A 144,179-nucleotide genomic window follows, 5' to 3' on the forward strand; every position below is an offset into this window, starting at 1 on the left:
GGGTTTCCAGATGTCTTCACGTACCCATCGTACATAACAAGGCGCTGTGACATTTCAGTGGCTGGCCCTCGGATGCGTTCCCTGCCCTCCACGCCACCTGCGGACGGGCAAAGAGAGCCAGAGGGAGGTGTCCCACTGGGTGAGACTACTGTGTTTGTGGCACATGATAGTATATTGTCCTACTTCTGCCTCTTCATTCGCTGTTCACTGTGATCGTATCCGTCCTGAGGAATTTATCGGCTAGTGACGTGGATGTCATGGGCCCTCCCACACTTCTGCCAGCCACGCGGGGACGCGCTCGCCCAGGATCTCTGCCATCCTGAGAGGAGGTTTCTGGGGTTTTCTTCCATCTTCTTCAGATGACTCAGGCGTTTCTTCCGAACGGCTGCTGCTTCTGCTTCTCTGACCCGTTGCCGTTTTTTGGGGGGCCCGCAACGAATGTACTTTGGGTGACTTTTTCCACAACAGCACCATCCAGAACTTTCTGCCATGACAGAAAGGTCCTGTATCTGCTCAAGATGGTAGCCCCTAGCCACATATTTTCTGAGCACTTAAAATACAGCTTCCATGGCGGAGGAACGAACTTTTAAGATTTATTTCATTTTAATTAATTTTCATTCAAATAGCTCCACAAGGATACTAGCTACCATCTTGAGCAGTGCAGTTCTTGGTTTTTGGTTTTTTTTTTTTTTTTTAAGATTTTATTTATTTATTTGACAGAGAGAACACAAGCAAGGGGAGGAGCAGAGAGAGAAGCAGACTCTGCCCTGAGCACAGAACCCGACGTGGGGCTCGATCTCATAACCCTGAGATCATGACCTGAGCAGAAATCAAGAGTCAGTCTCTCTATCAGCTGAGCCACCCAGGAGCCCCTCAGACCGTGCAGCTCTAAAAAGAGACTAGATCGGAGTTTCTCAACCTTAGCCTTGACACCAATTACCCCGGGGGCCTTGTTAAAAATGCAGATTTCGATTCCGTCCATCTGGGCTAGAGGCTGAGATTCAGAATTTCTAACCGGCTCCCAAGTGAATTTTGATGCTGTTGGTCCGCAGACCTCACTTTGAGGATCAAGGGATCTGGATGGTGGTTACACAGGGTTTTCGTTGTTTTTTTTTTTTTAAGATTTTATTTATTTATTTGACAGACAAGAGATCACAGAATGACAGAGAGGCAGGCGGGGTGGGGGGGTAAGCAGGCTCCCCGCTGAGTAGAGAGCCCGATGTGGGGCTCGATCCCAGGACCCCAAAATCATGACCTGAGCAGAACGCAGAGGCTTAATCCACTGAGCCACCCAGGTGCCCCTACACAGGGGTTTATAAGTAAAAATGCATTGAGCTGCACACATAAGACTCATGCATTTCCTCTTTTTATGCTCTAGCTCTGTCTTTCTAAAGTTTCAGTAGCTTCAGATTCTGAGCCTGGGTTTTCTTACCATTGATGGCACATAACATTGTTCCAAACGTCGCATGGCCCATCCTCAGACTAAAAAAGCATCCGCTGTGTATCTGAAATTCAAATTGAACGGGCGCACTGTTGGTGTTCTTGCCTGCCATTGCTGAGCAAGACTTGTTGAGTGTTAAAATTACCCGAGATATTTCTCTTAATTCCGGTGCTCAGGCAGCATCTCCAAGATCCCAGCTGGTCTAGGCCTTAGTATGTGCAGAAGCTCCCCGGGTGATTATAATTTGCAGCCACGTGTGAAACAGTGGCCTTCCAACTTCAACCGGTATTCGTGTTCCCCAGAAGGGTCATCAAAACACAGAGCACAGGGCCCCACCCCCAGAGTTTCTGAGTCAGCAGTCCTGGATGGGGCCCGAGAATCGGCATTTCTTTTTTTTTTTTTTTAAGATTTTACTTATTTATTTGACAGACAGAGATCACAAGTAGGCAGAGAGGCAGGCAGAGAGAGAAGAGGAAGCAGGCTCCCCGCTGAGCAGAGAGCCCCATATGGGGCTCAATCCCAGGACCCTGGGATCATGACCTGAGCCGAAGGCAGAGGCTTTAACCCACTGAGCCACCCAGGCGCCCCAGAATCAGCATCTCTAACAAATTCCCAGGAGATACCAATGCGACCCAGACTGCCCGAAAGTGAAGGGTGTGATCCCCGCCCCCAAGGGGCTCACTCCACTTTATCCGCCCAGGTGGTGAGAGGCGATGAGTCCCTAAGCAGCTTCGGGTCAGGTGGACCTGGTCCCGCCACTCCCTAACCCCCCAACCCGGAGAAGTGCGCGTCCCCTCTCAGCGTCATCTGTAAAACGCACAGCCTCTCCTTCGGAGGCAACATGGGCTTGTCATGCCCGGTGGGGTCCGGTGCGCGGCGTCCGCGCAGAGGAACGCTCAGCTCTCGGGCAGCGCCAGCCGTCACGCTGCAGACCAGCATGACAAATCCCCAGAAACGCCCAGCTGCAGGAAAGCACGCTAGGTCAGACCCGAATTTTAATCCAAGCTCACAAGAACCAATTCGGGCTGCTGTTAGAATCATCTAGAGCGTCTTTGCCAAGTATACTGGGGCCCTGCCTCATACCCGGACACACTATGTCAATTGTTCTGGGGTGAGGCTCAGGCACTGGCGATTTTGAAGCTCCCCAAAATGTTTCTCATTGGGGGGGTGTGCAGAAAGGGTTGAGAAACACTTATTTCGAGCTGCCTCCGATCCCAGTCTTCTGGCAAGTTCTATTACCTCTCTGCGTCTGTTTTGTCACTGGCTTCCACGGCATATAAACAAACCTTCTCTCTTTCACTGGATGGTGGGAGAGACAAGGCAGAGCTGAGAGACCCAGAGGTCTTGGAGACGCCCCAGGCCAGCCTCCTCCTTCCCCAGGGGGTGAAGCTGGAGGGAATGCCACAACGTCACTCCGCCGGGTACTTAACTCGCTCTCTGTAACAGGAGCCATCTGTGGCTCAAAATCTATTGATTTTTGATTGAACTAACACTTCTAGGATTCCTGCATTCAAGACACTACTGTAAATGCTTTGTGAATATTCACTTATGAGAAGCCCACAACATATCCGAGAGGCAGGCAGCGGCCGTGGTCGCCTTTCCATCTCACAGACTAAGCCCCTGAGGCCTGGAGACATTAAATGATGTGCCTGAGGCCACACGGTGCATGAGAAGCATCCTGGTAATTCCGTAGAACCCTGAGATGCCCCACGTTTACTGGAATGCGTCCTTGCTCATGGAGACTGCAGATCCCAGAAGGCAAAGTTATCAGACGCTTTCCCTTTCGTCATCAACAGAGCCAATTATAAGGTGGGAAGGAGGCCTCAACATTTACAAGGAAAGGAGTGTCACGTTTCCTTACACCTGCCATTCCAACCCAGGACCTCTAAGTGCCCTTCTAATAAAAGATACCAGGAACACCTCTTTGTACCAAAAGGTTCTGCCAGCTAAGGGAATGAGAGTTTGTTGCTGAAGGCTGCTCGGTCGGACAGCCAGTCCTAGATCCCTGTCAGGTTCTGCCCTGATAGTCATCCTCCTGGGATTCTAGAAGCCTGAAGACCTCCATGGCAAGCCTTAGCCTCCTTCCTCCCCAGACCGTGACGGTCTGCTGGGGAGACCTGGCCACAGCTCTGAAGGATTTTGAGACCCACATCTGCTACTTGGAATAGTACCCTTGATCCAAGGCACCAGGATCCCCACTTGGAACTCATCTTTATAAAACTCAAATCTGTTCATGTCGCACCTGCACATTAAATTCTTCCGTAGCTCCCTATGGCCATCACGGTAAAGGTACAGTCCTCAGCAGGGTCTGATTACATTCAGAACATGCTCCAACCTCCCCCAGGGTCATCCCCCAGGCTCCTCCCATCCTTTACCCTCCAGCCACCCTCCTGTAATTCCAGACTTACCCTTTGCCGTCTCATACCTCCAGGCTGTCCCCTCTGCCCGGAGTGCTTTTCCCTCCCCTGTCTGCCCACTCACTGATTGCTATTAATTTTGTGAGTCAGATTGACTGGCCTTGGGGTGCTCAGACTAAAGAGAGTTTCTGGGAGAGGATGCAAGGGTGTTTGGGGATAAGATTAGCTTTTGAACCAGTGCCCTCAGGGAGGCAGAGACCCCTTCCCTGACGTGGGTGGGCCTCGTCTGATCTGCTGAGGGCCTGAACAGAGCAAGGAAGTCGACGGAGGAGGGGAAAGGAGACCATGACATTGACAGGCCGTCTCTCAACACTCCTGTTCCCAAGCTCTGAGCAAGCCGCCTTTCCATCCACTGTGTCTGTCGGGGACCTTGAGTCAGAGGCCGACTTCACACCCCGTGGGACTAGTTACCTGCTAAGTTACCTGGGCTTGCCAACCAGCGGCCCCAGCACCACTGCTGTCTTGATTGAGATGATCGTTTAGCTGTTTCATCGCGTTTGACTCATTATGGGAAACGGCTGGAAACGAGAAAAGTGAAAGCTCCATTATTAAGGATCACGGATCAAATCTCGGTCCCGAGATTGAAATGAGCAGGCATGCCACACACGACAAGTCGTCTGCTTTGCCGGATTTGCAGCAGTTAATCATGCTTCAGCTGTGAAGGAAAAGGACCAAATGAAAGTCTGCGTTGATGCTGGAAACTTTGCTTCTGAGTGTCTAAATGGATGGGACGCAAAAACACGAGGCTCAGTGAATGAAGCCGGACACAAAAGGCCTCATGTTGTATAATTTCATTATACAAAGTGTCCAGAGAAGCAAAATCTGTAGACACAAGACATAGATGAGTGGTTCCCTCGGCCTGAGGGAAGAGAAAGTTAGTTTTCTTTCTGGGGTGATGGAAATTGTTAAAAAAAAACCAAGATGGCGGTGCTGGTCGCACCACTCTCTCCATTTGCTGGTGTCCCTTTGGGAAGTCCTTATGTTGTTCGGGGCTTTGAATTTTGGCGGGGCGGGGGGAGGGGTGGCGTGAGAAGCTGACTTTGTCTGTAGTCCCAGCCCGTTGCTGGCCCACGGCAAGTTTTGCTGAACTGCCCTAAAGATGGAAACAAAGGAAAGGAACCTGTGGCATGGCCGCCTTGTCCCAAGGCAGGTGGCTTGCTCTTTGATACAGGCCGGCCACTTGCAGGCAGGTGGTGTAGGGTCTGATCCCCCTTTACAGCTTTCTCCACCGCTTCATGTCCTGTGAGAGGGAATCCCCTGATGGCCAAGGACATGTGTCTTGGGTCTTCCCATAGACGGTGGTTTTGCAAACGCAGGCTCCTGTGTGTCCATTAGTATCCACATACTTATTCTCTGTGGTTCCTGTGACTGCTGTGGGCTCTGGGGAGCCTTTACAAGGCCAAGTTTGCCCGTTGAGGGCACCCACCCTTGTCCTCATCGCACTGGGGACCGCTGCCCTCTGTAGCCCTAACTCGCCCATCCACAGCCACACGGTTCCTGTTTAACGGTGACTGATTGTAGGGGGACCCGACACGCTCACGCTCCACACTGTGCACCGTGAATTACAACCAGAATGTGCTCCAAAGTAGCATATTTGCATGCTAACTGGGGCTTCCGGGCCTCATTCTGTGGGAATGGCTTTAACAATGCTGGAGCTTCTTTCTTCGAAGACGGATTCGGAGACGAGGCAGTGAGGAATTTGCAGGAATTACACAGAGGAGGTACTAACCTCAGCTCAGTGGAAGGGAAAGGCCTTGAAACAGATCTGCCCAAAACCTCCGGATTGCCATGGGAGAACCCAGACCCCTGTTTCCTAGCCCTGTTGGGCCCCTCCCCAGCCGGATCAGTGCCTGGATATCTCTTCATTCCCTCAGTCGAAGCGGGGGCAACGTGTTTAGCCACAAACCACTGCTTCTCTCAGAGGATCAGCGGGAGATTAAGAGCCCAGAGATTTATAAATGTCACGGCTCGCTATGCCCGGCAGGAAGGAGTCTGGGGCTGGAAAGTTGCTTCCACAGACACGGCAGGAGCCTATCCCACATGTGTGTGCAAGAAAGGACTCCTGGGGAGGAATATATTTGACTCAAGCTCAGAGTCGCTTCGGACAGAAAATTTGGCAACGAAGTAGGTTATTGGGAGCAAATGGCGATGACAAAAGCAAACTTGGGTTTGCCCCCTCCCACCTACCGGATCCCGGGCACTTCGCAAGCATTATACTGTTTACATCACCCATTCAGCAAACACATACAGAGGCTTGATACGTGCCAGGCAGCATCTGGGGGTCAGCCATGGAGCAAATAGATAAATAGTCCTGTCTTGGTGAAGTTTACGTTCTCCTGGTGCATTGCGGGGACCGGGAGGAGGAGGAGGGAGCAGGTAATAAAGACGGCGCAGAACCGAGTTAGAAAGCACGTCAGATTGTTACACTAGAGGAGGTAGAGCAGGAGCCAGTGAGTGGTGGTGAGGAGTCAAGGTTGACGAGGAGAGGTCATGACACTTAGAGCTGACACGAGTGTGACTAACTGGGGTGGGGCGGGGGGGGGCAGGCAGAGAAATTGCATATTTGCTGCGTTATACAACCATCACCACAATCAACCTCAGAACGCTTTCATCCCCCTACAAAGAAACCTCCTACTGGTTACCAGTCACTCCCCATTTCTTCTCTCCTGTCCAGCCCCTGGCAACCAGTCATCTGCTTAAATGGGCACGAGGTCTCTTTGTGGATGACTTCTGTATTAGAGGGTGTCCCCAGCTAATGTATGGGGAGGAGATTATAGGAGGTCCCAGGTAAAAGGTAGGGGACCCAATCCAAGGCTGTTGGAATAAATCAGTCTTCACCGAAATTCTTCGAGGTGGGAGCTGTTATTATGCCCATCTTACAGATGAAGAAACTGAGGGTCAGAGGGGTTGACTCACCAGAACTCTTGTGGCTAGGAAGTGGGGGAGAAGTGCCAGGAATGGGGATCTGGTCTGTCAACCTCGGGTGGCTAAGCATCACCAGTCCTTCCTGGGAGGTGCGGTAGGTGGTGTCATGGCCCTCCCGCCCTTCTTAGGTCACGTGACTTTGCCATTCCCCCGGCTAAAGGAGGCGACGCATGTTCTCCCATGCCCGGAGTCGGGTTTGTTGGGTTCAGTCACTATGGTCAGTGAGCCGTTTGGCTTTACAAGCGTTTGTGTGGTTGGCTCGCCCTCTTACACTTCTCCCACCACCGTGAGATGAAAGTTCCAGGTTAAGGAGAACCAGGACACATGCAGAGAAGATTTAGATCTAACGCCCAGTCTGGAGGCAGGCTCCGCCGAGTCGTGATCGAGCTGCACACTCAGGAGGGAGGAAAATTAATGCTCGAGATCTGGGGCGTGTTTGTTACACGCTGCTGCTGCGGCAGATACTGACGGTTTGAAGAACAGACCCTCCACCCCACCTTTGCAGCCCCATCTGCGTACTAGCAACACCAGCTTTGCTGGTGGTGTTTCGGTTTCCAGAGCTTTTCTGGACGCGTTCTCTCATTTAGCCTTGACAGCCAACCTATGCAGGAGATGCTTTTATTCCCTGTTTTATAAATCGAGGTGCCAAGGTCCAGAGGAGCCGGGCATCCTGGCTCCATTCCTGCAGGTAGAACGGGCGACCGAGGTCTCAACCCTCCTCCTCCCCCTCCCCCTCCTGCCTTTCAGCCGCCTTTCCCTCTCCCGCAGCGTTCATTAGAATTATTTTATAATTAGGTAACAAACACGCCGAAAGGAACCCGGCAGAAATGCGTGATGGCACAGACGTTAACAGCACCAACCGCACTCGTCATTGGCACGAGCCCCCTGCTCTGGCTCCCGCTGCCCCCTGAGGATTTTCCTGCCTCGCACTTACCGGGGCTGCATTTTAATTGCTCGGCTCCCACATCCTCCTCCCCCAGCCGACCGCACGCTTGTGCAGAGAAGGGCCAAGCCCTCTTTCTCTCCAGGATCCTGTGATTTTCACAGGCTCTGACCCACAGGAAAGACCGAGCATGGTTTTTTAATTAATTCACACAAAGGTGGCAGCTGGTTTTCCAATACTCAGTTCACCTCGATATATGTTTAATGAAGTACCAGTTGTAGAAGGGAGACACCAAACACCGCAGAGAGGAGTGTGTTAAGCGGGTTTTGACCTTGCAGTTTCCATTCCGTTGTTCTTGCACCAGAGGCATTTTGCTCTACGCTGCATTAAAGAGATGAGCGATCAACGGGCCGGGAGCCTGGGTGCATATGTGTATGTGAGTGTCTGGGCCTATGTGCACGCGTCTTTATACATCTGTATGTCCGCATCTTCCCCTCTGTGTACATGGGTATGCGTGCGCCTGTGTATTCACGTAGGCTGTGCATGTGTATGCTATGTGTACAGACGTGCGTTTATGCCTGTGTGTGACTGCGAGCAGATGCATGTCTCTGTGCACACGTGTGTGTTTGTGCACACGTGGATATGTCTGACTTGAGTCTCCGCACACACTTATGTCTTTAAGGGCGTATGCATTGTTCTGTGTGCATGTGTGTGAGCCTGTGTGTGACCACATGCGTGTGGACTCTGCACCCTCTCCTCTGCTTTCCCACACTCTCCGCCCATCTCTCTCCCTTAAAGTGGCTCACGGGCTTCTTACAAACACAGACAAACCGTCCGTCTGTGATTCAGTTGCGAGTGAATATTATTCCTCCTGCCTGCAATTATTTAGGGAGCTCCAGCTATGTACCAGGCACTGTTCTAGGACCTGAAGTTAAGGCAGGAAGAAGGAGGAGGAGGAAGAGGAAGGGGAGGAAGTAGAGGAGACAGAAACCCTCCCTCACTCACATTCTAGCGTTGATTTCTACCGTAGACCCCTGGCAGAGATAATCAGTGACGAGCGAAACTAACAGGTCTGAAATGACGCACACAAGAATTTAGAAGAGGCTGAAAATAGAGAAATAAGTAAAACAACATTGCCGACAAAATTTAAATCTGCCAGACTTGGTTGAGGGGACGTGAACTTGATAGACTGACCACCCACAAAGACACCGAACAAAACAAGCACGCTGGCGGAAAACCCGAAGACGGCAGAAGTGACAGTCAGCAGAAAGTCGGCGCGAGGCAAAAAGACGGATGGCTCAAATGTTGGTTGTAAATTTCACACCGAAAATAATTGATCCCATGAAAACAGTTTTATGACAAATAAAGATTTTAATGGGAAAAAATGGAGACCGTTTAGTCGAGCTATAGAGAAAATTAAATCCTGGATTAAAATGACTTAATGGAAGGTGCTCCCTGAAACACGTTGTTGCCAGAAGTGTCGCTAGAACCGTCACATCGGTGTGTGCTTTTAACATTGTACGTAAGAGGAAAAATGGAAGGGGGGGGCGGGGTGTGATGTTCTTCCTCCGTGTCACATAATTCATCCATAGACTCAGCCCTTGACTGCTGGGCGAGGTGCGGGAGCTCCTTGGAGCACACACAGCCTCAAACTGGAGCCGGGGGGGTGGGAGGTTGCTGGTGTAGATGCTCAGAGCATCTCAGACCTTGTTGTGCATTCAAGTCACCCAGGGACCTGGTTAAAATGCAGATTCTGATGCAGCGGGGTCAGGGGCCCTCAGGAGAGGGTCTGTATTTCTAGCAAGCTCCCAGGCGAGGGAGATGCTGCCAGTGTCTGCATACTCCGCTACTCTGGGACCAGAGCACGCTCCTCCCCGCTCCCAGGGCTTGGATCAGCGGTCTGCATTGCGGGTTCCTTTCCAGAAGGCTCCTCACCCCTCCCAAGGCTCCAATCCATTATCTGCATTGCGTCACCCCTTCCTGGAAAGTGCCCGCCGTTGTCTCACAGGCTTTGAAAGATCTGCAGTGCAACAGGACCCAGGCGCCGGCAAAGGCTAACTGAGCCTGCCCCTGGTACGATCGCTGAGCCAGCCGTTGGCCTCGGTATGGGGATCCTCGTTCCCTAACCGGTGAACTCAAAGGGCTTCACTGGTCAGTTCCTCTTCACAGTCCCCCAGGGAGAGAGTAAAGCTTAATCCAAAGTCGAGGGCAAGTGGAATAGGTCTAGACTCTGGAAGCTGAGGGTTCTAGGTCAGAGGCTGGCCCCTGGCTCACTGGTCTCCCCTCTGGGCCTCTGTGTTCTTGTCTGTATAATGGGAACATTGTAGGCAGGAATGAGAAATTTCCTATAAAACCCCCAGTGCCTGGCCAGTTTGATGTGTTCTATACGTTCAGGTATATTCTGCCTCCAGGAAAGGTGGAATTCTAGTCCCCGCAGCGCACAAGGGAGCCACCGGGGATGCAGGAGGCTTCCTGGTGCCTTTTAAATCACACTCCGAGGCAGATACCAATGACTGAATCCCAAGTCTAGACAGGACGAGATTCGAGTCCCAGAGGTCAGCACTGCAGAAGAACAGGACACGAAGAGGCTTTTAAAAACGAAACTCCCTTGGTCTTTGCAACAGCAAAACAAAGCCGGCCTCGGTGGACGCCAGCAGCCCTGTCTGCAGCCAGGAAGTGGGAAGTGACGGGCCCGGGGCCCTCGAGCTTGCTACCAGAATAGCTTTGGAGTCTCTTTAAGAAAAGAAAAATAAAAGCGCAAGTCAAGCACATTTTCCCCTTTTTCAGCAGCCAATGAATCTCAAATGAGTTTCAAAGTACTTAGAATTCAAAAGGGTGGGAGCCTCACAGCCCTTGGCTGTGGTCCTGAATCTGTAATTGTAGAACATCAAGTCCCAGGGAGCAGGTGCAGGCCACAGGTGTAAGACAAAGGCAGCAATCACATACAGCCATGGCGAGAGGGTCCTCGAGAGCCCAGAGAAGGGCACATCACGGCACCCACTGGGACGCCCTGGACTCCCACTGGACATGGGATTCCAAGCAGAACAGACTCAGCAATGCTTTCCGGAGTGAGGCTGACCTGGGCCAAAATCCAGTCCTGACACTTGCCGGCCATGTGACCTTGGCCAGGTCATTTCTGCCCTGAGCCTCTGCTTCCACATCTGTGAAATGGAACACCTATTGCCTCGGGGGTCATGGAGACTGAATAGGTTATTGCTAAAAACTAAATATTTGTGTCCTCCCCACCAAATTCATATCCTGAAACCGAGTCCCCAGTGGGATAATATTTGGAGATGGGAGGCGACTGGGTGGCGAGGAGACGTCATGCACAGGATCTTTGCTCTTCTAAGAGACCTCGTGGAGCGCCTCTGCCCCTCCCCCCATGTGAGGATCCAGCTAGAAGAAGCCATCTCTGACCCATGAAGCGGGCTCTCAGCAGATGTCATCGTGACTTCCTAGCCTTCCAGAACTGGGAAGACTCTGTTTCTGTTATTTATAGATAGCCTGGCCCATGGAATTTTTTGTTATAGCCAAACAAACGGACTGTTGTTATGCGTAAATGCTTTCTGTAGGACCTTGTGTGCGAAAAGAAGCTGCTTTGGCCAAGGGTGCCCACGCCACCCCGCAAAGTCAACCCTGAGACACAAGCTTTCCGGTAGGTGGTTCTTTCGGGGAGTGACTGTGGGGGATAGGAATGGGGCGGAAAGAATAATGAGACAGGGAAGGAGAGACGCCCATAAGGGGGGCGTCTTCGGGCTGGTCACCAGTTTGAGGAGGTGGGCTTCAGCGTCACTTGGCCAGCCCACCATGCTGCCAGCAGTCAGCTAAACCCCCTACCCGTGGACGCAGAAGCCCAGTAATCCATTATTACATGAGACCCTAAAGTTTCATTCATACCCTTGACCTCTCTGTCTGCTCACCCTGAGAATCTGTCCAACTTCCAACAAAGATGACAAAGAAGAAACAATGTATGTGCTGAGCACATGACAGTGTGCTAAGGGTTTCCTCTTTTTAGCAAAATAATATTCGCATGTATTAACAGGCACGCTACTAACCCCTCCCCCGATTCCTGCCGACCCCTCCGCAGCCCAGGATACTAGGGTTTTCTGTGTTCCCTGCTTCCGGGAAGGGAGGTCACAGCAGAAATCCAGGACGGGGCGAAGAATCAGTTCTCCACTTTCAAGTTCCAAGACAAGCTTTTAAATCTCGTGGCAGAAACGAAAACGGGAGAGAATCATTTTCCGAGTTTCAGATGATTTGAGCATCGCAAGTCAGGACCCTGACAGACTCTGGGCATAGAAATGATGTCATTAATAATAGATTGGGGAAAATTCGTAATCAATCAGAGTGAGTTTTCCTGCCTTCAAGGAGTTGGAAGGATGACCAGGATGGCGAGGAACAGGGAGGATTATATGCGGCTCTGTCTCTGAAAGAACCCTGAATCCCTCCCTGGCCCAGGCCCAGTCCCAGGGGAGAGACCTGAAGGAAGATGATGGGTCTGGGGAGCTGAGAGAACAAGAGTGCACCTGTACCTCGTTCCCCAGGTGCAGAGTGGGGGAAAGCGAGTCCTGAAACACCACCCGCCTCGTCACCCCCCGCCCCGTGGAGTTCGCGCCCTTATGTAAGCCCCTCCCCTTGAATCTAGCTAGAATTATTGACCTGCTTCTAATGAACAGGACTTGGCAGAAGCTAAGAGATGCCACGTCCAAGGTCAGGTCATTAAAAGATTGTGGCTTCTGTCTTGGGTTCTCTCCTCCCCACACCCATGGAAGCCAGCTGCCGTGTTAGAGCTGCCCTCTGTAGAGGTCCACGTGCAAAGAGCTCCCTCTGGCCAACAGCCGGCAAGGGCTTGAGGCTGCGGGTGAGGTTGAGGTGTCTGCAGTCCCCCCGCCACCTGCAGCTTCTCAAACCCCGAGCCAGGGGCCGCCAGCTCAGCTGCATGCAGATTTCTGACTCTCAGAAACCATGAGATGATAATAATTCACGTTCAAGTCCTTTTTTTTTAAGCTGGTAAGTTTGGGGCAACATTTTCTGCAGCGATAGGTTAACTATTATGGCATGAAAGGTACCCAGCCAGAGGCTTGAGGCTGCCTCCGAGCCCCCATCTACCATAGCGTCGCCCTGGAAATAGCCAGATGATTTCCTTTGAGATGAGGTTAGCACAGGCATGTCAATCAGGGCTGGAAAAGTGGAGTAACTCTGCCATGATGAGACATATGTCACGAAGATGAAATTGAGATTGGGAAAAGGGTACATATCTGCATGGTCAAAGCACGGCCATGGATTTCCACCTGCCACAAAGACATCACCGCCTGTAACAGCCATAGCAATCCAAGCACATTGGTTTTATCCTCTTAACACTTGGACGCCTGCAGAAACCCTGCTCGGAGAGTTGAAGCAGCTTCTGTAAAGTCACACGGCTGGGAAATGGGAGCCTGAGATCTGAACGAGGGTCGTTTGGCCGTGAACTCCAGCTCAGACCCACTACCCTGTGCTGCCTGCTCTGCCCTCCCGGGTCCCTCCCTGGAGCATGAGGCTTCAGTCCACTTCCCTACTTCTGATTCTTAAGAGTCTGCAAGGACTCCCATTTTGGGGTACCAGCTTAGACCCAGGCCTAAGACCCCCATTAATTCTGGATCTTGTTTTGTGGAACCTGATTCACTGACCAGGTGATTTATTCATTTGTTAACAAAATGGCCCGCCCCTCATGTTCATAAAGGAGAGATAAGGAATGCCACAGCCACTTAGAGATAAAGCCGATGCTTGGCTAGAATGGTCCTCGTCTATGAGCAGACTCGCAGGGGCAGATCAGAACTCCCTGTTGGACAGGCACTAGCTCAGAGAACATGCCTGGGCCATCTCTCCCAAGCTATCAGAAGCTCCCCTCTCTGGGTTTGGCAGTTTGCCAGCAGAGAGTGGTGGTAAGTCATGAAGGCTTCTTCAGAGATGCTCTAGCTATAGCATGAAGAGTGCCCCCAGAGAGGCTCAGGGCTTTCAAGCCCATTAGTCAAGAACCAATAAACAACTTCATCTATCAGTCAGCATAGGCCAGGTCTTGCTACAGTAATAAACAGCCCCAGATCTCAGTGGTCTGACACAGCAGAATATGATTTCCCATTGTGCAACACGTTCTGCTGGGTCATCGGGGCACTCTGCTCCACACAGTAACTCGGGCCATCAGAGGCCCCACCAGCGTGAAGCCACACCCTCAAGACAGGAGGACTCCTCCTTCACTACAGCTAGGAGAGAGAAGCAGCCTCCATCTCCAAAGCTCTCCAGCCTAGAAGTCCTTTCCAGCCTCAATGAGCAGCATGGTCCCACGTAACTCCAAGGGGTCTAGAAAAGTGGCCTTCGCTGTGTCTAGGAAGGAAAAGAAAAGCCAGCATTGGGGAACATCAGCAATGTCTCCCCCAGTGCCCCTGGGGTCATCACCAAGGTTAGAACTTGTGCACCAGGAGGCATCGCTAAGCCTGAGGTCACCCCGCAGCACCATCTTTTTCTTTGTTTTTCCCCATCACAAACCGAAATGTCTCCTATCCCCCTGGATTCACGGAACGCATCCCCATTGACTCCAGCACACGACAGTGCCCTGTAAGCCGGCACTTTGTAAAGTCAGAAAATGTTGGGCCTTACAGGGGCCTCAGCATTATCACAAGTTTTATTTGGGGCAGTTGAGGACATAAAAATCCAGAAATGGATGGGACGGATCCAAAATTACACTTTTATTCATTCCTTTAACAAACATTTTTGAGTGCCTGCTACATCCCAGGAACCAAGTTTTAAAAATAGGGATACAGAAATAAATAAGAGACTAGCCTTGTCCTCAAAAAGCCCATGGAAGCCTCGTGGCAGAGACTGACATGTAAGCAAACAGATGCCACAGAGTATGAACGGCACCGTGTGTGAGAGAGAGGGAGGGACAGAGACAGGGAGACAGGGAAAGAGAATGGACCCGAGACCCGTGGTGGGACACAGAAAAAAGAAGGAAGAAGAGGAATGTTCCCCGCGTCAGGGGAAATTTGTCAGGGAGGAAGTGATGTCAAGTGAGGTTTTTTAAGTAAATAGAAGCTCCCTAGGCTGGGCTGGGGCGGGCGTGCCAGGCGTGAGGACAGCACGAGCAAAGGCAATTTTCAGACTCAGCGCCTGCCTCCCAAGTCTCGCCTATCAGGCTTGAGAGTCCCTCCCGGGGATCCCTGGGATTTAGCACTGTGCCTGGCATATCGTAGGTGAGTGTATACTCATAAGTCCGTGTATCTCGCTGTGTCTGCTGCCCCTGGTGGTGTAACCGTGGGATAAAGGAGCCTTTGCTCTGCTGAAAGATGCTTCCTCGGTGTTCTGGGCAGGTGGGACCCTGGGAAGAAGAGGGGCACAGAGGGCTGGTGCGGGCATTTCTCCAGGCCTGGAGGCCCCACCTCTGGCAATCTCCTCGTTCCCAGGGGCCCCATTTCTGAAACTCAGCACCAAGCACTAACGCATTTTCCTCCCGAGGTAAGGTGATTCATGTAGTCTCACCTCTGCCCGTGTGTGAAGGCTTTGGGTCTGTGTTTGCTGCCATTAAACACAGAACGTCTTGTTTAAACAGGACTGGGATTGGGGCACAACAAGAAAATCCCAAACTCAGCCACATGTAGTCTGGTTGGCCAGGAAAAAAAAAAAAAATTGTTTTCGCTGCAGAACTTTAGAGAAAGGGGAACAGTTTTCATTACTGATTTTTAGATTTTCTTAAAATAACCTTATCAGGAATGGAACCCAGTTATATCCCTGGTGCGGGAGTAGACTAGAAAGCCAGCTTCACATTCCTTTGGACAGCAGAGAAAAAGCAAACACCCCCAACTTGATTCTTTTAAATAAAAATGATTCCCCACCAGAGCCAAGGGGACCCAATGGATACGTGTCTCCCTGAGCACCCAGGGAAGGACTAATCTCTGTTAAAGAATTTACCAATTTATAGCAGTAATGAATGTCTGTGGTGAGGAAAGTGTTCCTTCTTGTTGTGGAGGAGAAGGAAACCCTTGTCCTCACACCCTAATAAATGGGCAAGTGTCTCCCTCCCATCCTTCTACCTGCCCTTCTCCGTCCACTTCTACCTTTGTCATTTCTGGACTCTGTTTCTTACTCAGAATGTCCAGGACAGCTGAAGAGATGCTTTTGTTGAACGGATGAGAAGGAAGGAAAAGAAGAGAAGGAGGGAAGGGAGATGGAAGGATGGAAGGAGGGAGAGATGGAGGGATGCAGGGAGGGATGGAAGGATTGAGGGATGGAGGAAGGGATAGAGGGATGCTGGGATGGGGGATGTAGGGAGGGATGAAGGGTAGAGGGGTGCAGGGAGGAAGGGAAGAGAGGAAGAAGATAGAGAAGGAGGGGAACCTTACCATTTTTAAGGACTTGGTGGAACCCAACACCGCATATCATAGTCTGTGGTAGAGATGTGCCTCTTGGCCCGTCTCCAGATGGCCTGTCAGTTACTAGTTGGTGTCAAGGGAGTCAGTAGCAACAAGGACACGTTTAATGAGTCTCCATTTTCAGAAAGAGAAGTTTCCGCCTTACATTCTTGATAACCAATACCACGTTAGGTTGGTGACCATTTAAAACAAGGTAAGTAGGTACGGAGGAGCTGAGGGTACACTGAGAAAGAAGTGTGGCTGGATGGGGACACCCCAAATTCCACCCCACGTTGTCTTCACAGCAGCCCTCCCCCTACACCTGTTTTGCAGATGGGGAAACAGAGGCTCAGAGAAGTCCAGTAATTTGCCTTGTTGGGAAGCAGCCAGTAGATAGAGCAGTGGCTTTGATGCGTTCAACCCACCGGAGAGTCTAGAAGCTTGGGGCTCTCTGTATATGACCTTACTTCACCCGCATAGCGCTGAGAGGTCATCATCATTATCTTCTTTTCATTTTGAAGAAACTGGGGCTCTGAGTGCCAACGTGATTTCCACCAAGTTATGCTAGAAATGAATATCAGACCCGTGGTCGATAGGACCCCAAAGCCTTCCCTTCTCCTTTGGCACCAGAACTCCCCCACCCCCTTGGGGATCGTGGTCCCCAGGAGGATTGAGTTAACACAACAGAGATAAAGCCCAGTCCAGCTCCTAGTATGTGGGGCATTTGTGGACCTTCCGAATCCCCCACTCAACAGAAAACACAGGAGTGTTTTATGAAAGTCCTTTCCTAAGTGCTAAAGATAGATTTTAAGGGGCTACAAAATCTTTCACACTTTTCTCTTAAAGAGATGGGAGGTGTCTGCCCAGCCTTTGGGTGGCTTCTGGGGCCACGTGACCAATACATTATGGAGGTGATATGGTCCCAGTTTCTGGCCCTTGATTTGAAGAGACTGGCAACTTCCACTTCCTTGGTGTTGGAATGACTGGTCTGGAGGGAGCCAGCTGCCATGTGACAAGTCCAGGTCTCCTGACCCCACCACGTTGGGAGGCTGTGGGGAGAGAGGGCAATGGCGGCCAGACTCCCCGCTGTTCCAACCAGCCCGGCCCAGGCTCCAGATGAGTGTCTGAAGACATCCTATGGGCATTCTAGCCCTACCTGTAGCCTGTCTCTCACACGTAGCCTCAGACATACATCCCTCCAGACAGCTTCGAACAAGGCATCCCAGCCATCTGAGTCACACAACTAAATGAGCCCCAGTCCTTCCTCTGTCATAGAAGACCTCAAGTAAGTAAACACCATAGGCCCAGCTATGTCTGGGCCATGGCTATCTCGGGGAGCTGAGTTTGGACAAGGCACACGTCAGTTTCTGAAAACCACTTCTCGCGGTCCCTTCATGGTTCAGTCTGTGCTCCATCGCCATAACAACCAACATCCCATGACAACCAGCAGGGGCGTGATCAGAAGAGAGACTCTACCTTGGAAATACGACCTTTGTTTTCATCTCAGGGATATGGGTCCCTGGAAATCTCATCTAATGATTTATTTCTCCTTCTTATGAGCTCTTTGAACCCTCTGAGCTCCCATCATTCCTGGTGGACCCGGATGTTGCCCGAAATGTTGGTTCCAGCAGCGGTAATAGACAGAGTGCCCAAATTACATAAATCCCACGAGTTGGCTGAAAGAAGACGTGGAGAAGGAGTTCTAGAAGACGCAGGAGTACCAGTTGGCCGTCTTTAATCGTGGTTATCTGTGTTCATCCTCTGAACTGAGAAAAGAAGAAAAGTTGAACCAGGAGCGTGCACTCAGGCTCCCTGTGGCTTTACCACGTGGTCCAGGCCAGGTCCAGATTTACCACTGGATCCCCTTTAAACCTTCTCCACTACCCCTGCGACTCTCTACCATGGCCTCCTACAGGCATCAGCTTGGAAGTTCTGTTTAAAAACACCAGTTCCTAGACCCCAGCCCAGATCAATCAAATGAGAGTCTCTGGGGGTGATGACCAAGATAAATATTTTCAGATTCCCTGATGGGTTTTAATATGTATGGCCAACATGGGGGAACTCTGCACCCCAAGATTGGGGTAGGGATCCCTCTAGAGCAAATTTCAGACAGATCCCCAGCAGCCCTCTAAGGTGGGCCGGCTAGCCACACGTGGCCCTGCCCCCTGTCTCCACCTATCATACTGGGGGTGGACATCCAGCTGTAGCTGGGCCACGCAGATTCTCTCCCCCAGGAGCATGGAATCTGGACTAGGGGACAGCCACTTGGAAGAGGCTGAGGGAGTGGACACCTTCTGCCAACCATGAGTCTGGAGGAAAAGAAAAGGCTGGACTGCTGAGAAAGGAAAGAGAGTGGTACACAGGAGGAAGAAGCAGGACACAACCAGGAAGAGAGTCCTGCTGGGTCGTCATGCCTTCAGTTCCTGATTCCAAACCTTTGAGAAGCCTCACAGTGCTTGGGCCCAGGAAACTTCCTGGGACTCTCCAGCGTTCATGGCATTCTTTGGGTGGAAAGTGCTAGAATTCAAACCAACTTAAAATAAGGATGTTACTGATTTGTATACCAGTAAGTACAGAGAAGGAGGTGACCTCAGGCAGAACTGTGCGCGGAGAGGAAACAATGTCACCTTCTCTATCACTGGCTCATCTCCCACCTTCCCAATTTTTGTGTTGGGGGCTTCATTCTTTTTTCCTCCAGAATTTTCCTACATGGTAGGAAATAGGCTGCAAGCCGTAGCTCCCCATCATTTTAGCTCCAGGACCCCAGAGGCAAACCCCTTCTCCAGCTCCACATCAGAAAGCCCCAAGGAACATCTTTAGGCCAGAATCAAAGACGTGGTCGCCCACCGCCAATCCCTGTGAACCGAGACATGCTTTACTGTCATTGGCTGGATTGGGGTCACCCAACTGGTCTCTGACACAAGGTCTGTGACCGACAGCTGCACCAGAGTCACGTGATAGAAGAAGGAGAGACGGAACAGGAGATGATGGGCAGACAACAGCAGATATTAACTACGTCCAAGACATTTTTTTTTTAAACTGAAACTCTCCCCAGTTGACTTCATTCTTTCCAATCAAAATCTCTTCACTGGATATGGCCATAAAAGGAGAACAGGAGGAGCCTCCGTGGTGATGGAGTTATTCTGTATCTGGACTCAATCAGTGCCAATATCCTGGTCGTGATATTGTCCTACTTTTGCAGGATGTTGCTATTGAGGGAATCTGGGTATAAGATCCAAGGGATCGCTCTGTATTATTTCTTACAACTGAATGTGAATCTAAAATAACCGCCCCAACAATTTCTAATTTAAAAAAAAATAGAGTAGAAAACAAAATCTTGACTGAAGATGACCCTGTCACCCAAATTCAGCGTGGTCACTGGTTGGCTTTTGATGGAATCCAGTGAAAACCCATCATGGGCAACAGAATACCACCAATTAGTCATTGAGCCAACATCTTCAGAAAAGCCAGATCTGTCTTCCCCTAAATTCCTTTAAAAAAAAAAATGACGAAAAATGACGTCTTGACAGGATCCTTGGACAGCAGCATCATTCACAGTCACACAGTGATAATTAGAGGGAAAAGTTCAAGAATGTCCTGAAGGCTACAGTTCACAAACCATAAAACATGCCAGAATGTAATAATCAGCTCAGAATTAGCACAGATTCTTCATAGGTTTCTGAGCACATCAAATATTAAAAATCCAATTAGGCACTGTGTAAGTGCCTAAAAGTTTTGGCATTAACTTTTCTTTTAACTGGGTCAAAGAACCAACAAATAGAAGGAATTAAATGTTAGTCATGAAGGATCAGTTTGTCCCTCTTAAATTGGGGGGGGGGCTAGAGAGAGCAGGGGTAAGTGACAATTTAGTGGCATGGAAAGACTTTGAAACCAGAGCCCTCTCGGAACCTGAGTGGCTCAGTCAGTTAAGCGTCTGCCTTCAGCTCAGGTCATGATCGTGGGGTCCTGGGATCAGGACCCACGTCAGGCTTCCTGCTCAGAGGGGAGACCTCTTCTCCCTCTCCTTCTGCCACTCCTCGTGCTTGTGCATGATCTCTTTCTCGCTCACTCTCTCTCAAACAAAATCTTTTTTAAAAAGAGAGAGAGAGAGAGAAAAGAAAGAAACCAGAGCCCTGGATGCAAACCTCAACTCTCCCCTGGGCAAGAAATTCTATGAATTTCACCCCCAAAATAGACATAACAATAGTGACCTCTATTGTATGCCTACTATGTGCATATAAAGCAGCTAATATACGTAAAGCACCTGGTGCACAGTAGGTCTTCAGTGAATGTTAGTTTCCTTCCCACTGGAAAGCAGTACAAAAAGGCTTTTGGTGTGATGAATGTGTTTTATGAGAACATTAAAAACTGAATTGCACTCCCCCATTTAATTAGGAAAAGAAAGTAAAATGTTCTTGTGGCAGATATTCAAGTATATGACATAAAATATTATGATGGCATCTTGGTCTTCTCCTCTTGAAAAGGAATGAAAGAGAATGTGCCAGTTAGAAAAATTAAGAGACTATAAATCCTTCCTTCCAAATCTGTGCACAGCCGTACAGTTGGCCAGTAGAAAGGTTCTTAAATTAACATCCTCTTAAGAAATTAAATGGTTGGGACGCCTGGGTGGCTCAGTTGGTTAAGCAGCTGCCTTCGGCTCAGGTCATGATCCCAGCGTCCTGGGATCGAGTCCCACATCGGGCTCCTTGCTCTGCAGGGAGCCTGCTTCTCCCTCTGCCTCTGCCTGCCATTCTGTCTGCCTGTGCTCGCTCTCTCTCCCTCTCTCTCTGACAAATAAATAAAATCTTTAAAAAAAAAAAAAAAAAAAGAAATTAAATGGTTGATGGATGATGCAGATGTCTTTTGTAACTGACGTGTTTACAGGGGGGAGATAAGACTTCTGCATACTTTTCTTGTCCCCAAAATTCATTTAAAACAATGCAACTGAAGCCATAACACTCCCATTTCATATAAACTGAATTACTGCTTCTCTACCCCAAAGTAGTAAAGGAAAAGAAGAAGGGTGGGGGCAGAAAAAGGGAGATGTCATCCACAACCCATTTTCAACTGCCTGTCACTTTATGCTAAAAGAAATGTAATAAAGCAGCAGGAAAGAAATAGCTTGATGCAATATCCATTCTCCCCTTCTTCCTTGCTAAGCAGAGCCCTCTGTTTGATCACGCTGGCCATCTGCCTGGTTTAAAACTACGTTTCCCAGCCTCCCTTGAGGCTGGAATGACCATGTGACACAGGCCAACCAATAAGAAGGAAGCAGAAGTTAACGGGTGCATGTGTTAGTTATCTGTTGCTGCGTAACAAAGCACCCTCAAAACCTAGCAGCTTGAAATAACAGATAGTTACTATCTCACGGTTTCTGTGGGGCAGGGATCTGGGAGCAACTTAGCAGAGTGGTTGAGGCTCAGAGTGTCTCATAAGGTTTCAGTTCAAGATGTCATCCGGAGCTGTAACCATCTGAAGGCTCCACCGGGAAGCCGTGTGCTTCCCAGATGAGTCACGTGGCTGTTGGCAGGCTGGAGACCTCACCGACTGCTGGCTGGAGAGGTCATTTCCTCACCTCTGCAAGGGGGACTCTGCATAGGCTCCCTGTGTGTTTTTCACAATATGCCAGCTGGTTTCCCCAGAGCAAGGGATGAGGAAGGGGAGGGGAGACACATCTGTCCTGGGGCGAGAGGTTATCCTACCCACTTTACAGATGAAGAAACCGAGGTCCATAGATGTTAAGTGACTCACCTAACAAATAAATGGTAGAGTCTGGATTCTCACTCAGGCCCGTCTGACCGCAGTGGTGGTGTTCTTTCTACTACACCAAGCAGTTGGTTTGAGATTGATAGAGGCTTTTATTGGTAATCATAATAATCACCATTTATTGAGCCTCAGCTCTGCGTCCAACAGTTGACTGGCTCGTTGTCTTATTTAATCCTAACCAGAACCCTGTGAAGTAGACGCTGTTTTCCCAGTGGGTGGACAGTGGCTCAGACAGGTTAAGTGAATCACCCAAATTCTCACAGCTTGGTGGCAGTGGGGCTGGGACAGGATCCAGGCCCTCGGGTGCTTGTGCACCATGGCTCACGTGGTCCTCGTGCCAGTGTGTGGGAGGTGGCAGCCAAAGGGGGACCAGGAGAAGAAATGCAAGCTGCATTGTAACGGACTCTTTGTGGCGATGACCTGTTTACTCAGGACCAGACGTGAGAGGCCAAGGTGCCCAGCTCAGCCCCAGTGAGAAATCACTGAGACCAAATCTTTGGAGTTGATTTATATAAGGTAGGAAAAGAACTCGGCTATAAAGAGCTTTTTATTTTTTTCCTTTTCCTGATCTAGGGTGCTCTGGGACTTGCCCTGCTGTCGACTTCCCATTTTCCAAGTAAGAGACAGAAATAGACCACGGAAGGCATCAAGGAGACCCAGACATGCCTACAGCCCCTGGGAAAGGCTCTGGGAAGTCAGCACCTTACCAGACACAGGTCTCTATCTTTTTCCATGTCCACCCATCTTCCTGTGATTTACTGAGGGCGGGTTGGGAAGAAGTCGCCTTGATGTGTGAATTCTAGTCCGCTACACAATACTGGGGCGGGTGCAGGTAACAGCTGGCAGAGCCAGGGACGTGTCCTTGAACCCCCCCAGCCCAGTGATCACATTCTCACCCCTGAAGACAAAGGCCAGGCTTAGTGCCACCACCGGGCGTCTCTGAGTCTTCCCGGACTTAGAGCCTCCCTTTTCACTCTTTCTGTCATGCCTTGGATATTTCCCTGCCCGTTCAAAAAAGCGTGAGACCTGCTATCTCATGTGTGTGTTTCCGTGTATGTGCTTGTGTGCGAGTTCTGTCAGTATGTATATATATGTGTGTGCGTATATGTGTGGCTTTGTCTTTGTGCTGCCCAAATGTCCCGGTGACTGAAAGCCACAGTTTCCAGTGCAGAGGCTTCGGGGCTGTGATGCACTTGAACGGGGTTACTAACCATGCCAGATGTGGGGAGGGAACATGCAGGGCCAAATGAGCCATCTGTCGGGTTGCCGATCTCCATGGTGCAAACCCTACTCCGGTGGCCTTTTCAAGCCTCCTGACTTGGATACTTCCCCAAGCACCGATTGCATGCCTGGCCCTAAGCCAGAGGCAAAGCAGCACCCAGAAGACAAGAGGATGCGCTGCCCATTCCCGAGGAGCTCAGTTATGCAGCCATGGAAGGACCTTTCACATCCTTATGGACAGCAGGGGGTGGGGCATCCAAGGGGGCAGAGCCTGAGCAGTAGCACGGCCAATGGCCAAGATGTAAAGGCTTGCAAGCAGCTTCCCGAGCTGCCTATCCCCCCATGAGGGCATTGGGAAGACACTTGCGGGTAGCGTGGTCAGCAGACCAGCAAGCAGGTGAAGAAATCGCATTAGGTTGAGTAATACACCACCGGTTCTGGGAAGTTGCTAAGTGGGGAGCTCCGACAGAGAGATAGGGACATCCCGTGTAAGCTGCTAGCTCTGCATAGCGCTCTGCTTTCCAAAGAGGCCATAATGGAATTTCTCCATCCAAATTATGCTGTGTTATTGATCTCAGAGACTTATTGGTTCTGACACCCCTTTCTTTTGTCCTCATTGCTTTAGGGCCACCTAAAGGGCTGCCTCAGTCGTCCGAAGGATCTCTCCTGAGGAGAGCTGGTCGTGTCTCCCCAGGAATTGCCGTCAAGGGCGGTGACATCAGGGGCGCCCTCCCGCTTTGCCCCCTCCTCCTTCTCCCGGCTGGTGTCGTCCTTCCCGCTGCCCTGGGCCTCACAGTGAATCAGATCAGTAGTGTCACCAATGAGGCTGACATCGAGCCCAAGAGGAGCCGAGGAGCTGGTTTTTCTTCCTTCCACGTTGAACAGGTATTCTGAAGCTCTCGGGTCCCAGAGAGATGGCTTCTCTTATTTAATTTTATTTATTCACGAGCATTAGGAAATGTCCCCGTAGGCCTTAGTCTGTTCAGGTGAGCCTAAAACAAGACTCAGACATACAGTGGAAACATTGGGGTCCCTTTTCTTCCACTTTGAGGATCAGTGGTGCAAATGGTTCTTCCCATGGATACTGGCACCAGATGACCCGGGTTTCCATTCCCATCCCTCTCCAGGGAAAATCTTCGTGCCGTGGGGTGCTTTGTGTCTTCTCCCCAAAAATACATTAAAGCCCTAATCCCCTGTACCTAGGAAGGTTCCAGCCCTTGTATGCTGCAGGAATGTAAATAATCCTTTCCCATCTGCGTGCCTTCATTTTCCCCATCTGTAAAATGGGGTGAAACTCACCTCACAGGTATTGTCATGGGGATTAGATGAGCATAGACATGCAGAGTTCTTAAAAGAATACTGGACGGACTTAGCATGATTACTGCCTCCCCATTCTTGTGTTTGATTTCCTGAATGCCTACTACATGCCCGGCCTGGAGCTAGGAGTTTTGCCAATACAGTCTCTCTTTGGAGTTTGATATTTTGTTCGTCGTAGATGTTTCTGCGTTAATATTGATCGGTTAAAATATTGCATTAAAGTAGTACTTCCCGTGATTGCTGTGTTTGGGGGCACCCTTTTAAATTCTGCACCCCAGGCAAGTGCCTCACGCACCTCACCCTCGACTCGGCCCCGGGAGGGGCACAGTAAAGAGCGGGCGTGCTCCTGCCTCTCCACCCCTCTCCCTGCCTGCCGTCTCCTGTGCGGTTGGAACGTTATGAATCGGAATGAGTTCTGGGATGGAAAATAGAACCGATAGTGAAATTAGAGAGGATGGAAAACATTCGTCCTTGGGTCCCTGCTCCCACCTGGCTGCTAGTCGCTTCAAGAAAAGGTGGCTTCGAAGAGAGAGCCCCTGCCTACTGGCTGTCCTTTGCATAGACAGCCCTGCCCGGGGCTGGAACAGGGACGGCACACAGCCCTCCCCACATCTAGGTGTGTGTGCGAGAGACTCATGTGTCTCTTTTCCCCTCTCAGGTCTGGACGGTATGGGACCCATGGTCATGGCCTGTTGGAATGTCAGACTTCTTAGAACCAAAAGACGCAGTGGAAGCCGACAGCGGTGGCCGATTCGTTCCTTGGTTCCCCGTCTGCTCCTCTATAATGAAGGTTCCGTAAGTAGACAGATTTCGTGTGTTCTGTTCACTCCAGTCTGTAGCCTCAGCCCCCATGTGGCTACCTAGCAGGTGGCCTAGAGCGGAAGCTCACCTAGTTCCTGGGCCAACGTTGAATGAATCAGTTCAGCGATAAATAGAGAGTAACAGAATTAGACAAGGGTTAGATCACACAAGGCCACGTAGCTGGAGGGTTCGGACAAGCCCTCATCTTCCCCGCCACACACACCTCCCACCGGTCTCGTCATAGGATCTTCTGTGGGGAAGGGCACGGAACGGTGGGGGAGAACCCCAGAAATGACCGAATTTGGAAATGTACCGTCTTTGAAAAAGCCTCTATTTCTCTATGGTTTAGTCCAGAACCCAACTTCGATTCTCCCGTTGGGAGGGCTGTCGTGTAATTACCAAAATCTCCTAAGACACTGACATGGAATCATCTGACTTCAATTTTGAGACTCCAAGATCTCGGGACCAGAGCCCAAGTGGCTGCAAACCCGGGTGGGTGTGACAGGGGATTTTGCCCACTTGTGAGAGGGATGGGCCTGAGCAAGGCTCCCCGTGTACATAAGGGCGCCACGCACAGCCCCAGCCTATAACCCCACCCTGCACCCGCGCCCGTGATGGCACCTTGCTGGAAATAGGGTTGCCACTGAGGGGATCAGGTGAAGACGCGATCATTAGGGAAAGCCTTGATCCACAAAAAGAGGGGAATCTGGACACAGATGCAAACACATGAGGATAAATCAAGCCACTTGGGGACAGCAGGAGGAGATCGGAGTGAATGATGTGCCTGCAAGCCAAGGAACCCCCTGGATTTCCAGCGGCACCAGAAACTAAGCAAGAAACACGGAGCACGGTCTCCCCTCGAGGCTTCAGAGAAAGCAGGGCTCTCCCAGCCCCTTCTTTCAGGCTTCCAACCTGCACGGCCGTGACAGAAAAAATTTCTGTTGTTCTCATCTGTTGCTGGTCATTTGTCACGGCGGCCCCTGGAAACTCCTACGTGACGTTGCTGAGATGATCTCATTGTCGGGGTGGCATGTGCGACACAGCGTAGCTGGTCCAAATGACCCACACAAATACTAGGGCACGAGTATTCACGCCTCGGACCAACCCCCAACCCCCACACTTGAGAAGTAAGTTCCTGATGCCAAAGGCTCATTTTAACCTTTTAACCTGCGCAAAGCTATTTTTATCCCAACCTCCAGCCCCGGTTTTGTGGAGCTTCGATTAACAAGGTAGCTGAGCATTTCTGGAAGGTCTCGACAGCACTGCATAATTCGTCTCCTGTGTTTGCTGGGAGGCAGCGTTGCACAGAGACGGGACTCCCGCTCGGAACTGGCTCCTGTCCGGGGTTTCTTACCGTGGGGGGGGGGGGGCACTTAGCAGCCTCCGGGGCGCCGGCTCCACACAGAGACCTCTGCATGAGTCCCCTGGGCCTGTGTCTGAGTGGGGAGTTGGGGCCACTGCGTTTTCGGTGGATTTCCTGGGAGAGTCTGGTGCTCACACCATGAACCCCTGACGTGCTCTGGAGACTGGATAAATTGGGGACAGGCCCTGATTGAAGAGAGTTTGGGCACCAGGGAGGACGTGAGAGCCAGTGTGAGGCCCCGAGGAGAGAGAGCACTGGGTGCGTTTGGGGACCGGCATGGAGGCCAGTGTGGCTGGCGGGGAGCGAGGGGAGGAGCGGAGACAGCAGGTGGGCTCAGGAAGTGGACAGAGGCCAGAGAGCGTCCTGGACGAGGCTGGCTTGGCGTTTGCAGAAAGGCGGCAGAACGGACGGGCTCGGGATGGGTCTGGAGTTGACAGGATGACAGGGCTCCCAGATTGCGTGTGGGAGGATGGAGAAGGAAGAGGAAGCAATTATAGCTCCTAGACACTGACAGGATATTGGATGGTATTAAAGAATTATTAATTCCTTAGCTGTGATAATGGTATTGTGGCTACGTTCTTAATTGTCCTTACCTTTTAGAGGTCCGTCCTGAAAGCTTTATAAATTAAAAGAGTTCTGAGACTAACTCCAAAATAATGTGAGAGACGAAGGCTTTGAGGGGGAGGCGGAGAAGGGATGGGAGCGAAACAAGATTGGCCCTACGATGATCGTTGTCGGTGCTGGGCCATGCTCACTCTGTCATTGTTGTGTTTGGACGTTTCCACGATAGACGTTAGAGGAGGCACCTTTCCCGAATGGGAAAGGCAGTGTCCCTGTGATGTAATATCAAGAAGCGATTGTTTTCTTGTTAATCCCCAGATGGCGTGTTGGTACCTTTGCCTCCTACCCACTCCCTGGAAAGACACCAGGCTCTCCATGGACAGGCAGGAGTAGGGGACATACTGTCCGCTCTGTGGACAACTTGAGACCCACCTGATTTTATACTGACCCGTGAAAGTCAGAAACAGTTCCCCGTAGGCCGGTGCTTCTCAAAAGGGGTGGTTTCGGCCGCGTCTGAACACGCGGAGATAGATGGACACATTTGTGGTTGTCAGCGCAGAGGGTGGAGGTGCTCCTGGCATCGAGGGGGTGGCCCAGAGACACTGCTCACCCTCCTGCAGAGCGCAAGGTTGCCCCACAACCGAGAACGATCCAGCCCCAGATGGCGATGATGCCAACATTGAGAACCTCTGATCCGGAGGCTGCTGGATCTTGGAAGGATGAACACAAGTCTTCAGAGTTGCGTAGACCTGACAGCAAGGGGAAACTCTCAAAAATTAGTACACCAGGTTTCAGAGAGTCAGAAACACTGACCTTAGGTCATGCCGGTCTCCCCTCCCCGCTTTATTTTTCTCTGTGTGCATACTACATAAGCTCCTTGTTTATCTTATATCTCTCACAAACACACACACACACACACACACACACACACACACACACACACGTGCGTGTCCTCCACTAGAATTTCAGCCCTGTGAGGTCAAGGATTTTATCCATCTTGTTCATCGATAGGTCTCTAAACCTAGTACGTAGAAGGAGCTCATGCATCTTTGTCAAATACTGACATCACACTGACAGCCCAGATCCTCACATGGCCCATCCAGCCATACATGACACAGCCCCCGACGCTCTCCTCCCACCTCATCCTCCAGCACTGCTCAGCCCTCTTTGTGCTCCACAGTCACAGATCCCTTGCTGCTTCTCAAACATGCCAAGAATACTCTGACCTCAGGACCTTTGCACTAGCTGCCTGAACATTCTCTTCCCCCACCATCCTCATGGCTTATTTGCTCCCTTCACTCAGGCTTCTAGTTAGTCAAAGTCACCTTGTCAGAGCAGCCTTCCCTGACTTCTCTAACTGCATAGTGCCCCCACGCCACCCCTACTCCCTCCTCCTCTCCGGTTTTGTGTTCCATAAACCTTTTTGTACCAGAGATACTAAAGTAATGAGCTTGCAGAAGTTTTCATAACAGAGTGCAAGATGCTAAGCCTCCAAAACCTCCCAGATGGGGCCTCCCCCTTTGTTATCACTTCCATAAATGACTTCTGAAAACAGAGCAGCTGAACCTTGCTGCACCGGGAGACTGGGTACAGTTTGACCCACGCCATTTGACAGATGAGGTCAGCATGGTCACATGCAAGGGTCCAGTGCTGTCTTGGCTGCTTCTGAAGGATCGCCCAAGAGCCTCTGGTAGCCACAGCTCAGCCCTAGTCACGTTAGAATCTGAGCACAAAGTTGCCAGATGTTTGTTTTTTTTTTTTTTCCTTTTAAAGAAGTTGCAAGTCTGGATTTTTGTGTGAAGGTTCCTAATTTTTAACACCAAGCCTACACCCTGCATGGCAACAATCAGCTGTAGCTGAGAGCTGCTGCCCATTTTTGAAAGGGGGATGAATTCTTCAGGTCACCACAGGCCTCACCCATAATGTTTTGCTCATTTGTTTTACCTGCTTCGCCTCTGACAGTATTTGATTTTTCAGCTCCTGGTTCAAGGATCTTTTCAGCTCCTGATTTAAGCAGTATAACGTGGCTGCCACATAAAAACGAAACATGAAACATTTGAAAGACTTAAGTGTATTGTGGGTTGTATCAATAGAGGTATGTTGTCCAGGAAAAAGGAGGTTATATTCCATGTCTGGTCCTCACTGTGAGGTCTTACACCTGGAGTCAAGGCCGCCATTTCAAAAAAGATAAAGATGATTGGAATTTATTTGTAGAAGACCAGACAGAAAGGTTGAGGAATTGTCCTTATTCTTTTACACCCCTCACCCACAAAAAAAGACTTGTCAGGGATATAAGCACTGTCTTCATAGGCCTGAGTGGCACTAAGGGAAGAGAAACAAGATTTATTTTGTGGCTCTACTGGGAAGTACAATTAGAGCCTGTAGGTGGGAGATACAGAGAGTAAATAACCCCTCAGCATCTAAAAACTGAATGTTCTCATTGTCAGAGCCAAACTGGAAGGGAATGAGAAGGAGTGACTTCCCTGTCACTGGCAATAATCAAACTGAGGCTGGATGCCATTTCACGGGTCTATTGTAGAGGTGATTGAGGCCTCAGAAATAAAGTTTGGAGGGGGAGAGAAAGCAAAGAACAGAGGAAGAGGAGGACAGACGGACGGACTTACTGTGTGCCTACTGTGCGCTGGGCCTCCGTCAATGGCCACATTACCTTTCTGTCCCCTTCCGGATTTAGACACTGGATCAGACCATTTCCTATCTGATTGCAATTAAATTACAGTCTCGGGTCAAAGTGTGTCCCACACGTCCCATGTGGCCACAAATGCAAATTCAACACAAATTCCAAAGGGGTTGCAATTAGGTTCCTTTCTGAAAGGGCAACGGGAACCAGAGCGGGGAAGCAGATCCAAAAGGTCACCTCTGCCTCGCACCCAGGTCCCCTCTGAGCCCCCTCGACAGCAGGGAAATTATCCGTCACCTGAAAACAGAGACACCGCAGGAGCGGTTCATGACGGCCATGTGGGCTCCCCCTCTCACTCCGATCCTAAGCCACGTTCACAGGGGGAAAAATTGTCTTGTTTTGTAAGACAAGCTTGACAGCTGCCCGTTGTCGGTGAGGAGAGGCGATGAGAAATACTCAGCAATTGAGTGTTAACTAAGAGAGTCTGCGGCAGAATGAGAGGTCCCCGAGATTCACGGGGAGAAAATTACATCCTGCTGAGAGCCTCCTGAGCATCTCACTCCATCCCCGGTGGGGACCTTGACCTTGGATCTTGAATAGAAAAAGGAGAAGAGCCCATGTGATTGGTCTCTGCCGAGGCTTCACCGCCCGCCAAGCCATTGTTGGAATAACCGCCAATGGGCTCCTTGAGGAAGGAGCATCCGACATCCCTCCCTGCTCCCGCTCTCCTGAAAACACTCAGGGTTAAAGCCAAGCTCATTAATCTGTCTGTGATGAGTCTCCTGCCAACTGCCCCAGCTTCCTCCTGAGCCCCTCTCCACCAGGCCACTGCTGGCTTCCGTGGCCTGCCTCTGAGTTTGGGATTCCCCGAAAGCAGACCCTGGGACAAGGATTTGGACAAGAGTCATTTGTTTGGGAAGTGATCCCAGGAGACACAGTGATGGAGAAGAGAGAACAGTCAGCATCAGATGCAGTGACGAGAAGGCTCCCCTCTGGGTCCTGCTGGAGACCATGACCGTGACTACAGCCGAGCCTCAGAGTCCTCCCACCAGGGCACAAGGAGTCTGGGATATCTACCCACCGTTTTCATTTCCCAGGGCTGCCCACAAAGTACCACTAACGTGGTGGCTTAAAGCAACTTCTCTCTCAGCTCTGGAGGCTAGAAGTTAAGCTGTTGGCAGGGCCTTACTCCCTCTGGAGGCTCCGGGGGTTGGGGATGGGGTGGGGGTCGTCCTTGACCTCTTTGAGGGTCTGGCGGTTGCTGAAAATTCTGGGTGTTCCTGGGCATGCAGCCATACGACACCCGTCTCTGTCTCTGTGACACGTGGCATACCCCCCACTACCCTACCCCATGAGTCCCTCTCTGTCTTCCCACTGCCTCCTCCAAACACCAGACATCACAGCGAGGGCCTCACCCTCCTCCCGGTGACTTTCTCTGAACTAATTTTATCTCCAAGACCTATTGCCATTCTCTGGCTCCAGAGGACATGAATTTGCAGGGGGAAGACACCATTCAACCCTGCATACCTCCACCAACCCCCTTGCCCCTTACCCAGGCAGCCTCGTAGAGTGCGCAAGGCCAACAGCTGTCCTGTCCCACCATTCACTCACTCTAGCCACTCTGTCCTCTTCAACTCAGTGACATCCCCTCGCACATGCTGTTCCCTCTGCCTGTGATATGCTTCCTCCTAATATCCACAAGGCTAGTCTCTGCCGTTTCAGATCTGTAGTAGGCTCCTTTCAGATACAAGGAACAGAAACCCAATTCACAGTAGCTTAGTCCCCCCAAAGAGGAAACTCATTGGTTCTCGTAACTAAAAAGGCTCCAGGGAAGGCTGGATTTGGGGACTTGAAGCATGCCCTCGGTGTTCGGTCTTTCTCTGACTCTCAGACACTTGGGTCCAGGATTGTTGTCAGAAGCCCCAGGCTCACATGGTTATGGCGGAACCACAGGGGAAAGGCAGCATCCTCCCCATTGGCTCTGGAGGAAGAGCCTAGAATGGATTCTGACTTCTCTTGGACCATGTGTGTCTGCCGGGACCATCACCATGGCCAGAGGATTATAGTGCTAGACCAGGTCTGGGTTACATTCCTACAGCTGAGAAGAGACAGCTTCACCTAGTCCACAGGGAAGGAAGGAGTCTCCCTAAAAGAACCTCTGTTATCAAAGAAAGGGAGAAGGTCCGAGCAAAAATTAGGTGTTAACCAAAAAGTCCAATCCTATGGTATGTCTTCAGAGAGCCCTCCCCTGACCTCCGTTCTTACCCCAGTTCAGCCCTGTGTTCGTCCCATGAATCCACTTCTTTTCCCTCATAGCACCTGTAACTTGTTTATTGTGCTCATATTTCTCTCTCTACCACCTGCCTTACCTACTGGACTACGAGCTCCATGAAGACAGAGGCAGGCGATGCCTTCACCTCTGGAGCCCACCCGTGTCAGCACATGCCTAGACCACAGTAGCCACTTGATCTTTGCCTGGCTTTTTTTTTTTTTAAGATTTTATTTATTTATTTGACAGACAGAGATCCCAAGTAGACAGAGAAGCAGGCAGAGAGAGAGGAGGAAGCAGGCTCCCCGCTGAGCAGAGAGCCCCATGTGGGGCTCGATCCCAGGACCCTGGGATCACGACCTGAGCCAAAGGCAGAGGCTTAACCCACTGAGCCCCCCAGGCGCCCCATTGCCCGGCTTTTATAAAGGAACTCAGGGATTATTCATTCCAGGGATGTGCAGAGATGGGTCTCCTGAGACCCAGCCCACCCCAGTGCACAGGAAAAATAGCCACCTCACTCACGGCTGTGGTCAGCGGTGCTGGAGGGATGCCAGACCCCAGCGCGTCTCGCATGGCTCACGACCCACCTTCGGACTGTCCCCCATGAGCTTTGACCCCCGACATTTGCCTGTGTCTTCCTGTTACTCAGTCTGAATCAGTCCAGCCTTGCACAAACCCCGGAGTGTTGAGCCGCCACAAGAGCCACGTTCAGATCACAATCCTCCTACTTAACATTTCCTGTGGTTGCAGGCGAGATTCTTAAATGCAACGAGAATCCATTTCCACGCTGATTTTTTTTATAAAACTCTTTTCTCTACCTTTATCTTTCATGACGATGCTGTATTTTATGAATCCTTATAAAGTCTTCTGGAAGTCTTCCTGGAACGTGGTGCGGTATAAATAAAATGTATCTGCAGAACAGAGATAATATTTACCACGCGGGGCTGCTGGGGGAATTAGAGATAATGTAGGCAAAGCACCTGGCAGACACAGTGGCCGTTATTATTATTTTTGGTGAAGCTGAGTCTCCGCAAATACCTTCTCAGACATCGAGCAGGAAACCAATTTCCTTGAAAATAAATGTCACAGATATGAAAGGGCTGATCCAAAAATAAATACAAAATCTCAAATCAGGATGACACCCAGGAGAATGGTTAAGTCCCTGGAATGGGTCCTGGGCTGACCCAGTGGACCCCTCCAGGTGGTCAGGAAGGTGACGTTGAAGGTGAGACGTAGCAGACGGGCCATTTTCATGGCCCGTGACCGAGCCAGAGACACCGCTGGGCTGGAGGTGAATGAGGCAAACAGGAGGCACAGACATTACCAGGTGATCACACAGAGAGGTTGGGAACAAAACAGCTCAGCAGTGAGCACAGAACATGGTGGGGAACATGGCCACAGAGCCAAAAAGTAGAAAACCAACCAGAATTTTTCATGGGAGAGTTTGAGATGTCAGAAGAAATCGGAGCTACACATCAATCTAGCTCTGGGTGTTCAAGTTTATAATCAATAAGAAAATAAAGATCATGACACCTATCCCCCCACCCAAAAATGGGTGGGGGGGCATGATGAAAGGTACTTTTTTAAAAATATCAATTTCAAGAAAAATCAACCAAGGAAACAGAAGATGAGTTCTCTGCGATCCCCATGAAATGATGGAGATAAGAGATACCTTAAAATTAGAAGTAAGGAAAAATTCAAAGAAAAGTCTGTGTAACCATGAAAGAGGAACAAGTGAAGGATAGGAAAGGCTCTGGGGGAAAGGAGAAACAAAATGTCACAGTGGTGAAAAGTCACTCTAGAAAAGCAGTGAAAACACAGGACGTAAAGGAGAGCTTTGATGGGACTCAGAGGAAACATGGCAACATTTTAATAAACTGTACGGGGGCGGGTGTGGGGGTGAGGTCAGCGGGACCGGAAACCAGCCTGCCACTCGCTGGGCGTTGTCAAGGTGAAGAGTGAGGTTCCGGCTACTGGAGACCAGACTGTTCTCATGTCAGAAGTGTAACCATAAAATGACAGCTTTATAGCTAAGAAGCCAACAAAGGAAATAAAATCAAATCATAAAGGGTACCCCAGGTAAGGCAGAAAAATACAAAAAGGAAACCAACAGTCCCTAGGTGAGCTGAATAGAAAATAAATAGAAGATAGACCAGACCTGGAGTACCAATATCACATTAATGTAAATAGTCTAAAAACCCTAGTTAAAGGGCAGAGATTATCAGGTTGGGTTAAAAAACAGAAACAAACAAACAAACAAAAAAAAAAAAAAAAAAAAAAAAAAACACCTTAACTATATGCTGTCCACAAGAATGAAACGATAAATATAAAGGTAAAAGAACGGGAAAAGATGGGTCATGCTAACACCCATCAAGAGAGTCAGAATATCACACAATGTATCCACATTTTTGCTCTACAGAGCAAAGCCCATCACCTGGGAGAAAGAAGTTCATTCCAGAAAGATGGAAGGGTCGCTTCGTCAAGAGGACATAACAGTACTAAGCTATCATCCCCAAAAATAGAGCTCAAAACATATGAACCAAAACTGATAGAATTACAAGAAGGAATAGACAAATCTATAATTATACTCAGAGATCCTCTCAATAATTAATGTGACAAGTAGACAGGAAATTTCAAAGATATTAGAGGATTTGAAGAATGTCATCAGCCAACTTCACTTAATGGATATTTATGGAAAAATTGGGTAGCCGTACGCACGCAATACATTTTCTCTGAAGTCGGAATGAGACGTGTTCCAGCTGCAGCTGTACCTCTGAGTCACAGTCCCTAATCTCTTGGTCCCTCCATGTTCTTGTCTGTAAGACGGAGGTAACATAAACAGCTAACCCTTTAGGTTGAGGCAGAGTTAAACGGGATGGTACGTATCAGATACTAAGCACAGTACCCTAGGAGTGAACAGCTCACTGGCCAGTGGAATCCTAGCTGAAAATGATCCCAAAATTCCATGAAGCTCACAGCCCACAGTGGGAGACATCATCAAATCCCACGGGAGCTCTAAGGCAGGACCTACGTATGGGCCCATAGTGGGGGGAAAAAATAAGACCAATTACATCTGCAGAAGTGCATGCCATCCTCCAGGGGGCGCCAGCGATGACGCTCCCGGGTTCCTTTGGGCTCTTGGTTCTTGGACCACCAGTAGAATTTCAGTTGTCCTGCGCACGCTTCAAGTCCAGGGTGTTATTGAAGAGGAGCCTGACACGCTCCCAACATGGGTGACTGGCCTTGGCATATGGAGGTATTTTTAGCAGCTGATCTCTGAACACAGCCAGATGTTTCCTTGATGTTCACAATGGGACGTCCCCTTGAGGAGTGCCCTGGTTCCCTCACCGGGTCTCCAGAACAGCTTGGAGAAGAAGTGACAATCAAAAGACACTGCTTCAGACAGTTTCAATAATGTTGACTTTGGAGCATCTGATTTCTATTCATCTCCGTGTAGGCTTGTTGTTGCCTTAGCAAAGAGATGTATTTTTGGAAAGTGATCTGTAAAGGAAATCCAGCTTCTCCGTTGACTTTCTTAGGAAATTGTAGATAGGTTTTCCCTGCAGAAACAAAGCCACAAAACAATTCAACATCAATTAAAAAAAAAAATTTACCATGGGCGGCCAGGTTTCCGGCCCTTTTGTTGGTGGTGTCAATAGAACAGGTGATTTGGAGGACTTTTCCAGAGCGTTGCACTATTTTGCATGAATTCCAAAATCCCTTTTCTCTCTTGCCAGGAAAAGAATTATCTTATGCATGCAACAAAATTATCTCGCAGGCCACAAGTCTCCTGGCACTCCCATTTTCAAATTCTGGAGTTCAGCTCTCTCTCTCCCTCTCTCTCTCTCTGCTTACATAATTTGCTAGCACTGCCAGAAGTGGGCACCAATATTACACTTTGCCGGGAGGGACCACCTTGTAAAAATGTGTTCCAGTCCCCAAATTGCTTCAGTGTGTGTAAAAAAGAGTTCTAAGGCCTAGTTACCAATTCCACAGGCTCATCCTTCACAACGTGGTTTTCTTAAATGGGGTTTTCTTAAAATTAGGAGTGCGCGTGTCTGAAAATATCAGGAAGAAATTCAGCAGAAGCTTAGTCAAGCCGAGTACGGTAGTCAAGGGCACCCTAGGATTGGGCATGCCAAGAGAAGCGTGACAAGAGGCTCTCCAAGAAGGGAAAGGAACTCCACGGATCTCAAGTCCCCTTCTTTGTGCAGACGAGCCAGAAGGAGTCCGCAGGGCCCCTCCGTGGCAGGTGGCATGGTGAACAGAAAGGGGAAAATGAACTCATGGGGAATCATGTGCTGGGGAAGCTGGCGGATTCCCTTCCCAACTCACCCTCCTCAAACGTCTTCCAGTTCCGTGGACTCCCCATGCCATGCACACGAGCTAGCCTCTGCCCAGAATGTTCTCCCTGCCCCCCCCCAGGGGCCCCAGTTTGGCATTCCTTCCTTCACACATCCTTCCTGACCACGCTTTCCCCGAGCAGGGATCAAAGGCGTGGATGTTAGCTGAAGTGGTGGAAACAGATTTCATTCAGAAACCACTGCCAAGGGGCGCCTGGGTGGCTCAGTGGGTTAAGCCGCTGCCTTCGGTTCAGGTCATGATCTCAGGGTCCTGGGATCGAGTCCCGCATCAGGCTCCCTGCTCAGCAGGGAGCCTGCTTCCCTCTCTCTCTCTGCCTGCTTCTCTGTCTACTTGTGATCTCTCTCTGTCAAATAAATAAATAAAATCTTTAAAAAAAAAAAAAGAAGAAACCACTGCCAGTAGGGGAAGAGCCGGGTCCCCTTCCGGTTGTGCCAAGGTGGCCAGGAAATGGCAGGAGCTTGAGCAGAGACAGGGAAGTGAAAATGTATACGAAGAGGGAAGGGGGGTCGGTCCGTGGGAACCCATGTGGGTTTGCTTCCTGAGGCTTCTGGAAGTTACGGGGCTACCCACCCCCAGAGGCTGGGAGTCGGGCCGTGGTGGCTGGCTGTCATCAGGTGTTGGCTGAAACAGACAGCAAATCGATCAAGGGCATACACCCCGTAAATAGACGAGCCCCCGCGTTGCGCAGGAACCACCCTCCCCGTGCTCCCACGCCCGGCCAGCGGGACACTTTCTCCTCCCATCCCTCGGTCGTTCCCATTCAGGCCCTGCTCTCTGACGGCACTTCTCTGTGGGTTGGTCCCTGTCTGTTCAGGGAGATTTACACCTTTTTTTTTTTTTTTTCGTTTTTAGCTGAGATGTAAACATTACGGTCAAACTGTCGGATCAAATCCAGGAGACCCAGGCTCGAGGAGGAGAGCGGGACATCGCACGGGCGAGGACGACAGGCAGGTAGGGACCACATGTGTACGCCGGAAGAAGGGGGACTTGCCCCGGAGGATCGCAGCTCTCAGGAGCCGGGGCTGTAAGCCCTTGAGGAGTGAGGATAGCTCAGGGTCTATGGTGCCAAGACCTGGGTGCAGAGGCTCTTCTGCTGGTCATTGGAAAGGTGTCCCACCCTTAGCCTCCAAGCCCTTGGCTGCTAGAAGAAAGGGGGCTGTGAACAGGGGTCAGGAAGCTGCAGGGTTGGGACGTCGATGAGAAACGACAAGCATAAAACACCCAACGAGGTGACCCCGTGCCCCCTGCCCTCCTCCTCCTGCTCCATCTCTCGACCAGGGTGTCCAGACCCCGCTCCCAGAGCTTCTGGGGGCTCCTCGTTTCCTATCAGGACAGGGCAAGCAGGAAAAAGAGGGAAGGACCAGAAGCAGGGAGAAACGGAAGGGGGGATGGACTGCTGTGTCTTTCCCAGTTTCAAAATAGCAGGTGCTTATTTAAAAAAAAAAAAAAATAGAATAAAGTAAGTCACGTGCAATCCTCCTTACACTTTTCTGTAGTTCCTTCTTACCTTCCTAGTCACAGGTAAGGGCTTTTAGGTGGGTTTTTATGTTGGGTGTAGCTCCTCAATTCATCTGAAATTAGATCTGTTTCCGGGTGTATCTGTTCTGCCTTGTGGCCTGGCAGCAAAGAGCAGAATTCTGGAGTCAGCCGGGGGTGGAAACCCAGCCCACGCTCGAGCTCCGTGGCCCTCGGGTGCGGCCTATGAAGTCTCTGACTTCCGTTTCAACGTCTCTCAAACGGCGCTGATAATAATGCTTCACAGGGTCACCCAGGAGTGAGCATATTACACAATTCCTAGTACACGCTGAGAATTGTAATACTAATTCACTAATGTGATTATCCCTTTGCTCTGCTCTAACCATTCATTCATTCAAGACATGTTTGAATGCCTGCCATGTACCAGGAGTTTCCGGGCCCTGGTGTCACAGGAGAGACCAGGAAAATGTTTCTTCTTTTTTTTTTTTTTTAAGACTTTATTTATTTATTTGACAGACAGAGATCACAAGTAGGCAGAGACGCAGGCAGAGAGAGAGGGGGAAGCAGGCTCCCCGCTGAGCAGAGAGCCCAATGCAGGGCTCGATCCCAGGACCCTGAAATCATGACCTGAGCCGAAGGCAGCGGCTTAACCCACTGAGCCACCCAGGCGCCCCCAGGAAAGTGTTTCTTGACCACAGCTTGGTGTGTGTTATCTTGATTTTATTTTGGAATTGCCACCAACACACACACACACACACATTTACACACTCTAGTCCTTGGTAACTCTGCTTCTTGGCGGAACTTAGCTATATTGCTGGTTAGGGCGTCCCTGCTTTTCCAAAAAGCATGAAGAGTCTTGTTGACAGTCTTCTAGGAAAAGCAGGTAAGAGGCACGGGCAGCAACAGTGTTTCCAGAATCCTATTTTTTTGTCCTTAGTCATTGGGTCCAGGTGGAGATTTCTGGTACCAGAGGCACTACAGTAACTTCCTCCCGGGTCACCAGCATCCCACCCCTAACACACACAAAACACCTGCTCTCATGAAGTTCCCACTTCCTGGTACTTAGGCCAAAAGCAACAGGGCAAAATGGGCATAATTCTCACACCCCTTGCTTCAAAGGAATGCCAGCCTGGATGAAACCCTTCTCTCTGGGTCCCCAGAAAGATGACTGGGTGGCATTTCATCCCAACAGGTACCCCCACATCCATGCAAAGAACTTCGGTTCTCTTCCTGCTTTGGGAAAAAAGACCCCAGTTCTGTCTCTTCAAGTTGCTGCTCTCCCACAAAAGGAGGCCCAGGATTAGTCTTCACCCCGTCTCTGTCATGAACTGATGATTCAAGTCTGCATGTACACACTTCTCTGGAGCTCAGGGCCAGCCGCCTTCCCTCCCCAGGAAGCTCTGTTGGTGCATTGAAATGACTGGAAATGCAGTGCGATTTTCCAGAAGGAAACCCCCACCACTCTGATCTGTGTTCACCAAAAAGCCAAATGGAATGAAGCACAAACCTGGTGTCAGAGGGGGTTAGCCTAGAATGGTCACCCAAGCTGGTGAGCTCAAAGGCATGCGTTGACGCTGCCCCGGTCCAGCTCTGGTCAGGGCCCCCCCATTGACAGAGCCAAGACTTTGATCCCGTTGCAAATTTCTGCACCACCCTGTGCTTCTAAGAGAAATAAACACTCAGAAAGCACGAACGGGGTGCCTTCTGTTTTCTTGTTAGGGCTTTCCACATATGGCTCAGGTAGAGAATCAGAATCTTCATGCAAAGCCCGGCAGCCCTGTGGGCCGAGAGGATTGGCGTCTGAGGCTGAGTGTGGCATGCTGGGGGGCATCCGGCTCGGGACCGAACGTATCACAGAGGAACAGAGAGAGGGGGACAGTGGGCTCTTCAGCCCCTGCCTTCACACACCTCCAAGAAAGCATGGCTGTCCTGTTTTCTCATTTATTCCTTTTAAGAACCTTACAGGGGCCTGACAAGTAGTAAGGATTGAGTAAACGTTGAAGATGGTGATGATGGTGGTGATGGTGATGATGGTGGTGATAGTGATGGTGATGGTGGTGATGATTACGGTGGTGATGATGGTGATGGTGGTGATGACGGTGGTGATGGTGGTGATGATGGTGATGGTGATGATGGTGGTGGTGGATGTTGGTCATGATGGTCATGATGGTCATGATGGTGATGGGATGGTGGTGGTGATGGTGATGTTGATGATGGTGATGGTGATGGTGATGATGGTGGTGATGGTGATGATGGGGGTGATGATGGTGATGATGGTGGTGATGGTGGTGGTGATGGTGGTGATAATGGTGGTGGTGATGGTGGTGATGGTGATGAAGATGATGAGTGGGATCAAGACAGTGCCTGGCAAGGAGAAGGAGGAGGCATCATTAAGCTGCGTTCACTGAGGACAGGAACAGTGTCTTACAAGTGTAGGACCTCGTCAGTCTTGTCCCACCTTCCCAGGCACCTGGAACAATCCCTCGCAAGAGAAGACGCCATAGAAATATTTGTTGACTCATTGGACCGATGAGTTGAAGAACTTCTCTGTCCCTCTCCATCACCCAGCCTCGAGCAGATGCTCAATCCATAACCCTATCACTTGACATTCATAAGTGACCCACCTCGTGGGCGTGTTGAGCTCCCAGACACTCTTGATGCCTCCACTCTCTCGTCCTGGTAGCTTCTGGCCAAGGAGGGTGCGGACTGCTATCACCCAGCAAGACATGGGAAAAGAACAGCCCAGATTGATGGGGGTTTCCAAAGACCCAGCCATGGAGTGCACCCCTAATCTGAATAAGGGGCACCCTTGGACCTGGCTGGAGTCCCTCTGGGAGGATCCAAAGCTAATTTGGTGCTTTTTGGCCTTCCTCCTGCACTTTCCGTAGGAATAAAAGCAACTTTGGTTCAGGCCTATAAATAATTCAGCCCCATTTGTGTGTCACTGAATGTCTTTCAGCAGGAAGCAGGCAAAGGTCGGGGCCAAGTAAGTATCTCTCCAATGTTTGTGCATAATGTTAAGGAGTATTTTTAGGGAAAATGGTGTTCAGAGGAGAGATGAAGAGAAACAGTGAGGAAATGGTGTTCAAGCGCGGATATTCCCGAATGGATTAGCAGGGGTTCCCAGCCCCACACCCCACCCGCCCCCACACAGCCGGTCCCCAAAGGCAGTGGGCTCCAGCCTGCAGTGCTGACCTGGAGAGGGGTTCATGATCTTCACCCCTTAAATGGAACGGAGCTGCTTAAGCTTTTCCCAGCCCAGAAGGGAGCCCGAAGTGTTTACATCCTCATTCTGAAGCCTCCAGATTCTAGAAGGACTTTAAAAAATAAAAGAAGGAAAAAGGGAAGGTTCTTCCTGAGTAAGAATTAAATGCAGGAGTTGCCTGCTGGCAGAGGGCAGGAGACAAGATTATGGGGCTTTGAAGATGCCTGGTTGTGTGATCTCGGGCAAAGGACTTATTACAAGAATTCAGATTCAGAAGCTTTGGCGCGGTGGAAATGCTCCCTACCGTTAGATATTCTTTGAAATATATTCTGGCCGTGATTTCCAATGGCCGGCCTTCCAGAAGTATGTGATGTGGTTTTGATCTTTCAGGAATGCCTCAAGAATTCTGCTTTGTGGGTGTCACGCTTTCTTTTCCCTGGTCTGTTGTTCCATGTCCTCTCACTGCTTCTCCTGTCCCTCCCAATCTCTTGTCCCTCTATGGGACTTCCGGGAAGAGGAGGAGGGGCTGGGTGTGCTCATTCCTTATCTTGGTGCTATCCCCTGAAACCGATTAGCCAGGGAATAAGGCCCCCATGGGGGCAGCTCCCTGTAGGATAAATAAATTCCACCCCTAAAAAGAACACCAAGAACAGAGAACGCCATCTTGGTCATGAGAACCTTGAGGCTTCAGAGAAAGGATGTGAACCCCTTGAGAAAATGCACCTAGAACAGGGCTCCTTCCCCTGGGATCCACAGAGCCTCTAGGTGTCCTGGCTCTAATTTTGGGAGTCCATGGACTTGAATGGGAACAAATTAGGAAAAAATTTTCAATGACCTCTACCTGGATGTTTCCATTTCCTTCAACTGAACAGGGACAACCAGGCATGGAAGGACTTATTTTATCATGACTTTGTTCCCAAGGGAAACCAAACACACCTTCCCGTCACGTTACAATAGTTGTAGACATTGTAAAACATCATTTGTGCTCAGTACAGCTCTGAAGTCTTGGTATTTATTAGATCTGTCAATAGGTATAGTCGTTTGATGCACTAATGAGGAAGTATGTGTATTAATTCTGTCACAAATTGGTATTTTTAAATATTTTGCAGCAGTAAAACTGGTTCCCTATGTGATTCTGATCCTTTTATTTTATGCATTTTTTTAAAAAGTACTTTTTTGAGAAGAGATCTGTCTTCAACCATCTTACCTTTGCCCCATGTTGCCAAAAAAAGTTAACATTAGCAAAAGGCCACCCTGCCTTCCGAATGTGTCTGCCAGGAACTCTGAGCACGGGGCCCCTTCCTGGGGCCCCCTCGGTCTCCAGGCTCGTCCCGTCTTGTTCATGCTCCACTTACCGTCTCCTGCCCTTCCTCCATGTTATTCAGGCCAATTAAGAGAAGGAGGAGGAGGAGGAGAAGGAGGGGGAAAAAAAAGCAACAAGAACCCCAACAGTACGCCTTGCAGCTGACCTAGTTTTTCCCTATGAGTTCACATCCACCCTGTCTGGCGGGTTTAGAGGACTAGAGAGGCCAGAGGGTTTGCGCCCAAGCTATACAGCTAGCGACGAGTAGGTCCAGGGCTCCACGTTGCCCCATGGCCCCCTGGCCTCTGACAGCCATCCCATCCTCACCAGCCCCCCGGTCTCTCTGCTTAACAGCCACCCTCCCAAAGCGTCGTGACACCTAAATTGGCTTATCCTTATCTTTATCCAAGGTAGTTTATTCTGTGCAGTTTTCATTACTCCAGAAGGAGACAGAGGTATGCTGGGGAAGCCTTAATATCTAGAGGACCATGTCCGTGGCACTGGGGCAGGAGCCGTCTTGGCTGGCTGGGAGCGTATCAGTTAGGACAGGTGAGGTATGCTGCAGAAAGAAATGACCCCAAAAGCCCAGAGACTTGACAGCAAAAATATTTGTCTCTCGCTCATGTTACGTGTCTTTCAGAGCCAGCTGGGGCTGTGTTCTGTGGCTTCTCTCTAGGACCTACAAGCCCCCACGATCTGGGGCTTGACTTTGGCCAAGGAGAAAAAAGAACTTGGCTCTTAAACCTTCCTCTCGGACGTGACTCGGGGCACTCCCACTCACATTTCATTGGCCAAGGCAAGTCCAAAGCATGGTGTCTTTGGGGGAGGGCGAGGAAGCCAAGATGCTAGTGAATGATGCAACTAGTTTGGGGGGACGCACACAGAAAGGGGCTCTCTTCTGACTGCAAGCTAGATGGCTGCAGGTTTGACCTCCAGCGATCAATCACATACTTACAAGACCGACCCTCGCTGCCTCTGATCTGCGTGCATCATAACCTTAACAACTATAATGACGGCAAATTGCCTTTTAAAATTATTGCCACTTTCAGGGGCGCCTGGGTGGCTCAGTGGGTTAAAGCCTCTGCCTTCAGCTCAGGTCATGATCTCAGGGTCCTGGGATCGAGTCCCACATCGGGCTCTCTGCTCGGCAAGGAGCCTGCTTCCCCCTCCCCGCCACCTGTCTCTCTGTCTACTTGTGATCTCTCTCTGTCAAATAAATAAATAAAAGCTTTAAAATTATTGCCACTTTCAGAGAGTGTGTTTAGAGCAGAAAGCTCCCTCCCCTGTTCCTTCTCCCCTCAGCTCTGACAGGCGGCACCTCTGAGACTCTGATATGAGACTCTTGATACTCCTTGTTGGTCGTCTCTGTTGTCCCAACCATGGCCCAGGACACACAGTGGCTGTGCAACAAAGACACAGCCACTTGCCCCGAAATGCTGACAATTTGCGAAGACTGCATCCGCTCACCCTCTGAAGGCAGTGTCCGCACCTGCCCGGCAGACACTCTTCCTGAACCCTGTTCTCTAATAAAGGGACTGCTCTGGGCTCATCCCTGTCCCCTCTGAACTGAAATGCCACGTGGAGAGAGAATGCCAATGCGGCAAGCTGGGTTAGCAGAAGGAGCTAGGGAGCTGTGGCCAGAATGGTTTTCTTCTTTCCCGCTGATGAATGAGAAGCTGGCCGGGCTCGCTTCTGTCTCAGGCAGGTCATGGTGGAGAAGCGTTCATGATGTGATCAGGGGAATGGATTTTCTCGTCCCTCCGCTCACTGAACTGTGCCGGCTCTGTCAAGCCTTGTGCAAGGTGGATGGAAGGACAAAGAGCTTGGCCACAGGGAAAGTCCATGGGTGATGAACTTGCTGCAATGACGTAATGTCATGGGATGGTGGGGACGTGTGATGGCGAAAGTCAGAGAGGTGTAGGTGTGCGCACCATCCCATAGGTAGTTTCATTCGTTTGGCTCATTTTCCCCACCAAGTTATGATGAAAACTGCCAAGTGCACAGCAATGTTGATTCATTAATGTTCTCCTAATCGTGATCTTCTACTGATCTGTCCTTCCCTCCATGCATCTGTCCATCCCTGAGTCCCTCTGATTCTTAGTTCATTTTGAAGTAAGTTGCAGACATCAGTATCCTTCCTCCTAAACACTACCGCACGATTATCGTTCAGTAGAGTTCACTATTCGTTTCTGGATTTTTTTGTGTGTACAATTTACATCCGTTGAAATAGACACGTGTCAGGCATACATTCCCTCGGCTTTGACAAAACCATCTATCAACATAATCCAAACCCCTTTGAAGATCCTGAAGATCTGAAAGGGTCCTCTCTCCCTTCCCGGTCAATCCTTGCCCTCGTCACTGCTGCGTGTTGCTTGTTCTAGAATTTCAAAGAAGTGGATGTACTCCACATGTCCTTTTATGTGCCTGCCTTCTGCTCAGCACTTTGTTTCCGAGAATCATTCGTTTCCTAAGTGTACCAGTAATTCGTTCCTTTCCATTGCTGAGTCAGGTTTGGTGGAGTAAATGTTTGTTTAATGCACTTTCTACAAGGCCACTTTCAGAATTAAGCATTCCGTTTTAAAGAACATACATTGATTGTTTTTCTAATTCACTGACATCTAAAAATTGGGAGCTTTCACATAAAAATCTAGAGGGGGCACTGGGTAGCTCAGTCGGTTGAGCGTCTGACTCTTGGTTTGGGCTCAGGTCATGATCTCATGGGTCGTGGGATCAAGCCCTGTGTCAGGTCCATGCTTGGCAGGGAGCCTACTTCTCCCTCTCCTCATCTTCCTGCAGTCCTCAGAGTTCCCTACTGATCCCGTCTGGGCAACTTCATTCATTTACGTCCCCTGTCTGCCCCAAAGGTAGATGATTTTCTGACTCTTGTCAGTAGTGACCAAGTGCTCCAAAGTGATCATAAGGGGCACCTGGGTGGCTCAGCCGGTTAAGCATCTGCCTTTGGCTCAGGTCATGATCCTGGAGTCCTGGGCTTGAGCCCTACGCCGGGCTCCCAGCTCAGCGGGGTGTCTGCTTCTCCCTCTCCTCCGCATCTGTGCTCCTTCTCACTGTCCCTGTCTCTGTCTCTCTCAAATAAATAAAATCTTTAAAAAGGGGAGGGGATAGATTTATGAAGGAGGGGACAAGTAAATGAATGTGATCTCATTGGCTGTGTTGCACCCGAGATCCCACATTCCAGAAAGAAGAAGACCCTAGCTTTGGAATCAGTTACACCTGCGTCCAGACCCCATCTCTATGTTGCATTGTCTTGGGCGCACCCTCCCTTCACTTCCCTCTTCTGTACTGTGAGGATAAAAAAACGCGAACTTACCAGTTGCCAGAGGGATCGATGAAATAACATATTTAGCCTGCCGAGCACACCAGGATGGTAGTTTATAATCATTGATGTCATCATTATTATCATTAGCTGGTTCTCTACAAGAGAGGAGATCAGCCTGTTTTTCATCCTGTCTTTCCAGCAGTTTGGAACCTCTGAATTCTGAGAGACTATGGTTGCGCCTAATGGAGGGGACGAATTTCTTGATCCGTAGGTCCTCCTTTCTCACCTGAATTGGGTCCCAGATAGAAGCCATCGCAAAAGCAGAATCCAGGCAAATAGACAGGAACTTCGTTTCTCATGTTTTAGAGGAGTCGGGACAAAAAGACGGGAGATCTGTAGAGACCAGAGGTGGAGAATGTCATAGGAGAAATGCCAGCAGCAGACCCCAGTACATACATGACATTAGCGTATACGGACATCACACTCCCATCAGTGGGAGAAAGACTAATTACTCCATAAAGGTAACAACTGGGAAAGCATCTGGAGAGATAGAAAGGGGGATCCTCATTCCACACCTTGCACTACAATCCCAGATGGAGAGCCAAGACTTAAACATAACATAATGCAGCCATTAAAATACGAACAGAAAACATAAAGGGTTTTCTTTTTTTTCTTTTTTTAATAAAATCTTGTTGAAAAGAAAACATGAAGCACCACTACAAGTTAGCATCCATTTATAAAAGAGAGATACCTTTGAACAAATAGATAAGCAATTTCTGCCTTTAAAAGCCACCAAGTTTAAAAAGATTTACGACATAGTGGGGAAAATATTTATGCAAAGCGGAAGGAAAGGTCACTTGCTAAACGGAAAGAAATCCTGTACATCCGTCCAGAAAAGGCCAACAGCTCAATGGAAAAATGGACCACATGTCCTTCATTTAAAAATAAAATATGAGGGCTCCTGAGTGGCTCAGCGGGTTAAGCCTCTGCCTTCAGCTTAGGTCATGATCCCAGGGTCCTGGGATCGAGCCCCGCATCGGGCTCTCTGCTCAGCAGGGAGCCTGCTTCCTCCTCTCTCTCTGCCTGCTGCTCTGCCTACTTGTGATCTCTAATAAATAAATAAAATCTCTAAAAAATAAGATATGAATAGCTCTTTAACACCTGAAAATACGCTCACCCGCTGAGTTATAAGACACATGGACATCAAAGCTGGAATCTCGCCTCGAACTTCTCCGTTGCCACCGTGTCCTGCACTAGATTCCCTGACCCGTTGATCTTAGAACTTGCAGTTTGTACCACCCTCTCCCCACTTCCCTCACCTCCTACCCCTGGCAACCACCATTTTACTCTGTTTCTGTAAGTTTGGCTTTTTTTCTTTTTAGATTCCCCATGTAAGTGAAATCATACAGTATTTGTCCTTGTCTGACTTATCTCACTTAACCCTTGTGTTGTCGCAAATGGCCACAATTCCTTCTTTTTTTTCCTTTTTAAAGATTTTATTTATTTATTTGACAGAGAGATCACAAGTAGGCAGAGAGGCAGGCAGAGAGAGGGGAAGGGAAGCAGGCTTCCTGCTGAGCAGAGAGCCCGACATGGGGCTCGATCCCAGGACCCTGGGATCATGACCTGAGCCGAAGGCAGAGGCTTAACCCACTGAGCCACCAGGTGCCCCTAGCAATTCCTTCTTTTATGGCTGAATTATACTCCATTGTCTGTCTGTGTGCGTGTCTATCACGTTTTCTTTATCCGTGCATCTGGTGATGGACAACTGAGATTGTCTCCATGTCTTGACTGTTGGGAATAATGCAGATATGGGGCTACAGATCTCTCCAACAGAGTGATTTTATTTCCTTTACATAAATGCCCAGAAGTGGGATTGCTGCATCATATGGCCATTTTATTTTTACTTCCTTGAGGAACCTCCATACCGTTTTCCGTGGTGGCTGCACCAGTTTGCAGTCCCACCAACGGTGGCCCAAACTTTCAAAATTAAAAATACACATACTCGGTGACCCAGAAACTCCCCCGGGGAAAGTTATCCTACAGTCACACTCGAACTCGTGGGAGATGCTGCAAACACAAAGGTTATGTGCAGTATTGCCGGCAAGAGCGAAACAGCGAGGATAACTAAAAGCTATAAATAAGTTTTGGGGAAGATAGATTATGGTACATCCTGGAAATGGAATACTGCTTTGGAGCAATATAGAACAATCGCCCAGACATGTTGTTAAAATTGACCAGGGTGGGAGGCGACAGGTACAGAATGGTGACTGTAGTCAGCGACCGCTGGGCTCAGGAGAGGGAGGGAGGGCAGCGGATAACGCACGCGTGCACAGGCTGTATCTGGAAAGACATGGGCGAGACTAGTACTGGTAGTTGACTCTGGACAGGGAAGCTGCCTTGCTGAGGCTGCGTACCCTTTTAAAGTTTACGCCATGTGCATAGATTACCTATTCATTTTTTTCTTAATTTAAAAGAGAGTACAGTTGCTATCTCTGGGCCTTTTAAACAGGGATGACTGTTTTAGCAGACTATCACAAAGAATGCGCAAGCATTGTTAGCATGGTCCAAATATATTCTCCTATAACCCGGGAATTCTAGGAATTTCCTGAAATACATCAGCATTGGCTAATTTCATCGCACTCAAGATGCGGAAGGAATGTCTATTAGATGTGTCGAAGCATCGCGGGCTTTTGACCTCCAGGTCTCCAAATCCATTAGCACAGAGCAGAAGGGAGTCGCTCGGGGTTCCCCAGTCTCCTTCCGTGGCCTCCAGAGCACTCGGGACCTCATCCCACCCACAGTTGATGGTCACCCAAGTCCCAGGGACCATCACACACACAGGCCTGGAGAACAGAAGGCAATTCTTAACATAAATGGAATTTGGAGCTATTTCCAAAGCTAGAACGCATTCAGACCGTAATGGGAAGGCATTTTTAGCTTCCAAATGGTAACTGACATTTGAGGGTTTACAATCTGCCAAGCTTCGACATGAATTCTCTCTTCTCGTTTTTACCATGATGATGCCTCTCGTCTTTTCCATTTCCAGGTGAAGCCGCAGGTGCTCAGAGATGTTCGAGGTCACAAAGTGAGACTCAGACTCAGGCAGGCTGACTCCAGAAAGCCTTCCCTCTGTCCGCCCTACACCGCTTTTAAAATCACCAAGCCTGGCCTCCCACCTGCCCGTGGCCACCGTCTTGCACAGCAAAGCTCCAGGTGAGTACACAGTGGGCGGCCGGTGGGTAGGGGAGCAGAGGAAGGTCTCCCTCAGGGGGAGCAAATTGTCTGTTCCTCTCTCTTTGCGACACCACCCGCATCTCCAAGCAGCAAGGTCAAGGTGTGCCCTGAAACCCGTGAGGGCAAACGTGGTGGTCGGGGACTGGGTTTCTGTGATGACCACTTCCCAGCCATGTAACTACAGCTCCCCAGAAAAACAGAACCAAATTGGTAGAGAAAGAGAGAGAGAGACAGAGGGGAGAGAGGGAGAGAGAGAGGGGTTTATTATAAGGGATTGGCTCATGCCATTAAGGAGGCTGAGGAGTCCCTCGATCTGCTGTCTACAAGCTGGAGACCCACAGAAGCAAGAGATGTTGTTCCAGCCCAAACCCAAAGGCCTGAGAAACCCAGGAGCCAAAGCCACCCATCCCAGTCCAACTGCAAAGGCCGAGAACCAGGCTTGCCCTGTCTGAGGGCGGGAGAAGACGGCCATCTGAGCTCTGGCACAGAGAGCAAGTCTGACCTTCCTCTGCTTTTTTGTTCTACTTGGGCCCTCAGCAGAGCAGACGATGCCCCCCCACATGGGTGAGGGCGATCTTCTTTACGCAGCTGATTCGGATGCTACTCTCTTGTGGAAACACCCGCACAGACACGCCCGGACGTCAGGTTTTACCAGCCACGTGGGCATCCATGTGGGCTCAGTCCGGTTCATGCACAAAATTAACCTCCATTTGGCACGGGTGACTTAGCCACCTCGGAATGAGAAGGTCCCAGGGGAGGGCCTGGCACGCAGACAGTCATTGATCCAGGTTAACCACCGTTCGGAACATTGTTGTTCTCTTGTACGACGTTTCTGTCCAGCCCAACTCTCGGTGGCTCTCTCCTGTTCGTCTCTGCCACCCAGCACACAGTAGGTCCTCACCCAGGCAGGCCTGGCACACAGTAGGTCCTCAGAATGGGTGTTTGAATGGAACAGAATCCATTTTAGCCTTAACATCTTTAAGTGGTTGGAGCTGTCCGTGTGACCTTACGTGTTAGCTCTGCAGAGGGTCAGGGCGCCGCTGGGAGGGACACTTCGTTGTGGTGGAAGGTGGCTGGCTGTCCGGGGCCGGGGGGAGGGTGAGACGGTTCCAGATGCCCAGAACTCCTCCCCTCTGAAACCACCCTCCATGGCAAAACCTCCCTCTCCTACGAGCCTGTGCCTCTAACGTCTTTACAACAAGAATAGTTCTTCAGGCTTTTACTCCACAATCAGCAAAGAAGATTTTAAAATGGCACCAGAACAGAGGTCTGGGGACTCAAATCCATGCTACGCAGGGAGGCACCGAGATGGCAGGAACCTCCAACGCCGTTCGGGGATTCTGAACCTTGTGGCAGGTTAGGATCTCCGGGAGAAGTTTTATAAAAATTTCTAACGGAATCAGACTTTCTGGAATGGGGCCCGTTGTCGGTATTTTTAAAGCTCCCAGGAGACCCGACTGTGCAGACGAGGAAGGAGCACCAGTGGGTTAGCCCCGGACATCCTCCTCCTTTTTAAGGGGAAACATGCCTAACGTCACATTGACCATGAGCCGTTATGACACGAGCCGCTCGATGGCGGTCGGTGTATCCCACAGCGTCGTGTAACACTACCTCTGCCTCGTTCCAAGACCCGTCTGGCACCCCCCGAAAAGAAACCCCAGACCCACTCAGCAGGCAGCCCAAAGTTCCCTTTTGCCCCAGCCGCGGGGAATCACTCACCTACGTTCTGTCTCCGTGGATTCACGCCCCACCGGGACGATGTCACACGGCCTGTGACCTTCCCTGTCTGGTGTCTTCGGGGGCCTCGTGTCTTTGAGGTTCATGCACACTGCAGCCTGTGTCGGGACGTCGTTCCTTCTCGGGGGTGGGTCTCCCAGGTACAGAGCTACCGCATTCTGGTTACGCACTTGCCCGTCCGCGGACCTCTGGGCTGTTGTTCGTCACCTCCTGTGAAAGCAGGGAAGGGAGGTGCGGTGAGCCCAGGAGGCTCCCAGAGTCACACGGCTCGGGAAGCAGACCGGGGAGCGGACCCTTGCCTCTTGATTCCCACACAAGCTCGCCTCTGACTCCACTGCCTCCCCATGAGTGTGTCGGCTCCCTGATGAGTGTGTCAGCAACCCGGTGGGTGTGTTAGGCCCCTGCTGAGTTGAAAGGGGCCCCTGAGGGCCAGCTGTGTGTGCACCGAGAGGCATTACACGTGCTCGGCTGCCGCGTGGGGAGGAGTGGGAGAGAGGATGCGGGTGGAGAGTGAGAAGCGCACCTGGGCCACATTCTAACCCCTTGTCTGTCAGCTCCCTGCCCTGGGCCAGCCCACACAGACCCCCTGAATCTCAAGCCAGAGCCCTCAGGAGCAAGCAAGACGAGACCTTCAGGAGGGGACCCCAGGAGCCCGAGGGAGGGTATAGGGAAGAGAGGCAGGGAAGGAGAGGAACCAGGATGGGGTGCCTAGTCTGGTACCTAGCAGGCATCTCTGCAAGACGGGGCCCCTGAGTTGCCCCACCTGTAGGGAAAAGACACTGGGGTGTCACCCTCCAATCCCCCACCCGTCGTGGCTCCTGGGGCTTTAACTCCATGCTGCCTGTGGGTGGGGACATGGCCCTCACACAGAGAGTGACTGAGCCGAGGTGATGGGCACTGACATAACATGCTCTCACCTCTATTTCCTTTTCTGTGAGAGGGTCTGCAGGTGAGGTCATAGATAAACACAGAGGCAATCCCACGGTGTTCAGCACTCGGTCTCCCTGCCTTCACCCCCGTTTACGCAACAAGCATTTATTGACGACCTGCTGTGTGCCAGGCGTCCTACTGAGTGAGGGCTGTGGGTACAGAGAGAGATGACGGGTGGTCTTAGTCCATTCAGGCTGCAGTGATAAAATACCACAGACGGGTTGGAGGGGGGCAGCTTAAACCACAAACACTGATTTGTCGTGGTTCTGGAGGCTGGAAGTCCAAGGTCAGGGCGGTGGCAGATCTGGTCTCTGGGAAGGAGCTCGTCCTGGTTTGCAGACGGTCGCCTTCTCACCGTGTGCCCCCACCGAAGAGAAGGAGAAAGGGTTAGTTCTTTTCTCCACCACAGGGGACTTCGGCGTCACGACCTGATCACCTCCCAAAGGCCTACCTCCCAATACGTGAGGGGCTTCAACATAGGAGTTTTGGGGAGACCAGGCTTCAGTCCATAGCAGAAGCGGTCCCCGCCTTTGGCAAACTCACAGTCTAATGTGGCTGAATGAGACCTCCCCTCCCTTCTGATGCAGAAGGACAGAAACATGCCCAAAGTTCCGGCTCTGTCACTCGGGGGAGACACACTTGTCACAGTGGAGAGCCCCAGTCGCCCCTTGAATCACAAACTTACGTACCCATCCCGACTCACCTCCCTTGTTCACCTCTTCCCGGAGCCAGGGGCTAAGAGGACCAGGCTGGTCCGGGCCCCAGTTCTGTTGACCAGCTGCACAGATCCCCACCAGCCTCAGCCCTGTGATGGGCACGGCCCCCCTCACTCTCCCTGCAGAGCGTCCGAGAGCTCATGCAGGACAGACGCCAGCTGGTCAGCCTTCAGCCATGTTCAATCTCGGGAACCTCCAAAAATAGCTAAACTCTAATGCATATTTCAGGTTAGACTTGTTTATTTTCCCTCTCTCTGAGCCAGCAAGCTAATTTCCCCAGAGGGAGAAGGCGAGCAAAGGCGGCTGCCAGAAAACAGAAGAATCGGCTTAAACTTCTCCCTTGATTGCCCGTGGGGAGATGCCTCCCGGGCTCCATGTCTCAGGGCTCTGAAAGAGGCCCAGAGGCCGGGGCCTTTCTGTTCCGTGAGCAAGACATTTGCATAAGGCCAGCCGCACAACCCAGCCCATGCCTGACTCTGGACGTAGACTTCCAGCCTCTCACCTTGCAAGAGGAGAATCTGGGGCCAGCCGGGCACCAGCCTTGATCTTTTCTCAGTAGCCAGGCTGGGGGGAAAACAAAACAGAAACAGAACTACTGTGGTTTAAATTCCAAAGTAAGGAAGGACCCTGGTAGACCAGGTGTCTACACGGCTGGGGCCAAGGATGGAAGGATGATGGAGAGGGGTGGTCTTGGGTGCAGAATTAGCAGACAAGTGTACCATTTGGATGTGTTCCTACCACAGAAGCTTAGCTACATTGAACCAGAATGGAGGGTGGTAAAAACACAAGCTAGAAATGCTCGAATTCCCCATCCACGGGCTGCTCGAGAGTTGTGGCTCACCTTAAGACCGAGAAGGTTGTGGGCCCGGACATCTGCACAGACATTCCTTCTGCTAGCAGAGATGTTTGGGTAAGGACGGCCTGCCAGTCCTCCCAGGTCCTTCCTGTCTGAGGCCCTCAGTGGCTCCAACGGAAACCTCATTCTCCTTGGGTCTGCATGATTCCAGACCCTTCAAAAATGAAATGCAGAACTTGAACTTCAGAAAGAACGAGACAGTGGGAAAACATCGGGGCACTGATCCTTTGCCTGGGGCTTCATAGAGATCTGGGTAGAAGGCAGTCCCAGTCTTCCTCTCCCAACCGCAGAAAATCCAGGACATCCATGCAGAAGGGGATCTGGTGACCCAAATCATCACCACCAAGATAAGCTTAAACCAACTCACCACTGTGTCCCACAGAGTCTTCCGAATCCGTGGGAGGTGGTAAAATGACCAAAGCCACCAAGATCGGAAGCTCTTTTTCTTTTCTCTAGAGACGTTCTGGAAAGCATGACCTCTGAGAAGAAGGGATCCAGGACCTCAAGGGTAGGAGCAAAAGAGGAGGGTAAAACCAGAGCGGCCTGGCCCTTATTAGCCAGCGTTTTCCCTTTGGGAATCCACGCTGCTGCGTACCTACCGGGCACCTGACATCTCGCTCGTTGCATCCACACCTGTCGACTGCACTGGAAGGTATTAATATTCTACTTTGGGGAAAATCTTGTCCCTTGAATGGTGGTTTTTTCGTTGTTGTTGTTGTTGTTGTTGTTTGTTTTTAGTCTCAATTTGCATGAGAAGAAAATTAGACTGAGAACATCCCAGTGACAGGGCGCCTGGGTGGCTCGGTCTCTTGAAACTCTGACTCTTGATTTCGGCTCTGGTCATGATCTCAGGTCGTGGGATCAAGTCCCAGGTCAGGCTCCGTGCTCAGCGGGGATTCTTTTTCTCTCCCTCTCCCCCTGCCCCTCCCCCTGCTCACACGGGTGTTGTGTGCACACGCTCACCCTCAAGACAATAAACAGATCTTTAAAAATGAAAGAAAAAAGGAAAAAGTTCAAGTGACCTGTCCAAGGTTGCTCAGGCCAAAGATGATGGAGTCAGTATTTGAATCTGTTTCCGAAGCTGAATGAACTCTTTCCACCTCACTGCTTTAGAAGAGATGCAAGTGCTAAGGAAAATCACAACCCCATTCCTCAGGTGGTCCCACAAAGCAGTTTCTTTCACGGCTCTGCTAGTCAGCACCCGGTGCCAAAAGGCGGCATTTGCTTTTCTCTCTCTTGTCTCTCCTCTGCCTGGAAACCTCATTTGCATGAGGTCTGAAACAATCCTTTTGGCTCATCCTCTTAGGAAACAGTGGAGGACGGAGAGACTAGCTCTTTCTGGAGACTGCCAACATCTAAATCAAAATTTCTCCCTCCAGTAACGGGTGGTCAGGATGGACCTTGTCCAGTATTTTTTTTTTTTTTTTCGCTTCCAGGATGGTTGGTGTCTGTTTCACATGCCCTGTTTTTCTAGACAATTTCCTCTTGGAGAAGAGATGGCACATACGCACGGCTACCGTTGCTCCCCCAGTGTTGCCCGTGACAGACATGTGTAATCAATCTCGGCATTGCATCCCCCTGATCCTGGCCTGCACCTCAGTCTTTAGTTACTCAAGCACCAAGCATCTCCTGCCAACCAAGGAAATCCACGTCCCGTCCTTCTTCCCTGGCACTGCTGCATCAAGCCGAGCTTCCAAACCAGCCTTTTGCCCCAGAAGAACAATATCTCCCCTCTCCCCCATTAATCGGCTGAATGCAAGACTCCGCTTAGAAAAGCCACTTCCTATTAGAGAATCTCCACTGTGAAACCATGTAACCTGGCCATGATTAATTAAATAGAAACAGAAATCATCCCAAGGTGAATTCCTCACAAGCCCATACCATGGATTTCACCTAAATACTTGAATTCCCTTTGGAAATTTTAGCCAAATTCTAAAGCGTCGCACACAGGAGGGCCCGAACAGCTCATGGCCAAGGTCCCTTTGCAGTCAAGGGCACCAGTCCTGGGTCAGATTGGGAGCGTTAAGCCAAACCTCCCCGCCACGCAGGTCTGTGCCGAGGTTCAGTGACATGACGCAGCAGACTCTACAGGAGCTCCAAACTCAAGGGCAGAAGGGGCTGCATTATTTATAGTTCCCCTTCAACACTCCTCATGGGCGGATTGCACCATTCACCGTGACCTGTTGGGGAGGCACTTTGCCTCCCTCCCCCAGCTGCAGCAAGTTGAGAAAACAGAACTCCGGACTTGTCAGTGCTGCTTAAGTGAGACCAAGGATCTGGAGGGTCTGGAGGTGCCGAGCCCAGACTCGGAACAGGCTGTGATAAGACTCTGCATCACCTAAGCCCCCTCCTCCCCCACCAGAGCACAGGGGACACTGTGCGGAGGAATAAAGGAATAGAAGGAAGGAAGGAAGGAGGGAGAGGGAGGAGGGGAGGAGAGAAGGGAGGAAGGAGGGAGAGAGAGAAAGCAAGTCACCCAGTGCATATGGGTTCCTCTTCTCTGTGCTTCCTACTCAGTAAATCGTGTGCTGATTTCTCTCTGCCTTGCCCCTCAAGAGTTATAATCAAGCTCTAATTTTGCATAGTGCCTGGGTTTAGCCACATATGTTCAAATTAAAGATAAACTCTCTTCAAGAGGAAATCATCCCTTTCAAAAGTGGAAGCCTACTTGAAATGTGAATGTTGCTTCAGTCCCCACCAACGGAAGACTTCTGACTCACGCCGGAATCCAGTCTGTGCCTCCATGCCACGTGCGTACCAACACTCCCCACGCCTGTACCCTCGGCAGACATCACTAATCGATTGCGACTTGCCTTCGCTCAGAGGTGGGGAAGCAGCCTCAGAGTTGCCTGCTGTGCAGGGCTCCAGGAAGCCACTGTGGCCCACCGAGAGCTGACGTGTGAGATAAAGGCTGGTTGCCAGCCTTCCATGGAGAACTTACTCATACCAGGCACTCAGCTTTGACTGCCGTGGATGACATAAAATCCTGCTTCCTGCCTCCACTCTCCTCTATCACAGGCTTTGGCTTTGCCCCAGCACCCAAGCATCACACCCCTTGCAACTCAAGCCCTGGCTGGCTTGTCCTAACCCCCTGGAGGGAAAGATTTTGACAAAGTTGGCCTATTCTAGAAACACGGTAATGAGAGTTGAGCTCCTCCTTGTCACCAAGCATCCTCACATCCGTGATCTCAGGTCATGAGTCAAATGGTCTTGGGAGGTGAGTATAGGAAGACCGTGAGGTTTGACACCAAGCATAAATAGGTCCAAAACTTGACTCGGCGCATTACCCGCTGGGAGCTTTCGCACATCGCTCTGTCCTCCCGGGCCACGTCGTCTTCGTCTGGAGATCCAGCCGTGCCCACCTCCCAGGGCTGTTGCCAAGACTGCAGGAGATCAGGCGCACAGGTACTTGTCACAGTGTCAGGCGATCAGAGCCTGCTGGTGGCAGTGGTATCATTAGAAGACGCCATCTCAGATGTGGTTTCCGAGAAGATTGTAGGATAAGGGTTTAAATACCGTGCATTTGTGAGGCGATCCTAGGAAGCATCCGAGGATAGTAAGACAGGGAAGGGCAGAGAACCAAGGGTATTTTTTGAGTTGGTCATCCTTGTGGGCTAGTGGGGCTCCATCCCAAAAGAGACTCTGGGAGACAAGGTAGAGCACGTGCCCAGAGTTTTCCCACCGACTCCCACTCCTGTTTGTGGAGGCTTCTCGTGGGAATGTTCTCTCCCCGCACAGTCCCGACTTGCCTTGCTTTCTGGCCACTCGTGCTCCCAGGACCCGGAGAGTGCCCTCAGGCCGCGCTGTGCTCTCCCTGAGGGCAGAAGCTGTTGTCAGGAACTGTAAGCGCTGGGGGAGAGACGAGCAGAGCACCAGAGCAGAAAAGAAAGTCCTGGGCGTTGGGTGGCAAATGCGAGCTTATGCATACTCTGAGCGGCAGCACGGCGGGGGAGAAAGCATATAGTTCCAGGTTCTCGAAGCAGCTCCGTCACTTGGTCAGGTGTAAAAACAGTCATATCCGTACCCCCCTGGTAATGCTCTGTAGGGAATTCAAATGTAGGCCAACCACCTCGCAAAAGTTGGATGTTCAAGAAACCGTGATGGCAGCCAAACTGCTCAGTGACCGGTCCCTTTCCTTCTTCCACTAGGACAGGTGGCCTCCCTGACTGGCAGTGAAACTTGCCTCATCCATCCATCCATCCATCCATCCATCTATCCATCCATCCATCCATCCATCATCCATCATCCACCCATCCCTCCAAGAGCTATGGCATACGCCCTGGAGACCAGCGCTTCCACGGAGATGGGGATACACTGGTGAATAGACATGACCTTGGCCGTTCTCCTGGACACGGGTAAGCAATCCAATTAGTGCAAGAGAAGATTATGGGTTAGAGATGCCTTGACTCCAGCATTGCGTGCATTTGAAAAGTTCAATGGGCACATGAGTGACTCAGAGAATATTACTAAAATCCATATTCTGCTTCGGGGTCTAGGATAGGCTCCAAGAGTCTACATTTCCAGAAAATTCTTAGCTAACACTGATGCTACACATTGGAGTGAGGAAACTCTACAGAATTCATTGGGGAAGCAAAGGAGGGACTAACTCCTTCCTGGGGGAAGGCATCTGCTTTTCTCATAGGGTTATCTCAATGTTGGGATCCTCCTGGGAGGAGAAGGGAATTATGGAGTCCATGAACTGGAAAGGTCATTCAAAATGATTTAATCCAGTGGTAGGGGAAGGCAGCCACAGAGGGCTGTCCGGTGTCTTCCTAAGGATGTGATGGAGGGGAAGGCCCCTCACCCTGTCTTGATGGTGTTTGGCTACTTCAAGAGCCAAAAAGCTCTCCATGGTCCCAGCTCTTGCATGAAAATGAGTGGAGGAGACTTTAGAGAGCCAGCATGACTCCCGGCAGCCCAGAGTAGCCTCCTGCTTGCCCCCGTGGGACTGGAACCAGAAAGCCGGCTCGGCACAAAGTGACTCCCCGTCAGGGCCTGGGCTCCGGAGAATCCGAGCCGGATAAGGACAGGAGCAAACGTCGCCTCCCAGATTTCTCCTTCATCCCTCCCTTCACTCCCCGAGAAGCCGTTCTGGCTCTCCTCTCCTCTCGAACACATCCATCAAACTCAGTCTAAGGGAGCTAGCCGGAAGGGATGCAAATGGGGTTAGGTCTTACGTGAAGTCGTCTAAACCCAGAGAGAGTGACAGGAACAGAGTCTCCCCCCAAAAGACCCATGTGAGCCACCCCACAGGCTACAGAGGCCTTGAGGTCAGTCAGTTTCCCACAGTAAATATTTCGGCCTAGAAGGTTGTGTTGTCATTCGTAGGAGAATAAGGGATGAGATGGAGAATCCTATACTTAGAATAAAGCCCCTACTTTTTTTTTTTCCCTTTCCAACTGGCTTGAATAAATTTCTACTACTTATAACTGAAAGATGCTTGATTAAAAGACAGGTTTCCAGATGGCCCAGGCCAGCAGTGTTCCCAGCTCCATGGGTAAATTCTGATGACTGAATGAGCCATGCTATAACCCAGAAGAAGGTAATTCCGTGGGATTTTTGGTCTCCACGAGGCACAAAGGGAGCCTTCCCTCGCCCCTAGTATCTTACTCTGTTGATACTGCCCAGCCCCTGACCAAAAGGAAGATACAGTCAGCACCGGCGAAGGACAAGGAGAATTGGGTGTCTGGACAGATCTCTGAATGCAAAGGCGTGAGTCTGGCTTCTCGTCTCCGCCCCACGACCAAGAAACCAAACGCCCTTGGAGAAATCCCCCCCTCCTCAGTTTTTCCCCTCGTCCTCCGGTGGATCTGTAGTACAGATGTGTCGGCCGCCTCTCCAGCATCTGTACCCTCTCCCCTCACCCTGACGGCATCAGTAGGCTTTGGGGGGAAATTGACTCCAAACCCTGGAACGGGCTGGCGGAAGCCCACCAGCATCTGTCAGTCCCCAACCGCAGTGCCCAGTTCAGGGGTGGGCATGTGACCCCCGCAGGTGCTTGGAGCCAAGTCCCCAGCCTCTGCCGTAGCACGTGGGAATAATAGTGCTCCCTCTGCCCCGGGGATGAGATGCGGATGAGAAAAGCGGGAAGCATCACTTGGTTGTATCTACATTACAGTCGTGAAAGAAACCAGCTTGAGAATGAATCTGACTTGCAAAATAACTTTAAAAATAAGAGAGAGAGACAGAGACAGAGAAATTAAGCCATAGTAATGATCACAGTGCACCCAAAACTGTACTCCCTTTGCATATTTCAGTTCTCTCTCAGTTGATTCCCTTTATTTTTATGTCCACTGGAGATGAGCTTTCTGTTGCTGGAAAATGAACTACGCACCCATCCATGGATTCCCAGGTTTTCAAAGTGCCTGTGGACATCCAGGTTTTCAAAGTGCCTGATGTCCACAGGCATCGCAGGATGGCACTCTGTCTGGACTGAAATCATACCGCCAGTGTGGACGTGTTGTGTGGATCATAAAATTCTGTAGAAAGGGAAGGGAGGGTTGCCCTGAAAACACCCGGGAGGGAAAGAGTTAAGCTTTTTGCCGAGCCCCAAAGACAATTTAGTGAAACGTAATGAAAGAGGCCGATGGAGGATTCATTTTGATAACAGTTGGCTTTGAGAAGCAAAAGGCAATTATTCAAAGCCTCCTGCTTATTTATTTGGATCTGTTTAAGAGGATCCATCAGACTGAGCAGTATTTGCCCTGACCGGATTGGTTCAGAGGGAGCCGGGAAGCAGCAAGTTCACTCTCGGGAAAATTCCATCTCGCTGCTTGACTGGGAAGAGGTGCCGAGAAGCCACTCTCCTGAGAGTCCCCCATGGAGGGCCCACTGTTCCCGCTGCTCACGGAAGCTCTGGTCCGCGGAGGGGGCAGAAAAGCCGGTGGGAGCGGGCTCGCTGCTGGTCTTCCGGTTGGTGGAAAGAACGCTGGTTCAAGTCCACACTCTGCCACTGAGCCTGCGTGACCTTGACCGCTCTGGTCTCAGTTTCTTCATCTGCAGAATGGGAATGCTAGCCTTTGTCTGTGTAGCCACATCACAGGATACGCTAGTCACAAGTGGCTGCAGTTCCTTTCTTCTGGCCATTCTATGGGAAAGGAAGGAGAGTGGCAACACCTTTTAGAAATAAATAAACCATTCCCAGGGAGAAGCAGAGGATACAGATATCCTGTGGATTTTACATCGTACCTCAGACACAAACGTCCATCACGACCTCTTATCTCATCGTATAGGCATTCAACAGTCATGCAACAGAATGTCCGCTGAATGCCTACAATGCACCGGGCTCCAGGTACAGATGGGAACTAGACAGACAAGGTTCCTACCTGTGCAGCTTCTGTGTTCTAGGGAGGAGAGACAAACAGTAAATATATCAACAAATAAAAAAGATGATTTCATATATCAAGTTGTCCTTACTCACTTCCCATCTCTGGAATGATGAAATGATCATTCATCCATCCATGTTTACTGTGTATTTTCTGTCCCTCCTGAGAGCATGGAAGCTTCGTGAAGGTTAGAATCACCGTAACGTTCACCAGTGTAGCCCAGGTTCCTAGCGATCGCGGGCACATAGTAGGTGCTCAGTAAAGATTTGTGGAACAGACTGATTTAAAGCAGAGTGCTACAGAAAAATGAAGCAGGGTAACAGGGTGGAGAGCGATGGGGTAGAATGAAGACTGAGACTGGTTTCAACAGAAGTCCAAGAAGGCTTCTCGGAGTAGGTGTCCTTTCAGTTGACACCTGCATGGTGAGAAGTAGGCAGCAGTATGAAGAGTTTGGGAAAGCATCCCAGGCAGTGAGAAGAGCATGTGCAAAGGCCCTGAGCTCAGTGGAGAGACTCCATGTGTTGGAGCACTAGAAAGTCAGGGAGGCTGAAGAAGGAGGATGAGGGGAGAGTGCTGGAGGACAGGGCTGCAGAGATATGGAGTGGCCATGAATTCTGAACCCAGCTAGTTGAATACAAATTCTCCCCTGAATTACAAAGTGTGAGAAACTACCCACACACTTATCTGTGTTCCTGGAACACAAAGAGCCGGCTCTTTGAATATTTGGTGGGTCCAGTCAACTCTCCTTTTTTGCAAAGGGCAGGTGATTAAAGAATCAGGGAAAAGTTAGTCTTTCAAAGGACCTGGGCGGGTTATGGCAGTCACCATCTACACGTGCGAGCGGTCGTGGAGAAAAGGGAACAGGCTGGTTCTGTGTAGTAACCAAGCATAGGCCCCAGGAGGAAAGATTTCAGCCCACCAAGAGATGAAACTCCTCACACACTCCATGAAGATGAAATCAGGGTAGTGAGTTTCCTGTCACTGGAAGAGTTTAAGGCAAGAGCGAACTTCCACCTGGTAGGAACATGGAGAAGGAACCCAGGCACTGCAATCTGATCATTTTATGATCATCTCTTAATCTGGCTATCGAAATACACCCACGTTTGATCTCTGCCTTTGTTTACAAACCCCATCAGTAAAATCCTCACAGAACACGGCTACTAATAAGATAGCAAAGACTGGAATGCATAATGAGGGATGAACGCACACATCCTTTGTTCAATAATACAATATTTTTCTTGAATAATGCATGAGCTGCTTTTCATTTCGGAAATGAGAGAGTCTATAATCCCACTGTGCGTCAAGCGAATATTTTTAAACATTTATAAGTGGGAGGCAAAGACAATGGTAAGAAGCTTAGGGACAACAGAAACTTGGAACCAGGATAGGCAGTGGTGCTTCCATTAGAATCCCAGAATGATGGAAAGAACCGAAGAGGCCACCAGTTGTCTCCTATTGAGTGTACACCCACCCCTACCCCCAAGTTCATGCACAGGAAAAAGAAGATTCCAGGCCAGGTCACCAGCTGCAGAAGGCTTTTCTCCCCAGCCAGTCTCCAAAGTCAAGTGCTTTGCTCCCAAATTATTTTAAATGGACTCTCCGACCTTCGCCACTGTTCCGGCTCTCTGTGTTGTGTAAACTCGTGGTGCCTCTTTGATTTCCCCTATGGGCCAGTATCAACACCTAGATTCAGCACTCAGCGAGAAGACTACATTTCCCAGACTCCCTTGCCAGGTGTGGCCACATGACCACGTTCTGGCCAGTGAAATGTAAGCAGCTGTGGGGCAGGGATAGGAGGTGAGAGGGAGTTCCCGGAAGGTTCTTTAGAAGGACTTGAGCGAAAAGATCCCCCTTTGCTCTTTCCTCTCATCCCTTTTCCTACTGCCACAGGAATGGAATGCTCTGATGGGGCTCACTCCAGCAAGCTGGAGATGGGGGTCAGTGCCAGGCTGATTCCCTGGGGGAGGGATGTTTCCAAAAGAAGGACTTCACAAGGCCAATGTGACAGATGCCCCCTCTGTGTGGGAAGGCCTGGGAAGACACAGAGATGGTGGGATGGGTCTATTTGGATTTACGAAAGCTGAGATGAAAAACGACTTTCCTGGGGGTGACCCCAATGCAGAGGGGGTGGGAAAGTGTGACCCCTCCCACTGCAGTCACTCTGTGTGCCCGTGAGTGGGAGTGGAGGGCAAAGAGGCCAAAAGGCAGGTGAGGGCCAGATCATGAAGGTCTCGCAAACCAAGCCAAAGACATTGACATCTCTTCTCTGCTGATTTCTCCCGCGAATGACACTTGCCATCCTGTCCAAAAGCACCGGCCCACTTGGAATGTTCTTTTCTCCATGAGGACAATGGCAGAGTGAGGTCCTGCTGGCCCGTTCTTTTAGGGGGTCTCTCTGTGTTCAGAAGATTTTAGCAAGGTGGACAAAGAAACAGTTGGAAATAGTTTCTCAATTAAAAAAAAAAAAGAAAGAAAAAGACAGTCATAATAACAGGTAGCGTGTAGGCCTTAAGCTAAGCGCCTCTCTGACATGCTTTTCATATACTCCCCAGGACAGAGCTGTGGGGAAGGTCGGACTCCTCTGCCTTATTTTATCACTGAGAGGCTCCATGGTAACCGAGCTCACAGGCGGGGCTGGAAGCTGGAGGCAGGCTCTGCCAGGCCTCGCTATAGCACATGCCTTCCCCGGCTCTCTAACTTCTGTGCCTGAGCAGAATAGCTGTGGGCAGGTTGAGAATCAAGACGATTGCTGGCCGAGCCAGAGGGAGAACCAGGCATCGCCCGTGAGCCGAGAGCTAAGGGACCATGATCTCTCCAAACAGCAGGAGGCTGAGCCCCCACAACGTGGGGAAAAGCCAGGCGCACAGCCGGGGCGCGTCTCCAGCCCCCACCGGACCCCCGTGGCATCGAGTCAGGCCTGGTCACCGACAACTCTGTCTCCCGTCTGGGGCCCTGTGAGGTCGGAAGGCCCACCAGGTTGTTCGGTGTCCTGACAGGGAGCGAGACGTTCCAGAATTTAGGAGCTGAGAGGGAACTTACGAATATTCGGCAGGGGAATGTCTGTTCTCGTCACTATCAAGTTGGGCTAGAACTATTAAGATGCACTTCCCCCCCCTTAATATTAATAATGAATTACCAACTGTTGAGTCATGCAGGCCCTGACATCCAGCATGTGGGGAGGGGGGCGCATCCTCCTTTAATGAATGGTAAGGTCAAGTGAAGGTGAGAACCATGGTCAAGATCATGTGGGCAGAGGGCGGTGGGCGAGGGATTCGGAGTGGCTTTTCCACCGAGTCCTGCCACCTCCCGGAGCCGACGTCTCAAAGCAAATGAAAAATGAGAACTTGGATCCAGACAAAAGAATTTTTTTAAAAAAGTGGATGGGCCTTGGAGCAGCTGTTCTCAGCAGAAGCTACCTCCCTTTGAAGCAGGAGGGGCTCAAAGCCACCGGCGCGCCGTTTCTGGGCTCAACTCGATGGACTCTCCATCCCTTCCCACAGCGAGCTCCCCTTTTCTGTCCACGCTGGCCTTTTAATGACCAACCCCTTTATCGTATGTGCAGCCCACAGCAAGCACAGCCCGGGGCCCCCAAAGACAAAGAGGAAGAAAAAAAAGAAGAAAGGATCGATAATGTGATTGATGTTCATTTTTAAAAAGCCAAATCTCGGTGCTCCTTCCTTCTAAAGCTTTTGATTGCATTAACCCCAGCGAACGCTGCGGGGAGGTCTGGGCTCTGGTGTCTCGGCTCCCTGGCTCCGAGGTCTCCCCTCTTGTGGCCGTCATCTGCAAAGCCCAAGGCAAGGAGGTCAAGGGTGCTGGCCCGTGGCCTCCTTCCAACCCAAACACTAAGACGTCCGCAGCACAAACAGAGGCATCGTATCTACTCAGCAAGAATCATACCCTCGAGTGAGGAGTGAAGACAGACTACTAGGTCCATAAAGCACCATTGCATTAGGGCCGGGAAACCTGCTTCCAGCTGTCCCAGAGTTCCCAGCTCCTTTAGGTCTTGGCTCACGGCCAGTGACGGAAGGACACACCACTTGTCATTCCTTTGCCTCATTTTCTTGAGGAGACCTAAAGACTGGTTTCCCTGAACGTGGCCAGCCCGTGGAGGCAGGGGAGCTCTGGAAGGACACAGCCTTCAGAGACGACTCAGCCTCCAGCCAGCTTTATGGTTTGGAAATGTTACTCAGCCTCTCCAGAGCTCAGATGCCTCATCCGGAAAAATACCCAGAGTAATCTCATTCCCCGAGCTGCCAGGTTAAATGAGATAATGTTTGCTAAACACCTAGCGCTCTGCCTGGAACATAGGGGCTGCCCAGAGAAGAGGAGGTATTTTTATCAACCGATCTCTGGCCAGCCTCCTGGTTTTCTCTACCTGTGAGCGGGCTTGGCGTAGCACATGTGTTATAAAGCTCTCACGTAAGAGGATTTCAAAAACTTGGTGCACATCATGTCTTGGTATTCTTCTGTATGAATGGGGGACGTAGGGTTCCCATCAGGTCCCCATCTTAGGAATGGAACAAGCATGGAAGATAACCCCCAAATTCTGCATCATTCCTGGGAGTCCCTCACTCTGGCCTAAGGTCCCCGGGGCACTTGGTCCTGCTTGGATTAAACTGAGTTGGGTCGAGCTGAGTCACGTGGACCTGGGTCAGGTACCGAGCAGAGTTGGGGCGAGGAGCTCCTAGGGCTGTAATGGTGCGGACAGCATGGTCTTGTGGGCAGGAGGCAGAAGGGGCGATACGGAAATCAGTGGACTCTGCCTCTGGTGCAGTGGCTCAGAGCAAGACCCGGCAACTGGACCAGCAGGTTCGTAATCCTGGCTTCACCTTTCAGCAGCTGTGTACCCCTCGCCAGCGTCCCCACTACCTGAGACTCAGTCTCCTCATCTCTCAAATGGGGATAACAGTGATCCTCACCTCATATGCCATGGAATTCGGTGAATTAGCATTTATAAAGTGCAGGAAACAATGCCTGGCACATAGCGCAAGCCCCAGAAGGGTAATTGTTGGGTTGTCAGCAGGGGACAGTGGGTGAGAGGGGGACACGCTTCCTGAGCACAGGAGCTGGGTCCTCCCCGTGCATCCTCTCAGCGAATCACTCTGACGACTCTAGAGGCATCCGTTCACTTAGTGGCCTTTTTGCTTTTTGTCTCCAGCTCCAACGAGCCACCCAGAAGGACTAAATGAACACTTCCAAGCATTCGCAGTCTGCCGTGTGACAGACCACGCACTTCGCACGCATTATTGTGTTTGAATCTGTACGGTGACTCTACGAGATCTCATACCATTGTCCTCTCCCTTCTCGCAGAACAGCAAATCCGAGGATGGAGATGAGGGAGCTTTCCCAGGAAGGCACAGCTTACAAGTGGCCGAGCCAAGGTCCAAGTCCAGACGCACCGAGCTCCTGCCCTCTACTGCCCTGCCTTTCGGAATCAAGGTCTGTGATCCCATTTTGCAGATGAGAGAGGCGAGATGGGTGGGGCAGAGGCACACACACAGTGGTCAGCCTGGGGCAGGCGAGGCTTCCTCGCGAGCAAGAGGAAGCCCATCCCGGACAGCTTTATTAGTCACAACTTGCTGCAATGCACAGGCTCTGGGAAGCACAACCTCCTTAGCATTGGGAAGCTGTAGCCACTGCCTCGTGGCTGCACAGAGAGCTGGTTTCTGTGGCAGCCTTGCCCACAACTTAGCCATCTCAAGGCCTTTTCTCTTCCTTTCTAGAAAGATCGACAGGGTCCCCAGAAACTGTCCCTCTCCCTCCAACCCCTGACAGTACGGGATCCGGTCAGGACTAGAGACACCCAGGGTGCCAGTCTTGAAGCTCAGTTCACTTAACTTGGAATTGTTGAGCTCCTCGCCATGCCCCAGACAGCCTTTTAGACACACGGAGGGAACAGAAGTGTCATCTGGGGGGACTGGGGTCCAGGGCAGGGGAGAGTAAGGAAGCACTGGTGATAACCTTTGTGTCACGGGCCAGGCACTTGGCGTCCACAGTACTGCTCAGTCCTGTCGGCCGTGTTACGAGGGTGACGTCGTGCCCACGGATGGATGGGAAGCCAAAGCCGCGGGAGGTGGGGGAGGCGACTTGCCTGTGACCCCACAACCCCATCAGGCATTGGTCCCAGCTCCTCCCCAGCCCAGCCCCGCCCCAGGGTAAATTCTGGAGAAAACTCTGCAGAGGCAGTGGAATGTGGCTGAGATTTCGATCACAGGGGCTCCTGGCGTTCACGTGGTGACTCTGCCCCTTGCCGGCTATGTGCCCAAAGGCGTGTTCCTGAATCTCTCTGAGCCTCAGTTTCCTGACTAGTAGCCGAGTGGCTTCATGAGCCCGGGGCCGTGGGGGTTGGGAGGACTCTGCTTCATCCAGTGCCAGGAGCCCAGGCTGGCACGTAAGGAGGAAGAGACCCTGATTGTCATCATTGTTCTCTCTGATCCTCACCTAATTCTGCAAGGGAGGCAGGAGGAACCCATTTTACAGATGAGAAGACTGAGGCGGCTCGGATGAGGATTAAGCCCAGGGGTGTGTGGCTCGGAAAGCCGTGTTGTCCACTCCCAAAGGCTGTTGCCCCCTCCCAAAGGCTGTTGCCTTAGGTGTGAGTGTTGCTGGTCTTCATGGGAGCGCCCAGGCTGGGGGCCAAGGCCATGAGAGCTGAAAGGTGCCTTGGGGATATTACCGCCTCCTCCCCTTTTACCGCTGGCCTGAGGAAGCTGGGGTCCTAGAGGGTCGGCACTATCCCCCCAGTGTGTGCCCGTGACCCGTGCAGAAGGCGTATCTACCACATGCCTGGTGCTGGGCCGGGCCCCACGCCTGCTTTCGTTGTCTTGCCTCAGCCTCTCTGCTCCCCCTGTGATGGTAATGTCATTCCCACTTAGCAGATGGGGCCACTGAGGCCATGACAGGTGAGCTGACTTGCTTCCGACCACACAACTGTGAAAGAGCAGAGCTGGGATGCAGACCGAGGTCTGCTGGGACCGACAGCTTTGTGCTCTCCCTCCCCCATCACTGTGCTGGGGGAGGCAGTGTCTTACCCTCAGGCCATTTCTTCTGAATTTGGGGCACCATTAGGTAGCTCCAAGGCGCTGGATAAGCATTGCCTCACGGAGCAGCTGACGAAAGCTCCGCGTCTCTCTTTCTCATGTAAAGCGCCAGACAACAGCCCAGATGCTCCGCGTGCTGAGCACCTCCCTGCGTCTGCAAACTCAGCTAGTCAGAGTAGCGACAAGGGACCAACAGTATCGTCATTGGTGGAGGGAAATGTGCAGAGTGTCGGGTCCCACTCGCTCAGAATCTGCATTCTAACAAGTTCCCCCGTGTGATTTTTGTGCACGTCAGAGCTCAAGAGGCACGACTTTAGGACCCAGAATCCGATTTGCCGAGGTGAAAGGCTCTGGTTCATCGTAACCAGAACCGCTAAGCGACCTGTCTAGAGACACACAGCGAAATGGCAAGCATGGGCCAGGTGTGCACGCCGGGCCCCTCGCTGCCTGGGGCTGTGCCTCTGAGCACTGCTTTGACCGAGGCACTGCCTCCTCTGCTCGCCTCCAAGCTCCTGCTCACATCTTCCAAGTGGAAGGAGGCTAAATTGTGGGGACCATCAGGGAGGCTGGTTAGCCATCCGGGAAACAGACGGTGGCACTCAGCGGGGCACAGGGACCGGCGCGTGCTCGCCAGACAGACAGGCTTGGTCACCACAAGCTCAGCTTCTGTGTTTCAGGGTCCGGTCCCCGCGTGTACCCCACATTTGTATGTATCGCACATAGCCACACGGAAACAGCCTGTGTCAGCATTTCTCGGGGAACCTGCTTTGTCCAGGGATTATCTTGAACGCAGCGTGGGACTCTGGCCAGCCCGCGCCGTCCTTCGCTGAAGACTGTGCCTGCACTTGAATGACTTATGGACGTTTACCCGCAGAGTGTGGGCCAGGAGCATTTTTTTCTCTCCCCCACCCCCGCCTCTATTTTATTTTTTCTATTTGCAAAAGGAAACGAATCACTCGGGGACGTTTTAAGTGGAGCGAGAAGCCTTGGGAGCGATTTTGAGTTCTGTTGTGGCTTGGAAATCAGTCCCAGGATTTTCAGAGTTTATGATGCCGACTCGGCCGCCGCGCGAGGAGTTCGCAGCGTCGAGCTGAGCCGCAGGAGGAAAGGGTCCCTCACACCACGCCAGCGGCGAGCCCCGCACTTCTCTTCGTGCACGTGACCGGCCCTCCCTGTGTCAGATGAGGAACCAGAGGATAAGCAGTTTTGCCCCAGGCGGTGCACCTAACGAGCTAGAATTCCAGCCCAGCTCAGCTGGATGCCAAACCCCCAATTCGTCTGCTCTATGCCACGCTGCCGTGTGCCTTTGTGGTGTCTATCCACTTTGGGGACAACTGACGGGGCCACCTGGAGTCAGCAGGTGTCCGCGTAAGAACAACAAGAGATGGCACTCCCCAGTTACAGTGTGTCCCGTCTACCAGGCGCCGGGCCCTAGGAGGAATTTGCCAGAAAGTCTCATCGCTCCAGAGGTAGTAGGCACCCACGTGTACGTGCCATCCCTCCCACACCGCCCCTGGAAGATAGCCGTGATTCCGTCGCTCTTTTCCTCCGGGCCCAGACACAGCCTCAGAAGCTTTCTCAACACCACACGACAGGGACGGCACCAACTAGCCACGTAGCGTTCCTCGAAGAGGTTTAACCACCGGTGCTGGGGCTGGCCCTCGAGGGCAGATTATGCACAGCTCTTGCCAACTCTGTCATAGGGTGTCCTCAGCGGTGCCCAGTGTGTCTCTTTGGGGCTCAGAAGTTTAAGGTTGGGGTTTGTTCTCACTCCTACAACACGTGGCTCCTTGATATCGCCTCCCTATCCCATTGTTTCTTCCCACAACCACTTACAGGCGCCTGCTGACAAATCCAGAAATGCCCTTTGAGACCAGGGTCTGTGAGGTGTGATGGTGTGGGTGATGGGGAAGGAGGTCAAAGAAAGCCTCCCATTTATTAAGCAGCTGTTACATGCCACCTATGGTTCTAAGCATATGTACACACATTATCTTTTAATTCTCACAACGGTGCTGTAAGGGAAATAGTAGTATCATCATCTCATTCGTTGGAAGGAAAACTGATGCAAGGAGATGTAAAGCGGTCTGCCCAAGAACACACAGCCAGTAAGAGGCCAAGGAGGATGTAAATCTAGGCAGCTAGCTTCGGCCCTTGCTCGAAACCACTTGGCAGAGGAGGGTTTGGCTGAACTGGGTTTTGAGGGATGAACAGGAGTTTACTTGCTCAAGAAAGGGAGCATGGAGGCCTTTGGAGCTGAAAGGCAGAAAAGTGAATTCTGTTTGGGGGCACTCCTTGTACTTTGGATAAAGGACAAAGCATGTATAAAATGCTTAGCTGGTGCCTGTCCCATAGAAAACATGTTAGTTCCTATCACTGCATGACATAGAGGGGCCACAGAATATTCCTGAGGACAGACAAGGCTGGGGAGAGGAACAAAGGACTGGGTGTGGAAGACACCTAGGCTGTGTTACGGATTTAGAATTCATCCATACAACAGCATCTTTCACAGCATTCCCAGTCGCAGGAGGTCGGGGAGTCAGGGAGCAGAGCCCAAAGCAGCCCACTCCCAGAGTGTAATTTTTGGAAATATCAGGTTTTCTGTTTAAAAAGCCATGCAAATGGTGCTTTCTCCCCTGTAATATATTTGCATCTGTTATAAATACGATGTCTGAAACCTTTTACCATCGAGCAAAAGTGACAACACAAGATGTGTCTCTTGTCCCATTGTCCGCGGTATCCACCCCTACACTGTCGACATTTGGGGCCATGTGACTGTTATAGGGGCCGTCCCGGGCACTGGTGGGCAGGGGGCTGGTTAGCAGAGTCCCTGGCCTCTGGCCAATACATGCCAGTAACGCCTCTCCTCCCTGAGTCGTGACAACCCGAGATGTCTCCAGACATTACCAGATGTCCTGGGTGGCAAAGTCGCCTGTCTGAGAACCTCTAATCTGGACCAGGCACTGCTGTGTCCTGTTTTACGGACCCCAGTCTGAGAAGCACATTGTGTCCCGCAGAAGGATTCTAATCAGGAGAGGGGAGTCTCGGAGGCAGAAACTAGACGCTACTTCTGGTGATCACACTGGAATTTCGATACTGTGGTCGCCCTCATTCTGCAAACAGCAGCTCAGAGTTGCAAAGGGAGTGTCACCGTGAGCGGGTTTATAACCCGTCACACCCTCACCCCGTCCAGTGAACCAAAGAGCCACTCTCAGCTCTCCCCAGGGTGGGACAGTCCTCATTCTGACCCCCAATGTGGACACCGGAGAACCTTCTCAGGCCACACATCCCAGCCTGTTTCCGGGAACCTGAACCTGGCCTTCTCCAGCATCAGCGCAGCCAACAGCACGGCCTCATCCTTCCTGCTCCACAAAATCTTCTGCTCAGCCCACGTGGAAAGAGACCCGCGTACCCTGCCCAGGGTCACCAAACTTTTTTGGTTAAAGGCCAAACATTTTAGGCTTTGCCTACCTTTGGCCTTCTGGTACGACCTCTTGGCTCTGCCACGGAAACATACAAGCCGCCACGGACCATTTGTAAACAATTGGGTGTGGCCAGGTGCCAATAAGACTTTATTTACAAAAAGGACCAGCCAGCCCACAGGCCATAGTTTGCCAGCGCCGAGTTCAATAAAGATGATGTAGTGTGTGTGTGTGTGTGTGTATATATACACACACACACATACAGGAGAATATTATTCAGCCATAAAAAAGCAGAAAATCTGCCTTTTGCAACACCAAGGAGGAACCTAGGATACTGTGCAACGCGAGGTGAGCCAGCCACAGCGGGACAAATACGGTGTGGTCTTACTCACATGTGCAGTCTTAAAAAGCCAAACTCACAGAAGCAGAGACCAGAATGTGGTCGTCAAGTGTCAGGGCCGGACAAAGCTGGGGGGAGGTTGGTCAAAAGGTGCAAACTTCCAGGTATAACGTGAATAAGTTGTAGAGATCCAGTGCACAGCAGATGCTACAGTTAATAATCCTCTATGTGCCCTTAAAATTTGCTGAGAGAAGATCTTGCGTGTCCTCACCACACACACACACACACACACACGCACACACACGTAACTTTGTGAGTTGATGGATGTGTTAATTAGCTTGACTGGAGTGACCATTCCCCAGAGTATGCATATATCAAATCACCAGGTTGCACACCTTAAGACAGACGCATAGAAAGACAGATGCATGGACAGGCAGACACATGCTCACGTACGTGGGTATACGGGCACATGCCCCAGGCTGTGTGCTTAGTGCTGGGACCACAGTGGACAGCAGAAGCAGGCATGGCTCCTGCCTGTTCAGGGAGGCAGACGGTCAGCAAACACATCTCTGATTAGCACTTGCCCTAAGTGCTCCGCTGGGCAGGAGGCAGAATGGAACTCCGCAGGGCTTGCGGAAATCTTGTCTACAGAGGCGACATTGGAGCCCAGAGCTGAAGCATGAGAAGGAGGGGGTCCTGGAAAAAGCCAAAGGGAGAATGTTCCGGGCAGAAAGAATACACACTGAAAGACAGAGGGTCAAGAGTGTGTCTGGAATGTTCTACAGGTAGCATAAGAGTGCTGGGGGGCTTATGGGCCACGAATCATGGGGAGGAAGGCAGAGGTGGGATCAGGTGGGACGTCCGAGGGCCGTGAGCCGGCCCGGCCCCTCTACCATGCCTGGGCTCCTCTGGAGCTCTGGGGACACAGCCGGCTTCAGCTCCTCCCACGCCCTTTGTAGGTTGGATCCAAGAGTCACGAGGCGGGTCACAGTGCCACTGGGCAGGCGGAGGACATCAGGGGAGCACCGGCCCTCACACCTGCTCCCAGCTAGCCAGAGGAATTGTGCTGGAGGCAAGAACACATCCAGAACCCTCCAGAGATGACCCACAGTGTCTGACCAAAATGAGCACGATCATTGGCATTTCCAGAAAGAGCATGGACCCCCTAGCAGCTGGAGTCAGAGCTGTTCCTCGGGGAGCAAGTCTGCACCAGCACAATGTGGCATGCGTGTCCCAAGCTGCTGTCACGGACAAGCCTCACAGTGACCCTTCCTTCGTCCCCATCATGCAGAGGATGAAATCGAGCTTAGGCCATTGCCACAAGGTGGAGGAGTCAGCAGGAGGCTGCACAGCCCCCCAAAGCATGGGACAGGAAAGAGGCAGGTACCATCACCGAAAGAGAAGGGAGCACACCAGAGCGCCCGGACTGCAAAAGTCACCTTTCCAGGGGACACTGGCGTAGCACTGGACATGTGCCAAGCACCACTCTGAGTGACGAGCGTGCCAACCCACCGGTCCCCACAAGGACCAAAAACCACCCAGCACCCGCCGCTGAGACGGGCAGGCTTGTTGAGTCCTGGCGACGAGGGCATCGGGGCAGAGCTCAGGAAGGGGCTGTTGGGAGCGGGTGTGGTAGGATCTGGGCTCCTGTTGGGTGATTTGGGGAAGAGTATAAGGAAGCCAGGCTTTGTGCTGAGCTGGAGGCTGTCGGGAAGTGGACATATTCTATGATTATTTTCATTAGTCTCATCTAGAAGATGGGAAGGGCAAATCAAGCCTGAGGCTGGGATGGATAAAAAAAGGCAGCCCCTCCTATCAGGCAGGAGAAGGAATCGTTTGGTCATTTTTGTGGTTTGGACAATGCTTATGTTTGTCCATATTCAGACAGGACCACAAAGTTTGGCTTCTTTTGCCTTGAGCTATCAGAGTTACAGAGCGCCCTTTCCTTTTTTAATTTATTTATCTTACCGAGATATGCTGGACCTGTAATAATAGGGAAGCGCAAGGGGAGACATCCATGCTGGTTCCATACCTTTCTGTCCTGCCTTGGGATGAGCGTGGTGGCGTAGCTCACACCTACCGTGTGATCACGTCATTACCATTTCTTTATTGCAGCGAGAACAATTAAGACCTAGTCTCTTAGCAACTCTGAAGTGGACAGTGCGGTGTTGTTGGCCGTAATCAGCAGGCTGTGCATTACGTCTCCAGGACTCGTTTACATACTAGTTGAAAGTTTGTACCTTGAAAAGGCATCTCCCCAGGTCCCCCCACCCTCCAGCCCCTGGTAACCGCCATTCGAGGCTGTTATTACAAGTTACAGGGGGCCCTTTTCTTTCTTTCTTTCTTTTTTTAAAGATTTTACTTATTTATTTGACAGAGATCACAAGCAGGCAGAGAGGCAGGCAGAGAGAGAGGGGGAAGCAGACTCCCCGCTCAGCAGAGAGCCCGATGCAGGGCTCAATCCTAGGACCCTGAGATCATGACCTGAGCCGAAGGCAGAGGCTTAACCCACTGAGCCACCCAGGCGCCCCATCTTTTTTTTTTTTTTTTAATTATGTTCGGTTCGCCACTGGATAGTACAACATTAGTTTTGGATGCAGCGTTCAGTGATTCCTTGGTTACGTATAACTCCCAGTGCTCATCCCAACACGTGCCCTCCTTCATGCTCATCACCCGGTTACCCCCTCCCCTCTGAAACCCTCAGTTTTCTTCCTAGGGTCCACAGTCTCTCAGGGTTCCTCTCCCTCTTTGATTTCTCCCCATTCAGATTTCCCTCCCTTCCCCTGTGGTCCTCCGTGCTGTTCCTTCTGTTCCACATATGAGTGAAACCACGCAATAATTGTCTTTCTCTGCTTGACTTATTTCACTTGGCATAATCCCCTCCAGTTCCATCCATGTCAGTGCAAAAACTGGGTATTCATCCTTTCTGATGGCTGAGTAACATTCCATTGTGTATATGGACCACATCTTTATCTGTTCATTTGTTGAAGGACATCTGAGCTCCTTCCACAGTCTGGCTGTTGTGGACATGGCTGCTATGAGCAATGGGGTACATGTACCCCTTCTTCTCATGACATCTGTATCTTTGGGATCAGTACCTAATAAAGCAATTGCTGGGTCATAGGGTAGCTCTATTTTTAACATCTCAAGGAACCTCCATACTGTTTTCCAGAGTGTCTGCACCAGCTTGCATTCCCACCAACAGTGTAAGAGGGTTCCCGTTTCTCCACATCCTTGCCAGCATCTGTGGTTTCCTGTTTTGTTCATTTTTGCCATTCTGACAGGTGTAAGATGGTCTCTCGTTGTGGTTTTGATTTGAATTTCCCTGATGGCCAGTCATATTGAGCATTTTTTATGTGTCCGTTAGCCATGTGTACGTCTTGTATGGAGAAGTGTCTGTTCATGTCTCTTGCCCATTTTTTGACTGTGCTATTTGTTTTTTTGAGTGTTGAGTTTGAGAAGTTCTCTACCAATTATGGATCTCAGCCCTTTATCTGTAATGACATTTGCAAATATTTTCTCCCATTCCATGAACTGCCTTAGTTTTGTTGGCTGTTTCCTTGGCAGTGCAGAAGCTTTTTATCTTGAAGTTCCAAAAGTTCATTTTTGCTTTTGTTTCCCTTGCCTTTGGAGACATTCGCAAATCAAGCAGTGTGACAGAACACATTAATAAAAGACAAGAACCATATGGTCCTCTCAATTGATGCAGAAAAGGCATTTGACAAAATACAGCGTCCGTTTCTGATTAAAACTCTTCAGAGTGTAGGGATAGAGGGAACATTCCTCAGTATCCTAAAACCCATCTCGGAAAAGCCCACAGCGAATATCATTCTCACTGGGGAAAAGCTGAGAGCTTTTCCCTTAAGGTCAGGAACACGGCAGGGCTGTCCTCACACCATAATTGTTCATCATAGTACGAGCAGTCCTGGCCTCCACACTGGGACAACAGAAAGAAAAGGCATCCACATTGGCAAAGAAGAAATCAAACTCTCTCTCTTCGCAGAGGACATGACACTTTATGTGGAAAACCCAAAAGACTCCACCCCCAAATTACTAGAACTCATACAGCAAGCAGTTCAGCGATGTGGCAGGATACAAAATCAGTGCACAGAAATCAGCCGCTTTTCTATACATTAACCATGTTACTGTAGAAAGAGAAATTAAAGGAATCGATTCCATGCACAATAGCACCAAAAACCCTAAGATACCTAGGAATACAGCTAACCAAAGAGGTAAAGGATTTTTACTCTAGGAACTACAGAACACTTATGAAAGAAATTGAGGAAGACACAAAAAGATGGGAAGACATTCCATGCTCATGGACTGGAAGAATGAATATTTGTTAAAATGTCTCTGCTACCCAGAGAAACCTACACTTTGAACACCAGGCCTACCGATTATGGATAATTTTCAATTATGGAGAATTTTCCCCGCAGGGGAAAATACCATTGGCAATTTTCACAGAGCTGGGACAAACAATCCTAACCTTTGTATGGAACCAAAAAAGACCCCGAATTGCCAAGGGAATGTTGAAAAAGAAAAAGCTGGGCGTCACGTTGCCTGACTTCATGCTATATTACAGAGCTATGATCACCAAGACAGCACAGTACTGGCACAGAAACAGGGGGCCCTTTCCTGACGTTGATGCTCCATGGAGTTCATGCTCAAAACATTCCAGGCTCCGGCTGTGAGCACAGAGCCAGCTCCTAGCAGCTTGCACTGGGCAGCTCCCGGGTGTCAGGGGCTGTGCTGCTCTTTCTCAGAATCTGAGACAAGAAGGGCCAAGCCAGATGGAGGCTAAGAGAAGCCATGGGACGCGCCTACAGTCGTACGGCTTGTAAGTGGCGGAGCTGGGATTTGAACACTGGCGAGGTGGCTTCTTACCACCGCACAATACCCAATGAGAACTCTTCAGGAGGTCAGGGCTTATGGAAGCAGGGGTCGAAGCATGCCTCCGTGGCCCTGGGTTGATGCACTGGGCCTCCGCCTGCTGTCGTCTATGCTCTGGCCCTTCAGAAAGGCTGCGGATCAAAGTGTTCTCAGGACGAGGCTCTCTCTGAAACCTCTAGGAAGGGATCCTTCCCTGCCTCTTCCAGCTTCTGGTGTCCCCAGGCTTTCCTTGGCCTGTGGCTGCAGCCTCCGGGCCCTCCATATCTGTCTCGTCTTCACACGGCCATCTCCCCTCGTGTCCTCTGTGCACCTTCTCCCCTTAAAAGGACACCAGTCACCTAAGGGACTAATGGACCACCTTACCCCAGCATGACCTCATCTGCACGAAATTCCATCTGCAAAGACCTTTTTTCCAAATAAGGTCACATTCACCAGTCCCAGGGGTTAGGACTTCTGCAGACCATTTGGAGGGACGCCCTCTCACTTGCCACAACCCCTTATGCTCACCGTACAGAATCAGATAGCGAGTCTCAGAGAGGTTTAGGAACTTGGGCAAGGTCACGCAGCAGGACAAAGCAGAGGCAGCGTCCCAGCCCCCAAGGCTTTGACGCCTCACCCGCCACCTCAATATCTCAGAAAACCGTAGCTCTGGAAGTCAGATGTGGCTGGGAGGGGAGACACCACCTTCCAAGGGCCGGAAAGCCTGTCTTGCTCTCCTTGTTTCCTAAGAGTTTCCCCGCAGGGGGACAGCGCAGCCCAGGAGGCGATGAGCCAGAACAGACACGCCTCAGTGCACAAGACTCTCCACCAGGCACCAGCGCGGCCCCCGAGCCATCCAAGAAGGAGGCAGCGGTGGCAGCGGTGGCAAACTGACGTTGACAAACCACCCGCCTGCATTAGCAAAGATTCCCAGAGCTCCCATTTTCCACACTTAAACAATTCAATTAGGAATCCCGAAATGTGTAAATCTTGGCATTCCTATTTCTTCGTAAAAGCAACGAAGTATTCCATGCAGCCGCGTTTTCTTAAATCTTGGTGGTTTCGTTTCTCTGGGCTCCAGATATGACAACTGATCTTATATAATAATCCCTCAGAGGATGACAGCTACCGTCCCTGCAGACAGCTCCAGAGGGGGGCCACTGCGTGGGACCACGGGGGAGTCACAGGTTTCTAGGGAGAGGGCTGGGGAATCAGCGTAATTATCATTATTACTGTAACAATGATTGCCTTTGGTGTTCTTCCCTATCTCTCGTGCTCCTTCTCAGCTCCCACCTCCCTCCTCCTGCCCTGCTCACAGCTCCCACGGCCAAGTTCAACAAAACCCCATTTCCTCTGTCGCTTTCCTGCCTACAGAGATGGACCCCAAAGACCTACCCCACCCTAAGCTAGACCGAGGCTGATAGCGACAGGCAACCGAGATGAAAAGTTCAGCAAAAAAGAATAAAGTAGGTGAAGACGTAAACTATTACAGAGCCAAATGCCTGCCTTCAAACCCGTACGTTGACCCTGCCACGCGGTGTGACCTTGGGCAAATCGTTGAGCCTCTTAGAGTGACGGTTGTCTCATCTCTGGGGCACCTGCCTTAAAGTGTTCCGTGAGATCATCCGTGGACAAGACCCACGTGGCACCTGGCACACAACCAACATTAACTCGACACCAGGTCCCTTCCCCCGTGGACTGAAAGTCAAAGCATGGGGTATCCCCGCCAAGAAGCATGCTCGGCCCACGCAGTGCATCTCTACCCTGGCAGCCAAGCCGCCACCCACGTGCATCCCCTCTGCTGCACAGAGGGCCCACCCAGAGCAGACAAGGTTGGTGGCCTGGCCTCTGCTGGGTCTCTCAGCCCTACTGAAGGGACAGAGCACTGACGACAGCAGGCGGAGGCCCCGTGCATCAACCCAGGTCCGTGAAGGCATGCCTCGACACCTGCTTCCATAAGCCCTGACCTCCTGAAGAGCTCCCACTGGGTATCATGCGGTGGTAAGAAGCCACCTCGCCGGTGTTCAAATCCCAGCTCTGCCACTTACAAGCCGTACGACTGTAGGCAAGTCCCATGGCTTCTCTTAGCCTCCATCTGGCAAATGAGGACAGGAGCGCCCGTGGTTAGAGCCATGCTAATGCAGTCACCACCAGCCAAATGTGGATACTCTTGAACATTAATCCATTAAAATTGAAAGAAATTTAAAGTTCCATCCCTCGGTTGCCTAAGACACATTTTAAGTGCTCACAGGCCCCACGTGGCTAACGGCTACCATATTGGACAGGGCAGCCATGCGGGATGCTCCCGTCAGTGTGGGACGTTCTGTGAGGCAACAGCATCTCAGAGGATTATGTGAAGATCAAATGCACGGACGAAGGTACGCACGCAGCCCCGTGCCTGGCAGACGGGAGACGCTCGGTACCGTTGGGGCTATTCCAGCATTTCCTTCTCTGCAAGATGGTGGTGTGGTTCCCACTGAACCGATGAGAAGGCTGAGTTCTCAGGAAAGAGAATGTATTCAAGTTCTCCCAGCCAGTAAGTAGGAAAACCAGATTTAAACCAAGAGAGCCCACTCGCCTCTTTGACTTTCTGGAAGAATCGTAGGGTTGCTGGGTCTGCACACTGGGAAGCAGAAACACTCCCTGCCTCTTGGAACGGCTCTTTAATGGGTTCATTTTTGCAAATCAGGGCTCCAGACCTCTGCAAGGATGCAGAACCATCCCTGCTCTCTACAGAAACAATCAATTCCTTGATTAAAATCTGACAGCTTAATTAATTAGGGCTTAATAGCTCAACCTTAATTATACTCTACATCATTATTTGATAATATGCACAGATTTCCCACGTGGCTGCACACACATGTCTTTTATCAACTGATTACACATGCCTGAACTTGACCCCTGATACTCGAAAAATGTCGCGAGCATGAAAAACTTCATTAACACAGGTGCCGAGCTCACCAGGCCCTGCTCACCATCGAGAGTTCTCTTATTTCAAAGTTCTTTGAGATCCACTAGGAAGAGGTCACCGCGTGGTCATAATTCCCTTCTCGCCTCAATATATGTGCACGTTCTATAAAGTATTAAATAACATCTCTGGAGCTTATTTTCACCTGAAAAAGAGACTCAGAGATTTTTTTTTTTAACCCAGAGAGTGGATTGACTTCTAAACTAGGCGAGAGTCAGTGGAATCCTTTGAGTGTGATAACAGATTTAGGAAGGGGACCGTATAGGAGGGGCAAGGAAGCTGTAGGACCTGGGATTGAATCCTTGGTAGTGTTGGGTGGGGTTTTTTAAACAGGTTCTTTTGTTTCCAAGAGATATCATTAATATATAACATCATATTAACGTCAGATGTACAACATAATGATCTGAGAAATCTTTGAGCTGTGTGATCTTGGGTGAGGTTCTCTACCTCTCTGATCCTCTGTTCTGTAAGTTTTATACAGTGAGCCTCTTTGTGAAATAGTGTTCACAATTCCTAATCCTAAGGATACTCAAGGGGATGGAAAACTGTGTTAGGCAGTAAATGCTCGATAAATGTTACAGGCTAATCTATCCACTGCTGCAGAAGTATGTTTTGTCCAGTTGCCCGTGGAGAGCACTCAGAGGCAGGAGGAGGTCGTATCTCTGTATTTGGGGGCTTCTGGGGAATGATCCGGTAGAACGGCTCTCAGAGTTGGTAACACCGTTATATTCTGCCAGATAAGCCAGCTTCTCCATGGATGTTTGTTTTGGGGCCTCTGTAGGGAGTGGCATAATTTTCCAGAAATTTTCAGAACTACTATGTGAGCTGTGGCCTGGCCTACAGGAGAAGGCCTTCACTTTGAGCTGAGGTACAAGCCTGTAGTTACGGCTTTGTGAGGGGGGTTATTAAGCAAGTCCCCTTCTCTTGAGGACTTAGTTTCCTTATTGGTAAAAGAGACCGGCACTGTTTTTCCAAAGACCTGCTCGTGCTGTGCAATCACCCGGATTGTTTACTTAAATTGAAATATACCATGCGGTACACACAACCCACACATACACGCGCACTCCCCAGGGAGTGACTCTTTTGACCTAATAATTTTTTTTTTAAGATTTTATATATTTATTTGACAGACAGAGATCACAAGTAGGCAGAGAGGCAGGCAGAGAGAGAGGAGGAAGCAGGCTCCTCGCTGAGCAGAGAGCCCGATGCGGGGCTCGATCCCAGGACCCTGAGATCACGACCCGAGCCGAAGGCAGAGGCTTTAACCCACTGAGCCACCCAGGCACCCCCATAGTAATTTTTTTTAAGTATCGATTGCTGAGCCTCAACCTCAAAGACCTTGACTCGGGGCGTTGGTGGGGATTTCTGAGAATGTGTTATTTAAATCGTCCAGAGAACTTGTGATGGGCAGCCATGTTGGAGAACAAGCAAGGTTGCCAACCTCCAACTTCCCACCCATCTGGAAACCATGACTCTGGTTCTCAGTGTGGGACAGGAGGCACACACCAAACACGTAAGCTGACTTGCGGCCAAAGGGAGAGGATGTTTGCCAAGAATCTCCCGTTCCCTGGGCTCCAGCGACCAGACGGTTCTTTTCATTCCCACAGGTTGCCATTCCCAATCATTCTTGATACTACCCATACTCATAATGGGGCTGACAGAAAAGCCACCCAACACGGTGGCCAGCTCCAGAAACATGCTCTCCTCGCAGGGAATTTTTTTTTTCTTCCCAATATTTTTTTCTCATTAATGTTTGGAAAGCATTTTTGGTTGGTTTTTCTCCCCCATTATTTTCCCATCACGGACCTCATCATGACCAAAAAGTACTTTGCGGATCCCATTAACTTTATCTCATGGCAATTCTCACCACATCACGACGGCCGAAGGTCTTCTTTATTCCCGGGTTAACCTTGGGGAGCTGTTTGGGGTTCTTTGGGGCATGCATGCACACAGGACTGAGGACATCTTTCATTTTTTTACCTCCTCGGAGAGCTTGGCACGCCTGGCTAAGTATGGGACTGCTCCTTCCTGATTTGTTTCTCCGGGGGAATATTGATTTGACTCTGCTACATATCGCAAGTGCCCACCAGCCTCCAGCAGCGAGAGGCACGGAGGCTCTGGTTTACTGCCCACCTCCGAGCCATCGGAGTGCCTGCATCGTTTGGTTTTGGTCCCTCCACTTGCTCCCTCCGATGTCTTTGTTACAGACGTCGCGTACGGAAAGGTCATGGCCGTGGCTGACGCGCAGGGGAGGGCTCCTTCCCCTCACGCTCCGCTGGGTCCCTTCGAAATCCCAAGGAAGCCGAGCTTGCAGACGCTGGAAAGAGGGAGGCCTCTGATGTGGAACCGGACACGTTCCGTGGGCTCTTTGCAGCTGTGCCGTCCGGGTTTGCATTTCTGAGCGGTCTGTCCTCTTGTGCTTCTGCGCTCGCTAAGTCAGCATTCGGAGACAGCCAACGTCCCTTTTTCTCTTTCTTGGCATGCTCCGTGTTCACCAGGCCGGTCTGCCTGCTGCCTGTGGGAGAGAACCGGGGGCCTCAAGCTTTGTAGTCCTCGATTCACCTGGGCGTTTGTGAGTGATGATTGTCAGAAGCATTTTATTTTAAGAATCTAGGAGTCTCGGAGCGCCTGAGTGGCTCAGTGGGTTGAGCCTCTGCCTTCGGCTCAGGTCATGATCCCAGGGTCCTGGGATCGAGCCCCGCGTCGGGCTCTCTGCTCAGAGAGTTCAACAGCTCTGGGGAAGGAAGACCCCTCCGGGAAGGAGGAAATGAACCCCCTTGAGCGGCCTACAACCTTGAGGCGTCACCTCTCCCACCCTCCTCTTTGAGCATTCCGGGAAACGCGTGCTTCCTCGCCCCCGCCCCCCATGCCTGGTGCACCTGACCTTAGCTCCCAGGAAACTGACCTGCCAAGAGACTCTTCTGTAGGCAAAGACAAGCCAAAAGGAGAGAAGGAGCTGGACAAAGAGCTCGGAGCAGGAAGCATGAGGATATTTGCAATAGAACAACACTTGGGTGGCAGAAATAAAAAATAGAATGAAATTATTCGAAGTATTTGCAACCTCCTTTTCTCTTCCCTGCTCCCTCCCTGTGGACCTTTGACGGAGACTGAGTTCTTTCCTCCAGCATTGGCTCCTGGTTGCCGCTTTCTTTATGTGTCCAAAGGACCGAATGGAAGGAAAGCTTAAAAAGTCAGAAAGGCGGGGCGCCTGGGTGGCTCAGTGGGTTAAGCCGCTGCCTTCGGCTCAGGTCATGATCTCAGGGTCCTGGGATCGAGCCCCACATCGGGCTCTCTGCTCAGCAGGGAGCCTGCTTCCTCCTCTCTCTCTCTCTCTCTGCCTCTCCGTCTACTTGTGATCTGTGTCTGTCAAATAAATAAATAAAATCTTTAAAAAAAAAAAAAAAAGTCAGAAAGGCGGAGCTGACCTACAGGGGAAAGAACAAAGACAAGAGACAAGACTGGGGAGGACCACGTTGTCTGGGGCTGTGTGTCAGGGTTTGGGAAATTAAGAGCGGGGGAGGAGAGAGGATGTGGTGGTTCCCAGATGCCAGTACAGAGTTTTAGACAGAGACTGGAGAAACGTTCTCATGAAGATTGCTTTTTTTTATCGTGTTCAGTTCACCCCTGGATAATACATCAGTAGTTTTGGATGCAGCGTTCAGTGATTCACTGGTTGCGTATGACACCCAGTGCTCATCGCAACACGTGCCCTCCTTCACGCCCATCACCCGGTTACCCCCTCCCCTCCGAAACCCTCAGTTTGCTTCCTGAGGTCCACAGTCTCTCAGGGCTCCTCTCCCTCTCTGATTTCTTCCCATTCAGATTTCCTTCCCTTCCCCTGTGGTCCTCCGTGCTATTTCTACTGTTCCACATAGGAGTGAAACCACACGATAGTTGTCTTTCTCTCCTTGACTGACTTCACGTAGCTTAATCCCCTCCAGTTCCATCCACGTTGATGCAAAAGTTGGGTATTCAACCTTTCTGATGGCTGATAATAGTCCGTTGTGTATATGGACCACATCTTCTTTATCCATCCCTCTGTTGAAGGGCATCTTGGCTCCTTCCACTGTTTGGCTGTTGTGGACATGGCTGCTATGAGCATTGGGGTACATGTGCCCCTTCTTTTCACGACATCTGTGTCTTTGGGATCGATACCCAGTAGTGCAGTTGCTGGGTCGTAGGGAAACTCTATTTTTAACATCTTGAGGAACCTCCATACTGTTTTCCAGAGTGACTGCGCCAACTTGCATTCCCACCAACAGTGTAAGAGAGTTCCTGTTTCTCCACATCCTCGCCAACATTTGTTGTTTCCTGTTTTGTTCATTTTTGCCATTCTAATAGGTGTAAGGTGCTATCTCGTTGTGGTTTTGATTTGTATTTCCCTGATGGCTAGTCATGTTGAGCATTTTTTTTCATGTGTCTGTTAGCCATTTGTATGTCTCGTATGGAGAATTGTCTGTTCATGTCTCCTGCCCATTTTTTTTAAAGATTTATTTATTTGACAGAGAGATCACAAGTAGGCAGAGACAGTGGGGGAAGCAGCCTCCCCACTGAGCAGAGAGCCCGATGCAGGGCTCGATCCCAGGACTCTGAGACTGTGAGCTGAGCTGACGGCAGAGGCTTCCCCCACTGAGCCACCCAGGCACCGCTCCTGCCCATTTTTTGACTGGGTTATTTGTTTTTCTAATGTTGAGTTTGTGGAGTTCTTCATAGACCTTGGATACCAGCCTTGTATCTGTAATGTCATTTGCGAATATCTTCTCCCATTCCATGAGCTGCCTCTCAGTTTTGTTGGCTGTTTCCTCTGCTGTGCAGAAGCTTTTTGTCTTGATGAAGTCCCAAAAGGTTATTTTGCTTTTGTTTCTCTTGCCTTTGGAAACGGTTCTTGAAAGAAGTTGCTGTGGCCGAGGTTGAAGAGGTGACTGCCCGTGTTCTCCTCCAGGATCTTGATGGATTCCTGTCTCCCGTTGAGGTCTTTCATCCATTTTGAGTTTAACTTTGTGTGTGGTGTAAGGGAATGGTCCAGTTTCATTCTTGTATATGTAGCTTGTTAAAGATTTATTTATTTTAGAGAGAGCAGGGGAAGGGGCAAAGGGAGAGGGAGAGAGAGAATCTCAAGCAGGCTCCCCACCGAGCTCAGAGCCCAACTTGGGGTTCGATCCCAGGACCCTGAGATCATGACCTGAGCTGAAATCAGGAGTCCAATGCATGGGGCGCCTGGGTTAAGCCTCAGTGGGTTAAGCCTCTGCCTTCGGCTCAGGTCATGATCTCAGGTCCTGGGATCGAGTCCTGCATTGGGATCTCGGCTCAGCAGGGAGCCTGCCTCCCCCTCTCTCTCTGCCTGCCTCTCTGCCTACTTGCGATTCCTCTCTCTGTCAAATAAATTTTTTTTTAAATCTTAAAAAAAAAGAATTAAGAGTCCGCCGCTTAACCAACTGAGCCCCACCCAGGCACCCCGAAGCTTTTTAAAGACCAAGGAAATAGTTTTATTTCTCTCGATGAAACTTTCTTCCAGAAATTCCCTTAATGCAGTTTGTCTGAATGCAAATCTGTGCTGAGACTAGACCACAAACACGTTCGAATTTACACAGGTTACCATTAATTCATGTTCATGAAATGCCTCCTCGTTTCCAGGCAGTTCCACACTGAGTACCCGTGGCTGCGGACGGATTGCATTGATTGCCCAAATTCATGGCCTCCCTCCTTCCAGAGCCTTCCAGTGTGATTTTGCGGCTTCTCCCGTCAAAGGATAGAGTCTCTTTCCCCTTAGTTCCCTGGCCATATGCCTGATCTGCCAGTAGAGTCCAGCGGATCAGAGCGGAAGCCCACAGGATTTGCAGGTTTCCACTGCCTGGCTTGGGCCCTTGCCTCACACGCAGGCGAGCCCTCTGGAGGCTGAGACTTTGCCGAAGGGAATCCAGAGACCACGTCAGCCACCAGCAGGCCAACCCCCAGAAAAAGCCAGCAAGCACATGCTCAGCTGATCACAGACATGGGAGGGAGCCCCACTGGGAGGAGGACGACTGCCCGGCAGACACCCCCCGCCAACCAACTAGCAACAGCTTTCCAGCACACAGAATCCGGAGCAAAAACAAATGTTTGTGGTTTTGGAAGCCACTAAGTTTTGAGATGGTTTGTCGCCTAGCCGTACCTGCCCAGTACCCTTACTATTAACGGTGTTTTGAATATATTATTTGGAGCCCCGCGACTAAGAATTTATAATTCTCTTTCTTATAAGAAGTTTCACTGCAGCAAGGAAACAAAAAGAACTTGCCCGAAGTCACTCGTGGTAAATTCCAGAGCCGGAATTGGAAATAGCTTCGTTTAATGCAAAAACCCATCTTTGTGCCTCGTATCATGCTGCCTTCAATGATGCCAGAAGCACCAAAGGCCAAGGTCACCTCTGTATTTCCAGAGAGGGAATCGGACAGGTCCGGACAGCAGCTGGGGAAGCCAGACCCCTCCATGTCCAGGCCAACAAAGTAGGACCACAGCCCAGAAGGCAGCGAGCACCCCAGGAAGGTTAGGGCAGAACATTAACCCTCATGAAAGACACTCCAGTGTTGAGAACCACGAGAGAGAAGGGAGTCAGCGGGGCTGGAGTTGCCAAAGTGAGATTTATGGAAGATAAACAAAACCCATTTGATCAAATGGAAAATGAAATTGCAGAGCAGAGGAGAGCAATTCCAGGAAGAGGTGAGCGGACGCTCTCCGGTACCTGTTAAACAGGTTGGCAGGAAGTCAGAGGTATCTGCGTACACCTTTCCTCATTGTAAGTTTTTCTGCACACACACACACACACACACACGGGCATAAATGATCCTGAAATGTGTACCACCAAGGCCCACACGGAAGTATACATATGGAGAACATCGATATTCCCAGAGAGACACGCACGCCCTCTTGTGCAGGCCCACATGGGCTTACACACACATGCAAACACACTCGCTTGCGCACATACACACGCTCACTCGCCGTCATCAACGCCAGGCCGGCAGAGAGAAATCCTCCCCCTACCGGGAGGGGATTTTTTCCTGCAGGATTTGTCCTCCGAGCTAAGCCATTTCAGCTGCAAATCCCACCACGAATTTTCCAGTGGCTCCCTCGACCTAAACAGGAAAGCTCACCCCTCCCAGGACGGCGAGGCCAGTCCTGACCCTGGATTGGAGGAGCCCAGGCCCAACATCTGGGGTTCTTCGAGGAGTTAGCACGCTGGGCCCCCCTTTGGGGAAGTGCTCCATCTCTAGCCTGGTGGCTTTGACATCATGAAGACCTGGGTTCGAATCCTGCCTCTGCTTCTTCCTATCTCCGTGACCTTGGGGCCGACTACCTAACTATGCTGAATTTTGAGTGTCCTCACTTGTAAAATGGGATTTGTCAGGATGAAAGGCGATCATGTGTGTAAGTGCTTGACTTAGTGTCTGCTGAGTAGTAGACGTCAGTGGCTGTTGGGAGAGAGAGAGGATTTTTTTTTAAGATTTTATTTATTTGACAGAGAGATCACAAGTAGGCAGAGAGGGAGGCAGAGTGAGAGGGAGAAGCAGGCTCCCTGCCGAGCAGAGAGCCCGATGCAGGGCTCGATCCCAGGACCCTGCGATCATGACCTGAGCCTAAGGCAGAGGCTTCAACCCACTGAGCCACCCAGGCGCCCCTAGAGAGGATATTTTCAAGGCAAGTGCTCTATCCACTTACAGACTTGATCTTGGGTTTTCCTTTTTTTCTCTCTTTTCCTTTTCCCTCCAAGCATAACATAAACGCAGGCTTCTTTGCATGTAAATGCAAAAAAAAATCACTTTTTTTGCATCATTATTACATATTGTATCCAAAATGATCCTTTTTCCTTTAAATCTCCTTTAAATTTCCCTTAAGTCTCTGATATGAACAAGGCCTAATTTCTTCTTCTGTCCTCAGGCATTATCTTTTGCAGGGGACGATACATCTGGTTATAATCGTTATAACCATTCGGCAAATCGATTTTGTTAAACCCAAATTCTCCTTATAGACGTTTCAAGACCCGAAGCCTCCTAGAAAAAAAAAAACAGATGTAAAAGCTGCTCTCTCAAAGTCAAAACCAGACTTTGCTCTTCAGAGAAGCCCATGTGTAAAGGCGGACCTTGAACACAGCCAGGTTTTGAGGTTTCATTTTACCGCTCTTTCTTTCGATGCCACAAGCAATTCTGAGTACCTACGGCATGCTAGGTACGGCATTCAGAACCCGGTTCTCAAAGATGGAGTCACATGTGAGAGCAAAGTACGTAAAGAAACGTAATTCCATGTGGTCAGTGAAATCGTGTGCACAGTATTAAACTTTTATTTGTACAAGGTAAAGACCAGAAGAAGGAAAAAATTAATTCCTTAGCAGAGAGGTCAAAAAGGTCTAGGAGGGGGTACCTGGGTGGCTCAGTCTGTTAAAGCCTCTGCCTTAGGCTCAGGTTATGATCCCAGAGTCCTGGAATCAGGTCCTGCATCGGGCTTCTTGCTCAGCAGGGAGCCTGCTTCTCCCTCTGCCTGCTGCTCCCCCTGCTTGTGCGCTCTCTCTCTCTCTCAAATAAATAAATAAAATCTTTTTTAAAAAAATATCTGGAAGATGGGTTAATCTAGCTCAGCCAGCTTCCCCACGTCACTTATTGGAGAATTCCATTTCCTTTGGGGAATTCTCCCTCCACAAGTCTACGCAGCCTTTCTGAGGCTGTCCATCCAGGGTCACTCCTAGGGGTGGGTCCTTGACGCTGGCCTATCAATCTCTCAAGCCAGGAATATTGAACAAAGTGATCAGGCAGAGTGATCCAAAGGCAGGAAACGGGTGGCCGTTGGAGGAGACTCATCTTTACTCTGCAGCGCAGGCCAGGAGGCTGGAAACTCAGGCAGGAGTTCCATGTCATGGTCTTAAGGCAGAATCTTCTCTTTTCCAAAAAATCTCCTTTCGCTCTCAAGGCGTGCAGCCGATTGGGTGAGGCCCCCTGCGTTATCTGGGATCCGCACCTGCCCATGACTAGGGGAGGAGGAGACCGGGGGAGAAGCACCTTGCTCTGCTTCTCCCACTGCTAGTGTGACCCACGGACGTCAGTCTCTAGCTGGTGGAAAAGCCCCTCTTTCTCTCATAGGGGAGAGTGCGTTAGGGGTGAAGGGAGAGGAGAGAAGCCCGCTCCACGAGCTCCCCGAAAGGGCGAGCTGTTGCAGGATTCTTATTTGAAGCGGTCTGTCTGAGCTCCGGCTGCTCTAACTAAACGCCACGGAGCGCGTAGCTTAAATAGAGACGTTTATGCCTCCCGATTCCGGAGGCTGGGAAGGGCAAGGTCAAGGTAGAGACAAACTCAGTTCCTGGTGCGAGATCTCGTCCCACCTGGCAGGGCTTTGCTGGGTTCCAGCGTGGGACCGGGCAGGAGGAACTCCGTGGTTCTGAGAGCCCTCAGAAGCCGCTTAGTCCGCTGGGGAGGAAAGAAACAAGTCTGGCTCCTCATCAGTGGCTCTTCCAATCTTTTTTTTTTTAATATTTTATTTATTTATTAGACAGAGATTACAAGTTGGCAGAGAGGCAGGCAGAGAGAGAGGAGGAAGCAGGCTCCCTGCCAAGCAGAGAGCCTGATGCGGGGCTCGATCCCAGGACCTTGAGATCATGACCTGAGCCGAAGGCAGAGGCTTAACCCACTGAGCCACCCAGGCGCCACCCAATCTTTTCATCAAAGCCCCGACCTGCCATTTTCTATTGTCTGGAGTTAAGGAGTCAGCTTGAAGTGGGCCTTCTATGGGTTCCCCTGGATGGAGAGAATTTGCTTCACTCTGGGGACCGCTCTGTCCTTGATGATGTCATTCTGTATGTTTCTCCGCACGCTCGCGACGATGACCATCGTCACTTCATACCTGCTGGGCCAGGCCGCACGTCGTCGAGGACCCTGCTCGTGTTAGCTCCTCTGATCTTCCGGTCAACCCTAGCAGACAGGTTCTAGTGGCCTCCAGCCCTGCCGCTCACCAGAGGGAAGGCTGGGGTCTCTGCGCCTCTGTCTTCTCATCTGTAAAAGGGGAATAATAATAGTACCGAACTCACGGAGTTGTTGTGAAGATGCAGTAACTCTTTTTTTTTTTTTTTTTTTAGGATTTTATTTGTTTATTCAAGAGAGAGAAAGAAACCGTATGAGCCAGGCCAGAGGGAGAGGGAGAAGCAGGCTCCCTGCCAAGCAAGGAGCCCGACATGGGACTCGATCCCAGGACCGGGAGATCATGACCTGAGCCAAAGGCAGACGCTTAACCCACTGAGCGACCCACGTGCCCCTCGGTGAGTAACTCTTGTAAAATGATTAGAACAGTGCAACTGCCTGTAAAGTTTGCTGCTTTTGCTGTGGACCCCGCCTTATAAGCAAGGTGACTAAAGTTTCCAGGGAGCCGGGAGCAGGCTGAGGCCTCTCCTGGACATTTCAACCTCAGTGGCTCATTCCTCAGGCACTCTGCACCCTCCAGAATCACGCCTGCACACACGTGCACACACACACACGCACACACACACACACACTCTGAACCTGCATTTGTGTCCGTCGTCGCTAGTCTGTGAGCCACTCGTCTGTTTGCACATACTCTCTGGGCCATCCGAAATGCCTTCCTCTTCCCTCCCCCGACCTCCCCCTCCATGGCTTGAAACTCAGCTCAGATGCCCCTTCCTCCAGGAAGCCTTCTGTAACCACCACCACCCGCGGCTGGCCTTGGAGCCTCTTCAGGACTTTCCACGGTGCTGCCCTCCCTTTCCAGATTGAAACTGCCCCGTCGTTACCGTTCCAGGTTGCCACTGTCTGTCTCCTCCAGAGAAGGGCCCTGGAACTTCTCCAAAACTGAGCCCAGGGGCAGGTGCCCAGGAAAGTTTTGTGAGTGAGTGAAGGTGCCTTTCAAGGAAGGGTGGCCTGTCTAGGTGTCCTCCTGTGTGGAAGGAGATCTCACTGATCCCGTGGCTCCCTAAGGAGCATAAAACTCGCGAGCTGGTAAATGTCCCAGAGACCTATGCCAGCACGAAGTAGGTATGCTCCGCAGAGCAGGTAAGGAGCTCCCCGAGACTGTGGGAGTCCAAACAGCTGTACTCCGCTCACCCTGGATCTTTTCAGAAAAGCAGGAAGAGGATGAGGATGGGGATGGCCACCTCATAGGATCGGGGGGGCGCCCCTCCATACCGTGCACTGCTGGGGGGGCCTTGACCTGCAGACCAGTCTTCAGCGCTCTTACGTAGGCAATGCCCAGCTGCAAACGTGTACAGAAATGAACAGGCAGTTCCTGTCGGGGGAGGGAAGGAAAGCTCAGCTCTGCACACACACTTCAATCCCACCTCATTTTTCTGGTGCTGCCTTCGACCGTAGAGTTCTGGCATTTCCATCTTTGTTCTTCTGTTTTATCCTTGTCTGTCCCTGCTGAGTGACAGACAGCTGAGCCCAAAGGTCTTCCAGCTAAAGGTGAAGATCTGCTAGGCTGGGGGTTTCGGTGATTTCTCTCCCTCTCTCTCTCTCTCTATCTCTCTCTCTCTCTTTTTTTCTTTCTTTGGCTCCGTTGCATTTAGTTTATGAGATTTAGGCCCCTTCACCAGTAGGATCAGCACTTCTTTCTGCTTGGTTTTGTACAGTAAGTGCAAAAATGCAATAAAATATTAAAGGCCTTGGCACAAGCAGTGCCTGTAGACAAAAGTGGAGACCCTCCCGGAGAGGAGCGGTTTGCCAAAGCGCCATCCTCGCACAGATGTAAGGATGGTCTTGCTTCAGCTGATGTTAAAAAAAAAAAAAAAACCTCAAACCCACACAGAAAAAGCAGTGGCGTGGGCTTCATGTAAATGCCCCGGTTTGTCCCAAAGAGATGCAAAAACCCAAAGCCACGTATCGTCATTCTGTTCGCTTGTCTGATAGGGTTTTGTAGCTCAGAGCAGTCAAGTCACCCTCCCAGGGTCACACAGGCAAGGAGAAGAAGTAGAGCTGAGATGTGAATCGAGGTGAGGTCCGGCGTCTGCGGTCCGTAACAACGGATGGGGCGTACTGAGCATTTACGATGGGCTGGACACTGCCGGGAGCACGGCTTGCCTTGGATTCCTTTGGTCCTCACCCAGGAAGGGTGCCCCCCATTGGGCAGATGCAGAGACTGGGTCACCCAGCGACGAGGAGTGGGACTGGACTTTGCACCTGAAGAGCCTGGCCCCCAAACCTCTTTCTCTCAAGAGGCATCAGGAAGCCAACATCTCAGGACAGACCCGAAGCATGCGACGCTGCCCCATCTCAGCGTGAGGACTGGCGATGCGGCCAAAAGGGCCCCAGGGCTCTGGGGCCGGGTTAATAGCAGGAGCTGCTGTTTTCCTGCAGGAAAGCAGCTCCACCACCGGAGCTCGTGTTGGAAGAGGCCGACCTTGCTGCACAAGGGCATCCGAGCCAGGGCTGGAGCTGCTTCTCAAAGGAGTATTGCTCTGAGAAGCCCCTTCTGGAAACGTTTGTCCTGCATGCCCCGTTCTCACGAGGGGCCTTCGGGCCTTGAAGAGCTGAATCAGAAACGTCACTTAACACTGTAGAAAGCAGAGCCATGTGGGTCTGTCCGGGTTCAACTTCCACAGCATTTGTTTTCTGGCCGCGAAATCCCAAGGCGGAAACCACTGGCCTCTCCGTGCAGGAAGAGGAGGTACGAGGGCTGGGAAGTCGGGAGAGCTTGGACCGTGGCAGAAATAAATGGTGGTGACCAAGACCACGTGGCCTGCAAGACCTAAAGTATGTAATGTGTGGCCCGTTGCAGAAAAAGTTTGCTGATCCTTGCACTAGACTGTGGGCTTCCTAAGGGCAAACTCTGCTTCTTGTCCATCAACGCATGGCTGTCAGCTTCCAGTGCCAAGCCTGGAAGACAGAAGAGACTTAATGAACATTGATGAGTGGGCGGACAGGTGAGTGTTGAGTGTGCTGAAGAGTCACATTCGGTGACAATGTGACATGATAGCATAAAAGGGACACCTTTGGCGGGATAGTACCAGACCCTAAGAAACAGTCCGATGGAAACAGAAATAGCTCAGGAACACGCGTGCACACACACATAGACACACGTGCACCCAGACCTGGCCTCTTAGCACAATGAATGTCTGGTGGTCATTATGTTGGCTTCTCACTTGCTGGGGATGCCACACAGAGAGAGAGGTTTGCTTAGGTGACTTCCTGTTATGGGGTTCTATGATTTTTTCATTGAATAGTTTTTTTTGCCCCCTCCAATGTTTTGAACAAGACCAATCAGCTGTTGAATTAAACCTGAATTTCAACAGCCTAGAAATTTGAGTTGAATAACCGAGACTTTTTTTGAAGCTTGGAAGGAGGGAAAAAGGGAGCTAGCGTTGATACTATCTGCAAAGAGTGGAGCACGACCTCTTCTCCTCAAACTGGCCACGCCCCCCAACCTAACCCTCTTCCTTGGTTGTGCTTGGCCAGTAAACTGAAGCCCCTCCTTCAGGAACCAGGTTAGAGGTTGTGGCCTCCTTGAAGCCCTCCCTGATTCACTTCCCTGAACCGTTCCTTCCTCTTCCAAACTTAACGGCACTTTGCCCCCCCTATATTGCAGTCACTTCGCAGACTTGCTTGCCTGTCTGTTTATAACACTGAATTATGTGCCGCCCAAAGAGCTCATTCTCCTCTGCCTTCCCAGGTGTACTAGTAGGTGCTCAGCAGGTATTTTTACAATGGTTGAAATAATAAATGAATAAGGCAGTGAGGGAAACCAAATGAGCAAATGCATGGATGGATGGACCAGCGGATAAGTGAATGCATGAGTGGAGAAATGAGAGATGGGTGGATGGAAGGAAGGTTGGATGGGTGGATGGATGGACAGGTTGGGTTAGTGCAGGTTGGGTTAGGTTGATTGGGTTGGGTTGACGTGACCAGATCAAACTTAGGAAGGAAGTGAATGATACCCACAGAACCCTCCAGAGCTGGTGTCCTGCAGGGGACTGTCCCATATATCTACCCCACCCCCATTTCCCCGGCTTCTCTCCTCCAGGCTTAATGTTTCCAAGGTCTAGGGCACTTCTTCCAAGCCCTCTCACTGTATCTCTCCATTATTTCCTCATTCCTCTTCTCCAGGAGCTGCCCCAACCCCCCCCCCCGACTCACCAGGTCAGCTTTGCCCACAGTTCCAGGAGAGCAAAGGAGACTTTGCTCATGAGAAGTGAGCAGATGGCTAGCTTCCAACCCTCTAGGAGGACTGGAGGGAGACCACCTGTTCACCCATGAAGGGTCTAATTAGAGCAGATGCTTTTTTCTGTGACTTACAGAGCTTTGTTCTCCTTTCCCACCTCTTCCTCTGGAGCAAAACACTGGAGCTGTGACAGCAAATGAGCTCTCTCGGGGACAAGGTTGTAGGTGTCTACTTCTGAAGCTCCTTCCTTGTCCTCTAGCGACCTTGAGTTCCAGACTCAGCTGATCCAAAGAGGCCGCCCCCTTCTCAAGAGCAACCCCTGAAACCTCAAGGCTCTGGGGAACACGGACTGGAAAGCTCTATTCTGGCTTGGGAGCAGCACTTGGAAGATGGGAAAACTGAAGACCAGAGAGGGGAAGTGTCTAACCAGGGTCACCCTGTAAATCAGTGGGGACTGGGGTCTGAAGTCCAATATACATTGACGCTACCCCGCCTTACGGTGTCAAATTTTGCATGATTCCCTTGGAGACCCCTGGATGAAATTCAACACCGTGTCCAAGGGAGGTGTCCCATTTCAAGCTCATTTGGCATTCAGCATCAGTTAAGGCTGATTAGAGTTCTGATTAGGATGCAGAATCATTTTTATTTCCAAGCTTAAGTAAATTTGTATCAGGTGGTATTAGTTAATAGGGACTTAAAGAAATCATAAGCAAATCATAATGGAAAGAGAAGTTCTCTCCCACACACACATGCACACACACACACACGTATCTTTCTTTCATTAGCTTTAATTAGGTTGACCCAGATTGATCTAGAAGCATTTCCAGGCCCAGAATGAGTTTCTTTTATGGTTGTGAAAATCATGAGATTTTTCAGAGAATGAAACACCCAGAGATCAATCAAGCGAGGTGTTGTAGCTTTGGGGCTCCTCCAGCAAGAGCAGGCAGACAAGGAGCCTTGATCAAAATCGAAGACAACAGCCAAAGCCAGGATTGTCAAGACAAACAAACGTGCACTTTGGATCCCATTTTTGCCCTCTCTCGCTGTGTTACCTTGGACCACTTACCTGTTTACCTTTCCTGAGCCTCCACTTCCAGTCTTGCACACAGGTCCCATCTCGAGCTTCATTCTTTGCCATGGAGACAGGAGATTTTTCCAAAATATAAGTCTATCCAGGCACCTGACTGATTCAACGTCTTGCTATTTAATGGATAAAGAACGAAATGCACACTCCATGATGCATTCAACAAGGACCTCCATGACCGGACTTTTGCTTGATGGTTGCATGTTAGGTATTGTGTTGGGTTCTGTGTAACAGAAATTTAAGTATATTTGCATATATTACCAAATATAGGGAGATATTTTTCTCGCACGACAAGAAGTCCAAGAGTGGTCCCAGAAAAGTTCCAAAATGCCCTCGGAGATGGAGGCATTTTCTATCTTCCTGCCCTGCCATCCTCAGAAAATAAGAAGCCTCATGGTCATAAGATGGCTGCTCAACCTCTGTGTTTTGTGTCTACATTCTAGGCAGGAAGAAAGGAGAGAAGCAAAGCAAAAAAAAAAAAAAAAGAAAGAAAAAAAGAAAGAAAGAAAGAAACAGAAACAAAACAAAAAAAACATGCCAATTGGGTCTTTTTTTTAATCAGGAAATGGATAACTTTCCCTCACATTGTTACAGGTCATTGGCCAGAACTCTATCACATCACCAGTGGTGGCCCCAAAGGAGCCTGGGAAGATGGGCACTTTGCCTCCCTGAAAAAAGTCAGGCTTTACTGACACAGAAGAAAGGGGATTTAGACACTGGGCAGACCACCACACCAGAAGCCCCTGCCGCATGGCCGCCATTCTGCTTCACAGTGTGCCTGTGGGGGCAGAATTGGAAGACGGGACCTGTGACCTCTGCCCCCTGATGCTCACATCCTGTCTAGTCTCCTCCCGTTGAGGATGGGCAGGACTTGCCGTGGCCAGTAGAACAGGATCACGATGAAGGGATTTTGTAGGTGTAATTAAGGTCCCAAACCAGTTGATTCTGAGTTCATCAAAAGCCAGATCTTCTTGGGTGGGCCTAGATTAATGAGGTGAAAGGCCTTAAAAGAAGGGCTGGGGTCTTCGTGAGCAGAGACCCTCCTTGGCAGCTCAATGGGGTGGATAGTCATATTGAGAAAGCCAATAGAGCAAGTGGCTGTGGGGGGTGTAGAACTTCAGACTCTAAAACCGGAGAGCTGTCCCCAGCCAGCAGCCAGCAAAAAGCCAGAGCTTTTGGTCATGCATCCATAAGGAAACTGACTCTGCCAACAACCTAAATGAGGTTGGAAGAGGATCCTTTCCAGTTAAGCCTTGCGATGAAAATGCCATCTGGCTGACGCCCCAGCAGCAGCCCGGTGGGACCCCGAGCAGAGGACCCAGCTGAGCCCTGATCAAATTTCTGACCCGCTGGCCCTCATCGAGGTACTAAGTGTGTGTGGCTTTGAGCTGCCAAGATTGCCGTAATGTGTTAGGAAGCAACAGATAAGGAATACGGTGCCAAACACACAGCTCTTTTTTCTTTTCTTGTTTTGGTGGGGGGGGGGGACTCCTTTTTTTAATTTAAATTTCATTAATTAACATACAGTGTATTAGAGTTTCAGAGGTAGAGTTTAGTGATTCATCGGTTGCATATCACACCCAGTGCTCATCCCCAGTTACCCAATCCCCACACCCATCACCCCTCCAGCAACACTCAGTTTATTTCCTGTAGTTAGGAGTCTCGTGGTTTGTCTCCCTGTCTTCCTCTTATTTTATTTTTCCCAGGTTTGTTTCTTTTACTAACCAGAATCCTGTATGTGTTGTCCTTTGATGTGCGCATTGGACATGTTCTCAGCCTAGCACGCTCCTTTTAAACATTATATATTCTACAAAATTAGTGTCATGGTTTGGGTTGCTGTTATAATTATGCCCACTTTTTTGCACAAACTTGAGCAAAGGAGCTGGGATTTGGGGCAAAGAGTGTCCGTTTGAGCCCTTGGCAATCTGTGGTGAAGGTGTGTTGACTTGGCGTTGAGCAGGAGGCAGGCCATACATGGTGACTCGGGCCAAGTGCGGCTGGACTATGAATTTGGGACCCACAGGTCGATGGCATCATGTGTGACAGGGACATGGCTGGTTTTGATTTTAACTTTTGGTTTTCGTGGAAACTCTATCTCTCCTTCTATTCTAAATGAAAACCTTGCTGGATAGAGTATTCATGCGTGTAGATTTTTTTCCTTCTAGCTCTTGGAATTTATCATGCCGCTCTCTTCTAGCCTGCAAAGTTTCTGCTGAAAAATCCACTGATAGCTGTATGGGGTTTCCCCTGTATGTCACTCCTTTCCTTTCTCTTACTGCTTTTAAATTTCTCAATTACTACTTTTGGTCATCTTATTTTCTTTGTGTCTTGGTGCAGATCTTTTGGGTTGTTGGGAGCTTTCTGTGCATCCTGGATCGGGATTTATCTTTCCTTCCCCAGACTGAATAAGTTTTCAGCTATTATTTCTTCAGAAAAATCTTCTGCCCCAATTTCTTGCTTTTCTCTCTCTGAGATCCCTATCATGAGACTGTTATGCCTGACTGTGTCAATGAGTTCCCAGGGTCTTTTCTCATTTTGTGTATTTCCCACCTCCCCCATTGGCTCAGCTTGATTATTTTCCAGTACTCTGTCTTCCAGGAGGCTGATCCATTCTTCTACTTCCTCTTGTTTGCTGTGTATTCCAGGTGGTCTATTTTTCTTTCTATTTAGTGAGGCCAATCGCTCTAATTGGTTCTCTTTTTTTAATTAACATATAATGTATTACTTGTTTCAGGGGTACAGGTCTGTGATTCATCAGTCTTACACAATTCACAGTGCTCACCATAGCACATACCCTACCCAGCGTCCCTCACCCAGCCACCCCATCCCTCCCCCACTGACCCCCAGCATCCCTCAGTTTGTTTCCTGAGATTAAGAGTCTCTATGGTTTGTCTCCCTCTCTGGTTTCCTCTTGCTTCATTTTTCCCTCCCTTCCCCCACAGTCGTCTGTCTTGTTTCTCAAATTCCTCATATCAGTGAGATCATATGATAATTGTCTTTCTCTGATGGACTTCTTTTGCTTTGTATAATACCCTCTAGTTCCAACCATGTGGTTGCAAATGGCAAGATTTCATTTCTGATGGCTGCGTAATATTCCTGTGTGTGTGTGTGTGTGTGTGTGTGTGTGTGTGTGTATGCGCCTGTCTTCTTTATCCATTCATCTGTTGATGGACGTCTAGTCTCTTTCTATAGTTTGGCTATTATGGACATTACTGATATAAACGTTGAGGTTCAGATCACTACACTTGTATCTTTGGGGTAAATACCCAGTAGTGATTGCTGGGTCATAGGGTAGCTCTATTTGCAACTTCTTGAGGAACCTCCATGCTGTTTTCTAGAGTGTCTGCACAGCTTGCATTCCTACCAACAGTGTAAGAAGGTTCCTCTTTCTCCACAACCTCGCCAGTATCTGTCGTTCCCTGACTTATTAATTTTAGCCCTTCTGACTGGTGTGAGGTGGTATCTCATTGAGATATTTGTATCTCATTATTTGTATTTCTGTGATGGCAGATGATGTTGAGCACTTTTTCACGTGTCTGTTGGCCATCTGTATGTCTTCTTTGCAGAAATGTCTCTTCATGTCTTCTGCCCATTTCTTGATTGGATTATTTGTTCTTTGGAAATTGAGTTTGATAAGTTCTTTATAGATATTGGATACTAGCCCTTTATCTGATATGTCATTTGCAAATACCTTCTCCCATTCTGTCGGTTATCTTTTGGTTTTGTTGACCGTTTCCTATGCTGTGCAAAAGCTTTTGATCTTAATGAAATCCCAAGAGTTCATTTTTGCCCTTGCTTCCCTTGCTTTTGGTGATGTTTCTAGAAAAAAGTTGGGGCAGCTGAGGTTGAAGAGGTTGCTGCCTGTGTTCTTCTCAAGGATTTTGATGGATTCCTGTCTCACATTGAGGTCTTTCATCCATTTGGAGTCTATTTTTATGTGTGGTGTAAGGAAATGGTCCAGTTTCATTCTTCTGCATGTGGCTGTCCAGTTTTCCCAACGCCACTTGTTGAAGAGACTGTCTTTTTTCCATTGGACATTCTTTCCTGCTTTGTCGAAGATTAGTTGACCATAGAATTGAGGGTCTATTTCTGGGCTCTCTATTCTGTTCCATGGATCTATGTGTCTATTTTTGTGCCAGTACCATACTGTCTTGATGATGACAGCTTCGTAATAGAGCTTGAAGTCCAGAATTCTTATGCCACCAGCCTTGGTTTTCTTTTTCAACATTCCTCTGGCTATACGGGGTCTTCTGTGGTTCCATACAAATTTTGGGATTATTTGTTCCATTTCTTTGAAAAAAGTTGATGGTATTTTGATAGGGATTGCATTGCACGTGTAGATTGCTTTAGGTAGTAGCATAGACATTTTCACAATATTTGTTCTTCCAATCCGTGAGCATGGGAGGTTTTTTCATTTCTTTGTGTCTTGTTCCATTTCTTTCATGAGTATTCTCTAGTTTTCTGAGTACATATTCTTTGCTCATTGGTTAGATTTATTCCTAGGTATCTTACGGTTTTGGTTGCAATTGTAAATGGGATTGACTCCTAATTTCTCTTTCTTCTGTTTTGTTGTTGTGTAGAAATGCAACTGATTTCTGTGCATTGATTTTATATCCTGACACTTAACTGAATTTCTGGATGAGTTCTAGCAGTTTTGGAGTGGAGTCTTCTGTGTTTTCCACGTAAAGTGTCATATCATCTGCAAAGAGTGAGTGTTTGACTTCTTCTTTAACGATTCAGATGCCCTTTATTTTTGTTGTCTGATTGCCGAGGCTAGGGCTTCTAGTGCTATGTTGAATAGCAGTGGTGATAGTGGACAGCCCTGCCATGTTCCTGACCTTAGGGGGAAAGCTCTCAGTTTTTCCCCAAACAGAATGATATTCGGTTTTTCATAGATGGCTTTTATGATATTGAAGTGTGTGCCCTCTATCCCTACACTGTGAAAAGTTTTGATCAAGAAAGGATGCTGTACTTTGTCAAATGCTTTTTCTGCATCTATTGAGAGTATCATATGGTTCTTGTTCTTCCTTTTATTAATGTGTTGTATCACATTGAGTGATTTGCAGATGTTGAACCAACCTGGCAGCCCAGGAATAAATCCCACTTGGTCGTGGTCAATAATGCTTTTGAAATGTACTATTGGATCCTATTGGCTGGTATTTTGGTAAGAATTTTTGCATCCATGTTCATCAGGGATATTGATCTGTAAATCTCCTTTTTGGTGGGGTCTTTGATTTGGGGATCAAGGTAATGCTGGCCTCATAAAATGAGTTTGGAAGTTTTCCTTCCATTTCTATTTTTGGAACAGTTTCGGAAGAATAGGTATTAATTCTTCCCTAAATATTTGGTAGAATTCCCCTGGGAAGCCGTCTGGCCCTGGGCTCTTGTTTGTTGGGACATTTTTGAGGACGCTTCAATCTCCTTACTGGCTGTGGGTCTTTTCAGGTTTTCTGTTTCTTCCTGATTCAGTTTTGGTAGTTTATACGTCTCTAGGAATGCATCCATTTCTTCCAGATTGTCAAATTTGCTGGCAAATAGTTGCTCGTAATATGTTCTTATAATCGTTTATATTTCTTTGGTGTTGGTTGTGATCTCTCCACTTTCATTCATGATTTTATTAATTTGGGTCCTTTCTCTTTTTGATAAGTCTGGCCGGGGGGTTATCGATCTTATTAATTCTTTCAAAGAACCAGCTCCTAGTTTTGTTGATCTGTTCTACTGTTCTTTTGGTTTCTATTTCATTGATTTTTGCTCTGATCTTTATTATTTCTCTTCTTCTGCTGGGTTTAGGCTTTATTTGCTGTTCTTTCTACAGCTCCTTTAGGTGTAGAGTTAGGTTGTATATTTGAGACCTTTCTTGTTTCTTGAGAAAGGCTTGTATGTATTGCTATATACTTTCCTTTTAGGACCGCTTTTGCTGCGTCCCAAAGATTTTAAACAGTTCTGTTTCCATGAATTTTTTAAATTCTCCTTTAATTTCCTGGTTGACCCATTAATTTTTTAGTAGGATGCTCTTTAGTCTCTATGTATTTGGATTCTTTCCAACTTTCCTCTTGTGGTTGAGTTCTAGCTTCAGAGCATTGTGGTCTGAAAATGTGCAGGGAATGATCCCAATCTTTTAGTACCAGTTGAGACCTGATTTGTGACCCAGGATGTGATCTCTTCTGGAGAATGTTCCATGTGCACTAGAGAAGAATGTGTATTCTGTTACTTTGGGATGGAATGTTCTGAAGATATCTGTGAAGTCCATCTGGTCCAGTGTGTCATTTAAAACACTTATTTCCTTATTGATCTTTTGCTTAGATGATCTGTCCATTTCAGTGAGGGGGGTGTTAAAGTCCCCTACTATTATTGTATTATTGTCAATGTTTTTTTCATTTTGTTATTAATTGGTTTATATAATTGAATGCTCCCATGTTAGGGGCATAGATATTTTAAATTGTTACATCTTCTTTTTGGATAGATCCTTTAAGTATGATACAGTGTCCTTCCTCATCTCTTATTATGGTCTTTGGCTTAAAATCTAATTTCTCTGATATAAGGATTGCCACCCCAGCTTTCTTTTGATGTCCATTAGCATGGTAGATTATTTTCGACCCCCTCACCTTAAATCTGGAGGTGTCTTTGGGTCTAAAATGAGTCTGTTGCAGACAGCATATCAATGGGTTTTGTTTTTTTATCCATTCTGATACCCTGTGTCTTTTGATTGGGGCACTTAGCCCATTTACATCCAGGTAACTATTGAGAGAGAAGAATTTAGTGCCATTGAATTGCCTGTAAGGTGACTATTACTGTATATCATCTCTCTTCGTTTCTGGTCTGTTACTTTTAGACTCTCTCTTTGCTTAGAGAACCCCTTTCAATATTGCCTGTAGGGCTGGTTTGGTATTTGCAAATCCATTTAGTTTTTGTTTGTCCTGGAAGCTTTTTATCTCTCCTATTTCCGGTGACAGCCGAGCTGGATATATTCTTGGCTGCACATTTTTCTCATTAGTGCTCTGAATAGATCCTGCCAGTTCTTTCTGGCCCGCCAGGTCTCTGTGGATAGGTCTCCTGTCAATCTAATGTTTCTACTGTTGTATGTTACAGTCCTCTTGTCCTGAGCTGCTTTCAAGATTTTTTCTTTGTCTTTGAGACTTGTAAGTTTTACTATTAGATGACGGGGTGTGGACCTATTTTTATTGATTCTGAGGGGGGTTCTCTGTGCCTCCTGGATTTTGATGCTTGTTTCCTTCCCCAGATTAGGAATGTTCTCGCTATAATTTGCTCCAGTATACCTTCTGCCCCTCTCTTCTTCTTCTGGGATCCCAAGTATTATAACATTGTTTCATCTTGTGGTATCACTTATCTCTCAAATTCTCCCCTCATGGTCCAGTAGTTGTTTGTGTCTCTTTTGCTCAGCTTCTTTATTCTCCGTCATTTGGTCTTCTATATCACTAATTCTCTCTTCTGCCTCATTTATCCTAGCAGTAAGAGCCTCCATTTTTTATTGCACCTCATGAATAGCCTTTTAGATTTCTACTTGGTTATATTTTAGTTCTTTTATTTCTCCAGAAAGGGATTCTCTAGTATCTTCTATGCTTTCCTCAAGCCCAACTAGTATCTTTGTAATCGTCATTCTGACTCCAGGTCCAACAGCTTACTAACATCTGTACTGATTATGCCCCTGGCAGTCAGTCCTGCCTCTTGTTTTTTTTTTTTTAAGATTTTATTCATTTATTGACAGACAGAGATCACAAGTAGGCAGAGAGGCAGGCAGAGAGAGAGAGAGAGGAGGAAGCAGGCTCCCCGCTTAAGCAGAGAGCCCGATTCGGGGCTCGATCCCAGAACCCTGGGATCATAACCTGAGCCGAAGGCAGAGGCTTAACCCACTGAGCCACCCAGGCGCCCCTTGTTCTTTTTTTTTGAGTGAGTTTTTCTGTTTTGCCATTTTGTCCAGAGAAGAGTAGATGAATGAGAGAACAAAATGCTAAAAGGGTAACAAAGACCCCAGAAAAATATACACTAAACAAATCAGAAGAGACCCAAACCTGGGGGAAAGAAAGGAAAGAAAAAGAAAAAAGAGTATGATTGGGCTGGTGAATAGAACAGAGCCACACACTAGATTTTAGATGGATTTTGGTCTGTTAGAAGGAACTGTGTACCGAAATTTTAAAGAAAGAAAAACACATATATACAAAAAACAAGGTTAAATACAATGAAGGGATAGAATATGAGTTCCAGAAAGTGATGGCTTTTCTGTTCATAGAGTTGTTGCTCTTCTCCCATCTCCTGTTGAGTTCGTAGGTGCGCGGAATGATTTTATAACTCTCTAGCTGTGTTCCTGGGACCCGACGAAATTTAGGCCGCCCACTCCTCCCCCATCTTGCTCCTCCCAAAAATGCACTCATTGGTTCTTTTTCACATTGCCCGTCTCTTGGTGGAGGGTCTCGTAGAGCCCCTGCACTCTTTTCTCAATGCTAGCGAGTATCTTTATGAGCATTACTTCGAATTCGGTTTCAGACATACTACATATCGCCATTTTGCTCGGGTCTCTTGCTCTGGTTTTGTTCTACTTTTTCATTTGGGACATAGTCCTCTGTCTCCCCATTTTGTCTATTGTGGCGTCTGTTTCTGTGTCCAGAAGTTCAGCTGCGTCTCCCGTACTTGAAAGCAGCGGCTTTATGAAGAAGTCCTACAGCTCAGTGTCCCCTTTTCACCAGAAAATGGGGCTTCAGAGGTGTCTCCTGCATGTCACATGGGTGTCCTACCACTGTGGCAGAGCTGTGTGTGCCCTCAGTCCAGGCTGCAATGGCTCCCTGCCTGTTGTGGGCAGAGTCTGGCGCCTGTGGTGTTAGTGGCCAGTCCGGAGCTGCCCCGGGTTTGAGTTGAGTCAGAGCAGGTGTTTACCAGAGATGAAGTAGCAGCAAACCGCAGGCACCATCCCCCGAGAAGCTTCTGTCCGTGGGTGGGGCCTGCAGTCCGACCAGCTGCCTACCCCCAACCCACTGCTGGGGTCACAGTCAGGCTGGTGTGTGTGGTTATCGTCCCCTCTCCCCAGAGCACAACTCACTTGGGAGCGATGCTGACCCTTGTCCGGGCTGCTGGCACACGGCCAGTCTTGGGGCCCTGCTTTGATGGGATCTTGCCGAGAGCGACTGGAGGGGGCGGATATGCTTCGCAGTCTTTTCTGCCAATTATTAGGTTGCTTTCTGGGATATTTATGCCAGTGCTCTCGAGGCAGCCACGCAGTAAGAGGTGAGCCCAGGGTCCTCCTACTCCGCCATCTTCCCAGCAGCCTCTGACACGGGTCTTCTGTCTGTCGCTTGGTTGTAAATACAGAGGAACCCCCCCATCCACAGGGGTACGTTCTGAGACCCCCAGTGGGTGCCTGAAACCACGCCCAGCACCAAACCCTGTACATACCAGGTTTTTTCCTAGACATACCTTTGTATAATAAAGTTTAATTTATAAATAAGCCCAGTAAGAGATTAACAACAATAACCATAACATGGGACCGTTGTAACACTGTAGTGCACTATAGTGAATGTGGTCTCTCTCTCTCTCTCTCTCAAAATATCTGACTGTCCCCTACTCACCCTGCTTCTTGTGAGCACATGACATGCCACAATGCCCACAGGACGGGAGGAAGCGAGGGGGGTGACGTAGGCCTCTGACACAGCATCAGGCTCCCACGGACCTTCTTATGGGGATCGTGACCAGAATCCTCTGCTTCCAGACCGTGGTCGACTGCAGGCCACTGCAGAGCCCACAGAAAGAGAAATCACAGAGAAGGGGGGACCACCGGAGGCCTTCCCATCTCGGGGTCCCCACTTTTATCCTCTTCCCCTGCCTTCACCGCTGTCTTCTCCTCCCTCCCCGCCTTCAGCCTCCAGCTCACAGCGCCACGAGAAACGCCCTTCCCTCCCACCCCACACGACCACCATCTAAAATCACCCCGTGACTTTATTCCTTCCTTGACAGTGTCCATCTCCTCCGCGAGAACGTCCGTGCCAAGAGAGAAAGGACTTTGTTCTGTTTGTCCTTCCCGCACCGCACGTAGAACCTGGCCAGGTCCGCGGTAAGCTCAGGAAAAAAAAAAAAAAGATAAACTCTCTGTGTCCCCGGATGCCTCATGGAGCTCTGAGGCTGCTTAGAAACAGGATTCCCCAACCCGCTTCGGCATCACCCACTTGAGAATGTTCTGTGAAAGGAGCAAAGGGTGCTCCTGGCTCCACAGCCCCCCTCCCCCGCGCAACTCCCAAGCACGTCTAGCTGCAGGGTCCAGAGCCTCAGCCGTATCGTATTTTCCTCCCTGGCGCATTGTTGTAGTCCGTGTTTAACTCCAAATCATTGTCTCTCAAGAACTAGCAGGGAGTTTTTCGGCTAATCTCTAGTGTAAATAGAAGAATATCCTGGAAATATAAATACCGCTCTCTTGTTCATGGACGGCCACCTTCTCCTGTGTCCTCACGTGGCAGAGTGGGCACGGATCCCATCATGGGGGTTCCACCCTCACAACCTAGTCACCTCCCAAAGGACCACCTCTAACACCAGCGCATTAGGGATTAGGCTTGGAAAGAAGAACTTCTTGGGGGACACAGACATTCAGTGTATGGCAGCACATTTAACAGAATTCTATCTCGAGAACAAAGGTTAAATAAGGGCATTTTCAGAAGAACAAAAACTGAAAGCTTTAGGGGCACCTGGGTGGCTCAGTGGGTTAAAGCCTCTGCCTTCGGCTCAGGTCATGATCCCAGGGTCCTGGGATCGAGCCCCGCATCGGGCTTTCTGCTCAGCAGGGAGCCTGCTTCCCCCTCTCTCTCTGCCTGCCTCTCTGCCTACTTGTGATCTCTGTCTGTCAAATAAATAAATAAGATCTTTAAACAACAACAACAACAAAAAACTGCAACCTTTAGCTGCCAGTAGCCCAAATGAAAGACCTTCTAAAGGAAACAGTTCAGGAGGAATGAGAGCGACCCCGCATAGGAAGGTCCGAGATATAGGAAGGCCTGCGAGGTGGGGCAGAAAAGCAGGCACCGTTGAATCTGGATGGTCACTGGGCACTGAGCGTATCCGCCTCATACGCAGCCTCAATGGGAACAGATCTAACACCCACACCCAAAGAGCATGTGAATTAGCAAGAAGGTGACCCGGGTTAAAATAGTCCATGGTGTCTGTGTATTTGGGCAGCTCAGGGAGGTGGTAATGGTTAAGTCACGCAAGAGCATTGAGTTGCAGGTGCAGAGTAAAATTCCCAAGGTAATCATTTAAAGGGTAAACATAGGGGCTATGAGAGAGAGAGAAGTAATAAAAAATTTTTCAGATTTTTACAGACCAGGAAAAAAAATTATATATAGATCAACCAGTTGATAGATATGTAGATAGGATGGATGGATGGATAGATGACAGATAGATAGGATAGATAGGTGATAGATAGACAAGTAGATAGGTAGATAGGATGGATGAATGGATGATAAATGATAGATAAGATAGGTAGGTAGACAGAATAGATTGATAGATGGATAGAGTAGATAGATAGGATGAATAGATAGGATGGATAGATAATAGATGAAAGAAAGAAAAAGTTCACAAGGAGTATAAATGAGATAACCATCCCAATTAAAGAGATGATCAGACTGCAGAAGGAGAAACCCAGCTACATACTATTTACAAATAACAAAACAAAACCCCCCCAAAAAGCTAATACATTAAAACACGAGAAGATGAAAGGTAAAGGGATGGAGAAAGTCACATCAGGCAAACCAAGTCCCATCAGGCAAACACTCGCAGAATAAAGATAGAGTAGCCATATTAGTACCGGATAAAACAGTCTTGAAGTCAAAAAAGAAATGACTCGGGATAGAGAGGGTCATTTCACGGGGAAGAGACGGTAGGAAGAGAGCGGGCGCCCAAGCAAACAACTTGGCACCAAGCACTGCGGTTGCTTCTCCACTTTCCACGCGGAGGGTCCTGCCCATGGACGCCCAGCTCAGCCTTTGGCTGCGGTGTCCATGGCCGGAGAAGAGGATCCATGGACGGGCAGGCTCTCCTCTGCTCTCCGGGCACATGAGGAACCAGGATCTGGAGTCAGAGCTGCTTCCCACACTCAGGGGAGAGGACAGGCGTGTTGGGATGAGTCCTCCCTTTACGGGCTGGGGACGGGAACACGGAGAAGAAAGAAGGAGCAGGTCGCCTTCAAAGGCAGAGGTCCTGACTTTGCTAAACGCAACATTTCTTGCATTTTGTTCTCAGCACCTCAAGATCTGGAGGATTTGGGCAAACAGTGACCTGATGCAGTCCTTCGGTTTCAAAGATGAAGGAGGCGTGCAGGGAGGCGATTGCAGGGGTGCGGTAAGTCACACACACGGATGAGGTATCCGTGTACCTATATGATCGGTCATATTCACACAGTGACCCAGGAGAGATTCTGAAAGGAAATGAATCTAAATGGTAAAATGGCAAATATCTCCTGAATAAAGAAAGGGGGGGGGGACACCACCTCTATCAAACAACCCCACTCAATTAAAAAATGCACTCCAGTAGGTCTGCTTTCGCTGCGCAAAGGGCCAGCAAACAAGCAGGTTTCACACGGTGTGCTCCGCATTAAAATGTCAGCTTGCTGCTGACTCGGGTAATTGATCACTGAATTGAAAGCATTACATATGGGAAGAGCAAAAATCTAATTCCAGCTCATTTCAATAAGAATTGATCTAAGAGTTCATTACATAAAGTAATTTTTACCAACACAACCTCGAAGGCATGCTTCGGCGAGGATTAGACTCTCTCCTGATAGCTGAAACTGCAAAGGGGAAATTTGCATGCAGATAGCCCAACGCTAAGTTGCAGATCTCTTGGGTTCAAATTAAGTTTTGTTGTGTTGGGTTTTTTTTTTTTTTAGAATGTTTGCTCCATGTTGGAGATGAAGGTTAGAGCGGTCTAGAGAAGTAGAGTTGGGGGTTATTTTTAAAAGGGATCCGAAGTCCAGGCTCGTTTGTCTCTAAGAGCTGTGTGACCTTAGTCATGTAACTTTGCTTCTCTGAGCTCCTATTCAGTGAGAATATGTCTATCTCCTGGGGTAACTTAATAAGGAATTGGATGTAGAGCACTTAGCACAGGTTGGAGTTGCTGATGAAAGGGAGCTTTCAGAAAGCTCTCCAAACCTTGGTCCACCAGCCTGAGATACCAAGATAGTCTCTACCTGGCCAAGTGTCCTTAAAGATCAAGAGTAAATATGTGTGGGATACAGTTACTGCTAGATCCAGCCACCGCCCCTGGGGGTGGGCTCGCACAAATGCCTCCAGAATCGGGAGCCCCAGGTTTGTGTTGAATTGGCACCTGCGCTTCGGTTCAGGCAACGGGACCCAGGCCCCTAATTTCTCAGGCACAGCAAATCATTGTTCTATTGCATATCAAATGGGCTTTCTGGACTCAAAGAACAGGTCTCTAGCCAAATTCAGATCTCAACTGTGGCGGTTCATTGAGATCATCAGGAGTAGGGGGTGAGGTTCTTTTAAAAAAAAAAAAAATGCCTGGGCTGCCCCCCCACAAAACCAATTAAAACAGACTCTCTGGGCATGGGTGCCAGATGTCAACATTTTTTTTATAAGCTCCCTGGGGATTCCAATGGACAGACCAGGTTTCGAACATCTGGAGCTAACGGGTGGTAGAGAAACAAAGCTGGAGGTTGCAGAATTGGGTGGATGGCTCTTCCCTACATGTGTCCCCCAAAACGTCTGCTACCAGCTTGAAGGGTAATGTGAACAAGAACAAGAGGAACCAGAGATTTCCCCCCAAAACACTTGCCAGAAGCAAAGCAATAGGTGCTCTGCCCAAGTGGGCTTTCTAGTTAGCAGAGGCAAGGTCAGGCAACCAGCTCTTTTCAGATCGCCAAAAAGGCCTGATTTCAGTCTTTGCCTTGGTCAGCAGAACCGAGCCCCTGCCCCATAAGAACTCCCTTCATTGACTTTTGTCCTTCAAGACCAGGCACTTTTTTAAGATTTTATTTATTCATTTGACAGGGAGGGGGAGAGAGAGCAGAAGGAGGGGGAGCAGCAGAGGGAGAGAAGCTAAGCTGTCTGCAGAGCAGGGAGCCTGAAGTGGGGTTCGATCCCAGAACCCCGAGATCATGACCTGAGCTGAAGGCCGCTGTTTAACCAAATGGGCCACCCAGGTGCCCCTGAGACTAGGCACTTTTAACACCAACATGAAGGAGGAAAAGCGTTCTGACTTTAGGGACTATGCATGGTTCCCTGTCCCTGGGCTGGGCTGGGTTGGGCTGTGCAGGGAGGGTTGTGGGGGACAGGGCCCAGGATGCTGTAGGAGGAGAGCTGGGAAGGTTCAGACTTCAAGGAGCCTCTCTTCTTCCGCAGGTTTGAGGGCGACAGCGAACCTAGGAATGTTTTAAGCAGAAGAGGCCTCTAGACAAATCGTCATTTCCGGATCCGTACTAGCCAGGCCAAATAAAGAATGAGCTGGATGGGTGTGGCCAGAGGCAGGAAGACCAGGTAGGAGCTGATGGGTGAAGCCAAGGTCAGGCATGCCTAGGACCGTGGTTCTCGTGGTTCTTATGGTTTCTTATGGTTTTCGTGGCTCTCGGGGCTTTGGTGGTGCTTGTGGCTCTCGTGCCTCACTCCTAGTGTTTCTGCTTCCGTGGCTCTGGAGTAGAGCCTGACCACCTGCCTTTCTACACGCTCCTGGGCTGGTGGCTATGGCTGCCCACCGAAATCACCCGGAGACACAGCACGATTCAGTTGGTCTGGGGTAGGACCCAGACACGGGCATGCAAAAGGCCCCACGGGATTCTCAGGAGAGAACCGATCTCTGTGGCTCCGAGTGTGGGCCTGCAGCTCAGCAGCCTCCGGAGCACGTTAGAAATGCAGAGTCTTGGTTGGGCTCCATCCCAGACCCGGAGAATCCGCGTCTGCATCCTGACAAGCTCTTGGGTGATTCTCGTGGTGCCTGTGAAAGTTTGAGGCGCACTGTTAAGTAGCATCTGGCCGGCAGGTGCCAGAAGCATGGGGGGAGATGGGAGTCCAGACCCGGGGGGAGAACTCAGAAACAGGCCCAAGGGAGGAGAGAGATTCATTTGTTCATCCAAGTGGACTATAAGGACCCACAGTGTGTGACCCTCACGATGTGACCGTGACCCTCCGTGTGGGACGGACACCTGCTGGGCGCAGTGCTAGGGAATCAGGGCAGGCAGCTGACCTCGGCCCATCCAAACACTACAATAATAAAACAAGGGGCCTCAAGCTGTTACCTCAAAAGCTCTTGAGGTGCTTCGGATCCCAGCAGGCTGGGTTAGTCACTCGTGAGCGGCCCACGAGCGAGGACACCATCCCGGCACACGGCAGGTTCTGTCAGTGCTGTCCGAGGAATGCCCAGTGCCGCTGCTTTGGAGCCGGACCTTCCGGTGGACAGGGTCACTGCGGGTGGAAATGGGAGAGGACTCAGGGGAGGTCAGAGGCTGGAGTGTGCAGAGGGCCAGAGAGTAAATATTTGAGGCTTTGCAGACCGTGTGGTCTCTCAGCTCTCTCCCACCATGTGGTTGTTGATCTGTAAACAGGCCTGCCGTGTGCCAGACCAGTTTATCTCCAGCAACAGGCGGTGGGCTGTGTGGGGCCGCGGCGAGCCGGCCGCTGGTCTGGAGTAAGAGGGGCAGGCAGGCGGAGGTGGGGCACACGGGGTAAATCGGGGGGTCGCTAGCAGGCCGTGGGAGGCCTTCAGCACCGAGCGAGGGGGAGCAGACCTTGAAACAGGAGTGGCAAGCGAGTGCGGGACTTTGGAGCGTGCAGTGAACGGCTCTGAGGCCAGCTTGCAGGGAGCGAAGTGGGAAGAAGGGAGTCAGGGGAGATGGGGAGTTGGGGAGGGGAGACAGGCAGGGGGCCAGGCAGACATGGGGATGGTTCCCCAGAGAGCTGTAGAGGACAGGGAGCCCGAGTGAGGAAATGCTCTGGCCAAGGGATCTGCAGGGCTGAGGATCGGGGGCGGGGGGGACTCTCAAAGTCCGTTCCTGGTCCCAGAGTCACTGGGAGGACGGAGACTGCTGTGGCCAGGCCAGCGGGAGCTAGCAGGATCTGCAGGCAGGTGGTGAGCCAGATCTGGGAGCTTGGGGGAGTGCATGGAGCACAGCCAGGCCCACCGCAGCCTGTCACCTCCCATCGCACCAGAGCACCCAGGCAGCTGCAGAAAGCATTCCAGAAAAGCAAGAGAAAATGTTCAAACGCAGGGCTTGCCTGAAGGTCGCTGTTCTGATGGATGTGAAGCCGGGAGACAGAACTCACCTGGGACTTGGGTGCGGAATCCCAGCCCAGCGAGGCTGGAAGGTGCCTTGGAGCCGTGTCCCTCCAACCTTAGAGTGCCACGAAGCCCCTGTGCGTGCTGTGAAGGGAGGGTCTGGCTCCGTGGGCTTGATGGGGCCAAGACCCCCGTTTCTAAGGAAGGTAGCTGTGTCGCCTGCTGCCAGCCTAGAACTAGGCTTTGAGAAGCAAGGCCGTGGAGATGATCCCCACCTCCCCCTCTTGCCTCTGAAACAAGGGTGGTGAGACCCACTGAGTTAACTCTTTGCGGAGTGGCCATTATACCAGCCCCTGGGGACGCTGAGGAAACATGACAAGTAGTTCGTACTGGGAGCCCTTGTGATGCAGCAGGCACAGTCCTGTTCACATGGGGACTCATTTACTCCTCACTGTGGCCTCAGAGGTGGGTGCCCCTAGGGCCCTGCTCCCCCACGATTTGGTGACCTAAGAGCAAGGCAGCCACACTCCTGAGCCAAAACTCCATCCCTGAGGCCCACAAAGGGAAGCCAGGGGCTCTGCAAGGCAGGACCACAGGCCCCAAATAGGGGCATTCCCCTCCCCCGGGGCTACGCCACATCTTCTGGAAAATTCCAAATTTCTGCTATGACGTGGGACCCGAGGCAAGATGACCCTGCTAAGTCCGGTGGGCTGGTGGGGGGGGGGATCGGCCCGGGTAAGGGACACCCGGGGCGCGGGGAGCAGACTCGAGCGGTGCTTGGGCGACACTAGGTCGGCCCGTCGAAGAGACCCTTCCGCGGAGCTCCTGCAAAGCACACAAATGCCCCCAAATGAAAGGGAAATAATTTAGTGGAGAATTCTGTGGCTGGTGCGTATTTTATGGGCCTCAGTTTCAGGAGCGGTTCTCGCCCCTGCCCGGGTCGCCGTCCCCGCCGCGCGCTGCGATGCTGCCACCTAGTGGCGACGAGCGGCGGCGGCTGCGGAAGTGAGGCGTCCAAACCCCACAAGAGGCTGGGGAGGCGGCATCCTGCGAACAGCCAGTCTGGGCGGTGGCTGTTTTTAGCTGGGTCTCTCCTTCTGTGCCACTTTCATCATGGAAACCGGCTCTCTAGACCCAAAAAAAGCCGCGACGTGCTCTGCAAAAGCTGTTCGAGGGCCAATTTTAGCTGCATTTCTTGGAATTTGGGCTCCCAGGAGGGAGGAGGGATGCGTGGTTCCCAGGAAGTTGGGCAGCTTCTGAGAACCTAGAACCTGGCGGTTGGTTCTGGCCATGACGGTGTGAGATGATGGATCCCTTGGATTCCAGCCCCCGTACCTGGCCCTGCAAAGGAAAATGTATTTGTGCGGCGTTAAGAGGTGGCAGCTACTGTGTCCTTGGGAGCTTTCTCCTGTACTACTATTAAGATCTCTCTTTACATGGACCATTTCACTGAGGCCTCAAACCCTAAGAAGAAGTGTACAAGTTACACCCATTTTACAGCTGAGAAAATCAAGGCTTGGGAAAGTCCAATGACTTAGCCAAGGTCACAGAGCTGGTTACCAGCAGAGAGCCATGATTTGAACTCTAGAGCCTTTGTGTTAATGCAGAACTCAAACAAAGCAATGGATTAAGAGTGGAAAATTGTGAGTTCATCTACACAGTGCTGGCAACTCACTGTGTGATCCTGAGCAGGTATGGTATTCATGGCTTCCGCTTCTCAAGGCTGAGTGGAGATCCAAAGGAAAATCTGACATCCTTTGAGCTAGTGGTTCATTCCCTGGCTTGGGGGCCACCCAGACCCTCAGATTCTTCTAAAGATTCCAGGAGCTCAATGGAGATAAACTCAGGACTTCCGCATGGGAAAGAACCCTTTAAATGGTCACTGCCTTTGTTTAGTCCCTGGGTCCAGCTCCCAGTTTCTAGGGTTCCAGTTCCCACCCTCCCCCTGGTCTCCTTTGGGGCGTGGTTCTCACCTTTCAAACGGGCTTTTAACTCTGACACTGCCTTGGCGCCTTGTTCCAGGATGTAAACTGTGTGCTAGAGTCAATCTTCTAGGCAGGTGCATGCACTAGAATATCCATCTCGTCCTGATTTGTCCAGCACTTTGCCTGTTTCAATGTTGATGTTCCCTGTCCCAAGAAACCCCTTAGTTCTGGGTAAACTGGGACGACTGCTCCCTCTATGGGGACACAGAACCTCAACCCTGACCAGCAGACTAGATGTTCCCATTCTGTGATGCACCGACACCCCTCGCAGCCCTTTCCGGGGCTGGAAATGATTTGTCTCCCCCGGTAGGTGTAGTCTTGTCTGATGGTCGCTGTGCCTGGCTGGGGGGCTTAGGCCCTGGTGGGCCATCAGCCAACTGCTGGGAGGAAAGAGGCCTCTGTGTCAGGTCCTCTTGCTAGGTATTGGGTGCACAAAAGTGGACCAGATAGCAGAGGCCACGGCTCTTTGGTCAGGCAGAACCTGCTATGTTAGGGATGGTGATGGGGTAAGCATGGGATGGGGGAAAACCAGAGAAGAAACCTAAGGCAGCCGGAGAGGACAGGTGTCAGAGAGGCCTTCGGGAGGATCTGACCCAAGTCAGGCCCACAGAGCTGAATTATTCAGGTAAGGAAGGGAAAAAGGGAAGACACAGGTTTTGTTGGCCACACAAGCCTGTGCCCTAGGTGTCAGCCTGACCCCAGACCAGACTGCACAGTCTCCCAAATCCCAGAATTATCCCAAGTCTCCTCCTCCCTCTCCAAACACGACCCAGTCCCTACTCACCTGGCAACACAAAGGGGACATTACCTTAGTCGAGAGCTCCTAGGCTTTGTCTTTGTCCCCATAGATCCAAGTTCGTGCCTAAGATTTTGGATAGGGTGTGGGACGCATCTCAGCAACCCCCATGCCAAGCCTCAAAAATTCCAGATTATTGGTTTATTCTACAGACGGAAGGACAGGCCCACCTTTCCCAGCTTTTACCTTACTGACAGGGGGCTTTCGCCCAGCCAAGATCTGGGAGCACAGCTGATCATTGGCGTCCTTCCCAGTGGTCCTCAGCTGGCCTCATAGCGTCTTCCGGAGAGTATCTGGCAATGCCTGGAGACCTTTCTGGTTACCATGACTGGCATGGGGGCTGCTCCTGTCATCTGATGGGCAGAGGCTCAGGGGGCTGCTAAGCATCTGCAGAGCACAGAACAGCCCCACAATAGAGAATCGTTTGGCCCAAACCATCAGTACAGCCGATGCTGAAGCACCTGCCCTCTGTAACTGGCCACTGAGGGCCCTTCAGGCAGCCACCAGGCAGGTGTTAGCTGTTCCCTGACCTCCCGGACCAGTATTTTTCCTGGTCCCTGACCCTCAGTGCTGACCCCAGGCCTGCAAGAGAAAGATCCAGTGGGTCTCAGCCCTTCCCCGCTCCCCATTCATTCTGCACACACTGGCTGAGAGCCTCTGCCCTCAGGAGCACCCAGGCTCCCAGCTCAGGCAAACTTTGGTCCCCTCATGTCTGGAGATGCAGGCAGGCAGTGTCACCAGTGGCACCTCCCACCTTGTGCAAAGCAGGTAAAGGTGACCCCCCACACACACACACACGGAGACTGACCGTAATTCTGTGGCCGCATGGAATGTCAGAACACAGAGAACAATCATTGCCACTTTCACACACGGAGCTCATCTGGGGCCGACTCTGGGCTGGGGAACTCACCTGGGTCATCTTGTTTTGCCCTCGTCACCCCTGTGAAGTGTTAGGACGAGCCGCTGCGAATTCCAGATGAGGAAGGTGAGGCTCTGTCGTTGATTGAGGGGCTTGGATGGGCTTGGAGCTGCCTTGACTCAGAGATGGCAGAGCAGAAATTAAACCCATGGAGGCTGATTCCAGAAAGCAGATGCTTAACAAGTCCCCTGTCAGCTGAGAAGAAAACTTCAAAAGCTCAGGGAGGCATGGGCATTTTTAGAGCTCAGGGAATTGCTTGAGGCAGAAAGTTTCTGGCAGGGAATAAAGACAGGCTCTGAGAGCATGAGATGTCAGTCTGAGCACCTTGACCTGGACCCTGGAGACCTGGAAAAGCACCTCGGTTTCCTCTAGTGGTCAAGCCCAGTTCGTGGCTAGCGTAGGGAGACGCGCCACAGAGGAGTGTGGGGCTTGATGAAATGGATTGGTGACACCTGCTTGGGTTCTGGGAGCAAGGAGTAACAGCGCACACACACGCAGCTGCACACACACATACACACGGAGACACACACATGAGCACGTGCAGAGATGGTCATATGCACAGACCTGTCCATACACTCAGACACAGGGACATACATACACACACACAGAAACATACAAGGAAACAGGCACACAGACACACACATGAGGCTTGCTACCTAAGCTGCTGAGGACAAGAGAATTCCAAACTCACACTACCTCGAATGATGACCCTACACATTTTTTGGACTATTCTCCCTAAAAAGAAGTCTCCCAGGTTTAAAAAAAAAAAAACAAAACCCACAAATGTTTAATACCCGCCTCCTAGCACCTTCAGTGCTGGCGTGGGCTTCCCACATCACCATGGAAACTGTGCCACCCGGCACTTGCCATTCAAAAACTTTTGTGGCATTCAGAAACATTCACGTATGTCAGAATGACATTGATCCATTCCAGATAGGTGACCCTAATTTTGAACACGGTTCCAAGGACTCCTGGAAGGCAGAATGCAGAAGGACTTTCCCGACACATGATGAGTCACCAAGGAAAGAACGCTGTCAGTCCACGGGGCTAGAGGTTTCCGGTCTTGAATGCCGCAGGCAGCCCTGCCCATCGAAGAAGAAAAGATGCCCCAGAGGAAACAATCACCTTGTAGCTTTATAATAAGGGCCTTGCAGTTGCATTCTCACCAAATGTCTGTAGAAACATATAATGGAGTTCTGTTTTATGTTAGGTTCCTGATAGCATTTCATGTTATCCAATGGGCCTTCAGAATAAATTCTTGATTTGTAACATGAGGCTTTTAGGAATGATGGGTGCTCCGAGGCGCACAGAAGTGAAGTAAGCAGCCTAAGATCACATGGGGGAATCGGGATTTGAATCCCAAGTCTGATCCCCAAGCCTGGACTTTCTCCTGCAAGTTGCTCCCATTCTGTAACTCCCCTTCCTATGATTGGGGAGCTGATGTTCTAGATCCCATGCCAGACCCGTCTCCTTCTTTATGTCCTTGACACACCCCACCCAACCCCCAACTCTACCCTTGCCTCTTCCCAACTACTTGTATTTCTCCGTGTGTTCATCTCCTAGGACTGCCACAAACCGGGTGATTTCAGCAACAGAACTGTATTGTCTTACAGATCTGGAGACCAGAGTCTAAGATCAAGCTGGAGGCAGAGTCAGGTCCTTCTGAGGGCTGGGAGCATGAACCCGTTCCAGACTTCTCTCCTGGATTCTGGTGTTCCTTGGCTGGTAGGGGCTTAACACTGATCTCTGCCTCTGTCTTCACACAGCTGGGACCAGGGTCCCAAGGTACTCACTCCGCCACTGGCAAGGGACCTCTTGGGGCCCCCATCCAGGAGAGTTCTTGGGGAAGACCTTGCAGAAAGGGTCCCAGCCAGCTGCGAAGGGAAGGGCCCCCGAGGACACCTAAAGTGGGTTCTTAGAGATTCCACTTCGAATGTTACAGAGCCTGTCGGTCCTGTTTATTGAGGCAGTTTGAAATAGCCAGTATCTAAGAAGCAACCTTGTGGTTCTGGGGGAGAGGAGTCATGCCGATCTGTGCTCTCTCACCCATTCACACGCACACGTGCGCGCACACACACACACACACACACACACACAGTGCCCACACTCTGCCAGCAACTCTCAACCAAGGTATGGTGGTGTGAGCAGTTGTGAGGTGTGTCACCAAGTAATCTGTTGCTAAGAATAAAGTCCCAAATGTTGCAAATATATGTACAAGTAGATTCAAGGTTATTCCTGTGGAACATCAGCCTCACTCACTGCGTTCTGATTACGGATCTGCAGCAGGAGAGGGAAAACGAGAACATACGGCCAGAGCAAGGCACTGGAATGAGAAGCCTGGAGACAGCCTCTCTGTGCCCCACGCCCTGGGAGATATGGACGAAAATGTCAAGCTTTCTTCTCTGTAACAGACACAGATGCATGTACTGGGGATAGACCTTCCCCAGGAGGAAAGGAGGTACACGTGACCAATGGAGGTCAGGAAGGATTCCCAGTTATCATCCATCCAGCTGATAAAACATGTTACATCTGATCTTAACAGGTATTGGCAAGCGTGGGAGGGTGGAGAGAGGACTTCCCTCCAACATGGCAGAATGGAGCACTGTAGATCTGGATGCTATTATCTTCCTGACCTCAGTTCCGATGGCTTTCCCACTTGTTCACTCGGCCCTAAAATCTCCTCATAATCACCAAGAATGTCCCTGCCTCAGGGCCTTTGCATCGCTAGCGCCTCTGCCTGGAATGCTCTTTTCCTAGTTCCCCACGTGACTCATTCCCTTTAAGTGTTTAGTCCCAGGTCACACATCTCCTGAGCCATATTTTCATACACACACACACACACACACACACACACACACACACACACAATTTTCCTCCTCTGTCTGCCCTTCTTCCATAGCATCCACAGATCACCAGATATACATGCGTTTTACCTATCCCTTTGTTTGTCACCTGCCTCCCCCACCACACACCTCCACAGAATGACAGCAACAAGAGGGCAGGGACTTTGTGGCTTACTTGTTCCCTGCTGTGGCCCCAAAGTTTGGAGCAGTTCTGCCCCTGATGGGCAATACCTCTTTGTTGAAAGAATCAAGATTTCAAATGGAGATAACCTTTGATTTCACTTTTTTTTTTTTTTTTTTTTAAGATTTTATTTATTTATTTAACAGAGAGAGAGATCACAAGTAGGCAGAGAGTCAGGCAGAGAGAAAGGGGGAAGCAGGCTCCCTGCTGAGCAGAGAGCCCATGTGGGGCTTGATCCCAGGACCCTGAGATCATGACCTGAGCTGAAGGCAGAGGCTTAACCACTGAGCCACCCAGGCGCCCCTGATTTCACTTTTTAAGAAATGCTCTGTACTCGTTTTCTGTGGTTGCCTAACAAATGAACAACTTAAAACAACACCCACCTGTCCGGTCCCGGCTCCCTAGACCAGAGCTTCAGCCTGGTGCGGCCGGAGTCCCCGCTCAGACCGCAGGCAAGGGGACTCGGGGCCGCTGCGCTCTTCTCCGGAGCTCAGGACCCTCTTCCAGGCGCATTCCTGTTACTGGCAGAAAGCGGTCCCTGATGTCCTCGCCGGCTGTCCGATGCGGCGCTCTCAGCTTCTAGAGGCCGCTCATCTTCCTCTCCACGTGGACCCTCCATCTTCATGCCAGTGTGGCGTTCCCTACCCCTTCAGGCTTCCTGATTCGCACCTTCCCGCTTCCTCTTCTGCACCCAGCCCGGGAACAGGCTCGGCTCTTGACGGGCGCGTGCACTCGGGCCGCCTGGACCACCTTCACGTCTGAAGTCAGCGGACTTGGGACTCACGCACACCTGTAATACCCCGTCCCAGCAGTACCTAGATCCGTGTCCGAAGAGCCGGATAAAGGGAATCCAGGAACATCTTTATGACTCCGCCCCCTCCACCGTCCTAGGCAAACACCCCGCAATGGGCTCGGGGAGACAGAGACGAGTGTGCTCACTGCAGAACAAGTTAGAAAAACACAGGACCCCCCCCTCCCCGCGCCTGTCCGTCAGCAGGAAACGGGACATTCCACAAGCGTGGGAAGAAAACAAGGAGGGGCGCCTGGGTGGCTCAGTCATTAGGCGTCTGCCTTCAGCTCAGGTCATGATCCCAGGGTCCTGGGATGAAGACCCCCATCGGGCTCCCTGCCCAGCAGGATGCCTGCTTCTCCCTCTCTGACTCCCCCTCCTTGTGTTCCCGCTCTCGCTGTGTCTCTGTCAAATAAAATATTTTTAAAAAGAGAAAAAAAGGAAGCAGAACCCAAGAGCCCATTTTTACCTGCCGATTCTACATAGCGGGCCCCGCCCTTCTCCCGGGGCTCAGAGCACCAGCCCCGGAGCGAGGCTCCCTGAATCTGAGTCTCTGCTTCTTGGCCTCCCGGCTGTGTGAGCGTGGTGACCGTCAGAAAATTCCTGCGCCTCAGTTTCCTCATCTGTAAAACAGACACGGTCATCCTCGTGGCCCACCACAGGGACTGTGGGGATGAATTAAGACTTATAAACTGCTCGACTCTCGGTGGGAACAGGGCTAAATAAAGGACAGCTCTCACCAGCTCTGTCGTTGGCAACATCGCTCTCCCTTCCGACCTGCCCGTGAGGTCTCTCTCTCCTGCATGGTACATGCCAGCAGGCCCTGGCTTCGTGTTGCCGCACATGCAGATATGGCACTTTTTCCCCTGCTGTAGATAGAGACACGGGATGTTTTCACGCTCTTATTTATACCAATAAGGCAAGTGTCACAGCAATCGTGCGCTGTACTGTTATTTTTAGGCAAGGGTTTCTGGATGTTCTGCATGTGGCTGGATATGTATGTGTACGCCTCGAGAGCCGTGCAGACCTGGCGTGTCGCGGTTGGTCGCATATGCTTGGCTCACGGTGCCGGCACTGCAGTGACGCCATCTCCGTAGAGTCTGCAGCAGACTTGAGACGGGAGGAAGAGGATGAGGAATCTCCCGGACACGGACCTTTGAGGTTTAAAATACAGGGAGTCTCAGGCAAACCAGGGAAGCCAGTCACCCCAGCCACAGCCCCGGTGAGCGTTCTCCAGACATAGCACTCATTCATACCCCACACGCATAACCACTCAGGAGCGTAACTCTGGAGTCAGGATCTGGGTTCAAATCCCGTCTCCATCCCTCACTCGTCACGCAGCCTTGGCAAGATGGTTAAGTCGCAGCGCCTCCAGAATGCTCCGCGGCAGAGTGAGACTGATTATCAAACCAAGCTCGATGGTCATGAAGACTAAGTGAGCCAGTAAGTAGAAAGCACTGAGAATCATGCCTGGCCCAGAGCAAGCACTCAGTATACCTCTGCATATTGTTACTAGCGTATCTGCCACCATGCCTGCTAGCTGTTTAAATATTTTTATTTCTATACATTCTTAAAAAGCATAAACGCATTTACTGCAAAATGAAATTGCGTATCACTACCCTAATTGGAGAGCCAGGGCTTACAGCCACAAATAGAAGGGATCTATAAACATAAATGCATAAAGGCATACCGGTTTTCCGAGGTGGAGGAAGCTGAGGCCCCACTTACGGGATGCAGAGTCCCCTGGGAAATTCAACCATTCTGGACAGGTGGAAAGGGTCTAGGAGACAGCGAAGGACAAGATGAGGTAGAATCAGGGCTCAGAATTGATTTATGGCTGGCCTGTGAACTCCGGGCCAGATCTAAGCACACCAAGCCCCCCCCACATAGGGCCACTGAGGAAGAGCCAATAGGACAGATGGCTGCGTGGCTCTGAAGGTTGAGAATCTGACTCTTGATTTCAGCTCAGGTCATGACCCAGGGTCATGACATCGAGCCCTGTGTCAGTCCCTGTGCTCAGCCAGGAGTCTGCTTGAGAGTCTCTCTTTGCCTCTCCCTCTGCCCCTCCCCCTGACTCTCCCCAGCCTGAGATGAAATGCCTCTGTTCTCAGCGTATTTGGGCCTCCCGCAAGCAGCCTAAGGGAATGGTTGGGACAACTCCCCGCACCACCCCAACCCCTTAGACAAGTCACGGCGCCTTTCTGAACCTCGGTGAACACCCTTGGAAAAATGGGCGCACGAGCATCTACCTCTTGGGATTTTCATCACCTGGCAAGGACCAGATGGGATAGAGGTAAACACGCCTTGTGGCTTTCAAACCATTTAGGAAGTATTCACGCTCACCACTTGGCCTTTCCGGGTCTCAAGAATTATTCTGTGGCAGCTTCTCATCACGTGGCCATTCCTGAACTCTCCCATACCCCCTAGACTCGTGGCCTGGATGAACCATGAAGATATAGAAGTTACAGAAGCAGAAAGCTCTTCTGTAGGCCAGGAATGAAGGGAGGCTAATTTTACCACTTTTAGGTAATTGTTCTTTTTTTTTTTTTCCCCTCCCCTGTACTTCAAAATCTGGTCTCCCACTTAAAAATACTTCAAACATTGAGCTTGAATCACGGTACGAACTTCAAGTGTCAGGATCATAATACAATTCGTGCACCTGCTCATGGTCTCCCATGATTAAATGATACGTTCATTAATAGCTCTCTGCTCCTTTACCATAACATTCCCTGCTAAAAATAACCACAAACACCAAGACCCAGGGTGGCTGAGAGCCGAAGCTGACCCCCAGCTGGCCAGCAGCAGCACTGGGTGGAACATGAGAGTTGGCGGACAGTGGGCATGACCAGATCCAACCCAGCCCTAACCCTCTGATCCGCTGATTATCTATGAGGCCTTGCAAAGACAGCAGAAACTAAAAACCCTGCATGTGTTTTATCTGGCATCATCCTCACCACAATTCTGCAAACTAGGTATTTTTACCATGACTTCCCATTCACAGATAAAGAGACTGAGGGTCAGAGAGTTCCCGACTTGCCTGCCCAAGACAGAAAAGTGAGGTGATGTCAGAAGCCAGTGCAAACCCTGCTGTCTCCACTTTACAAGTGTGTGTGACTGCATCTGTGTGTGTCCTTTACCACAAAATAGGTAATCATCTGTGTTTCCCTCGTCCTCCTCCTCCTCCTCCTGCTCTCCCTCCAGCGTGGGCATCCAGGCAAGAAAGGAGGCCTCTCATAGGATTATGACAGATCAGCTGTGCATGTCTACATGCTCAGAGCTGCCGCTATGAAGAGGGCTGTGCTTTCTCCCTTCTGGAGCTGAAACTGTCTTCGTGGAAGATCTGGAAAGTCATATAAATAGCTCGGGTACACGCCAACAGCCACCTTCAAGCTCTGAAGTTACACTGTCCTCCCCTGAAATAACTCAGGGATTTGGGGGGAAAAAAGGGCCTGCACTTTTGGTCTCTCCCACCCTGCAACAGTGAGGACAATCACCTTCGTCCTGCTCCCAGGCTCTCCCTCACTCATCCCTCCAGGCTCTCGCAGTCCATCAGTCCCACACTGCAGGGAACAAGCTTGAAGATCAAGAAGGGTCTGTTCGCCAGTTAACAGATGGGGAAACTGAGGTCCACAGGAAGTGTACTGGCAAATGTGATGGTTAATTTTGTGTGTCGACTTGACTAAGCTGTGGTGCCTGTTTCTTTTGGTCAAACACTAGTCTAGATGTTGCTGGGAATATATCATGTAGTTGTGATTAATGTTGACATTAGATAAAGATTACCGTCCATCCTGTGGGTGGGCCTCATCTAATCAGTCGAAGGTCCTCCAAGCAAAAGCTGAGGTTTCCTAGAGAAGAAATTCTGCCCCGAGTCTGCAACATAAAAATTCGGCCTGAGCTTCCAGCCTGCTGGCCTGTCCTTCAGATCTGGGATTTGCCAGCCTCCACCATATGAACCAAATCCTTAAAATTAAAAAAAAGAAAAAGATTTTAAATATACTGGATTTCATTTCTATTTATGTATGCCACACACACACATATATATATATATATGTAAAAGATTTTACATATATTTCTCTGGAAGATCAATGGAGCAAGTCAAGACAGACAGAGGGTGGAAAGGACAGGAGGACTCACGTGAATGAACCGCCACCAGGAGCTCCTGCCTCTGTCACCTTGGTAAAGCCTCACCCACAACCCACACTTCAGAGAGCTTGAGTGACCTGCCCAGGGTCACACAGCGGGGAATCAAACCCATGCCACCTGCCACCACCATCCATACCCTCCAAACACCATGCAGCCAGCAGGAAGATGGCACCCGGAAGTCAAGAGGCATCATTCCCTTCCAGGGTTCCACGGGGAACACCCCTCAAATCCTGGAAGGTCACTGAGGTCAGAAACCAAGAGGCACCGTTTTTAGCGGCACAAAATGGAAAACCCACCTCAAAACTCCCTTCAGCAATAAAGGGAACATCTTGGTGCACGCATGTGGGAAGCCGAGTGGTAGATCTTCATGCATGGGCTGAGAATGGGCGGCAGCAGCGTCTCCCCAAGAGGGTGCCCACGTTCCTCCCCACCCAGCACGAATCCCTCAGGCTCTCCCCGTGGCCCCGGACACTTCCAGCTTCCACGTGAAACCAGCAGTTCCTGAGAAAAAGAGAAATCCTCTGCTGTAGTCTGAAGGCTTGGGAGGGAGACCCCGGCTCTCCTCTCTCACCTGAACTAACCGAGAGTGGCGGTCAAGAGCCACACTGCCTGGGTTCAAATCCCTGCTCTGTCACTGACCCGCTGTGTCCCTTGGACAACAGTCTTAACCTCTGTTCCTCCATTTTTCCATCTCTAAAATGGGAATAATAATAGTACTTCCTTCAAAGACTTGCGGTGATTAATAATTAACGGATTGCTTTACATCTGTAATATGCTTAGAACAGTTACCAACACACAGTCCAGAGGCTATGCAAGTGAGTGTTAATTAAAATACCAGAGCTGGGGGTGGAAATATGCCACTTCGACAGGCCCAGGCTGCACCTCTTTACCTGGAACCCGGGTCTGCCCCACCTGAGCCACAAGGATTAAGGGGCACTGGATGATTCTCCACAAGGAAATGGATTTGCTCTTAACAAAAGGAAGGAGGCGGGCAGAAGGGCCAGGCTAGCAGCTGCCTACCAGAGTGGCCTCAGTGAAATGCCACAATGCCTGATTATATTCCTCCCCGTTGGGTACAAGCCTGAGGTCGAAACAGCCTTAAATTGGAAAGATAAAAAATACCCTAATTACGTGCAAGGATGAAGTAAAGCAGGTCATCCTGTCCCGCTGCCACAGCTTTCTTTGTGCTTCTACCCACCGAAAAATGAAACCTGTAAAACTCAGGCATTTACAGATCTACCCTAGGCTCAATTTACTCATTCGACAGGCATTAATGAGCCCCAGAGGCGGGTTTCCCTGCAAGTAACCTGCTTGCAGCTTCAGGGGCTGTCTCCCCGATGGGTATCTCCCAAAGCCTTCTGCCTCATTTGTTATTTGTAATTCTGTACTCTTTTGCTTAGAGATGTTGTTCCTCAAACTGTAGAAGCTTGAGGCTGCACAAATTTTGGATTTGCCCTCCGTGAGCTCCTGTTAAGAGCCAGGAGGAAAGGGAGTTCCGGCTGCGGAGATGAATCCAAACGGGGAGCCTGTCTTCGTGGAGCGCCCTCTCCTGGCAGACAATGGGAATGAACATGAGAAGCAAATCCCAGGGAAGACAGGTGCTGGAATTCATTCATCCACTGAACTGACACGCATCGAGTACCTATCACATACGAGGCACCAGGGGTCCTGGGATGCAAAGTCAGAGGAAGGCTCTTCTCTCAAGGAGCTTATAGTCAATCAGTCAATCAATACCAAAAAATCAGTACAAAAAAAAATAATAATAGGGTGAGGAGTGGACATATGGTTAGAGGAATACCTTCAGTGGTCAGTCAGGCCAGGCCTCTTTGAGGAGCGGTGCCAGTTTATGAACACGGAGAGGCCGCAGCTGTCTCAAGGGGGGAGGGGGTCCCAAGGAGAGCAAAGCGCATGCCAAGGCCCTAAGAAAGGCCTGACTGCAGTGCTGCAGAGGGAAGAGCAGAGAGAAGGCCGGGATGGCCAGGACGAGCAGAGCCAGGGGCAGAGTGACAAGATGAGGTCACAGGTGGAGAAAGCCACCAGATCCTGGAGGACTCTACTGCCAGGGTGAGAGGGCTGGAGGCTGAAACTGGAAGCCATCGGGTTTGAGGCAAGGGAGTGCCATGGTATCAAGAACATTATAAACAGAGCACACTGTCAGGTAGAAGCAAGGCCCGCCCAGGGGCTTCTGCTCCTAGCCGCGGTTGGCAAACATTTCCCAGAAGTTTTACAACCTCCTGTTGTAAGTGGTGGGGAAACAGGCCTCTCGGATGTTACTGGTGAGTATGTAAAAGGGCCCAGCTCCTATGGAGGGAAATTTGGCAACATTTAGCAAAATTCCATAGGCATTTGTCCACTGACTCAAAATCCCAGTCCTAACTATCTATCCCAAACATACACTGGCAGAACGACAAAGAAGGGTGCAGGAAGCTACTCACTGGGGCGTCACTTATGACGACACAAGATTGGGGATCCCTGGTCCTGGGGCCTCAGAAGGGGGCTGGTTAAATTAACACGGTACATTGAGCCGGTCCTGTCCACGACACAGCTCTCCAAGCAAGGTGCAGAGCCTTACGCTCTACTACGCAGTGATCGCCACGATGTCCTATTAAAGAGAAAAACAAGGTAGAGAAAATTGTGTCTGTTTTGCTACCATTTACCTAAGAAAAGAGCTGGAATATGAACAGATGTTTTTTAATGGGAAGATAAAGCAAAAATAAGAATGACTTCCTACAGGGGGAGGGAAGAGACAGTTGAAGGGGAAGAGAGAGAAATTAGATGTTGCTGAACAAATTATTTCGATTTGACTTTAAAATATTGTGCTATTTTAAATAACACATTTTTTACTTAAAAGTTAAATGCTTTTTTTTTTTTTAAGATTTTATTTTAGAGAGAGGGGGAGAGAGCGCTCAAGCAGGGGGAGAGGCAGAGGGAGAGGATGAAAAGCAAACCCCCTGCTGAGCGTGGAGCCTCACACAGGGCTCAGTCCCAGGATTCTGAGATCATGACCTGAAGCAAGATCAAGACTAGGACACTTGACCAACTGAGCCACTCAGGTGCCCCTAAAAATTTAAATTTCAAAATGTTTTAGTTCCTCAAAATTAAAAACAAAATGAAACCAATGAGCCTAAGTGTGTATCAACTTGGTGACATCCCCATATGGAAAAAAGGCCAATCGGGTGACTTTAAAACATAGTGATTTCAGGGGTGCCTGGGTGGCTCAGTCATCAAGCATCTGCCTTCCACTCAGGTCATGATGTCAGGGTCCTGGGATCGAGCCCCACATCAGGTTCCCTGCTCAGTGGGACCCTGCTTCTCCCCCTCCTCCCCACTCATGCTCTCTACCACTATTTTTCTCTCTCTCAAATAAATAAAGTTTTTGGAGAAATAAAACTTATTTTTAAGCATCCCTAGTAAGAAATACATGAAGAACAAAAAAGGGACGGCAAACAAAAGTCTGTTTTCATTAATCAAATCATCATGGGGAATGTTATTATTTTCCTGAGACCATTCTGTGCGTGATAAAGCAAATGCGTAATTATGTAAGCTTCCTGGGAAATCTGGAACTTGGTTATGGAAGAAAGAAGGCATGGATGTAAGATTGGGGAGGTTAAGAGAAAATCTGCTCGTCCTGAGTTGACACCGAAAGTCTCAGTATTCAGGCACCTGGGTGGCTCAGTCGTTTAAGTATTGGCCTCTTGGTTTTGACTCAGCTCATGATCTCATGGTTGTGGGCTTGAGCCCCACGCTGGGCTCTGCACTCAGTGTGGAGTCTGCCAGAGATTCTCTCCCTCCCTTCCCCTCCACCCACTTGTGCTAAATAAATAAATTAAAATTTTTAAAAGAAATTTTTAAAAGTCTCATATAAACTCAAGATGTATTTTAATCTCCAAAAAAGGCACCCCCTAGCACCCAGACTATGGGCTCTAAGTACCACTCTCTGCCAGGAGAAACCAGGGGTCAATGCAGAAATGTCTGAATCTGTGTCTGGGGCCGAGGCGGAAAAGCAGGAAAGGGGAATTATAAAGCAGCTGTCAGTGAACAGGATAAAAAAAACCAAGAGAGTGAATGGACACTGAAACCCAGAGAAGCAAGTGTTCTAAGAAGGTAGGAGTTGAAAATTATCAAGAGCAGCAGCAAAATTAAAAAAAAAAAAAAATGTTCTGGAAACTACCAAAGGAAGAAAAAATAACACAGCCAGAGGAAACGGATCCAAATCCTGCCATCTGCATACTCACCTCTAATAGGAACCTGGCATTTGGAAAAGGCAGGTGAAAAAACACATTCTTTTCCTTGTGCTTCTCATCTGCACGTGGTGACATTTAAGCAGGAGCGCATCATTTCAGCTCCCCAGACCCAGGTGAGGCAGTGAGCACCCCGTCTCTGGAGGTGATCAAGTTAAGGAAGGAAGATCATCCTTCAGGGATTCTAGAGAGATGATCTGGTCTTAGATAGTGTAAGAAGGCTCCCCAGAGCAAGAAAGCAATATGGCCTAGCACACAGCAGGGGCTGTGTGTTCCAGAATGTTCCAGGCTGATCTGTGGAGCTTCCGCAGTCTGCCCTCCATGTCCTCCAGCTCCAAGATACTGTAATTCCATGGTGCTTGCTTTGGATAAGACGACCTGAGTCCCTTCCATGCAGCAGTCCTCTGGGTATTTCTCTGCACTGACATGTCTTCCTCTCCATCTGCCAGGGTGTCGCCGGCACATTCTGCTCCCAGGATTAGCCACAGAAAAACAAGCAAAAAGGAGGCTTTTATGAACACCACCAGCTGCACAGCCCAGCCCCAGGCCCTTCTGCAGACTCCAGCCATGTAAGGATGGACAAGCAGGCCCGGAGCACATCTGTGGGATGGAAAGGAAATGATCAGTCCTCCAATGTGACCCCTGGATGAGTTAGGGTTCCCCAGAAGAACAGCACCAATGGGAAATATGCAAGCATATAGAAAGAGGTTTGTTCCATGGGACTGGCTCACATGATTTTAGAGCTGAGACGTCCCACGATCTTCCGCCTGCCAGCTGGAGGCCCAGGAAAGCCGGTGGCATGGTTCCAGTCCAAATCCAAACGCCTGAGAACCAGGGGAGCCCCTGGTGTGAGTCCGGGGTCTGAGTCTGAGGGCCTCAATAAATGGGCATGAGGACTGTCATTAGGGCTGGACAGTAGCTTCATAACTTGGTAAATTCACTAAAAAAAAAAATCACTGAGTTACACACTTGAAACAGATGAATTATACAGTATGGAAAATGTGCTTCAATTAGCTTTTTTTTTTTTTTTTAAGTGTTGGCACTTTTTAAGGGCCCCAGGGGATCAGCTAGGAGAAATTCCAACATCAGAAAAATAAGGAGGCACCTGGTGGTTCAGTCAGTTAGGCGGCTGCCTGTGGCTCAGGTCATGATCCCAGGGTCCTGGGATTGAGCCCCGCATCAGGCTCCCTGCTCTGCAGGGAGCCTGCGTCTCCCTCTCCCTCTGCTGCTCTGCCTACTTGTGCTCTCTATCCCTCTGTCAGATAAATAAAATCTTTTAAAAAAGAAAAAAGAAAAATAAGGGAAAAAAAAAAGAAAGAAAAATAGGTAAGAGGTGCCCTAGCAGAGGAAACTCAGCATGTATTAGTTCAACGGAAGTCCCCAGATGTTTAAAAGTGATTTTAGGAAAGATAACGTCCTGTTTCGTTATGTTGGTAGAAGGTTATGCAGAGGGATGAGGGACCACAAGACAGCATTTGTAATAGGTTTGGAGTAACTCGAATTTATACTTGTTTTGCTTAAAAATTTGAGGGGGAGGGTGCTGTCCAGAATGTCAAGTGACTATTTCTCCATGATTGATTAGTGGTGACTGGCTGGAGCATTGTGTTGGGATTGATTAGTGATGTCTTTCAGGGAGCCAGGAGGAGCATAAGCAGGTGTGCTGTTTATTTGCCAACCCAGCTTAGACCCTCAGAATCACTGCCCCGATTCAAGAGGGAGATGCCATCAGCCTGAGATACAAGGGAGGCAGGGAGAGCAGAATCATCTTGTCCTGCATCCAGCAGAGAACCAAGTCCCAAAGCAGAGGCAACTTCTGTGGTCTGTTAGTGCCTCTAGAGCCCAGAAGAGAATCATTTTCCCTAAGGAGCCTTATCTGCACAGACGGTGCACTAAAAAAGAAATCATTCAGGGCGCCTGGGTGGCTCAGTGGGTTAAAGCCTCTGCCTTCGGCTCAGGTCATGATCTCAGGGTCCTGGGATCAAGCCCCACATTGGGCTATCTGCTCAGCGGGGAGCCTGCTTCCCTCTCTCTCTCTCTGCCTGCCTCTGTGCCTACTTGTGATCTCTCTGTGTCAAATAAAGAAAATCTTTAAAAAAGAAAGAAAGAAAGAAAGAAAGAAAGAAAGAAAGAAAGAAAGAAAGAAAGAAAGAAAGAAAGAAAGAAAGAAAGAAAATAAACCATTCACTGAAACCAGAACCTCTAAGGGGTCCCACTGACACACTTAATCTACCAAATGCACATTTCCATAGAAGCAAGGAAAACCATGAAGCAGCCCATTCATGCAGTTGGGACATTTTTCCCACCTCTGTTTTATGAGAATCTATCATCCCACAGAAAAGTTCAAATAATTATAGGATCAGAAACACCCAAGACTCATCTAGGTTTATCCGTCATTAACACTGCCACATTTGATTATCTCTGTCCATTTTTTTTCGCTGAGTTATTTGCAAATAACCAGGAGCATAGTGACATTTCATCCCTAGTACCTCAGCATATATTTCTCAAGAATACGTCCAACAGCGTCAGCACTGTGTGACAGTGCCGTTAGCACGCCCACGAGATTTAATCAGACTATCCTAGTACCTTACAGGCAGTCCATGAGAAGATCTCCCCAACACGCCCAGGAATGTTCTTTTCGTTCAATTAATTAATTAACCCAGAATCAAATCAAGGTTCATGTACTTCACTTAGTCATCACATCACCTTAGTCTGCATAACCAAAAGCAGCAGCCTTGAATTTCTTTCCATGTGTTGATGCTCCTTCTAGGCTAGCTGTCGTGGGTCTTGCACAAGGCCCCTCTCTTTCTCAAAGAGGCACAGCTCTTCGAGAAAGCTTGAACACATAGATTTCCCTACGTCTTTCCCACCCTTCCGCCTGCAGTCATGAGATTGCAGTAAACATCCTATGCACAGCCGACTCCATTCTGATTCTCTAGTGAAAAACGGATTCAAGGCACCTATCTCTTCTCCACACACTGCCCTCATTAGAGGTGGCCGCCAACGACGAGGCGGGTCTCTCTGGCTTGGCTTAAAGTCAAGGGAAGGTCATCTGGCTGGCCTCTGCCTACCCAAAGAGGAGGGAAAATTCGCTCAGGTTTGGGGCTGTTAGTACAGTTTTGACGTCTTTCTAAAATAACCTTCGTGCTGCTTTATTCATTCCAGTGGGTGTTTCATAACAGGTGACAGCTTTGCCCTTTAATTGCTGAGGGATTTTCATTTTGCGCTGCTGTTTGCTGTTCGAAATGATTTACCTCGGTTCATAAACACCTGCATCCCAGGGACTTAGGGCTCGAAAAGCAAACTTGCAGGCTGTGTGCGTACACACACGCACGCGCGCACACTTTCAGCCGGGACCGTCTATCTGACGTCGTGAAGCGCATATCACCTTCAGCATTTGCCTGTAATTGCTTACCTAATACTGTCCTCCAAACCAAATTGCTTTTCTTACTGAAATAACTTTTCCAGTAAGATCTCTTATCACTATTAATGGAAAACAGGCATGATTTTCCATAATCGGCAGGAAAAAGCAGCTGAGCCTGAGGCTTATTCCATCTTATTTAAATGGAAGATCAGCAGGAGTTTGAGACAGAGGACGGTGAGCCTGAGCCGGGACTGTAGGCTACGAGCCATCAGGGAAGGGGAAGGAGCTGAAAAAGGATCTTCGGCCCCAAGATTTGCAATTCTTTAATGTCTGGTCTGACAACCATCTGGAATGATCCTTTGTGCCCCCAGGACAGCACACACTACCCTCGTTGAGAAACACCAGTCTTCCTATTTGGGATGGCTTCTTTCATTCTATTTTACTTAATACTCTCTTTGAAAATCAAACCTTATGTTCAAAGACCTCTCCTAGCATCAGCTTGGAAAAGCTGGTCATCACATCGCTGAAAAACCAAAATGAATAAATAGTGATAACAGAAAAAATTGATCTCACCTGGGTTTTTTTTTTTCTTTCACTTTTCTTAATGTGGCCACCAGAAAATTTTAAATTTGTGTGTGCAGGGGCGCCTGGGTGGCTCAGTGGGTTAAGCATCTGACTTCGGCTCAGGTCATGATCCTGGGAGTCCTGGGATCGAGCCCCACGTTGGGCTTCACACTCAGCAGGGAGCCTGCTTGTCCCTCTGCCTCAGCTCATTTTTTTCTCTCTCCCTCTCCCAATAAATATATAAAACCTTTAAAACTATGTAAATAAAGACACTGCACATGCAGGTTGCCTCCAAGGCTGGTGCTGTAATTTCGTTGGACAGTGTGACTGCTTCTCTCTGAAGCTGTAGCACAATCCCCAAGTTGGGAGTCCACAGGGACGGAGAAGGGAAGGGAGAATTAAGGATTAAGAAAAGTCTTCAAATGTCCCCTTCTTAGTCGCCACTCCACCCTTCGATCAAAGAATCTCAGATGTGCATGACTCCTTAAAGATTACCAAGCTCACAAGTCAGCCAACCGGCAGCCCAGAGCCCTGTAAAGGCAGGGCACTTAGTGGACATGCCCCTTGGGTTTTTTAATAAAGTGACTCCCTGTGTGACCATGAGTGACACTGGGAGCCAAACACCCCAGGTCGAGCAGAAAACAGGTTTATTTGAAAGGAAAAGTGCACCATCCAAACTGGGTACTGCACTGGCTTCCTGTAGCCACAGCAACAAATGACCAGCAAATGGGCAGCTTAAAACAACAAAGGAAACTTATTCTCTCACGGTTCTGGAGGTGAGACATCCAAAGCCAGGTGTTGGCGGCCTGGTTCCCTCCGAGGCTTCTCTCCTATCTCCTGGTGGCCACCGAGAACTTTGGCCCTTCCCTGGCCTGAGTGTCCATGCCCCTCCCAGTCCTGTCTCTTTCTCCGTCATCGCACAGTGGTCTCTTCTGTGTCCCCTCCTCTATGTCTGTGTGTTCTCCCCTCTCAAATCCACCATTCATTGAATTTGGGGGCAAGACCAACCAGATAATCCAGAATGATCTCATCGCAAGATACTTAATGACACCTGCAAAGATCCTCTCTCCAAGCAAGGTCGCATTCACTTGTTCTGGGGAGGGATAGGCCTTTTTGGGGGGCTGCCTATCAAGGCATTATGGGTACCCAACACAGTCATCCCAGGCAGGAACCGCTTTCAGTCCAGAGGAGGAATAGTGGCCAGGGGTTATGAAGCATTCACTGCGTGCCAGGCACGGTGCAAAGTCCTATCCACTTCTTAGCTCATTTATCCCATTCAGTTTGCTCTGGCTCAGCACGTGAGAGCGTGGCTGACACTTCCCCGGGGCCGTGCACAACAGTGACACATGAATTAATAAGTGGCACCATCTGGAAGGGGATGGGAGCACGCGCCCTCCCTCCTCCGCCATCCATTCTCCTGTGACAGTCCATAATCTGATCGCTCTAAAGGATGTGAGGGGACAGCCCTGCTTCAGCAGAGGCGTCCCTTTTATCTTCTCCAAGGCTCTCCTTCAGGTGGGGACAAAGTTTCAGAAATGAACTGTGGTTTGTTTCTTTAAAGTTCCTGTAATGATGTAAAGTGTGGTGTTTGCTCATGGGGAGGGGGATGTCAGGGAGGGGGTTGGAAATAAACCTTTTCCGAAGTTGCAGATTTTCAACAACACTTGCACCAAGTAGAAATAGTAGCAAAATAATAGCAACAGCGACAAGAAAGGCAGGTGGCCCCACCGCCATGCCACATCCTTCTGGGGCTGGCCTTCTGCAGCCTGGGGCTAAGGGAGACACAGCCGGAGCCCTGGGGGAGCTCACAGCCCCGAGGGGAAGGCAGGGGAGCAGAACGGGGACCAGGAGCCTGCACGAGCAGGCTGACAGCGATCCAAGGCTGCACAACCAGGGAGAGCAAGCTTGCAGGTGAGAGACTCAGATCCTGCACGGATCTGATACTGCCCCCGACTAAGAATATTCCTTGGGAACGGCTCTAGTACACAGAAGCGCAAATGCACGTGTGGACCCTCCGAGTTGTCAGACGCGGTCTGAGCTCCTCGCACGCGTCACCTTGGTTAAAACCCCTGCAGCCACCCCAGGCGCCCAAAGCGATCACCCACGGCCTCTTCCAGCCCGCTCACAGCCTCCCGTGGACAGACCTGTTCGGGGCGGGCTGCCAAAGCTCCCCCGCCCCCGACGTGTGGTCACCACAAAGGAAAATATTGAAAGTCCCGGTCCTTGAGATTTTCCTTCCCGATGCACATTTCTGGTGCTGCAGAAAATATTTTGACATCTGCTCATAGCCGGCTCTAACAAGTACCTTTTCTCTTCCTCATGCTATATGAAATGTGAAAATTAAACAGAAGGAGCAGCCTTCGCGGGGAGGACTGGAAGGACAGGACAGTCACCGCGCAACTCAGGGACCAGACCGCCGCCACTCTGCTGGGTGACCTCGGATGAGGAACAGTGCCTCTGCCTCAGTTTCTCCATCTGGTGTAAGGGGGAGGGCAATAATCAGACCGTCGTGGGAATGAAATAACTGGACATAACAAAGCAGGATTCAGTGAACGTCTGTGCAGAGCCAGCTCTGCCGCTAGACGAAAAACAGCCACAGAAAATGGGCAAAGGAATGGGCATGTCTGTGTTCCAATAAAACTCCGTTTATAAAAGCAAACCATGGGCCAGGATTTGGCTTATGGGACTGCAGTATGCTGACAGCAGGCCTGGCTTCAAATCCCATTTGTGCCTCTCAGAAGCTGTGTGAATTGATACAAGTTACTTAACCTCTCTGATCTTCAGCCTTCTCATCTATAAACTGGTGTGAATAACAGTACCTACCTCTTGGGGCTAAAGGAAAGACCTGTGAGATACTGCTTGCAATCCCCTTAGCACAGGGATCGGCACGTGGGAAAGACGGAGCGAATGTCAGCCCCTCCTGTTAATGCAAACCGCTACCTCTCCTCAAGTCTTTTGGGCATGGTCAGCCCTGACTCCCGCAGGCCACCCTCCAGCACTCATGGGACTGCATGGGAAGCCTTTTTGTTTCTTCACCACCCTCTACCCATGAGCAACTTGAACCTACAACGGCACAGCCTGGCATACAGTAGGTGCTCAATAACCACCACTAGAATAAATGCCTACGTGGACCTTGTTCCTAAGTCCAAAGTTGAACCAAACCCAAACGTGAATTTCACCTCCCAGACAAACCTGGAAAAAGCCAGGCAGAGGTGAATAAATACTCTTTGGTCGGTCTGCCTTGGCCTCATAAAAAAACAGAGTCCGATGTGGAAAGTGGGGGCAAGGGAGACACAAAGGTATGCTTAGAGCCACTCAGCAGGTTCAAGGCAAAGGAAGGAGTGGAATTCAGAGTTTGTCCCCAGGCTCCTGGCTTAGTCACCGTATCCCTCTCCTTTCTCCTTCATTCTGCCACCCCACGGACAAATGTCCCCCCAACCCAGGTGGGGTTTCACTGATGCTGGTGGACTAGACAGGCGAGCCCAGATGTAATGTCTTCTGCTTGATCATCCCAGCCAACGTTGAATTCCTCCAGTTTAGTCCACCGCCCTGCCCAGCCATGACTTGAAAATACACTCACTCACAAAGTGAAACACGGAACCAGGGCTGGGATGCTAATGGAATTAGAACACAGGAGCAGGGCGGGGAAGTGAGAGGCTCTGACTTAGTACAGATGCCCCTTCTCAACGTATCCTCAGGATCCAGAACCTCCTGTCTACCACTCTAATAATAAAGACAAATAGCAACTAAATCACCGAGGCTATATGTATCATGGGACAGCTCTGCACAACAAGATCTGGTTCAAGCTTCACAACAAGGAGGTAACAGAGCCCCACTCCAAACTGTAGCAAGACACACAGCTTTGGCACTCAGGTAAGAGATGAGATTTCCCAGCCTCCCTTGCAACCAGGTATGACCATGTGACCAGCTCTGACCAATGGGAACTCAACAGGCTGATGAGTTTCCATGTCCCCTCCTTCAAAGGAGTTGCTAGTCCCCATTCCAACTGGTGTACTGCTGGTGAGCCCACTTGGCCATGCTGATATTAGCAGAGTAACAAAGCAGAAGGGATCTGGGTCTCTGAATGACTTCATGGAGGTGCCACCCTTGAAACACTCACCTTGACTCTTGTGTGAGAGACAAAACAGACTTGTATATACTTAAAACTGCTGTGTTTAGGGGCCTCTTTATTACAGCCTTGTACCCTAATATAGCCTTAGTACCCTAATGAGCATGTCTGTTTGGCAGATGAGGGACGGAGTCTCAAAGTGGTTAAGTTACTTGACCAAGTGCATGCAGATAAGATACAGCCAGTCGGGGACTGAACAAGGCTGTGTTTGACCCCAAGGTCTGTGTCCTTCTCCTAAGTCCCAAAGCCTCTCAACCACAAGGCTCGTGCTGCATGCACTTCAACGTATGAAGTCCTTTCACGTACAAGGACACTGTTTCAGAGCTTTGCTCTAGCCTGGTGAAGGAGGTTACTCCTTTCGTTTTACAGATGGGGAAACTGAGTTCCCCCAGGATTAAGACAGTGCCCAAGTTTACACAGGTGGTGAGAGGCAATTCTGGGACCTGAACAGAGTCATCTAGCTTTAAAGGCAGCTCTCTGTCTAATGCTCTACAGCTGTCCAGCCGTTTCAGTATCGACAGGAACCCCTAGAGAAAGGTCCTAGTACCTGCTCCTGAGGTCAAGCTGCTTCCACAAAATCACAGATGGCCAGCCATCTCTGCTGGGCTCCCCAGGAACAGACCCCGAGACAAGGTGTTCAAGGCAGGGGTCTCCAGAGAACAGAACCAATACAATACAGTATTTATGATAATGGACTGTCCCACACAATTCCACAGACTGAGAAGTCCCCCTGTGCGCCATCTCCAAGCTAGAGACCCAGGAGAGTCAGCAGTGTACTTTGATGCTCTGAGGGTCAGAGAGCTCAGGGTAGAGATCCCACTCCAGGTCCAGGAGCACCAAGGCCAGGAGAGCACTGCTGCAGCTCCGCGGTAAGGCAGCTCATTTCTCCACCATTCTGGTTCTGTGCAGGCCCTCGATGGACCGCGTGATGCCCAATCAACATGGAGGAGGGCCACTTGCTTTTCTCGGTCTGCCAAGTCAAATGCTAATCTCATCTGGGCACCCCCTCCCAGACACACCCAGAAATCCTGATTTTTTTCCAGCCATCTGGTCGCCCAATCAAGCAGACACATAAAATGAACTTTTGTGCAGGTTTTCTAGTGAATATAGTTTATCTGGGAGGGGATTGCAGGTGTACGGGGAGGAAAGTGAGGCAGGGAGAGAGACAGACAGACAACCAAGCATGCATTATCCAGAAAGATCCCCTGAATACAAAATGGCGCTCAGTACCACTGGGTCACTCGCGGCAGACAGTGCTGAACGCCCCTCCGGCTCCCATCGAAGGGGCAAGGAATCTGCAGTATGTCCCACCCACTGCCAGCCCTTGGTGGGGGGGCTGCTTCCAGTGGTGGCAACTCCCTACACTTCCAGCCTTCCCATACACAGGCAGATCATGCCACTGGCCCCAAGGGCCCTCAGAGTACAAACAGGAAGACAGGCGTGTAGAGACAGACGCCAAAAGGCAGGTAGAACACCAACACCTTCTGCCCTCTAGTGCCTGGAGGACACTGAGCGGGCAACTGGTCTACCTCTTTATAGCACAGAAGAGGAAAAGGAGCCTCACTCTGGATTGATCACTGATTTCGGCAGCTTTGATTTCAGAACCAAATCTTACTTGATTTTAAAATTCTATTGCCTGTAAGATATACAGTGAGGATTATAAATAGCTTTTCCAGCCTTAAAAAAAAAATCTACATTAAATACACATAAAAGACATTTTAATTTCAGATCTCTTAAAAGGTTTAAAAGAAAGCATCTCAAACTCTAGACAATAGGGCTTTATTGTCCTGCTGTCCCCATAAGAACACTTGCACCCTTCCCGACCCTCTGTCCCACTCTGGGCTCAGAAAATAGAGGTATTTTGTTTGAAAGTCTGTTCTGCCACTTAAGTTCTGTGATTTTCTATTTCCTTGCCACATCTTTGTCATGGCAACACAATGCACATTTGCATTTCAAAAACCACCACTACCTACTCCACACCTTAAAACCAGAATCACAATCCCACCCTCCCTTCCCCCCAACATTTATAAACAGGCAGCTTCACCCCCTTTGTTTCCAGGTACCTCTTTTCAGAGGCAAAAAACAGACACAGACAGTGCCTTGTTCACTGTGTCACTCTCTCTCAAATGCACTTTTATTAATTAGATGCAGTAGGGGCTGGCTAATTTTGTTACAAGGAGGAGAGTTAACATTTATTAATTGACTGTGGCTCCTAGACAATATATAATGGCTTTAGATGTGTCATTTCAAGCAAGTTCCACAGCCCTTCCACCCACAAAAGAAACTAGATCTCAGCTCCCTTAATATCACCTGTCCAAGGTCGGGGTAGCTGGCAAGTGGCAAATCAAAGACAACGTTGGTAAAATTGCCTCCCGCCACAACTAGCATCTTGTCAGAGCTTTCTGCAACAGACAAAAACAGAAACAGACAGAGGAGAGAGCAGGAAGAGGAGAAAAGGGAAAGAGACAGAAAAAAAAGGAAGAAGAATTCCATCCCCAAAAGATCTACCCTCCACCTGATGTCAGACCGGTTGAGGTCACTAAGAAAGGAAGGTATGTGCCCTCTGCTTCCTAGTTTCCAGAGGCAGAGATGGCATCACCCCAGCAAAAAAGGGAGAAACTTCCCCCTTCCTGTTCTGTACCCATTTTTCCCCACTTAAATATTCCCCAGCCTACATCGGCCAGCCAAAGTCCCTGGTTTCCGAGATTTGTTTTGTTATCTGTTCTCTGGTTCATTTAACTGAGCCTGTTGTTTTTTATTAGCATTGTCCTCTTTCACTCTGGGAAAGTTTTAGAGAATAGTAAATCTGGTCTCTTTAGAATCCCCCATGAATTTCTCAGACTCCATTTTCCCACTTTGGGATAATAAAACTGGTCGCTATGCATTAAGCTACTGAGCACAGCTCTCAGGCAAGCGTGGCCCGTGTAGGGCCAACGGAGCAGGCTCCTGGCCACCCCCCGCCCTGCCATCCATGAGCTCCCACCACTAAAGAATAATGCCATGCTTAAAGACTCATTCTTTTGGCTATTCAAAGTCATCTGTAAAAAATCTAATGATCCTGGGAGAAGTGATAGATACCTAAGATCTGGTAGTTCTTAATTAACATTTTTATGGTTCGAGAATGGGGGTGAGATGTGGAAGCCATGGGCCTTCTCCCTACAGCAATGCAGACAGATGCGAAATCCTGCATGATGTGTGGACCCCACGGCGGGGGGCGGGGGGGGGGAGCCCCTGCTTGAAGCTGCTATCAGCAGATTCCTAAGAAAGTGGGTTGCAAGGAAGGGTTATCTCATGGTGCCAAGAGCCAAGGCCCTGCCGAGGAGGAGGACTATAAGCCCCAGGAGAGAGGAGGGAGGGAGGAGGGAACCAGGGCCTAAGGGGTAAGGAGGGCAAAACAATACGAGAGACAAAGTTAGTTTGTTGAACAATAATCCTGGGGTGAAGAGGAGGAAGAAAGAAGTTACCAGAATCTGGAGACAAGGACAGGTGTGAGCTGAGCACTATCTGGACAGGAAGCTGTGACCTTTGGTCAAGAAATGCAGTGGAGCCTGACTGACTTTTCAATGAAGAAACAGAATTTCTTGAACTCACTGCCCCGTCCTCCTCCTGCTAATGATTCCGTTTTACAGATGAGCAAAATGGGGCTCAGAGAGATGAAGGCACCTGTCCAAGGCTGCTGGAAAATGGAAGAACCAACACTGGAACCCAGTTCTCCTCTCCCAAAGCCCACAACCTCGATCCTTGACTATCTCCCAGGAGAGTCCAAAGGAAGCTGGGAGGAATGTGTCCCCAGGAAGCTGGGTAACTGGTTTGTTGTGACTCGGCTAAGGCCAGGGTACAAAATTTAGCTACCAAACTGCCATGCTACTGAAGGGACGGCCAGAGAACCAGATCTCGCAAGTGAAATCTACCAACGGGTGATATGCCTTTGGCTCCAACCGGTGCCATTATCATCAGTCGTTAAACAGAGACAGTCCCTGGCAAGTCTGTCCCAGGAGCACCGTAGAAGCTACTGAGCCTTCACCAATCCTGTCAGTCTCCCAGGAGACTCTCACGCTTCGAGAGTGGTCGTGGCAAGGAATGAAGAACCGACTTCCTCCGTCCTCACTCTCCTCTCCCCGGGGCCTCCAAGAGCCCTGCCTTCAGTCTCCCGACTGGGCCCAAGGCAGTGCCGGCCCCAGCTGGGGGAGCAGGGCTGCCTCCACGCTCTCCACAGTCAGCTGCAACAAGTCATCAACTTGGACCCATTTGGGCTGCCTTCCCCCGGGGGGTGGCTGCTGTGCACGCCCGGCCGATAGCCTCTGAATGCAAACCAAGCCCAGCACCACAGGCATCGCTGCCATCGTGGCACTACAGCATCGCCCGGTGAGGGGAGTGCAGCCCGGGAGAGGGCAGAGGTGAAGGAGCAGCCCTCACCAGGAGGGCGTCCACCAGCAGGCGCTGCTGGAGCCGAGATCTGAAGGATGAGGTGGAGTGGACTGGGTGGATGTGGACCATGGCCTGCAGGGGGCCAGCAGCTACCCACACACCGAGAGCCTCCATCCACGGTCACTGATGCGACACCGGGCACCAGGCTCAGGCGTTAACCCACCCGACTCATTTAACCTTTCTGGTAACCAGGATGTTGGCAATGCGGCTGCACCACGTTGCAGGTGACCGAACTCAGGCTCAGGGACGCCAGTCACTTGCCCAGAGTCCCACAGCTACGGAGCAGCAGCCCCAGGACCCCACAGAGCCAAGCTCCAGCGTGTTGTCCTTCTCTGCTAGCAAAGAGCAGGTGCCCAACGCAAGATGGGTTTTCTCACTACCCAGGAACAGGCTGGGAAGGAAAGCAGAGAAGTGGGAAGAAGGATCGTCGTGGGATGGGGACTCAAGAGGGTTCTCTTTCTCAAAATGTAGTGTCGCTCTGAGAGCATGTCACTGTAAACATGGTTGGATCAGTGGAGGGAGGAAAGGAGGAGAGCAACCCTCCTCCCTCACCCCCGACATCATGTCTTCAGCAGGGGAGGCAGCCTGGTGCCTGCTGTCTTCTTGGGGAACAGCAGAGCCGGTGGGGTGCCAAGAATGAAGGGGGCAGAGCATGAGGTCTCTCCCAAGAGCCCCAAAGTCACTCCAGTCCCAAGGGCTGAGGACATGGCAGTTAAGGCATCAACCTTTGTTTTGGCAGGGGGGGGTGCTGTTGGGGTTTTTTTTTAAGATTTTATTTATTTGACAGACAGAGATCATAAGCAGGCAGAGCAGCAGGCAGAGAGAGGGGGAAGCAGTCTGCCTGCTGAGCAGAGAGCCCGATGTAGGGCTCGATCCCAGGACCCCGGGATCACGACCTGAACTGAAGGCAGAGGCTTTACCCCACTGAGCCACCCAGGTGTCCCAGGCCCTTGGCTTTTATTAGAAATTCCGAGCAGTCTGCCCATGACCCTCTGATCAGAACAGGGGCTGCCCCCCAAGTCCAGCGGGTCTCTTTGTACCTTCCAGACTGAGGCCAGCTGGGAAGGGGCCCTCTCCAGTCCCCGGGGGTGGGGAGGGCGTGGGGGAGATGGCAGTGGCAGAAGGATAATAGCCCATTCTCTTTCTGCAAAACATGCCATCTCATTCAGGAGGCCAAGAGCACTGGGAATAATCTGAGATTCCACCCAAATGTCCACATGGGCATGGGGACAGCAAGAGGGTACATCCCAGGGCCTCATGCCTCATGCTCCCTAAATATTGTCATTACTGCTCCTGTGAGTACCAACCACTGCTGTGGCCATATTACTGTCATTACTATGGAGATCACTGCACAACACAGAGACCAGAGAAGATTACCCTTCTGAAGCACTTAGCACATAACAGAAGCTCAGTCAATAATATCTATGGTTTATAATTATGATTACTCCACGCAGACATTAACAAGACAACCGACATTTTAGCAAAGGTGTCCAAGGAACCAAAAGATGTAGAGAGAGTTACAGAGCCAAAGTTTTCACTGACTACAGTCCCAACCTAGCTTGTGCTAGCAAAGCAAAACAAAACCCAAATCAGACAAGGCAGTCTCTGCCAATGAGATTTGCTAACCAAAGCAGAGACACCTATGGCCAACATATCCCTCAAATTAGCCCTACCATTTACCAAGGAGCCTCACTCTCTGCAGGGAACAGGATCCCAACACTCATTCGCTCACAAGTTTATTCATTCTGGAAGGACTTACTTGATGTGGCTTGAGATGTGACCCAGCACCTTCATTTACAAGCGATGGCCCCTGGTGAAGTCTTGGATTCATGGTCCTCTCATGGGTAAGTTGAAGGGGATCCTTCCTCCCTTGTGGATTAGTCTATTTGCTTGTTTTCTGTCCTCTTGATGCCCTGGCCTCTGGTATCTTATGGACCTGGTCAGCCAGGGAAGGCCACCTTTGCAGGGAGAGCTAACTCCTCACCATAGCAAATGACATGCCCTAGAGAACGCCTTTCATATGCAAACCCCCGCCGCCCCCTACACCCCGGCCCTGTCCATCTCCACCTCGAGGCCTGGAACCACAGGCCCTCCTGCCATGCTGTATTGGCTGGTCTCCCACAGCAGCTTTAACACATTTCCTCAGTGTGGTAGTTCTGGGCGCCTGGGGGGCTCAGCCATTAAACATCTGCCTTTGGCTCAGGTCATGATCCTGGGGTCCTGGAATGGAGCCCCACATCGGGCTCCCTACTCGGTGGGAAGCCTGCTTCCCCCTCTCCCACTCCCCTTGCTTGTGTTCCCTCTCTCGCTCTGTCTCTGTGTCTAATAAATAAATAAAAATCTTTTTTAAAAAATTGTGTGGGCACCTGGGTGGCTCAGTGGGTTAAAGCCTCTGCCTTCAGCTCAGGTCGTGATCCCAGGGTCCTGGGATCAAGCCCTGACTCGGGCTCTGTGCTTGGCGGGGAGCCTGCTTCCTCCTCTCTCTCTGTCTGCCTCTCTGCTTACTTGTGATCTCTCTCTCTCTCTGTGTCAAATAAATAAATAAAATCTTTATTAAAAAAAAAGATTTTATTCATTTGACACAGAGATCACTAGGAGGCAGAGAGGCAGGCAGAAAGAGAGGGGGAAGCAGGCTCCTCGATCCCAGGACCCTGGGATCACGACCTGAGCTGAAGGCAGAGGCTTTAACCCACTGAACCACCCAGATGCCCCATAAATAAAATCTTTAAAAAAAAAAATGTTTGTGGTAGCTTAAAACAACAGAAACTCGGTCTCCCACAGTGCTGGAGGCTGGAAGTCCAAAATCAAGGCGCCTACGAACGCTAATAAAGGACACTCCAGCTAACGGTCACAATTTGGCTCACGCGGGCCCTGTGCTCAGACCCTCGCGTGCATTCCTATCTGTCTGATGCTGTCGTGTGCGGGTGCTGAGCCTGCCTGTTCCAAGTCCCACCTGTCATTTACAGACTGTTGGACTGTCACCTCTCTGGGTCTCAGTTTCCCCACTTATAAACGGAGATAAGAACGATTGAGAGTGGCGTTGCCAGTTTTGTATTCTAGAGACGGCCCCAACAATATATCCCCCCACACGTGCATGCTCTCCTGTGGTGAGACTCTCCACCAAGACACAGGGTCTACCTCTCTGCCCTCCTCAATTTGGCTGGGGCCTATGATGCTCTGCCCCATAGAACACAGCAGAAGTAACCCTGGGCCGGAGACAAAGCCTTTCACTGGCCTGGCCGCGTGCAAATCCGCTGCCAGGAAGAAATGCAGCTACGCAGAGACCTCTTGGGGGGTGGGTGCAGAATGGCCCCCAAAGTCGTCCAGAGATTAATCCCCAGACCCTGTATGTTACCTGAAATAACAAAAGGGCTATCCGGATGTGATAAAGTTTTTTTTTTTGTTTTGTTTTGTTTTTAAAGATTTTATTTATTTTTTTGACAGAGAGATCACAAGTAGGCAGAGAGAGAGAGAGAGAGAGGAGGAAGCAGGCCCCCTGCAGAACAGAGAGCCGGATGCGGGACTCGAACCCAGGACCCTGAGATCATGACCTGAGCCGAAGACAGAGGCTTAACCCACTGAGCCACCCAGGTGCCCCCGGATGTGATAAAGTTACGGACGTCCGGCTCAGGAAAGTATCCTGACTGTCCAGGTGGGTACAGTCTATCGGATGAGCCCTTAAAGCAGAGAACTTTCTCTAGCTCAAAGCACAGACATGCAGCAGAAAGAGAAGTCAGGGAAGGTCGGCGCGTGAAAGGGACTCAGACCGCCGCTGCTGGAGGGGCCACGTGGAGAGGAATGGGGACAGCTTCTGGGGGCCCAGGCCAGCCCCCAGCTGGAAACAGGGACCCCCACCTACGTTACCGTATTCGGCCAACGACCTGTACGGACTTGAAGTGGATTCACTCTCAGAGGCTCCAAAAGGACAGCCCATCCACACCTTGATTTTTGGCCTTGTGAGGCTCTAAACCAAGGCCTCTCTGAGCCAGCCGTACCCAAACTTCTGGCCTCTAGAACTGCGACTTGATGAATGGGTATTATGGAAGCTGCTACGCTGGTGGTAATGTGTCACAGGAAGATGCCCCCATGCTGTGACAGAGTCACAGGGAGACGTCCAGGAGGCTGAGAGCCCATGCAGAGAGCGGCCAGGAGCACCACGGCGCCTGGGAGCAGAGACTCAGCTGGCCCCACAGGGGCATCTGACCCGACCCCTGCACGGCAGACCCCAAGCCAGGAGCACCAGCTGAGCCCAGCCAGCCCACCAAAGTGGGACAGACAAGGATCACGCCACAAAGTTCTGCAGAAATAGAAACCCAGACTGTCTTGTTAGCAGGATAAATGAGAGTTAATGCCCTAAAGCATCTGGAATAATGAGTATTCCACAAATGTCAGCAAATGCATTTTTACTATGATCATCTCCGCGCGCCGCCCCCTCCCTGCACATGACGACGAACGAGGGGACAGGGACTCAGGGCAGTGCGGCGACATGCAGAGCTAGACGGCGGTCCAGCTGGGATGTTGATTCCAGCTCTGCCTGGCCACATCCTGCTCTCCCCACGGCACCGGGCTGCTTCCTGACCCCCCACACCTGCTGGAGAGGGAGGGACCCGTGCTGTTGCTGCAGCAGCTGACCCCGTGCTGCCAGGCCAGTTAATGGCTATGCCCCGGGCCAGAAGAGGCTGTGGGAAGTTCACCCCCCACCAAGACTCTGACATCCGCAGACTCTCATTGCCCCTCTCTGGTGGCTGCGGGAAGGGTCGGGGCGGGCTCAGACGGAGCAGCTCATAGGTATGGTGCCCACTGCTCAGCCCTGCCTCCCCTCTCCCCCCGCTCTGCACCCCAAGAACCAAGCACAGGAGGCGGCTGCTGTTCCTAGGTCAGTGTCCTTGCCAGGGTGCTGGTGGCTCTGGGCCTGGTGGGCTGGAGGATTCTTTCCCTGAGGGTCCGCAGCATCCTGCTTCCTGAGCAGAACAGCAATGACCAGGTCCACCAGCGGTGCTTCCTCCAGGGGACGCTGCAAGACCAGACGTGTAGCCCACAGACAAACCAGAGTCGGCCGCCCCCGCCCGGGCTGCGGGATGCTGGGTGGTCCCCTTCCGCTCTGCAAGATGCAGGGAAAGCACACAGCCGAGGGGTGATCTTTTTCACTTCCCTCTCTCCCTTCCCCTCTCCTTCCTTCTGTGCTGCCTTCCTCTGCTCCTGTTGCTTTCCCTCTGAATTCTGCGTACTCCCTCACTCTGTGAGCCATTCTCTGCCCCCTTTATGTGCGGGCACACATGCACAAACACCCCACCTCCCAGACCCGGGGAGAGCACCAGCCCCCCGCC

Source organism: Lontra canadensis, unplaced genomic scaffold, assembly GCF_010015895.1.
Source record: "Lontra canadensis isolate GAN:19392208 unplaced genomic scaffold, GSC_riverotter_1.0 scaffold91, whole genome shotgun sequence".
Classification (NCBI taxonomy): domain Eukaryota; kingdom Metazoa; phylum Chordata; class Mammalia; order Carnivora; family Mustelidae; genus Lontra; species Lontra canadensis.